The following is a 144,179-nucleotide window of genomic DNA, read 5'->3' on the forward strand; positions in this document are numbered from 1 at the left end:
ATATTTTAATTATAATTAAAATATTATTTTTTTATTTATATTAAAATATTATTTTTTTAATTATATTATTGATAACATAGTATTATTATCTTGTCGAGATTGAGAGTGATTCATAAAAAATTATATCTATAATTTTTAAAAGTTAATAAAGTATTTTAATTATAATTTATAAGATTATATCATTACTTTTATATTTAATAGCTAATTTAATCTTTATAATAAATAAATCTCTATACATTTACTCATATTAAATCGAGTCAACTTTTCATTACTTATTAGTACTTATCGAGTATCGAATAGATTTGCTTCTTTTTTCTTTATTCTTATAAATAGAATTATTACATCTGATTTAAATCACTATATAAATAGTTAATTATTAATAACTAATAAAACAGTTAACGGCTATGAGAACAATAAATCAACATTTTTATTATTAATTATTATTTTTTTTAAGTAAGAATAGAGCATTTTTTATTATAATTAAGTGAAATCAAAAACTAATTTTGCACAACATACATGTTAACATCATCTTTAAGATGTAATTAAAATTAGTAAATCAAATCATTTATACTGAAATTATATAAAAAAAAAAAAAACAAATTACAAGTAATTGAAATTGTTCTAGTGTTTGGTGTGGAGTTAACTTCCTCACTAAATTGAAACTAAGCTAGAACACGTAAAAATTAATGGGCATGAAATTGGTAGGTGGAAACTAATGTTAAGATCCTCCATTTTTAATTTCATTTTCATTATCTTGGTTTTGGGTGGGTGTAAGCTAAAGTTGGATTTGAGCTCTTTTGGCACGTGATGCGCTGCCATTTGAGTCTCCACCGACAACTCAATTTATGTCTACGTAACAAAAGTATATAATATAGTGTATACTTCACGATTTATCTTAAATATATTCATTAACATTTATTTAATATATTTTATTAATATAAATATTATAATTTTATTTATTATAAAATTATATTTTTTATATTAATAATATATTAAATAAATTTTAATAGGTAAAAAAACTGTATGGCTAATAATAGCTTTATATTAGTATTAATGGAGGATTAATTTTGATGGAAGACTATTTATAAATAACATCTAGTTGTTGCAATAAGGGAAGGGAGGTGGTGGCGGTGGTGGTGGTGGTGGGTGGGCTACCACCCCATGACCTTAGGTGGGACCATCCATCACATGGGTACAATTGGGTATTTTATTTTTTGCTGCTCCTTTTATATTTTGGACCATTCCTTCGAATTGTCTATTTTGTTCATGCCTTCTGCCCCCCTTCACTCTTCAACCACAATTTTCCTTTTCCTCAATAGGAAGTCATATCTACACTGAGTCGCATACGACATTCAATACGAGTAATTCAATATTATTATTTTTTAAATAAAATTAAATATTTAATTTTTATAAATAAAAAAATATTTATTAAGAACATTTTACTTTTAGCCAACTTATCAGATGTAAACGTTATTTAATTCAATTTATTTTTCCTATATTTTTATGGTACCTAATATTATTATCCGAGCATAATAAGTAAGATGGCACGTGGCCATAAACTTGTGGAACACGTGTAGCGACAGCAGTTGACGTGGGGCTCACATCAATAAACGCATACACGTGTATGGTATTTGATCAGAAGCCACGTGATTATGGTTTTCTTTGTAGCTTAGCCGGTAGGAGCGTCTCAGAGGCCAAGTAAATAAACAGAGTGACTTTATTAAAACGAAAATTAAATATTATTAAATTAATAATAATAACAAAATCGACTTTATTGTGCGCAGTCACGAGAGCAGCCTCCCTAATAAAAAAATATTATACAGTACAGTCGGTTCCATTATTAGTGGGCACCGCGGTAATCTTCAAATAATATTTCATTAAAACATAGGCCAAATAATGAGTGGCTCAAATTTATTCAATTTTTTAAAAAATTTATCATAAATTATAATGAACTTGATAAATTTATATCCAATCATTTTAAATTAACATAAAATAATAAATTTTTATATTTAAATATAAATTATTAAAAAATTAATTTTTAAATAAATATATTTACAAATAACTCAACGTTAAACCTTTTGCAAAGATGATGATGCTGTTGTTAATCATGCTGATCTCTGATAAAAAAAGAATCATGCTGATCAAGAATTATAAACAGAAAAATCCAACTGGGTTTGACATGCACTATACAAATTGGCAAGATGGTCACTTCGAAATATCTTGACGTCATCTCATTGTGACATTTGACTGGAAACTAGCATTGATTAATAGTGAAATTGTGGTATGTGTAATGAATATAGGGTTGGCCAAAGAAATTCAATCACCATTGGATCGATTGTTTATAGTATTCAAATTTTTTAATTTTAGATAATTAAATTAATTTTTTTTACAATTAAATAAAATTTATATAATTATCTATATCAATTTAAAAATAAAAATAGTGAAATAAATGAGATGTGAAAGATCACTTAAAGACTCATAACAATGTATGAACCACTCGTGGTCCATAAAGCAACATTTTTTTGTTGTCAATAAAGAGTCACGCTGTGAACATCTAATAATTGAACATCTTATATTTTAAGAATATATATTTTTTTCTTTTAAACATTTTCAAAATGCAAATTATTTTCCTTCATCTAAAAATTAAATTCCTTGTTTGGTATAAAAGAAATCCACACAAAATTCAATAAAAATAAATTATATTTTATAAATGTTTAAATGATGCCTTTTATTCCTCACATCCTCTAAAAGTCATAGGAAGCATAAATTTAATTAACTATTATTATTTGTGATGGAAAGCATGCTTATTTATAACATAAATTAATAGAGCCTTTCCACTAGACTTTTTATTTTAGTTATAAAAATATTGAAATAGAATAAGAAGAATCAAACGTTAAACATAATAAATATGTGCAAATGTAATAATAAATAAAAAGCCAAATTATCTTATATTGTGTATTTTTTCTACACCATAAACATGGGCGTCTACCAAATTAATTATTTTATTTTATATTAAGATTAAATATATAAATTTATTCATAATTTTAAAATATTATGTGACATATTTTAATATCTATAGATATTCCATAACACATTTCAATTACTTTAGATTTTAGTTAATAAATCACCATAACAAAATGATTAGAGTTCATAATTTTTAATTGGGAAATCTTAAAAATATTTTAATTTTATTTTATAAAAATTAACATTTATCATTAAATATTTTGAAAATTTAAGATGTAATAATTTTTTTTTTTATAAAATTTAGATGTAAAATAATGTATTCAGTGTAATATTCGTATATACAATAAATTTTGTGTACCCCACCTCAATTTTTTATCCTATAATATCTCACATATTAGTTTAGGTCCCACGTCCCTTGCAAGTGGACCCGATACATCCAGCAAAGAATCAAATCACCACCATCCAAAATTGTTAATCACAATTCAATATAATTATATATGTTTCAAAAAAAATGGAAATCATCGTTTCCTTTTAATTCTAAAATTCATTTAAAATATAAGGGATAATTTAATGCATAAGATTTTTGGGTCAACAAGAGATAATTGGATAAGGAATTTTTATTTATTTAATATATGTTTTCCTTTTTTATGATTATGTAGCTTTTGTAGTAAAATGAACCCGGATGCACTTTAACATTCCCCCTTACTGCATGTCTCTTTTCTCTCCCTCGCTTTCCCTTTCTATTCTGGTTTTGCGACCTTCAAAAGCAAACAACCAAACTGGCGGTTAAGCCAAAAAAACATAAGAAAAACACACCAGCTCTGCCTTTGTTCATCTTCTGCACCTTAAATGCTATATAAAAGCAATATGGTCATTCAGTCTCGGGCGACAAATCGACGATAAAACAACTCCCAAACGATCGACGTTAAATCTCACTTTTGAAGCTTACTATAGAAATGAAAATACTGCAGCTTGGGCAAGAAGAAATGACGGTCTCTGGTGGCCGCACGGTGATAGTGGGGGTCAAGCCTGACTCGCAGAGCAGAGAGTTATTGACCTGGGCCATGGTAAAAATGGCACAACCTGGGGATACTGTTATTGCTCTGCATGTTCTTGGTAATAATGGTAAGTGAAGTGAACACTAGAAGTGATTCTTTTTATTAATTTTTTGGTTATTTGAATTGCTTTGGTGATTTAGTGAAATGGGCATGTGTAGAAATCGTAGATCGAGAAGGGAAGTCTTCGCTTCTGTCGCTTGTCAAAGCTTTTGACTCTGTTCTTGCCGTCTATGAAGGTTTCTGCAACCTGAAACAGGTTTTTTTTTTTTCAACATAAATTGCTCATATCTCCTTTCAATTTTCCTTTTTCTTTAATTCTTGTCTGCTTTCTGCTCTTCAAAAGTTGTGATTTTATTGCTGTCTATTCGGTTGGTGTGAAAATGGAAAATTTTTCCTATTATTTTTTTTCTTTCAATCTCGTCAAGCACACTTGGCGAAGCTAAATAGAACAGTCGTGTGTGTGTGTATATATATATATATATATAGTTACTTTCACTAAAGAGTTCTGGGAATTGGTGGTTGGCAGGTGGATCTCAAGCTCAAGATATGCAGAGGTTCATCGATACGAAAAATTTTAGTTGGGGAAGCAAAATCCTACTCAGCATCAAAGATTATAGTTGGAGCAGCCGCCAGTCGCCATACAATCCGGTCACCGTCATCTGTTGCTAAGTATTGCGCCCAGAAGCTACCCAAGGATTGCTCAGTTCTTGCTGTCAATAACGGGAAAGTTGTGTTTCAGAGAGAAGGCTCTCTGGCTAAAACTGATGATTCTCATGGTTTGTTCTATTATCTTATTTTGAGCTTATAAATATCGATTTTTTGCTTTTGAAGTACAACTAATTATCATGTAATTGTTGTAGGAACTAAAGATGATCGCCGGAATGGTCTGCTCAATGCAATTCACAGGTCAATTTCATTAACTAAGAATTCCAAAGTATTAAATGAAAGTGGTACTGATAGGGCCTTAAAGGATGGAGAGGATGATGACCAGATTTTAAAGCAGGCCTTGGTTAAGGCCCGTCCGAATAGTTTGGGGAGTATCATGAAAGAGAGTTGCTCAATTTGTGGAGCAGTTGCTAAATCTCTAGATAATTCATGTAAACAGTCTGCTGAAGAGTCTTCTGGTGATAATAGTGGTGATGATAAATCTTTAGCTCTAGTGCCAGTAACAAAGGTAGAGGCACCTTCCTGTTCATTTTCTTCTTTAATCAGACAGGTGCCTGAATTGAAACCTGGGTGGCCACTACTTCGCCGTGCAGTCTTACCAGATCGTCAAGCATCAGATAGATCCTCAGTGAGGCAGATCTCAGTGGTTCAATGGGCAATGAGGTTGCCCAGTAGGCAACTTTCATCATATATCTCCAATTTGGATCACAAACAGAATGGTTGTGATCAGGGTGAAAATCAATCGAGCTTAGATGGAGAAAGTGGTGCAATTGTTCCAGTTGGTACAGAGAAATTGACAATTCCACTTTCTCCTGACCATTCAAAAGGTCTACCAAAAGAATTGGAGTGTCTTCACGAGAAACACTTGGCAACTTGCAGATTGTTTAATTACCAAGAAATTCTCTCAGCCACATCTAATTTCTTGGCTGGTTTGTCTTTGTTACTCAAATTAAAATTATAAGCAACTTTAGATTCATTCTTTGCTTGTGATTTACTTGATTTTCCTTTTTGTATCTCAGAAAATTTGGTTGGAAAAGGAGGCAGCAGTTGGGTTTATAGAGGTTGCCTTCCTGATGGCAAGGAACTTGCTGTGAAAATCTTAAAGCCGTCTGATGATTTATTAAAGCAATTTGTTTTAGAAATTGAGATTATTACTACCTTACATCACAAAAACATCATTTCTCTCTTGGGGTTCTGTTCTGAGGACAACAATCTTCTCCTCGTTTATGATTTCCTATCAAGAGGAAGCCTTGAAGAGAACCTCCATGGTATATTAATTAACAAATTTCCATGGTTCAGATTTTGGACTAGATGAGATTTGGGTCAGCTTCTAACATACTTGTATGTGGTTTTGTGTTTTCTGATCCAGGTAACAGAAAGGACTCCCTTGCATTTGGTTGGAGGGAGAGACACAAAGTTGCTGTAGGAGTAGCAGGGGCCTTGAATTATCTTCACAGTGGAACTTCACAACCTGTGATCCACAGAGATGTTAAATCATCAAATATACTTTTGTCTGATGATTTCGATCCTCAGGTGATGCATTTTTAACGTGTTAGCTTTCACTTCTATTAGTATTAGTTTTTATTCTTTTGAATTTATTAGTGCTGAAGCTTTTTCTGTTTTAATTCAGCTTTCTGATTTTGGACTTGCTAAATGGGCATCAACCTCCTCATCTCATATAATCTGCACTGATGTTGCTGGAACCTTTGGGTATGCAATTTTAATTGCCTCATCCTTGTTACTCATGTTTTTATGTGTTCTTGCTGCTGATCTTGAACAATGAAAATAAACCCACGGATGTTTATTTCCTTAAAATTCAGCCAAATCATCTTGAGAAATACAAGTTCTTGTAAATTGTAATCCTGTGGTTTTTAACAGTAAATTATTTGCTACAGTTACTTGGCTCCTGAATACTTCATGTATGGCAAAGTAAACGACAAGATCGATGTCTATGCGTATGGTGTTGTACTCCTTGAGCTTCTCTCAGGAAGGAAGCCTATAAGCCATGATCATCCCAAAGGCCAAGAAAGCCTAGTTATGTGGGTATGTCTTCTGTAAATGTGGAATTCACTGAGCACTTAATTTTTGCATTTTATTTTGCCCCTAAAAATAAATGGATTTACTCGTCCAGGCAAAGCCAATTTTAAATGATGGAAAGGTTTCTCAGTTGCTGGATCCAACCTTGGGCAATGACTATGATCATGATCAGATGGAGAGGATGGTTTTAGCTGCCACTCTTTGTGTAAAACATTCTCCACGAGCTAGGCCTCAAATGAGCCTTGTAAGCCATCTTTCTCTTCCTCCATTAACTCAGCTCACTTTTATACTTGGGCTGTCTAGTAACTTGGAAAATTTGGCAAATGAGAGGTTTTATGCTTGCCAAATATTAGATATTAGATATTAGATATCTCCTTGCTCTAATGTAGTTTCTTTCTGAAATGTGATCCAACTGGACATGCCCTGCTTATCTAGCTTCATGAAGCATCTCATTTATAGCAATATTAACTTCTCAAATATGCTCTGTTAAATCTGAAGCATTAATTGCTTCCTTTTGTACATTTTATCATATAAATTAGTAAAAAAAATCTTCAACTTTGTTTCTGTTCTTGTCCTTCAAAGGTTTTGAAGCTCCTTCAAGGGGATGCTGAAGTGATGAAGTGGGCAAGGCTGCAAGTTAATGCTGCAGAAGAACCTGATATGCTGGATGATGAAGCATGTCCGCGTTCAAATCTACAGTCTCATCTTAATCTTGCATTGCTCGATGTAGAGGATGATTCACTCTCTGTGAGCAGCATTGAACAAACCGTCTCATTGGAAGATTATTTGCAAGGCAGATGCAGCCGCTCATCAAGCTTTGACTAAATGCTAGTAAAAGATGAATCATTCTGTGTGATTCTTTTGTATATTCCTTTGATTTTTGGCCTTCATTTTCAATCAGTCTTCTGTCTTCTTTGGTTTTACTTACATAAGGATTACAGATAGGTGTTGGATGAGAGGTTGTTTATGGTGTGCCCTCCTCCTTCCTGTACTAGTCATAAACAAAATTCCAAACTTTCTAGGAACTTTTTCTTCCCTTTTTTTTTTTTAAATCCCCAAAGGTGTCGGTGGCTGAATCAATCAAGAGTCAGAATCTGTTGTAACAGTTGAACTAGTCTTATTTGTATTTGAAACATTCTCTGATTAAGTGCTGAGCCAAGTAATCATTGCTCCATTCGCCTGAAAGGGCTTAAACCATGCAAGTCTTTGTCATTCTCAAGTAGTGCTATTATAACCATTATTGACCCGGCCTTGGTTCCATTCTTGGTCGTGGCTCCTTACGCTCTAAATCAGACCACGTGGGGCTGAATCGAGATAATTTTGGTTTCAACAATTCAGATTTGATTTTGATTTGATGACGATTCTAATTTCAATTCAATTTTAATTGAGACAATTCAACAATTAAATCTTTTTAATTTTTTTAAAGAGAGTTAAAATAAATTGAATTGTCGATCTGATTCAATTGAAATGAGACTAAATCGGACTTTTGGAATCTCAATATTAGGTTGATTTGGAACCATGAATGAATTAACGATTTCAAACCTAAATTTGAATAATTTGGAATTAGTTTCAAACCGATCCATGACTGGTTCAAATTATTATTGCTGCTTTTCCTTCAAAGCTATACCGTTCTCATATTCCTTTCCTTGCCCTCTCTTTATCACCATCCAGCATATGGGGCCTTCGTTTTCCTATGACCGTCCTTTGCTTGCATGGAAACTTATTGGATCCTTACTTTCCTATGCTTCTGATCTAAAGAGGAGTCGCAATCGCCACCCACCCCTCCCCACCCTTGCAGCTATCCACCGACAACTATTTTCCATGAAATTAACGTTGCCTTGTCTAAAGGGCTCCAAAATATAATTTAGTCACATTGTAATTATAAATTATAATTAAGAAGGGTTAGGATTGTAATTATAATCAAGAAGGGTTAAGATTGTCCATTAAAATCAATAATCATATTTGATTTGTTTAATTAATGAAGAAGTTTGAATTAGGATTTTTACTACCTTAGGCTAAGTTATGTAAGAAAATAAAATTTTTTAGAAAGCGAAAAAAAAAAAAATAATTTGCAACTTTGTAAGTAATTCTTTTTCTAGTTAACTGTAATATAATTTATTAATTTATCTTTTAATTTATTATATTTAAATTATATTATTAATATTATGTTTTTAAATTTTTTTAGAAAATGAAAAAAAAAATTATTTAATTTGCGACTTTGTAAGTAATTCTTTTTCTAGTTAACTGTAATGTATTATTAATTTATCTTTTAATTTGTTACATTTAAATTATATTATTAATATTATGTTTTTTTATAATTTAAAAGCAACTTATTTATACCATACTTTTATATTTTGTTTGAATTAAATGCAACGTGATTTATTAATGTATGGTATCATATAGTTGTAACACCCCAAAATTTTAATTTTTTATTTTATTTTATGAGTATTATTGATATTTTAATTTTATTTAAATTTTAAGAAATTATTTGAGATTTTTAGGATTTTAAAAATCGGGTTCGATTTTTCGAAAATATAAACTTTGATGATTTTTAAAAATTTATTTAAAGACCACGTGACAAAACTAAAAATATATTTAGAGTCTACGAATTTTTCTGAGTTTTCTGGAATTTTTTCGAAATTTTTGGACCTCGTTTTTTGTTCCGAGGCAGAGTAACAATTCAAAATTTTATATCCTAAATCGAACCGGCCGAATCGAACCAGACCGGATCGGACCGGTCCAATTGGACCGGCCTTTTCTTTTTCTTCCTTCTTCCTCCCCGCACGTCCCGACCCCTCTCCCTTTCTCTCTCTTTTTCTCTCTCCTCCCTCCTCCCCTTGCCGCGCCACCTCCCTGCCACCCATTTCGCCGCCGCCTCACTCCTCCCCAACGTAGGCCTCACTTTGGACGCAGGAAAACGGCGCCCAAAGTGGAGCGACCCACGCGCGCGACCGTTGGTCTTCCCGGCCAAAATTCGGCCGATCCGGCCACCAATCGGACCGGGTCTTGTGTCTAAACTCATCTACTTGTCGAGAGCTTTCCATAGACACCAAGAACACCGAAATCCATCAAGCGGTTTGTCCAATTTTTGCTCGGGAAGTTTTAGCCCATTTCGACTTTCGGGCTAGATTTCTGGCAAACCGTGAATCCCACGAGAAAACCGAGAATACCAGAGCGCTCCACTCGTCGAGAGCTTCGCAGCGACATAAATTTCAAATTTTTCCGACACCGTTTTTCGGTGCGTCTCACGGAACTTCGCAGTGTCTTTCCGAGCATTAAATGAGCTTAGAAAATTCTGAAAAATTTATGTACTAACCCCCGTGTTGTGGGCTTCGTGTATGTATCCTCAATTCGCGGAAATTCGACAGTTGACCGGGTCTGTGAATTTTCGGCCTGACAGACCCGTTACCGGAAAAGTCTCCGAATTGAACTGAGTTTTTGGCTACCCCCCCATTGTCAGACGTCCCGAGCGCGTCCCCGGAGTCGGAATCGGCAAAGGTAAACCCGAACCTTGCTTTTTCGTAATTTTCTAGTGCTTAAATAGGATTAAAAATCCATAAAATATTCGTGGTAGCTCAGAAAATTATGATTCTTTTTGCAATAGCCTAGTAATATTGCTAAGGACCGCGGGGCAAAGTTTTAGAATTTTTAGAGCTTATTTGGGCAGTTTTTGCAAAAATGATCAATTATAAGGACTAAATTGAAATTTTACATACTGTGATGGATGACTGATTTGATGGGCCCAGGAGGGGCTGTGTGATGTGATTAAATTGTGGATATATGGATTGTGGATTTAGAAGTGTGTTTTGAGCCTTTTGCAGGTTGGGTAGGTCCTAGGTATAGGGGAGACTCTGCCGGATTTTCGGCACGACTTAGGACGCATTTGGTATTTTCTTCATTTGTATTGAGTCATTTGTATTAAATAATTGTAATGTAATTGTCAGGTGAGCCGGGACAGCCTTCTTCCTCTGCCTAGCTGCCACAGTGACCATTGTCAAGTCTGTGAGTAAAATATTAATTTTAATTGTAATTTCACTATTATTATATGTTCAAGCATGCCCATGCATCACTTATATGCATATATCTATGTAGATAAACTTTAGGCACGATTTATGTTGCATTCATAACTGTGAAAGTGCCATGTATGTTGTTGTGGTAATTTGGAGCAGTGTGCGTGCGTTGGCGTGCGTGTGATGTGGTGTGGACTATGGATAGGACGAGTAGACAGGGCTTGAGATCTTATTGGGACCGGTCCTTCGGGGTAGACACGGCTTGAGTTTTTCGTTGGGACCCCGATTTGGTTATTAAGTGGAAGTCCGAGCTGAGTTCTTCGCTGGCACAGTTGGAATTAAGAGAGCTGTATAGGGGATCAGCTCCCATATATATTATGATTGATATTACCGGGTGCGTGAGTGCTCCAAATTATCTTTTTGATGTTATGATGTGAAATTATTGCTGGTGTTGCATTTCACTCCACAGGGTGCATTAGTTTTAGATAGTTATAGAGATTATGGTTAAAATTGATATTTTACTCTCTGAGTCGAACGCTCACTCCTGTTCAATATTTTTTCAACTCTGAGGAGGATTTTATTGTGGTTAACCTGCTTTTCTCCTTCGCAGGTTGTTTATCAATATTTGTGTAATTTTATTTACTCCTAGAATTTTCGCATGTGTTAGAAGTATTTATTTGATTTTGGTCTGTAATATTATTACCATGTTGGACCTGTAAACGTATAATGATATGCATGTTTGATGGACTGGATGAGGGAGCTGAGCTCCCATATGTTTTTATGATGATATGAGTATGTGGAGAGTGAGCTGAGCTCCCCAATTGAGTATTTACTGTGTTTACAGGTCGGGTGAGTCAAAACTCCCCGTTGGTAGGTCCATTTTATGGCCGGACTCTGTCCGGTTGATTTCTTGAAATTGGGCCCAAATGGGCCTTAGAGTTGGGTTAGTGAATAGTTAGGCTTACTACGGGCCTCGGGGGCTTTAGGCTGGCCCAGGTCCTAGTGCCGGTCCGACCCATAGGTTGGGTCGTGACAAATGTGGTATCAGAGCTTAGGCTCCAGATTCTTAGGGAATGTTTGTCTAAAGTATTGGGAAGAGTCTACTAAGAGTCACATGAGGAAAAATAGGGTCCACATTCGTCTTGCATTGTCATCTTTGCTTCTAGTTTCTGCTTCATATAATTATGTATAAATATGAGTCTATAGAGCTGTGTAATGTGCAGTTTTGAATTTGTGGGCTAATGCTGCTAAATTTTAGGAAAATGCGTAGAAGCAGGAGAGCTGCCACTGCACCAGAACCAGATATGCCTGACGAGATGTCAGCACAGGATGAGGCGCCTGCCCTGAGGAGGCGGGGTAGGAGGCCTAGAGCTGCTCAAGTAGAAGAGCAAGCGCCACGATTGATCGATCTTTTATGGCACGGTCCCATGGACCCCATGGCGACTACTCTGGGTTGCAGAGAACCATCGATATGATGGCACGATATATGGTCCACCCTCCACAGCAGCGATCCACCGCACCAAGAGGAACCTTACAAGCAGATCATAAATTTCAAGAAGTTGGTGCACAGTACTTATGATGTGTCGACGATGCATATCGATTTTGGATTCCTGTGACAGGCGGGAACATAATGCTGATTGGTGATAGAAGACTTATAGAGTGTATGCAGCATGTCATGGGGCCTATGCCTAGACAATGGATGAATGACTACATATTACCTCGGATGGAGGGTTTGTCGTGGACTCAGTTTGTGGAACTGTTCATCAATCGGTTTGTGCCAGAAAGCTTCAGGGATCAAAAGCAGTGGGCCTTTGAGGCCTTAAGACAGAATGGCAGGTCTGTAGATGAGTATGCTACAGAATTTCTGGAGTTGAGCAGGTATGCCCCTACAGCAGTATCTACAGAAACTATGAAGGTGAAGAGATTCCTAAAGGGGCTGGACAGGAGGTATGCAAACCTGGCCATGATGTCTGATCAGTCTTTTGATGTAGTAGTTGATCGAGCCAGACAGATAGAGATTAGCTATGCTGTGGATGACAGCGGAAGAGCAAAGAAAAACAGAGCAGAGGGTTCTTCAGGTGTTCCCCACATGGGTACTACGGATAGTGGTGGCCAAACTAATTACAGAGGAAGAAGCAGGAATAAGAGAAGTGGTTTTAGACACAAATCCAGAGGGTTCGGACGAAGTGCGGATCAGCGGTGGTCACGATTCGGTATAGCGATTGGTGCAGTTCAGATCTTCCTTGGCACCTTGTGCACAGTGTGGTAGAGGACATTCAGGACCTTGTATGATGGTTTCAGGAGTATGCTTCAGGTGTGGCCAACCAGTCACTTTGCTAGGGAATGCCCCGTGTTCGGAGCCACGAGATGGGGTCACGAGGTTACATTGCAAATGTTCCTCGTCGATTGTATCCGGGTGCTTCGGCATGGCAGCGATCGATTCGATGGCTACAGTGAGGACAAGGGGGACGTGGATTTGGAGGCAGATCAAGAGGTAGAAGTCAATATCAGGGTTCTGCCACTCAGGGTAGGGGTCAAGCTCGGGTTTTCACCCTGACCCACTAGGATGCTCAGGCTTCCAATGCAATTGTGGCAGGTATTCTACTAATCTGTTCCTATGAGGCTCGTGTTTTGATAGATCCGGGTGCTACGCACTCATTTGTCTCCCCTGTGTTTGCCATGAGATTGGGTAGAAACCCTACAACTTTAGAATGCCCTTTGTTGGTAGCTACCCCACTTAGTGACAACATAGATGTAGATATGGTTTTTCCGGGTAGCTCAGTAGTAGTGGATGGAAAGATTCTCCCAGCAGACTTGGTTCCTCTACCAGTAATGGATTTCGATGTAATCTTGGGGATGGATTGGTTGGCAACTCATTATGCCACTTTAGACTGCAGGAACAAAAAGGTGTATTTCCACATACCCGGTGTGGAAGAGTTTAGCTTCGATGTTGACAGGAGCGTGGCTCCATATAACTTGGTGTCAGCAATTAGTGCTAGAAAAATGTTGAGGCGTGGATGTCAAGGGTATTTGGCATTGGTGAGAGATACCTCTGTAGAAGGTGTCAACATGGAAAATGTTCCTGTTGTCAGAGAATTCATGGATGTCTTCCCTGAAGAGCTTCGAGGTTGCCAGGAAAGGAAATAGAGTTCTGCATTGATATTGTGCCGGGTACAAACCCCATATCAATGCCGCCTTACAAGATGGCGCCAGCAGAATTGAAAGAGCTAAAGGAGCAACTACAGGAGCTTTTGGACAAAGGTTTTATACGTCTGAGCACTTCACCCTGGGGTGCTCCTGTTCTATTTGTGAGAAAGAAGTATGGGTCATTGAGGTTGTGCATTGACTATAGACAGCTGAACAAGGTGACTGTGAAGAACAAGTATCTACTTCCCCGGATCGACGATCTGTTTGATCAGCTCCAAGGGGCTAGATTCTTTTCCAAGATAGACCTGGGATCAGGCTACCATCAGTTGAGAATCAGGAATGAGGACGTGTCCAAAACAGCATTCAGGACAAGATATGGTCAATGTGAGTTCTTGGTGATGTCTTTTGGACTCACTAATGCACCAGCAGCCTTCATGGACTTGATGAACCAGGTGTTCAAGCCATTTTTGGACCGTTTTGTCATCGTATTCATAGATGACATTTTGGTATACTCTCGGACCGAGGAAGAACACGTGTGGCACTTGAGAATGGTGTTGCAGACTTTGAGGGAGTACCAGTTGTATGCCAAATTTTCAAAATGTGAATTTTGGCTAGCAAGCATCTCATTCTTGGGACACGTGGTTTCTAGTGAAGGTATTCAAGTGGATCCCAAGAAAATTGAAGCTGTAACTGATTGGCTTAGGCCTACAACAGTCACTGAGGTGCGAAGTTTCCTGGGTCTAGCTGGCTACTATAGGCGTTTTGTCCAAGATTTTTCCAGGATAGCGGCTCCCCTAACTAAGTTAACTCGGAAGAATGTTTCATTCATTTGGACAGATGACTGTGAGAAGAGCTTCCAGAAGCTTAAGGAGTGTCTAACCACCGCCCCTGTGTTGACACTACCTATGAGTGGTGAAGGATACACCGTGTCTTGTGGCGCCTCGAGTTGGCCTAGGGTGTGTTTTGATGTAGAATGGAAAAGTAGTGGCTTATGCTTCAAGACAGCTGAAGAGACATGAGCAGAACTACCCCACCCATGATTTAGAAATGGCGGCTGTAGTCTTTGCAATAAAAATCTGGAGACACTACCTGTATGATGAAGTGTGCAAGATATACACCGACCACAAGAGTTTGAAGTACATCTTCCAACAGAGGGATTTAAACTTAAGACAGAGGAGATGGATGGAACTTCTGAAAGATTATGATTGCACTATCCAGTACCACCCTGAGAAGGCCAATGTAGTAGCAGATGCTTTGAGCAGAAAATCTTCTGGCAGTTTGGCGCACATTTCAGCAGAGAAAACACCGTTGATTCGGGAAGTACATGAGTCAATGGATCAAGGTTTAATCCTAGATCTTTCTGATGAGGGGGTATTATTGGCTCATTTTTCAGTGAGGCCAGACTTGCGAGACAGAGTTAGAGTTTCCCAGCACAGAGACCAACAATTGATGAAAATCATAGAAAGAGTACAATAAGGTGAAGGTGGTGAGTTTGGATTTGCCAATGATGGCGCCCTAGTGCAAGGTTCTAGGATATGTGTGCCTGATGTGGACAATCTCAGAGATGAAATCATGCGAGACGCACACTATACACTGTACAGTGCTCACCCAGGCTCCACCAAGATGTACCATGATGTGAAGGATAGCTATTGGTGGAATGGCATGAAGAGAGACATAGCAGACTTTGTGTCCAAGTGCTTGACTTGTCAGAAGGTGAAGTTTGAACATCAGAGACCGTCAGGGAAGCTGCAAGAGCTCCCTATCCCAAAATGGAAGTGGGAAATGATTACTATGGATTTTGTGACTGGGTTGCCTCGTACCACGCTAGGATATGATTCGATATGGGTAATTGTAGATCGCCTAACCAAATCAGCTCCCTTCTTGCTTGTGAAGACTACATATTCTGTGGCACAGTATGCCTGACTCTACATTCGAGAAATAGTCAGATTGCATGGAGTTCCGGCTTCCATAATATCCGAGGGCTGATTCACTTCGGTTTTGGAGAAAGTTGCGGGAGGCACTTGGCACCTGATTGAACTTCAGATCGCTTTCCACCCTCGAGACAGACGGACAGTGAAGGACAATCCAAACACTGGAAGACATGCTTCGCATGAGTGTTTTGGATTTTGGAGGTCAATGGGATGATCAGCTAGCTTTGGTGGAGTTTGCCTACAACAACAGTTACCATTCCAGCATAGGGATGGCACCCTATGAGGCACTATATGGAAGAAAGTGTAGGTCTCCTCTGTGTTGGACGGAAATGGGAGAAGCAAAGGTACATGATGTAGACCTAGTGCAGTACACTTCAGAGGTAGTCCCTTTAATCAGGGAACGATTGAAAGCTTGACTTTAAGATGGCGGAAGAGTTATGCACGGACCCAGGCGAAGGGATGTGGAGTTTGCGATGGCGACTACGTATTCCTGAAGGTTTCTCCGATGAAAGGAGTCATGAGATTTGGAAAGAATGGCAAGTTGGCACCTCGGTATATTGGACCTTTTGAGGTTACTGATAGAGTTGGAGCAATTGCCTACCGGTTGGACCTACCACCCCACCTTTCTCATGTTCATCCTGTGTTTTACATCTCCATGCTCAGGAAATACATTCCAGATCCTTCCCATGTACTACAGTCGGATGTAATAGAGCTAAAAGAAAATTTGACATTTGAGGAGCAACCTGTAGCCATAGTGGACTACCAAGTGAGACAGCTAAGATCAAAACAGATCCCTATGGTTAAGGTTTTGTGGAGGAGCCGATCGGTGGAAGAGTGTACACAGAGTCGAGCGGGACATGCGTAGCAAGTACCCTTATCTGTTCAATGTGTAATCTTGTACTTTATTCTGCCTTGTGTAAAATTCGAGGACGAATTTTCTGTAAGGGGGGAAGAATGTAACACCCCATAATTTTATTTTTTTTTAATTTTATAAGTATTATTGATATTTTAATTTTATTTAAATTTTAAGAAATTATTTGATATTTTTCGGATTTTAAAAATCGGGTTCGATTTTCCGAAAATATAAACTTTGATGATTTTTAAAAATTTATTTAAAGACCGCGTGGCAAAACTAAAAATATATTTGGAGTCTACGAATTTTTCTGAGTTTTGTGAAATTTTTTCAGAATTTTTGGACCTCGTTTTTGGTCCCGAGGCAGAGTAAAAATTCAAAATTTTGTATCCTGAATCGAACCGGCCGAATCAAACCGGACCGGATCGGACCGGTCGAATCGGACCGGCCTTTTCTTTTTCTTCCTTCTTCCTCCCCGCGCGTCCCAACCCCTCTCCCTTTCTCTCTCCTCCCTCCTCCCCTTGCAGCGCCACCTCACGCCTGCCTCACTCCTCCTCCCCACGGCCGCCGAACGCTGGAAACGAGCAGCGCGCGAAGTGGAGCAACGCGCCACGCGCGACCGTCGTCTTCCGGTCAAAATCCGTCGATCGGCCACCACCAATCGGACCGGGTCTTGTGTCTAAACTCATCTACTTGTCGAGAGCTTTCCATAGACACCAAGAACACCGAAATCCATCGAGCGGTTTGTCCAATTTTTGCCCGGGAAGTTTTAGCCCATTTCGACTTTCAAGCTAGATTTCTCGCAAACCGTGAATCCCACGAGAAAACCGAGAGTACTAGAGCGCTCCACTCGTCGAGAGTTTCGCAGCGACATAAATTTCGAATTTTTCCCACACCGTTTTTCGGTGGGTCCCATGGAACTTCGCAGTGTCTTTCTGAGTATTAAATGAGCTTAGAAAATTCTGAAAAATTTATGTACTAACCCCCGTGTTGTGGGTTTCGTGTAGGTATCCTCAATTCGTGGAAATTCGACAGTTGACCGGGTCTGTGAATTTCCGGCCAGACAGACCCGTTACCGGAAAAGTCTCCGAATTGGACCGAGGTTTTGGCTATCCCCCCCCCCATTGTCAGACGTCTCGAGCGCGTCCCCGGAGTCGGAATCGGCAAAGGTAAACCCGAACCTTGCTTTTTCGTAATTTTCTTGTGCTTAAATAGGATTAAAAATCCATAAAATATTCGTGGTAGCTCAGAAAATTATGATTCTTTTTGCAATAGCCTAGTAATATTGCTAAGGACCGCGGGGCAAAGTTTTAGAATTTTTAGAGCTTATTTGGGCAGTTTTTACAAAAATGATCAATTATAAGGACTAAATTGAAATTTTACATACTGTGATGGATGACTGATTTAATGGGCCCAGGAGGGGCTGTGTGATGTGATTAAATTGTGGATATATGGATTGTGGATTTAGAAGTGTGTTTTGAGCCTTTTGCAGGTTGGGTAGGTCCTAGGTATAGGGGAGACTTTGCCGGATTTTCGGTACGACTTATGACGCATTTGGTCTTTTCTTGATTTGTATTGAGTCATTTGTATTAAATAATTGTAATGTAATTGTCAGGTGAGCCGGGACAGCCTTCTTTCTCCGCCCAGCCGCCACAGTGACCGTTGTCAAGTCTGTGAGTAAAATATTGATTTTAATTGTAATTTCACTATTATTATATGTTCAAGCATGCCCATGCATCACTTATATGCATATATCTATGTAGATAAACTTTAGGCACGATTTATGTTGCATTCATAATTGTGAAAGTGCTATGTATGTTGTTGTGGTAATTTGGAGCAGTGTGCGTGCGCTGGCGTGCGTGTGATGTGGTGTGGACTATGGATAGGACGGGTAGACACGGCTTGAGATCTTCGCTGGGACTTGGTCCTTCGGGGTAGACACGGCTTGAGTTCTTCGCTGGGACCCCAATTTGGTTATTAAGTGGAAGTCCGAGCTGAGTTCTTCGCTGGCACAGTTGGAATTAAGAGAGCTGTATAGGGGATCAGCTCCCATATATATTATGATTGATATTATCGGGTGCGTGAGTGCTCCAAATTACCTTTTTGATGTTATGATGTGAAATTATTGCTGGTGTTGCATTTTACTCCACATGGTGCATTAGTTTTAGATAGTTATAGAGATTATGGTTAAAATTGATATTTTACTCTCTGAGTCGAACGCTCACTCCTGTTCAATATTTTTTTCAGGCTACAGGAGGATTTTATTGTGGTTAACCTGCTTTTCTCCTTCGCAGGTTGTTTATCAATATTTGTGTAATTTTATTTACTCATAGAATTTCCGCATGTGTTAGAAGTATTTATTTGATTTTGGTCTGTAATATTATTACCATGTTGGACCTGTAAACGTATAATGATATGCATGTTTGATGGACTAGATGAGGGAGCTGAGCTCCCATATGTTTTTATGATGATATGAGTATGTGGAGGGTGAGCTGAGCTCCCCAATTGAGTATTTCCTGTGTTTACAGGTCGGGTGAGTCAAAACTCCCCGTTGGTAGGTCCATTTTATGGCCGGACTCTGTTCGGTTGATTTCTTGAAATTGAGCCCAAATGGGCCTTAGAGTTGGGTTAGTGAATAGTTAGGCTTACTACGGGCCTCGGGGGCTTTAGGCTGGCCCAGGTCCTAGTGCCGGTCCGGCCCATAGGTTGGATCGTGACAATAGTATTATATTGTATAGTATGATTTTTTATTATTAACATATTTAGAAAGATGGTAGGGTATAAAGGTAGGGTATAAAATAGTCTAATAACTTTCTCTTATTTGGTTAAATAATATAGTATAGTAAAATAAATATAAAAATTTCTAAAATATTTTTATTAGTGTTTCAAATATAAAAAAGGTTTTAAAATATTTATTTAAATAAAATATTAGTTTATAAATAATGTTATTATAATAATAATTAAATATATATTTTACATTTTTAATTAATCATTAAATATGTCTTATAAATATATAACATTAAAGCTATATAATTAGAATTTTATATATTATACATAAATAAAATAAAAAACAAAAATTCTAAACTATATCAAACCATCAAATTTAGTGGTTTAAAAAGCTATAGTAAAATGATGGTAAGGAAACTATCGTTTTACAACTCTAAATCATTATTTTTTAGAAATAATTTTTTCAAATATATATAATATGAAATCATCTCAAATCATTATCCAAACATAGTATTAAGAGAATAAGTTTTCTGCATAATAGAGTATTTTAATCTAAATAATACCTTAATTTACTATCCATTATTATAATATGGGTCGTGTTCGTATCATATCAACACACGACACGAATACGATTAAAATCGACACGAACACGATACGATTAATAAATCGCATTAAAAATTTTAAACACAAATATGACATTTCTATTATACGGGTTACACGATACGACATAATTAATATTAAATTATATTAAGTGTATTTAACACGACACGATCCATTTAATATGAAATAACCGATTTAAAATAGTTTGATACGACTTAACCTATTTAACACGCTACATAAGTGGATTCATGGGTCATAGTAGGTCAAATGAGTTAATGGATCTTGGAACAATACGTGACATGAATATTAAATCTTGTCATAAACGTATCAAGTCGAGTTAGCAGGTTAATCCGTGATACAATGCGATTATAATCGTATCATAAATGAGTCAATATGAATTCGACACGAACACGAATTAACTTAATCCAAATCTTATATATTCGCGTTGTGTTCGTATCATGTTCACAGGTGGTGTCAAAAATTGACACCCATTTATAATCTAGTTTGGTTAAAATGGCTTATTTTCTAGAATTCTCTCCTCACGAGGTAACTTGTTAATAAAAAAAATTAGGGTTTATTTCTCAAAATTATGACCAATCCAACAAGCGAAATTTTAAGGGAGCTGCCCAAACAAACAAGACGTATGAATTTGTTCCATTATTATTTGCTTTTCTCTCTCAATAAGCAAAGCAAAGCAGAGTTAAACGGTCAACGTGTGATATAGCTCTAACCGGAAGGAGAAGAAACAGAAATTACAAATAGAGTCGTCAGCTAGCCGGCGATGGATCCTCGTTCTCCTTACCTTCACCACACCAGGTACGTCCCTCGCCATCCTCAACCTCCACCACCTCCACCTCAATCGCATCCCCATCCTGATCATCCTTTCCCCAATAACCCCAATATTTATGCATCTCACCACTCTACCCTCATTGCTGCACCTCCACCTCCACCTCTCCGACCACAACCACGTCCTCCTCCAACTCCATCTTACCACTCTCTCCCTACCCCACCTCAATTCAATCCTCACGATTCCCAATTCTCCTACAATCCTAATACCTTTAATTCTAATCACCCCAGATCACACCCTGATGTTCATAATTTCACCCAATCTCCTCCCCTTATGCACCACAAACCCTTCGACGATGATCTTCCGCGTCGATTACCCGATTATATCCGTGATAGCAGACCCGATTTGAGGGACCCACCTAGGGTTTTGCCCGATAGATGGCCCTCTAGGCCCTACCCTCCTGCCAACGTGGATTCAGACTCATATCGCCGTCCCCTAGATAACCAGCCCATGTCTCCTATGAAGATTAGGCGTGAATTAGAAGGCAATTCCAGGTTTATAGAGGAACACAAACAAAGGGAAGAACTTCGACTGGGTCGTGGTGATGACAATTATCATCGCCGCAGTCAATTTGGATCCACTTCAGATAGATCTTCAAGGGATTTCCGAATGGTATCGAATCAAATGAATCAGAGTTCGCCCTGTGAGAATCTGCGTGGTTTGCCGTATGATAATCGAATGAATGAGAATCAGAGATGGGTACATGGCAGAGAGGTGAACGGAGATGCGCATTATTCCTTCATTGAAAGGGGGAGTAATGAGATTGGGGACCCTTCTGAAATTCGAGTTGCTACTGGGAAACGTGAGCATTATAGGTGTAGAGAAGTGAATGCACAGTTGGAAAGACATAGTAGCAAGGGAAGTAGAGAGGATAGTTATGAGTTTAGTCGAACTTCAAGGAAGCCACTACAGAAAAAGAGTGTTCTTCTTAGGATTCAAAAGCCTAATTATAGGAATAGAGAGGATGAAAGGGTGCATTATTTGGGTTATTTGGATGATAACAAATCTAGTTCATTTAGGGGTAAAGATCAGAATTTGTACCAGAATCATGAGATGGGAGAGCAAGTGAGAGAAGGAAGCCCTGTAGAGCTTGATGTGTCTTTCAAGTCCAATTCCCTGGTAGCCAAGGCTATTGCTACTCCAAGTTCTACAGGCGTTTCTGATTTGCATTTGACACCTAAGAATGAGAAAGTAAGGAAAGTAGTGGGCCTTAATAAGGATAGTTCAAGTTCATCAGCAATTAAACCCAATGAAGGTATAGTAAAATTGGAAAATGCTGTATTGGTAGCAAATAATGCTTCCAGTTCTGACATGGACCTACTACAGTCCAAAGTGGAAGTTACAGCTTCTGTTACTGGCAACGTGCAAGTTAGTGGTTCACTGCCTGGTTCCAGTGGGACTAAAACCTCGCCTGGAAATAGTAAAGTGGAGAGTTCCACTAAGGTTTCGGTGTCTAATAAAGGTGGAACTAATGTCATTTCTGGTAAAACATCTTCTCTCAAGGTTGCAAAGAAGAAAAAAATTGTGAAGAGAGTAGTGAAGAAAGTCATAAACCCTTTGAGTTCTTCAAGTTCACAGCCAACTACGAAGTGTGATGGATCTGTGACAGCATATGGCGTTGCCCATGGTCTGCCTGCATCCTCTGAACCTGAAAAGAGTTCTGCTTTAGTTTCAGTTGACATTGTGGATTCACAGCCTCACTTAAATGAAACAAATGTGGTGCCTGAGACTGAGAATGACAGAGTGGAGGGATTTGCCAAAGTCTTGGAATCTGACAATGACACAATTACTGATTCTAGTGGATTGCGTTTACCTAATATCAAGAGAAAGAGGAGCCATTCAACTTCTCCTCTGGGTTCTTCAAGCCATGAAGAAAGCAAAATCAATGGGAACTTGGCAAATGGTAATTCTGCCAACTACTTGCATGGTATGTCCAGTACTGACAAGGATTTTAGTAAACTGCTAAATGAAAATACTAGTTCTGACATGGATAGTGTTGAACCTGCCAGCAAGCAGCTTTGTCTGGATGGAGGCTCTTTCTTGCTTGAGAATAATACAGCAAGCCTATCTCCCAAGGTTTTAGGAATGGAAACTAATTCTGCTGAAGGCAATACTGATTTTGGTTTCTTAAGTTCTGATGAAATTAAAATTCATGAGGGTCCTGCAAGTTCATATAATATAACCTTGGGGTGTGATTCTGATAGCGGTTTAATATCGGATGGAATTACTGTTTCTAACATTGGGACAACAGATGTTAGTTGCAAGGAACCTTGTACAAATCAGGGTAAACCTTTAGCGGAGAATGGTGTTGTAGATCAGTGTCTAAATGCTAATTTTTCTGTAGGAAGTGGCAAAATTTTCTGTGAATCAAATTCAGGGGAAAGGACTATTCAGAATGTTGATACATGTGCGAGCTGTTCAAATGAAGTACGGACCATTTATAGTTCTAACAGTGGTCACATTATTTCAGGAGAAATTGATTTTTCCAGCAATGGGACTATTGATGATGTTTGCGGGAGGCCTTCTTCAGATAAGGTTAGTACACTTGAGAATGTTCCTACAGGAGGATCACTAAATTGTACAATTTCTACTGATGGCAGCAAAGAGGATACACCTAACATCAAGAAGAGCAATAAAAATGTTGAAATGCCTCAATTACATGTGTCAAAATCAGAGGTGAATAATTCATATTTAAAGCCTGTAAACATGGTTAACTCTGCAACTTGGGTCGATACAACCTTAAGACTGTCTTTCGAAGATCCTACTCCAACAGAGTTTACAGTTTCTGGTGATGTTTGTGGGAATGTTGGCTTGCGAGGTTGTACAGATGGAATCAGTGATTTTTGCCTGAGAAGTTCACCAGATGCGTTGGAGGCCAATGCTTCAGGTAACAGCACTGTTAATGTTGGTCCAAGTGGTACTTCAAAGCAGAATCAAAAGAAAAGAAAATTCTCTGGTTCTCAACTGGAATCGACTTGTCTGATAGCATCTGGTGAGTCTGAGGGGCCTCTAACTGCAGGCATCTCAGTATCAGCTGTAGAAGTGCCCTGCAATTCTGGCAGTGGTCTGATGCAACCAGAACCAGAAACGACAGTCTCTGCCATGAATCCTTTGTTCACTTCTGATTTCCCACCTTTGAAGAAGCAGATCACTGAACCACTTGATAATTGTTCTGTGGGAGGATATCATGGCACTGAGGATTCACTTATTGATGGCTTTGAAGATAGTGGTTTGAGGGGTGTCCATTCTTGTTCGACTGTTTGGGAGCTGGCTGTCCAAAAAGTGCAATCCCCTTGTCCATCAGGATCAGAAGGCAAGCAGATTGCAGAGGCAACTCTAGTTATGGCAGGAAGTAGTCATCAAAACAACTCTATTCTTATAGAAAGTGGTGAGGCAGAAAAAATGGATGTAGATGCTGGAGAAGAGCAAGATATTGCAGACAGTGGGACAGCTCAGTGCCAATTTCCCTCAGAACTTCAGGTCCCTGACTCAGATGAAAGATTGCCTGGTACAGATGTGGAGAATGATAGTTGTCAACATATAAAGAATGATTTACCTTCTATGTCGAGCTATTCGTCTTCATTAGGAGATGGTAAGGAAGTTTCTGCTACCAACTCCAGTGGTGCAGTTATGGGGCTTGTGTCTGATACATTGCCTGATATGCTGAGCACATCGCACATCCAACTTTCCATTGAAAAGGGTGGTGGGGATGATGAAATCCTACTTGGGAAGCGTGCAATTAAAGGTGGTTCTAACATATCCGTTGTTACTTCTGGTTCACCAAATACTGAAATTAATTTTAACTCAGACCATGGAGTAGAAAATGATCACTCATTTAGTGGCAAAACCGGACTTTTGCCATCACAGGATTCCATAAATAGTACTCAAATGGGGAATACCATGAGTGGAGAAGTATATGGGAGGAAGAACCAGCCTAATCAAGCTGTTTCTAGGATTTATCCTGGTCGCTCATCTGTGGTATTTGCTTCTTCAAAAAATACAGCCTCTTCAACCCATATCTCAAAGCCTCGAACATGGCACCGAGCTGATAATTCCTCTACTTTTGGTCAGCCAGGAAACAAGGCTTTTTCAAGCACTGTTCCTACACAACGGAAATTGCATAAACAGATAACAAAGTTCGAGAACACCTCTTACATTCGTAAGGGTAATAGTCTCGTCAGAAAACCTACCACAATGGCTGCTCAATCCCAGAGCTCTCATGGTTTGAGTTCCTCTGTTTATCGGCTGAACTCTTTAGGTACAGATGAAGTGAAGAAGAATGCTGGATCTGACATTAGAACTGGTGTTGTTGACCCATCAAATTTTGTACGAACAGGGGCGAATGCCGCTTTTGAGAGGCCCAGAACACCGCCATTAGCCAGTGCCACCAAATTGCCAAATCATGCTAGCAGTTTTTTGGGGAATTCTACATCTTCCCCACTAGCAGAGCCTCTTCATAATTGTGCTACTGAAACTGCATCAGATCATATGACTTCTACAGCAAGTAATGATGTGCTAAACTCCTCTGAGAATGCAATAATAATTTCAGAAAATCCCATGACTCAAACTGGCCAAATTAACAATTTGGATTGCCATAATGAACTAAACGATGGTAATGCATTGTCTTCAAATGCCAACAGTGTAACATATGTTAAGCGAAAATCAAATCAGTTGGTTGCAACTTCAAATCCTAGTTCATTGTCTGTTTATAATGCTCATAATGCCCCAGCCTTACCTTCTGATGGCTATTACAAGAGGAGAAAAAATCAATTGGTTAGGACTTCACTGGAAAGCCATGTTCAGCCAGCATTCATCATGCCCGAAGAAAGTGTAAATCCTGAGGGGCAAGCTCCTCATAACATTACCTCCAGCAGAAGCTCGAGTAAGAGACGATCTCGAAAAGGTGTGTTTGGTGAACTCATTTTCAGCAGATATTATTTTATTCTCATAAGGTTTAATCAATTAACTCACTATAATCTTTATTTTATTGCACAGAATTTGTACATATAAAAATGTGATGTATTTAATACTTCATTTCATTCCAAGTTATCAAATATCTCTTGTAGAGAAAAAAGGATCATGCTGAGATTCTTTTCGGCCTTTTTTTTTCTATTGAGGTGTTCATTTTGGAGGGGAGAAGGGTAGTTCCACATTGCCATGTTGCTGCATGTGCCCTAAGACACTAATGTGTCTTGTGTAGAAGTGGCACAGCAGCTCTGAATAATTATCCATTCATAGGCTATTGTTATTCTGTTGAGCACCAAAGTATGTATTTTCCCTGTATGTATTTTCCCTGTATATGCTTCTCCTTCAATTCATCGCAATTTTGGCCTTTGAAATTGACCTGTAAACAAAGTTGCATGCACTTGTTTTTACCCCACTAATTTTCTAAACCTAGATGAAGAGAATAGCATAGGATTCATTTTCTTGGTACAAGAGATGATGAGACTATATGTAGTTTTGGTATTCTGCTGTTGTATCATAGTTTTAAGAGTGAACTTCCTAAATGAATGGCATATCCTATTTTTCTAGATAGAGAGATTACAATTTCATTGTCTATTTGTCCTCATGCAGGTGTGTATAAATGTATACACGTCTACTGTTTTTTTGTGAACTTCTTTTGTTTGGATTTCAGGTGCCAGAGCTGACATATTTGGTTCTATTTTTTTAGTTTTTAAAATCTGTTTGAAGTTCTTTATTTATGCTTGCTTACTTGTATTGTGCACTGATGACACTTGATCATTCTTCTAACAAAACAGTATGTAAATCAAAATTCTAGCTAAATCTCAATTGTTAGATGGCCTGTGCCAGAGTTGATGGATTAGAGCATTTCATTAAATCATATATTTTCTTTAGGTTCAAGTGTCATTTCATAATGTTCATTTTAGCTGTTAATAATATGGTAGTGTCTTTCTGCAAGTTCAGTATATGTCTCTTATGGCCGACAGCAAACATAAACATGACTTCTTCCCAGTGAATGAATCTGGAAATGTTATTGGGATAAAATAAATTTGTTTCCTTTGGCATATGGTGGTTGGGGATAAAAAAAAAAAAAAAAAAATTGAAAAACACTTAGCTGGGTTATCTATTTGCAGCTGTGACCAAGACACATAAACCTTCAAAATTCGCTTTGGTCTGGACACAACGGAGTGCTCAGTTGTTGAATGATGATGATGATTCATTGCATCGTCACAAGTTCTTGCCTCACTTGTTTCCCTGGAAAAGAGCAACATACTGGAGAAGCTTCATTACAAATTCAGCTGCTAATCCCAGTAATAATTCCTCATCTGCAATTAGGTATATGTAGCATATGGTGGTTTTCTTTATCTTTCTTCAGCCTCTTTCAGTTTTATCATGTTTGTGTATGTTTCGCCTGACTGATAACAAATTACTATTTGTTTGTAGTAGGAAATTGCTGCTGTCCAGGAAGAGGGATACTGTTTACACAAGGTCAAAACATGGATTTTCACTTCGAAAATCCAAGGTATTAAGTGTTGGTGGATCTAGTTTAAAATGGTCAAAATCCATTGAAAGGCGATCAAAGAAAGCTAGTGAGGTAGGTTGGGCTAATGTAAAAAGAGGCAGGCTACCACAGCCCGCCGCCCCCTCTCCCCCCCCGGTGGTCCAAAAAAAAAAAAAAACTTGATAGCTTTTAAATTTGTTCTAAAGAGTTATGTCACTGTTAATGATTTCTATTGGATTTACATACAGGAAGCTACCCTGGCAGTTGCTGAAGCAGAGAGGAAGAAAAGAGAGCAGAGTGGTGCTTCATGTGTTGTTTCTGGGACAATGAACAGAAATAGTTCTTCTCGTAAGTCAGTTCCTAGTATAAATTTGCACTCAGGTAGGCAATGATCCTGGTGTGCAATGTATTAACTGTTTGTTCATATTATCATTCTTTTTATGCATTTTTTTTCCCTCAGTTCATATGCACTTTAAGGTATGCTTTTGAGGATGATGCTCTAATCGTTATTTGTAATATAGTGTAACATGATGCCCTATAATTTTTTTTTTCATTCTTTGGCAGGTGAAAGGATATTTCAGATTGGTTCATTTCGCTACAAAATGGATTCCTCAAGGCGGACCCTTCAGAGGATATCCGGTTGCTTAATCTGTTTCATTGTGCTTTGATATTTTCATTGTTTGGAATTTGGATTCTAAATTTTTCCAATTCTAATTAAGAAACCTAAACAAATTTAAACTAGGAAAATAATAATAATCCTAATAATAGAATCTAATAGAATAATAATAATAATAATAGAATTCCTAAGTAATTGAACTCTAAACTTCCTAGTTCTACAATGAATATAATTCCTAAACTCCCAATACTGCTTCTGATGGACTTGAATATTTCTGATCTTTGGGCTCTTTGATGCTACTTGTGATTGCATAGTTTGTTGGTTATGCTACTTCTCATATTTAGATTGCCTGATAAATTTGTTTCTTTTTTATATTTTGAATGAACACATATCTGATTGAACAACTCGATGGTATGATCTATATTCAATGCCATAAAACTTCTATTTGATGATTCCTGCCATTTCTGTTTCATCATTCCCAATAAAAATATGTACCATGTAATTTGCTTCCCAGATTAAACTGTAGATTGCAGGATCTTTTTTAATGATAAATCTGTAGTGAAAGGACGAAAGCTTAACTTTTTGGCTGGTCATCATAAGTTATTAGGCACTGCTACTATTGGGTTAGTATCCCAATGGTCAACTATTGTGTAGTGAATGAGGTCAAGGATTCAAACTACGACATCTGCCTCCCATTCCTCTTGAATAATATACTAATACAGATATAATGAGGACTAAATATAAAGTTAACATAACAATGTTGCAACTGACCTTTCCCTTCATGTTTTCTGTGAAATGGGGTCTGAGAAAGCCTCCTCTTAGTGACTTTGAAGTTTACAATTTGTTCTACCATTGACTTTCTTGCTGGATTACAATTTCATTTATGTAAGAAATTAAAAATTTCAAGCCAATGAGGGCTTCCATCTGGTTGTGAAATTGCTAAAACTTGGATTACAATCGTGTCAATTACATATTTCTGCCACTGCTAGATTGGTCTAATGAATGATGTTAATATTCTGTGCAGACGATGATTCATCATACTCAGCAGCTTTTCAAACAGAAAAGGATTTCAAGAGATCTTATGTTCCAAGGAGATTAGTGATTGGCAAAGATGAGTATGTCCTTTCTTCATAGTTATTGGCTGCCTTGGTTTGCTTGGTGATTGCAGTTAATGCAGGAGAATTTGTGAACTAGAGTTTTGCAGAGCTATATATATGTCATTTTAATTACTAAGAAACTTGAGTAATGAATTCTGCTATTGGCAGATATGTTCGAATTGGCAATGGCAACCAACTTGTTAGAGATCCCAAGAAACGAACACGCATTTTGGCAAGTGAAAAAGTTCGATGGAGTTTGCACACTGCCAGATCACGATTGGCTAGAAAGCGAAAGTATTGTCAATTTTTCACAAGATTTGGGAAATGCAACAAAGACGATGGAAAATGCCCTTACATTCATGATTCCTCCAAAATTGCTGTCTGCACAAAGTTTCTAAATGGTTTATGTTTTAATTCAGACTGCAAATTGACTCACAAGGTTATAAAAGACATGGCAAAAAGATCTTGCTGTTCTCTGTTCAAAGGGATGGCTGATTTAGTGGTGGTGTTGACATTACCCCTTGAATATGTTTATTTTGTAGGTGATTCCAGAAAGGATGCCAGATTGCTCTTACTATTTGCAAGGTGCTTTTTCTCTATTTTGCCCCTAGTTATTGTATTAATGTGAATGCAGAGTTGTGACAAATTTTTTGGCAGGTCTTTGCACCAATAAAAATTGCCCATACAGGCATGTGCATGTGAATCCAAATGCATTTACTTGTGAAGGATTTTTGAGGGGATATTGTGCTGATGGCAATGAGGTATGGGCTTCATATTATTTAAATATTAGTAACTAACCCTTTTGGCATAAATAAATAGTATTTCATATAAAAAGAGAATGCAAAAGTACTCAGCTCACAACTTAGGGGAATGGACTCTTATCCCCCTTTGTTACTAAAGCGGAGTGAACATCTGCATCCTTTCATGCTAAGCCTTCTGAATCGTGGCGTCCAGTATAATAGCATTTTTTAGTAGTCAATTGAAGAACATACCTTGCCTCTCCAACAATATATTTCTTTTATTCATATCTGGGAACCAAGCCAATTCTCTGGTTTATCTTTTGTTGCTTTGTGTGTATTGATTAGGGTGGTTTAGATTGTTGGATTTTATATGATTGTGCTTAAACCTGAAACATACTATTTCACTCTTTTAAGTCTGGATTTTGAATAGCTTCCTTAATACGTTCATATTCTTTTTTTTTTAATTTTGTTTTTATTTTAAATAATGTTATGCTGGAACTTTCCACCTGATTCAGTTTGCCTGGAGTATGATTTTCTCCATTTTCCCAAAATTTCACTATCCAGAGAAGTTCCTGGCCTTTGATTTAGCTATATTTCAATTAATTGTGCTTCAGATATCGCCCTTATGAATATTGCATGATTGTCTATACTCCTGCATGTCAGTTTGTTTATTTAGTATAAAAAATTTTATGTTCCCTATCTGTTTAGTGCTTGATGACTCTCTGTGTACTCACAATCTCACAAAAACTTTTGAGTGGTAAAAATTCAATAACTCTGCTATACAGTGTCGGAAGAAGCACAGCTATGTCTGCCCCACTTATGAAGCAACCGGATCCTGTCCTCAAGGATCCAAATGCAAGCTTCATCATCCCAAAAATAGAAGCAAGGGAAAGAAAAGCAAGCAATCACGAGAGAAGAAGATTGACCAAGGGCGGTACTTTGGTTCAACGCATATAAATGTTTCTGAACCTGGAACTGCAGTGTCTGAAACACACTCAGCACAAGATAATTCTAAGATTTGCTTTGAAGGAAGCATTGCTGATTATATGATTCTTGATGTTGCTGATGCAGTCAGAGAAAATATCAATTTAGCTGATGAGCAAACATCCTTTAGTGAGGGTGACCCTTTGGACTTAAAATTAGTTGATCCTGATGAGCTAATTAAACCAATTCGAATAATGACCACCTGACAAAGTAGCAATCTATGGCAAGTGCTTAAGTGAGAAGCAGATAAACCTGTGCCCATGGAGACACTGTGCATGGGGCAGATAATCAATTTGATCATATTTCTGTCTGTTGTCTGCAATTGCAGGTGAAAGCCTGTTGGAATCACCTGGGTTGAGAGGTATTGATTTTGATGAGGTTATACCTTGGGTTTGTGCATAGGATCTGTCTAAATTTTTTGCTATAGGAGTATTTCTTGTTTTCTTTTACTTTCATAGTCTTTTATAGGAATACTTATTTTTTTGGGGGTATATATCCATCTGCAGTGTATATGAACATTGTAAGAACTAAAACAATTAAAGGAAATGATGCTGCAAAAGCATTTGATTACGGGAATCAAAGGTTAAGTAAATGGCTAATCTTCTTTCAATGAAGCAAAACGAAAAGCATTTTTGCATTTGTGCTTGCCATCGGCAGATCCTTAACTGAATGATCTTCTTTCTTTGATAATGCTGACCCCAAACTCTCACCTTTTATTTTATTTTTCTTATTTTAGTATTATGAATTTTATAAAATGCAATTTCCAGAAAAGCTAACGCTAATAGACAGGAAAGTTGTTATTATGCTGAGGATCCATATCACTGCAAGCATTATTATCGTTATTATTATAAGCATCATCATTGGCAGATTCGTTCTCTATCAATTCATCCCCACTAGTACCCATTCTCTACAGATCCATTAACAGCATTAGTATTAACACTATGATTCACTAGACTATCAACATATATATCACTACCGCTGCCTGGCTTTGGTGCAGTGGCAAGGGCAGGGCATAATGAACTTGAGGCTGTGTCCTCAGATTAAAAAAAAAAAAACATATACATCGCTACCAACAAATGGTTCTAAATCTAAGCTATCCAAAATTCCAAGTACTTATTGTCAGCATCCACATATTCTACTTCTTTAGTGTCGTAAATTTCATCTCTCTTCTGAAGATCTGCATCATTATTTAGAGCATCAACAAAATTTAACCTGTTATCAACCAACCATTACCTCCATTGTCACTATCATCCTAGACCTATGGTTGCAAACATGATCTTAAGAACATCCCTGAAACTAACTACAATGAGATTGATTCATCATCATCATCATCAACCTCAATCTAAAATTAGTTTCAGGGATTTTCTTAAGATCCTCATTAGAATTACCTTCACTGGAGCTAATTTTACCACCATAATTGAGCTTGAAATCTTGATAGGCAATGCGCCTTTGTTTCCATTGCCTGGCCAACCTCGCATCATACCCTAAATCATCCACTTCATCGCCATCATCATCAACTCTGCCTGAACAGAAGAGAAACCTCTTGAATTCCGAGTGAAAGAATAAGAAGCAAAGATCAGAGCAATTCCAGACTTCCGACTCGTACGGACCGGAGGAGGTCACGTGATTAAATGAGGCCGTGTCAAAACGCTGCCGTGTTGTATCTGGCTGTCTGATTAGAGCTGGAGCAGTTTGGCCTCGTGGATTGGGCTTCTTAATAAATACAAAATTATATATGTTTTAATATTGATTGTGACAATACTTCATAAAATCTATTCTTAGTCAAAATTATTAATTTATTTTTCACCAATTTATTTACTTATATTAAAAATCTTTTTTAATTGTTTCCTTATATTAAAAATCTTTTTTCGAAGAAATATATATAATCGAAATTTAAGTTATTAATTATTAACAGTTTAAAAATTTTTTAATTAATAATAATTTAATTAGCTTTTTTTATAATTCTTAAATTCAATTTTTTTTATTTATTTTAAAATTTGAGATTTTGAAGTCTTCATTTTGAGAGTTAAAAAATTTTGTTAGAAAAAATTGCTATTTAATTTTTATATTATAATCACATTAATAATTTAGTCTTTATATTTAAAAAAATGCATTAATCAATTTCTATATTTTATCATCATCATACACTTTCATCCCTCTTACTGTTTTTCTCAAATTTTGTTGCTAATGGTAAATCTTTCATCTCTGATTTTTAATCATTATAAATATTTTTGTTTCTCAATTTTTATCATTATTAACACTTTTATCTCTTATTGATTACCTTTTAATATTTTTAACTAATAGTTAAATTGATTAAAAAAATAGATAAATCAAATAGTTAATAAAATTAAAAGTGGAGGACTAAATAATTTACTTTTAAAAATATGAAAAGTAAATTATTAATTTTTAAAATTTTAACATAATAACAGAATAAAATGAAATATATGAACAACATTCTTATTATAGTTTTTATAAAGACATGGCTTCAAGCCTCTCTTAGCCTGGAATAAGCCTTTTCTCTTCTATGAACATTATCCTTTCTTTGGAAAAGAAAAAAAAAAGTCATTATTTAAATATTATGAGGATGTTTAATTTGATTGTTTTAATGTATTTTTCTAATTTATAAATTAATTTAAAAATAAATAAATAATTATTTAATAAAATTATTTAAAATTAATTTTTACATCACTTAAATGTTTAGTTAAAAGATATTTAAAAGTAACTTAATTAATCAAAATAAATGAACAGGATATGTGATTGAATGTTGTAATTATTAAAATGAGAATAATGTGATATTTTTAAAAATTATTAAGATAATATAATTTTTATGAATAATTTTAAAATGAGTAAATAAATCATAAATAAGAGATATATTATTTATAATTCTTAATTTATTTAAATAATTTTTTTAATTTATAAATTAAATATTAATTTACTCATAATTTTCTATTTATATATAAATTTAACTGACTTATAAGTTAAACTAAATACTCTTTCATTTATATGCTGTGATCTATCAAGCTAATAAAATGAAAGACATGCTAACCACTAACCCATTAATGTTGTAAGTTAAATTCAGTTTTATTTTATTATTATACTTTATTTATTTTTTTTAAAATACCTCATAAATTAGCTAATACTCCCTATATTCCATTTTAAGCATAGTTTTATAATTTTTTTATCCCACTTTATTTATTATTTTAAAAAATTAAAGATGTGTTAATTATTTTTTTAATTTTATATTTATAAGTTATTATTTTTAATTTATTTATTTTTATCTACATTTTCACATTTTAAAAATATTTTAATTAATTATTAATTTTTTATATATAAAAATAAAATTATTTAATTATTTTTTAAATTCTTATAGACAATAATTTCTCAAAAAATATATCTCTCCCGATGTACTTTCTAAAATCAGGACATCAACTGTTTTTAGTATTCCTGTGTGTCTTAGAATCTTCCATAAAATTCTAAACAGAGGAGGAGACTAACCCAACCGAATAAGTGAAAGTGGGCCCAAAAAGAGAACTAACGGTTTGTATCAGGTAGCCGGTCAGCTTTCCATGATAGAGATCCACGTGTTAAGCTGGAGTAATGGCTTATTTCACGTAATTCAAAATCTCCTCATACATATCTTCTTCGTAGTTCTTAAAGCATCTCTCGCTTTCCGATCGGATTTTACCGTACACTACCACTGACCACTCTCCGGAGAAGCACACCAACAATGGAATCTGCCACGGAAGCTCTCTCCAACCTCAGTGTCAATGGCGATTCCGTTTCCTCCGTTCCCAATTTACAGAAAAACCTCTGCCTCCTCTTCCCTGAGCAGGTATTTGTCTTCTTTCTATGTGAATGCGTTTAATTGTTATGGTTTTTGCCCGAGTTGATGGTGCTGGTGTTGTTGGTGACTGGGGCAGATTGAGCTGGCGAAGATGTTAGTGGAGACGGGGCAGAGTCATCTGTTTCAGCATTGGCCTGAACCTGGTGTTGATAACGAGGAGAAGAAAGCTTTTTTTGATCAGGTTTCATTCTATATGCCTTTTTTATTAATTTAATTTTGAAATTCAATGGAGAAGTTTTGTGTTATTTATGGAGTTTTTATTTTGTTATTGTATTTTCAATGGGTGTGGTTGTGGATCTGTTGATAAGAAAAAAGGGATGAGTTGGGAATTGAGGCAGTGGTTTGCGGTGAGGACTTGAAACTGTGGCGTGTGAATCTATGGGTGGGTTGCTTTTTTAACCAATTGAGTTACATTTTAATTTTGAATTGTTAGGACGCAAATCAGCTATATAATGCCGACGTGAATGTAACTGGATTCAAAATAACTTCAGTATTGTGCAAACTAAAATTAGCATGAGTGAAAGATAAGAACTTTATTTCTTTTAATGAGAAAAAGAGAAGAAAAAAAGGTAGAGGAAAAGTAAAAGAAGTAAATTCAAGAGCATGTATGAAGGACGAAAGGTTGACTAGTCTCAGGTGCTACGTAGTCATACCTAACTGAAAAAGTGACAATTTAGGACATGTAAACTGCTGTCGAGAAAATCATCTTTTTAAATATACTAATTAGAGAGTGTTAAAAAATAATTAAAAATTAAATTTGATCAATTTTAGTTATAAGAATACTAAAATAATAAAACAGTTTTTTCCAAACTGCTTTTTTCAACAGCATCTAAAATTGTGCTTTTATTCAGAAAAATAATTTCAAGTTTTGAAACTCAATGCCAAATAGGGCTTTAGTCTTTTTTCCCTTTTGTAATTAGGTGTTACCTTACGGTGAAACAATCCCCCACCCCAGCCCCTTAAAAAGAAAAGAACTTGCCTTTTGTCTCCCCTACTTTTTTTACTTACGTAATGTGCATATATAGTCCACGCCGAGCTTCACAACTGAGTTGCTTCTCCTTTTACATGTGATTTTGTTATTAAGTAACCTTCATATAATGTGATCATTCCATCTAGGTGACTCGGCTCAATTCAAGCTATCCTGGAGGTTTGGCATCATATATTAAAACAGCAAGAGAACTCTTAGCTGATTCAAAAGCAGGAAAGAACCCTTTTGATGGATTTACACCTTCTGTAAGTGAATACTTCATTTCATGTTTGAAACTCATCACATGTTTGTTCTGATTATGCAGGGGGAAAATTAGTTTTGCTATATTGTTTGCAATAACTGCATTCGTCTATGCAAGCTTGTTCTGGACAATTCATTTTTTTATCTTTTGCATCTATTGGTCTTCCTGATGCACGTCATTTAAAAAAAAAATACATCAAATAGCTAGAACCTTGGCTGATACATTATTAATAATTTTTCAGGTTCCAACTGGAGAGAATCTGACTTTTGGTGATGAAAATTTTATCAAATTTGAGGAGACAGGAGTTAGAGAAGCCCAGAATGCTGCATTTGTTCTTGTTGCAGGTGGGCTTGGGGAACGTCTAGGATACAATGGAATAAAGGTGACTTGTCTACTGTCTAGGTTTAATTGTCAATATTCTCAATACATATATTCTTCGAGCTCTTGATTTGCGTGGATATGAAATTCTTTTACGTCATCCCCAAGGTCCACACTCTAGTGATTACCCTATTGCAGATGCTCTCGCTTTGACATGGAATAGCTAAAAATTAAAAAAAAAATGGAAAATGGAAAATAGAGAAGCAGAAGCCTTAAGAGACGTTAAAAGGAACCTCACAATCAAAAGCTTGCCTATCTCTTGAATAGATTATAGTCCAGTACTCAACTCAACTCAACTCAACTAAGCCTTTATCCCAAAAATTTGGGGTCGGCTATATGGATTCGCTTTCTCCACTCTGAACGATTTTAGGTTAAATCCTCAGAAATGTGTAATGCTTCTAGGTCATGTTGTACTACTCTCCTCCAAATCAATTTAGGTCTACCCCTTTTTTTTCTTTCTATCCTCTAACCTAATGTGCTCTACTTGTCTAACTGGAGCCTCCGTATGTCTACGCTTCACATGACCAAACTACCTCAATCTCTCTTCTCTCAACTTATATTCAATTGGCACCACTCCTACCTTTTCTCTAATACTCTCATTACGGACTTTATCTAGTTTAGTATGGCCACTCATCCACCGTAACATTTTCATCTCTGCAACTCTTATCTTAAATGCATACGACTCTTTCAGTGCCCAACACTCACTACCATATAACATAGCCGATCGTATGGCTGTACGGTAAAATTTTCCTTTCAATTTATTGGGAATCTTACGATCACATAAAACTCCCGTGACACGTCTCCACTTCAACCATCCGGCTTTAATCCTATGACTAACATCCTCCTCATATCCCCCATCTACTTGAAGGACTGAGTTTAGATATTTAAAGTGATTACTTTGAGACAGTACCACTCCATTCAAACTAACTCCTTCCCTATCACCAGTTTGGCCTTCACTGAACTTGCAATGCATGTATTCTGTCTTCGTTCTACTTAACTTAAAACCCTTTGACTCTAGAGTACTTCTCCAAAGTTCTAGCTTTCCATTGACTCCTTCTCGTGTCTCATCTATTAGAACAATATCATCCGCAAACATCATGCACCAAGGAATACTCTCTTGTATATGTTTCGTCAGTTCATCTAAAACTAATGTAAAAAGGTAAGGGTTTATGGCTGATCCTTGGTGTAATCCAATTGAGATCGGAAAATCTCTTGTGTCCCCTCCCACTGTGCGCACAATAGTAGTTGCTCCTTCATACATATCTTTCAATACTTGTATGTACCTAATAGATACCCTTTTTTGTTCTAACACATTCCATAAGACCTCTCTTGGAACACTATTATAAGCCTTCTCCAAATCAATAAAAACCATGTGTAGATCTTTCTTCACATCTCTATATTTCTCCATAAAGCTTCTAATGAGAAAGATCGCTTCCATAGTTGAACGACCAGGCATAAAACCAAATTGATTGAGAGAGATAGAAGTATCATGAAGTAGTCGATGCTCCACAACTGTCTCCCACAACTTCATAGTATGTCTCATGAGTTTAATTCCCCTATAGTTCGAGCAACTCTGTATGTCTCCCTTATTTTTAAAAATAGGTACTAAAATACTTTTTCTCCATTCATCAGGCATTTTCTTTGAGTTTAGAATCTTATTTAATAATTTAGTTAACCATGCCACTCCCATATCTCCCAAATACTTCCACACTTCAATTGGTATTTCATCGGGTCCACAGGCTTTACCCACTTTCATTCTCTTAAGTGCTTCCTTTACTTTTAAAGATCTAATCCTTCTAGTATAATTCACATTCTTTTCTATTGCTCTATAATCTATATTCACGCTATTACCATTTTGACTATTATTAAAGAGATCATTAAAATAATTTCTCCATCTTTCTTTAATGTCCTCATCTTTCTTTAATGTACTCATCTTTCACCAACACTTTTCCTTCTTTATCCTTAATGCACCTAACTTGATTGAGATCTTGACATTTCCTTTCTCTCCTCCTTGCTAATCTATAAATATCTTTCTCCCCTTCTTTAGTTTCAAGTTTCTCATATAACTTTTCAAAGGCCTGTGCTCTTGCTTGACTAACTGCCTTTTTTGCCTCTTTCTTTGCTATCTTGTACTGTTCATATGCCTCATTATTATCACATTTAGGTAATTTCTTATACCATTCCCTTTTTCTCTTCACTGCCTTTTGTATTTCCTCATTCCACCACCATCTCTCTTTTGAGGGTGGTCCATGTCCTTTAGACTCTCCAAGTACTTTTCTAGCTACTTCTCTAATCTTTGATGTCATCTGTATCCACATATCATTGGCCTCCATATCCAGCTTCCATACTTCGGACTCGAGAAACTCATTTTTAAACTTCACTTGCTTTACTCCTTTGAACTCCCACCACTTTATTCGAGCTACACTATTTCTTCTGACCTTACTTGAATTATTCCTAAACTTGACATCCAAGACCACCAACCGATGTTGACTTGTTAAAGCCTCTCCTGGAATGACCTTGCAATCCTTGCATAGAGCTCTATTTGTCTTCCTGATTAAGAGGAAGTCGATTTGGCTTCTATGTTGCCCACTTTTGAAAGTAACTAAATGTGACTCTCTTTTTATAAAGGAGGTATTTGTTAATATTAGGTCGTATGCCATAGCAAAATCCAGGATACTTTTTCCCTCCTCATTTCGACTGCCAAAACCAAAACCTCCATGAACATTCTCATAACCTTGTCTATTACTTCCTACATGTCCATTCAAATCTTCACCAATGAAAACATTCTCTTCATTCGGTATGCTTTGCATTAAATCATCCATATCTTCCCAAAACCTTTGTTTACTCTTACTGTCTAGTCCTATTTGTGGGGCATAAGCACTAACTATATTTATTGTTTCTCTTTCTAGTACTAGCTTTACTAGTATAATTCTATCTTCTACTTTTTTTACAGCTATTACTGCGTCTTTCAATGTCCTGTCTATGATTATGCCCACTCCATTCTTGTTTCTCTCTTTTCCGGTAAACCACAGTTTGTACCATGAATTACCCACTTCCTTACTTTTCTCTCCTACCCATTTAGTCTTCTGAATGCAAGCAATATTCACCCTTCTCCTTTCCAAGGTATCCACAAGCTCCATTAATTTTCCTGTAAGTGATCCAACATTCCAAGTACCAACCCTGATCATCCTCCTATCCTACTCCTTCCTAATTGGTCTCCTTCTATGATATCTTCTATTGTTTTCTATGTCTATCTTGTGTTCTGTTCCACTATTTATTCTACTATCTGTCCTATGGACTAACTTCTTTACCCACACCCGTCCATGATGTGGGAACCCTTGCTCACTTAACACCACACCCGGGCGCCGGCATGGAGCGTCGCTTTCGGTGAACGCCCTACACCCTTGCATATTTCTCACTACACCCGGGCTCCGATGTAGCGCGTCGTTAGTAGAGGACGCCCCAACGTTTATATCATTTGAATCCATATCATAGGGTGTGACGAAATTTTTACGCTGGTTGTCACCTACCGCAACCTCTTAAGTAACAATTTAATACATTTTTTTTTCTTTCACATGCAGCTGGCTCTTCCTGTGGAAACTACAACGGGAACTTGTTTCCTGCAGCATTACATTGAGAGCATTCTGGCTCTTCAGGAAGCTAGCTGTAGACTGACACAAGGTTTGCTACCCTCAGCTTATTACATTACATATACTAGTGTTTGTGATGGGTTATATGCCATAAGTATAAATTACAGGACATTCATAGCAAAGTTGGAAAAGGCTTAGCACAGAGGAATAAAAGAAAGGAAACCAAAATACAATTTCTAATAATTACATACTGAAAAAGGAAAAAAGAATAACATTTAATCAGCAATACAATTTTAGGTGTAAGAGGTAGAAAAAGGACTCCTGAATTTTGTTAATTGCGTTTAAAAGGATGAGTCTAAATCTACCAAAAGATTCCAAATTGGCACTTTTAGGCCTAGTTAATTTTGGAGAGATGATTTATTGCTTTTTCATGTGGAGCAAGGAAGAGCATAGGTGTCATTCGACAACACTTATGCCTTGGTAGTGGTAACTAACTTGATAATGAAGACTTGATATAGCTGCCACAACAATAACAACTAAGCCTTAATCCCAAACTAATTAGGGTCAGCTATATGGAGCCATGATATGACTGCCAATGTTGGAAAATTTAAAGTTTTTTAATTATAAAAGCTGTAAGTGGCAGCAGCAAGCTCATTCTTCTAATTGTAATTTCCTCTTCTGTGAATGTTACTTTAATCACATGATGAAGAAATGAAGCAACTTTTGAAGAAGCCAAGTAATGATGAGAATTGGCTAATACAGAAAAATTGTAGAGAGAGCTAGATTAAGAAGACTTTAAACTGAGCTGATAGGGTGAGAGAGAGAGAGAGAGAGAGAGAGAGAGAGAGAGGAGTACCAATGGAGACTCTAGTCTCCTCTCTTGTTTGATTCTGATTATGAAATATTAGACAACAATTTTTTTCTTGTCCATTTCAATCAAGCTTTTCAGAGAAACTAATCATCAAAAGCTTTGGCATCAGAGATACTTATTTCAGAATTTTGGTGTGTATCTTGAACTGTAGCAACTTCAAATTTTTACACATTGGACTAGCCCTAACATTAGCTTAAAGCTTATTGTAGTTATATGGCAGCCAAAATTGACAACTGTTCAGCTTCCCAACTGAGGATGTGAATATTCTGATTTTATAATATGAGTTGCCCATCCTGGATCACCTAAGTGAGGAAACATTTTGTATTTTCAAGTAATCTTGTGGCTTTTAAAAATATAGGTAAATGTCAAAGGGATATTCCTTTTGTTATCATGACATCAGATGACACCCATGCTCGTACATTGCAACTTTTAGAATCAAATTCTTACTTTGGAATGAAACCATCACAAGTAAAACTTCTCAAGCAGGTATGGGATTACTAATTGATGTATTATTGGATAGTTTGTTGAAGGTGTATACTAGCTGTATTGACGTGTCAGCTTTGCTGTACTCCAGGAAAAAGTTGCATGCTTAGAAGATAATGATGCCAGGCTTGCCCTGGATCCACAGAACAAGTACAGGATTCAGGTAGATACCATGTATTTAATTAACATTATAACTTCTGAGTATTTGGAAATACAGTCTTAACCTTTTTGTTTTGATAGACAAAACCTCATGGCCACGGTGACGTGCATTCACTTCTTTATTCCGGTGGCCTTCTTAATACATGGTATGTCTCAATGCTTTTCTAATTTGTGGAATTTGTTTATGCGAACACAAGTTCAAGTTTATTCTTTCTTTTAATTTTTATGAAATCTTCATTATGTGAACTTGCATGTATTTAGTCTTGCACTCAGCATTTGGAATATTGCCAGAATCACCTATAACATAATTAATTTAAAAGCATAATCTCTCTTTTAATTTCTCTCATCTAAAGAATGAACTGATTGAATCTAATCTAGATTAATGGCATGGAATGCACCCTTTTGGTGTTTTTGACACCCATGCCCCTTGCACAGTAAATATGATCATTGCATGACTTTGCTTTTACATGATCTTTGATTTAGCTATCTACAGTTTCTCGATCTTAGTTGTGCTTGCATTACTTTTTCAGGAAAGATGCTGGTCTAAGGTGGGTTCTATTTTTCCAAGATACAAATGGACTTCTATTCAAGGTTTGGTTGCTTGACGCTCATGGTTTTCATCCATGTGTTCACTAGTTTATTAATTGTTATCATTAGATATGTGTCTGGCTGTAGAGAATAATCTGTATTCTATTTGTACTTGTGTAGGCAATTCCAGCTTCGTTGGGTGTGAGTGCCACCAAACAATACCATGTTAACTCTCTTGCTGTTCCTCGGAAAGCTAAAGAAGCAATTGGAGGAATTACCAGGCTTACTCACACTGATGGTATCAGAAATCATTCTTTTTCCCAAATTGATTTGGAATACATGTAATATTCTTTAGTTGGCCTGTTACAACAGTAAACTTGTGTCATGATTGCGCTTTACATGTATAATTTTTCTCAATGAATTTTGGTCTCTGGAGTGAAAGTTTATTCTGCACCTTCTCCTTCTTTGGTTTAAGGGAAGGGTGCAAGAATGGCATTGATTGGTGCAATGGTAAAAGTTATGGCTTGCATTGATGTCTGATTAATTCTGCTGTGGTAACATGCTATTTTTTTTCTGCATGTTGCCTAATTATCAAAGATGATACTTCTTGTTGCTACTATGAAAAGTCTCATGGTATTTATGTTACCTTCTGGATGCGGTTTTTGAACTTTTCAGAGTTCACTGACATGCATATATACGCACACAATAACTATTATATCATCTACTCTTGTGTCGCTTATTCTCATTGCAAGTAAAATTTATTTTTCAGGGCGATCGATGGTGATTAATGTTGAATACAATCAGCTTGATCCTCTGCTTAGAGCGACTGGGCATCCTGATGGAGATGTTAACTCTGAGACAGGCTATTCTCCTTTCCCAGGAAATATAAACCAAGTAATTTTCTGACTCAAATGTATTTTTGTACTCATTTTGTCCTTAAAAGACATATAGTGAGACAAGCAATATATACTAATTATTTTTTTTATGAATTTCTGGTGTTGTTCTATGAGACAGTTTTGTTACCCATCTCAAATGTCTAATAATGTTTTATGATCCTGTCATTATTCAATGCATAGTGATGCTAGGCATAATAATTAGAAGAATCTTCACCAGCTGACATGGATTTCTGAAATTTCTATTCGTCCCATTTCATTAACTGGATAATTGAATGCTATGGGGTATGCTTCATAGGAGAGCTAAACTATCATACAGGATTCTTTATTTTTCTTCTTTCCCTGCCCACCTTGATTGGAAGTTTGTAACTACTTTAATTATCCATTAACCCCACCAAGTCGGGTATTGATATTGATGTTGATATACTGAAAATCAACTATCGAAGTAGGAAAATAATCACCCAGACAGTAAATGAGACTCTACAACTCAACTCAACTCAACTCAATTAAGCCTTTATTGGTGATGTAATAACAGAGTAGTTGGGATGCCATTTTTCTTTTAAAAATATATATACTGCAATTCATGTGATGTATATGAGGTATTATTCAAATTGATTGCTGTTGTTGTAATCTTAATATGGTGTTTATGATATATATTGCAATGTCATCAAATTTTCCTTCCTTAGAATTTTGGCTTAAAATCCTTCTGCTTTGCAGTTGATTTTGGAACTGGGTCCTTATATTGAGGAGCTCAAGAAAACAGGAGGTTGTATTAAGGAGTTTGTTAACCCAAAGTAATGCTTTCTTCTGCTACTTGATATTTTGGTAATAACTTAATTATATTTTACTATATAATAAATGTTGAAAGGTTTTTGCTTCCTAATCATAGTGGAATGATCATCCAATTGATTGATTCTAATTTATGGATACTAGTATGTGTGAACGTTTATTTCTCATTCCTACATAAGCATGGGACTTGGGAATTCTTAATCAGGTCAGCTGATTCGTTCATACTTGCTACAGATACAAAGATGCCAGCAAAACTTCATTTCAATCTTCAACTCGACTCGAATGTATGATGCAAGATTATCCAAAAACATTGCCCCCATCAGCAAGAGTTGGATTTACGGTAACTATCTTTCCACAGGAGCAAAATGATTTGTAACTTGTCCTTGGACTTGATTGTTCAGGTCTCTAAGGTGCTTTTATTACTGTTTTACTCCCTGTTAAAACAGCTTTTCATGTGTGTGCTAAGGTAATGGATACATGGCTTGCTTATGCACCTGTGAAGAACAATCCTGAGGATGCTGCTAAGGTAATGCCTTCTTGGTAGCCATAAATTGTTGTTGTAGTCAATTTTTTAAAATTGGAATGTGCTGCTGAAGATCCAAAATGGTTTGAAAGAAAATTTTGGGAAGCCTTAATATGGTTGGCCTTCAAAGTTTATTTGGAGAAGGAAAAAGCGCCAGAAATTTATATAATTTTTTTTTTCTAAAGTGGTCAAATTTGTTTGATCATGTCATTTACATTACTCTGCCTGATGCACATTTTAATTGAGGTACCTTTTCTAATGGGTTGGGGCATTGGGTGAGTGTCACTTTCTTTTCAAATTTGCTGGAATATGATGTTGAATGTTTAACTTGGAGCCTTGGGTATTTCTTTTTCTCTCTGATAATATTTGTACCTAACACCTACTCCAAAAGCATGCCATATATACCTGCTTAAGTTAAAGCCTAAAGGTAAGAGTTATGGGCAGTTCTGGTACAGTAAAGTTGATGGAGCTTTTGTGTTTTTTATCCAATATATAGTTGATATAAGTAACATGATGTCTTCAAGATGGTTTTAATTTATTCACTTGATTGAACACTTTTTCCAACTTTCTTTTAATTGGAACTAATTACACACAAACTACTAAAAATCAATTATTCTCTGGCTATCTTCACCTTACAAGTAGGAGACAGTTATAGGTTCTCATTTCTGACCTAGTTATTTGTGCCATTGTAAGTGGTTGAAAGATTATGAAGCAAGTGAGATCAATAATAGAAATTAGATGGTATGGCATCAATCTTACAGTCATATTGTCACTTTGATATTTTAAGTTACTAGGGGAATTTGATATTGATAATCTTTGTATGGAGAAGTATTCACTGGACTGGCAGATTTTTTGGGACCCTGTCTGTGTCCAGGAGAATGAAAGAGAGTAACAAAACACTATCTTAAGGACATTGTATCAGGTTGAGTGCTGATGGAATAACAATTATTCCTGTTATTAAATTCAAAATCTCAAGGTTCTTGTACATTTTATATCTTATTCTTTCACTGAATGGAAATGTTTCTGATTGGGGATTAAGATTCTGAGTTTAGGTTGTCAGCTTGATTTGTTATATTTTTTCTTTTCTTATCTAATTGAATTAATGAAGGTACCTAAGGGAAATCCATATCACAGTGCGACTTCTGGAGAAATGGCCATTTATCGTGCAAACAGCCTCATTCTCAGAAAGGTAACTGTGCTTCTTTGGGTATAATTGGAACATCTCACTCTCTCTCTCTCTCTCTCTATTTATTTTTATCTCTTCATACTGTCTTATTCTCTCAGTTTATTTTCTCTAGGTTGGTGTCCAGGTGGATGATCCAGTTCAACGGGTGTTCAATGGGCAAGAGGTGGAAGTGTGGCCTCGTATCACATGGAAGCCACAATGGGGATTGACCTTTTCAGATGTCAGTAGTAAAGTTAGTGGAAGTTGCTCAATGTCTCAAAGGTCTACAATGGTCATTAAGGGTCGTAATGTCTTTGTCGAAGACCTGTCCTTGGATGGAGCTCTTGTGATTGAATCTGTTGATGAAGCAGAGGTATGTTGATTTTAGTTTTGCAACTCTCCCGTACTTTAAGTTGACACAAGTGGACTTTCTTCTTACATTGTTGTTAACAGGAGGGTTTGTTGTTAAATTTTTTGAATACCACATTCTCTTGGAATGAAAACACACAAACCAGAAAAAATCATTTGTGTTCTTGACTCTGATTGCCCATTTGTGTTTCAATTCCAAAATTAACCATTTATTTGATAATATTGTTCCCTATGTGGAAGGCAATATTTTGGAAAATTGATTCTTGAAAAGTCCTTAACTTCTACATTTCCAATGACGAACCTTTAAACAGGTAAAAGTAGGAGGTTCTGTACAGAACACAGGTTGGATCCTTGAAAATGTTGACTACAAAGATACTTCAGTACCTGAGGAGATAAGGATCAGGGGCTTCAGAATCAACAAAATCGAGCAGCTTGAGGAGCATTATAGTGAGCCTGGCAAGTTTAACCTGAAGGTTTGAAGGCGAACTTATATAGAGATAACATCATCTCTTTTCAAGTTGATTTTTTCCATGGTGATAGAATTTCTGAACCTGGAATAGATCTCCTTTTTTCCTTTTCTAATTTACATTGGGTTAGAAATAGTTGTTAGAATTTCAGTGGTTCTTCCAGTTTATAAATTTATTATTATTATTATTATTTTGGGAGGGTGGGGGTGGATATTCAATTTCCTTCTTTGAAGGAATAACAAATAAGACAAGAATATTGTTCAACATAAAAAAGCTTTTCCTGCATTAAACGAGGGCAATTCTGCGTTTTGTAACTTCTACAAGCGCTTAACCTTGGGATGAGTTAAGATTGTGTTGTATTTGGTCAAAATATAGAGCTAGTGAATATTGTTTATATTTTAGATGTCTGTAGCATGTGAATGGAGGACTTATTCCAAGTTCCTTTTCTGAATTGGCATTTGCAGTTGAGATTATAGAGGAAGGCTTTGTCTGCGGGCATGTGTATAATGATTTTTTTTTTAATGATTGTTATTGCATACCTAATTAGTTGCAGGAGTGAGCATTATTCAGTCTAAACTGAAATATTGAACTGTAACTTTCTCATTTAGAAATTTAGTTCGGTTCACTTTTATTTCTATTCAATTTTCATTCTATTTGGTTTGGTTCGCTGCCCGATTCCTGAAGACTCGATTGCTTGGTCCATCCCACTCCATCTTAGTACATTGTTGGCAAAGCTTCTCTCTCTCTCTCTCTCTCTCTCTCTCTCTCTCTCTCTCTCTCTGTTTGGGTGAGAGTGAGGGAAGGGTAAATAAGCGCCAGGAGGGGTAAGTAACTATTATACTCCTGTTTAGGAAAAAGTGAGTTACTAAAAGGTAAGGGTAAATAAGGGTAAGGCTTCCCCTCCCTTACCCTTCAAATCTCAATTTTTTTTACACACCAAATTGTGATGTAAGCAAGGGGAGGTGAGAACTGAAAATTATTTTATTTTTTATTTTTCTATTGTATCTTTAATTTTTTATTAAAAATCTAATTATACTCATTAAAAATAAACCTAGTGTACTACTATAAATAAATATCTTCTCTCTTAAGTAGCCATATATGTTTTTTTCTCTCTCAATCGTTTGTTCTTTCAATAATTTGCTGCAATTATTATACTTCAATAATTTACTGTAATTTTTATATTTCAATTATCAATTTTTTTTAAATAATTTATTCTTTATTCAATCTCTGTTAGATTTGTGCATTATTATTTTGAATTATTAATTTTGTGATTTATTCATGTTGGACCATTACAATTTGCAAATTCAAGATTTATTATGATGAGTTTACTATTTAATAAATTATCTAATGGAAAAGAGTATTTTTGTACTTTATTTACCCTTCTTTCACCTCTTTCTAAACATAAAAAATATGTATTACCTTTCCTTAACTTTCCATTAATTCACCCATTTTCAAATAAGAGATTTTTTTATTGTAACTCTCCTCACTCTTTTCTCTCCTTACCTTCCCTTACCTTTCCATTAATTACCCTTCTCTCACCCCATTCAAACACAGTCTGAGTTTGGAGATGTTAATTATTGATTTCTCTTGGTCTTAAGAATTGGGTACGGTCATCGAATCCCTTTTTGGCTATGGAGTTTCTTATCAATTATTGGATTCCTTTATTTATTAAAAAAAAAGGACAATACTGGGTAAAAGAAAGAACAGCCGATATCCTCCTATCCATAACCATCTAAAGGTACGTGTCCTTAACAGCATCTGCTGAACGTCAATATCACCAAGCACCAATAATGAAATCGGCCATAATTGGAGACTGGATATCACACAAACCATCAACTGCAAACATCAACAAAGTACCAAACTAAGGAACTAACAGGAACTTCCTTCTCGTGAATGGATACGGAGCTTGCCAAGAATATATACCAGAGCTTTTAAAATGCTTTAACCCAACTGGCATCACGACAAGAATGCGCACTTGTCATTTGTGTTTGCCTTCAACTTCAAAGACTGCAAAACGCCAACCCTTACCATCTTCCTTTATCTTTCTTTAGCTTCCTCGGTGCATGACATGGACACAGGCTTTCTATTTTTGGAATTATGAGGATGTGCTTTGGAATTCTATTTTAATCTTTTTATGAATTTTCTATTTAAAATTCATATTTTAAAAATTTTATGTTAGTAAATTCAAAGTGTATTTATATATGGTCACGTTCATGGAACTGTTGATGAGAATTCAAAATTGTCTTATCTTGTCTAGTCTAATATTCCCCCGTGTGTCAAACACAGAAAAAAAAAAAAATTTAATTTTCACTAATCTTCAGAGAAGTTTCTTGGAAACTTCCTTGAGCTTATCTTTACTTGGCTATGGCGTTCTTCTTACGTTACCTCTCTACATATAGACCCTGCAGCTGCAATTACTCTTAGCTATAGTGAATCTCAATAATATACACTAATTACCAAATCATTCATTAGTGTTCTCAGGTGACTTCTGTAATATGTGTCCTCTCAACACAAAGTACTTGCACAGGATTTTCCAAAACCTTGACAAAAATGGCGATGGTCTTTTGAGTCTAGAGGAACTCAACTGGCTTCTGGAGAGAATTGGAATAAATTTCAGCCTGGAGGATCTGGAGTCTTCGGTGGGAAAGTCGAGCCTCAACTTGGATGAGTTCTTGTCATTTTGCGACTCCATAACTAAGCAAAACGACGACAAGAATGAAATACTAGGGGAGAAGGAAGAACAGGACCTTGCTAAAGCGTTCAACGTGTTCGACCTGAATGGAGATGGATTCATTTCTTGCGAGGAACTTCAAAGCGTATTGTCAAGGCTGGGATTGTGGGATGAAACGAGTGGAAAGGATTGTAGTTATATGATTCATGTGTACGATACAAACTTTGACGGAGTTCTTGATTTTCAAGAATTCAAGAACATGATGTTGCATGCTAACTAGCTACTTCTTGTTCTTGAGTTCATTCCTCAATCATCAATATTCAGTCCTAATCTGCATATAAGTTGTGGCAGAGTTTTCTTGTCAATTTCTTTTCCGGGTAACACATAGATATGCTATTCTTGATATAGAATTGAGTTCAATTTTGTGCATGGTAATCTAAACACAGCTCTAGTGCTGTAGCCGATACGGCCATGGACGAGTCATTTTTGGAATTTTCGCAGAAGGAAACCATAGAGCCATATACAGTGCATTGCCGTGCTGGTCAAAGTCCTTTTATTTGAAAAGCCTTGTGAGGGAGACATATACTTTATTTTTATTTGTCAAAGAATGTAATTTTCCACGAGCATCAACTTCTCTAACTACCTTTGTAACTGTCAACAAATATATATACCTACCAAGCCAACCTTTTTAGTGCAATAATTTTAAAATAAATGATATATTTTTAAAGATAAATAATTATTCTTTTAATATTTATAGAACTTAAAGTTATATTTCTAAAGTTGATATTATATGATCAACAGTAATATTCATGTAATATTAACCATGGCATTAATTAAGAGCTAGCCATGGAATGAATTGAAGTACTTGTAACAATAAATATGTTTAAAACGTTAGGCAACTATTCTGACTTCTGAAATCCCAACCCATGTATGTCATGGCTTCGCTGAATTTTCAAGGAAGACTTCTTATTTTTTAAGGTAATTGTTTTCTACATTAAATCATGCATACAATTTACATGTGGGCGTGACTTTGAAATTTCAAACAACACTATCACAATTATTTAAAAAATTTTAAGAAAAAGGAAAGGATTTTATAGAATTTTAAGTTTTATATAAAATTAGAAAAGAAAAAATATGATATTAATTTTTTAATTTATTTTTAATGATATATAATTAGTTGTTCTTCAAACATTGTCATAGATAACAAACTAGGAATTGCAATTAAAATTTATCATTTTTATCACTTCATAAGGCTGGAGAAGGAAATCATATTTCATATAAATGCTCTTTTCATTACTCGCATGAAAATTCAATGCTATTGTTTTTTTTTGCCCTCACAAATGGATAGTCTCTTCGCTTTGAGTATCAGAGAACAGAGCAGATTTTTTTTTTTCCACCTTTCATTGTTTTGTTCTCACATCTTTCTTCAGAAAGAATGCACGCATTTGCAAGGTTGCAAATTTTAACCGATATCTGAGCAGTTGCATGTAAATATGTAATACTTTCTATCAGAGAATCCAGCAGCCCGAATATTTTTAGTGACTCCAAGCTTAAAACCTTTGTTTTTCTTCCAGGGCTGTAGGAGAATAGTATCTTAACCTCCAAGCTTTAAAAATTTTCGTCTCTTGGCAAAGGATAGACGATCATATCCATATTTTAACATCCCACTCACTCCAGGTACTCGATTCTTTTTTTAGCTCAGGACTTGAAGTGCACTTGCTAAAAAGAGTGATGTTTGCAAATGTTTTAGAATTCCGATGGATTCTTGGAAATTCAGATGGGAATTGATAAAGCACAACTGTCATTTCGAATTAGATCATTAGGAAGAATGGAAAGATGAAAGGAAAAGAAAGAAGAAAATGCCATAGCTTTGAACTTAAATTCCATTGAGCCATTACACAATTTCAATAACTATAATTCTGTCCTGACTATGCATAGCTGCTCATGCCAGAACAGCCACCTTGACACTTTCCAACAAATGCACTGCAAAGTTTCAGCATTCAAAGAAATATACCAACAGAACCATACCTGCAGATGGCTTCATGGAAGAATCCTTTGTGCTGCCGTATTAACTTGTTTGGAGAGATAAGCCTCATAAATCTCCACTACAAGCCGAGGATCCCTCTCCACAAGCTCCATGTACTCCTCCCTTTTAGTAAGCTTGTCCATGTTGTCTGTGATCAATGACAATGCTGCTTCAAGCAAATGCTTAGCATTGTGCTGGTGCGCAAAGGCATAGCTTGGGACTGAATTGTCCCAGTTCAATTTGGACACCAAAAACTTCTCACAGCAACTCTTGAGATGCTTCACCTGGTATTTTTCAGCCAACACTAAAAGGTCGCAGGCCAGTTGCTCATCAAGGCATGCTTCAGCAGTGTATAAATAGTTGACAAATGAGCGAAGGGCATCATATGATACGTCACTAATCTTGATGGTGCCACTTCGGCTTTCTTCCATCTCATTCTCAAGCATCGCTCGAAACACCGGAGAACGACTAGCCTGTTCACATAAATGTACAAAAGCAACCTGACTAAATTTCCCAAAGTTATCCAATGTGTGTAGCATATCCAATGAAGGAAAATGCAAAATTTTTCCCCTATGGTTATGCTTACCATGTCTACATGCACCGTTGCTATAGGACAAAATGTAACCAGGATAGACTCAAAAGTAAAAATATACAGAGAGTTATTAAAAAGAAGGATATTATGTCCCAAAATTATGTCATTGAATCTATTTGCAATTCAGGTATCCTATTTCTCATTCCTGAAATCAAATATCCATATTTTCTACGTCTAGTTGTCAGCAAAGTGATGTACTGTCTAGTACAAGCTAACAATGCAATTCAACATAATCAATTAGGAAGCTAGTGAAAAAGTGAACTACATTCAGTAGATGAAATGTAAACAGGCTTTACTAATTGGAATTAAGCATTTCAAATCACAAGTCAACTGTGTAAACACAGCTAAGTAAATTAAAGAAAGTTTAACAAAACAATGATAAAAGTAGGATTGAAAAGTCAACAGATATCAAAAGGTTGAGAATTGCTCTTCACTAGCAGGAAGTGAGAAAAATTAAGAACCTTATGACACATGTTATTTAAGTGACAGCACACATATTTCCATACACATGCATGTATGGATGCATTGCTGCATCGCTTTGCTCTAACAATAGGCAATATCGAACTAACCAAATATGCAAACGCAAAATTAAAATGTCTCTACTTGGCATTGAATATACTCATACAACGTAGTGAACTAGCATGGATACATGATACATCTAAAAAAAATCTTAATAGTATGTTGAATAACAGGACCAGCCAATGTAGTGTAGTTAGTAATATTCATCACTACTATGGGATGTTCAGAGTCTGCACAATTCGGTAAAGCCTTCAGCAAGGAGGAATTGGCTTTTTATAGTACCAAATAATACAAAGAAGTTATCAGACTTTCAACTTTAACATTACAAGAGGACATGTAAACATAACCATAATCTGCATAGATGACTAAAATATTCTCATTTCTGCCCATTAGATCACTTCAGGTTGATCATGGCACGAAAAACAAATAAAAGGTCCAATTACTTGAAATTAACTTCCTTTCTCAAGTATTATTGTCTAAAAATTATAGAATCTTGACTGTGAGCTTGCTAGTTTTTGCAGTGGTCTGCACAAACATGTCAGAAGACTCGCTTAGATCTAGAACAAAAACACAAAACCATTCAATTAGACGACCTTACGCATTACAATCAAAGCACTTGTGAGAAGCAATCAATAAAAAAATCAAAATTCAACAACACGCACACACATTCACCATTCACCAACCATGTCATTCGATGAACTGCCGTTCTCATTTATCATCAAACAAGTATTAAGACAGCGAGAGAACGCTAGTTATCCAAATTGGGGATATGGGTACTGACCAAAACGGCCTTATGGGCGGGGACAGGCGCAGGGGACCCTGTTGACCCACTGTCGGAGGAGGCGACCAAAACAACGTCGGTGAAGCATGGTCCAAATGACCTATTGCTGTGGTGGTGATCGAGTGGAGACCAGAATCGCAAGAAGGCAACTTTGGCTTTGAGATCTTCGATCTCTCTCTTGAGCTCTTCTTCGGTCTCGCTAGCCTCCTCGTAGCACTCCTTGCACGTTCCGGCGTCAATCGTCCCGTACTCCTCTTTGCACGAAATGCACCGCATAGTTTCGGTTTCGGAATCCGTATCGGTGTCGGTTTCCACCCGGGATTGCTCACACCGGTGGCCTCTCATCGTCTGGGATTCTTCCAGAAGCGTCCGAGATTAAAAAGCTATTTTTCTACCCAAAAAAAAAAAAACACTATTCTATTTGGGAAAAACTTGCCTCGTTATCAACTCAATATATAAATGTTTAGAATTTTCATTTTTATCTTATTATATATTGTGTCCTAATTTTAAGGTGCATGGAAATCGAATTTAAATAAAAAGAATCTCTATTTGTTGAGAGAGGGAAAATTTTTCTCGATTGATCCCTTTGCTTGAAACTCTTGTTGGAATTTCTATGGTTGTTCTTTGCCCCTGTGAGTTGGGGATGGCTTTCATATTCCTTATTACGTTGTAGGTGTTCCTTCATTTGAGACTCTTGTCGGATTTCCACTAGCTCCCTATGGGTGGGGGATGGCTTTCATGTTCCTTGTTAGGTATAACCTTTTCCTCACTGGATAGTGATTATACATAAATTGTAAATCTTTTGTTCTTCCTAAGTCACACGGACTTAAGTCCTATTTGACATTGAGTTTCAGAGTTTGAAATTATTTTTTTGAATAAAAATACTATTTTAGATATTTTTGAGAAAAACAGTTTAAAAAAAATTGTTTTATTATTTTAGTATTCTTATAACTAAAACTGATTAAATTTAATTTTTAATTATTTTTTAACATTCTCTAACTAGTATATTTAAAAAAATAATTTTTTCAACAGCAATGCCAAACATGCCCTTAATGTGATAGGGTTTTTGTTTGGGCGACTTGCGTTTTTAGGCTGTATTTATGTTATGTCTTATTTTTCTGCCTATTATTTCTCTGCTTGTGTTGGTCTTGGTTTTTATAGGTAGAAAGTGAGAATCTCCTTGAGATTGGTATTCCCAAGGACTCTACAACATATTTTATGGGTTTTCCGATACCTTAAGGTGATAAAAAGTAAGTTGGAGCTCTACCACGCCTGTTTCCTCTACATTCGTCCCATGGCCCTTGATTTTGCATGCAGCATTTTCTATAGTTCTTTGTCTTAGTTTGTCGACGTCACTAGGAATGGTACCAAAAGTCTTAAGTGGCCTTTAAGCTTCCCTCAGTCTGCAGTGTAACACCCCTACGTGCATAGTCCTATGCAAATCACTGTTCCAGTAATCGGTGTCGGTCCGGACAATTACGAGGATTAGAATCATATTTAAGTCACCTAGAAAAGTCCTGAATAAAAATTAATAGTGATTACCCAAAGGTTAAATACAGATCAGAAAAATAGAACATAAAAAGTTAAATGAGTCAGGGGTCATAGCAATAGGTGACCGCACCAGGAAGGAACTGCAAGATCGGTCAAAACTCTAATTTCATACGAGGCATTGTGACACCGCAGGCCTAAGAAAAATTGTGAAGCTACGGAAAATGTAAAAATCACAAAAAAAGATTGAGAATCAGATCAAATAATTAGGTCAGGGTTCCGGAATAAATATAGTATTATTGATAAACCGGATCAGACTGGTGAGGGGCAAATTGGTCAATTCATCCCTAAATGTAACTCATTACCTAACTGTCCAATAAAAAATGAGAAATGAAAATTTTGAAATCTATATTTAAATTAAAGAACTATAAAAAAAGAAAGGAAAAAAAAGAAAAGAAAATAGGAATAATGACATCATACAAGTGACATCATGCATGACATCAAAATTAATTTTAATTTAATTAACTAAATTCACTAAGTCAAAATTTGCATAAATATACATAAAAAGAAAATAAAATCTTTGTCTTCCACCTCTCATTGCCATCCACTCCCTCATCTCTCTCTCTTTCATTTTCTTTCCTCTTCTTTCACCATGGAAGCTTATTCCAAGCTTTCATAACCCTAAAAATTTCCATCAATTTCACAACTTTCTTAAGAAAAACTTGCTCTTGAGGCTTGATTGGAAGATTGAAGGAGAAAGAAAGAAGAAAAAGTGAAGGAATTTGAAGATTAAAAAGCTCAAGTAAAGGTAATTTCTATTTCTAGCAAAATTTACTACAAATACATGAATTAGAGTTGTAAATAGGTGATTTACATGAATAAATTAGAGAAAAAAAAAAACATGGTTGTGTGGAGTGAAGAGATTTTCAGTTAGCATATGTAGGTTTAGGGTTGGTGAAGTTTGTTGGAATTAATGGTATATTCATATTTAATTGAGTATGGAAAGATGTCTATGACACTTTGATTTCATAAAATATACCAAATTGTGAAATTAGGGTTTATGGCACTTGAAAATTGGGGGGAAAATTAGAAATTTTTGAAATTGAACTAAATTGACCTAATTGGGACTCAAAATGGTCAATTGGGACCAATTAGGTGTGTTTAAATGGTGAGAAGTTAAGTCAAATTCGGATTGGTAATAGTCCAATTCTGGACAGCCTGACCTTGGTCCACTTAGGGGACCAAAACTGTAATTCTGCCACACCAATTGATATGAGGTCAATTGGAGATGAAAGTAGACACATAATGCCACAATTTTTGTGCAGAAACCCTGCCCTGAAAGTGACACTAAGTTAGAGAATAATCAGGACAAACCCGAAATTGGCAAACTGCCATTGTACAAAAATGATCAAATGATTTGTTCATTTGGCCATAACTTGGTGTAGAAAGGTCCAAATGATCTGAATTTTATACCAATGGAAAGCTGAGACATAGCAATACAACTTTTATGAAAAATACATACTCAAATTCTGACCATAACTAATCCGAAAAGTAAGCTACAATTGGCACACCAAAACTGCCAAAATCAGAATTGTGCCCAGAATTCTGAGTTTGGACCAATCTGGCCAGCCTTAGAAAAATAGGCATAACTTGGACTATAAAACTCTAAATGGAGTGATTCAAAAATAAGACATTAAGGAACAACTTTGATGAAAGACATTTAGCCAAAATTTCATTGTAGAAACACCAATAGAACAGCAGAAACTTGTGATCCAAAACTGAATTTTTGGGATTTTACTTAGGTAGTTTGGAAATTTAATTGGCAATCAATGCCACAAATTTGACACTCAAAATATGGTATGTGGGTGTCATTAGAATTAACATACCCCTTAAGTATAAAGAAGTCAACATTTTGACATGAATAGTGCCACTACACACAAAAATGTAAAGGATCGAATTTAAGAATCGTATTAGGTAGGATAAGACTGCAAAAGTAAAATTATTGAAATTAGTTATTAGAAATGGATTGAATGGATGCTGAAGCACTTTAAATTTATGTATTTCAATTGGAAATGGATCTTCAAAGGAGAAACGAAAATTTGCGTAAATTGAGTCAACAAAAGAGGTTTGTGCACAACTAGTTTTAATTTGTCTATGTTTTGCATATTTTATTTGATTAAATGATTTTAGTTTCTTTATGTATTATATTTACCAATTATTGAATTTATTTCAATGATTATTGAAATGTTATGGTATGAATGACTTTAGTTTTAGAAAATTAAATTAATTATGTTTTTATTTTGTTATGAATTGAATGAAACTGGCTTTGGAAAAATTTTAATTGAAATACGTTTACATGGTTTATATGGAAATTTTGATTTGAAAATTGGTTTATACTTAACATGGGAAATGAATCAAATATGTTTTGAATTGTGATGGTCATAAAAAAAAATTATTGGATATTAGAATTGACTTTGAATTGAATTGTATTGTGATTTATGCTCACAAAAAGGACAAAGAGATTCATGATGTGTTTTGTATCTCACTATAGATACTTGACTAAGTTATTACCCGTCCCTCATTTGTTGAGGAGACACTGGAGTTAGCTTTGTTTTGATTACCATGGTACGTGCACATGTTTGGATTATTCTCTTATTAGAGGTTAGATCTAAGTTTCTCATGACCCTTTCGGAAGTTACATTATTGTGGTGTCGTAATGTACACGACGATTCGATCTTTCCGACCATAGGGAGTTAGAATCACTTTGAATATGACCCTTACAAATTAGTCCTGCATAGTTAGTGAGATAAATAATGGTTTTTGAATAGTAAGAAATTGTGATTTAAAATAAGATTTGTGCATAATTGATTTTAGTAAAATTAATATTTATTTCCAGAAAATGATGGAATTATTTTAAATGTTCAATTATAATTTGACAAATGATTGGTATTATTGGCAGCAGATATTTTGATTTTTGAAATTTTGATGAATTTAAAGACTTCCAAATTCTTTGTTAAAATTTTATCAATGTATAGTGTATTATGTTTTAAATTATAGTTGTGCACCACTGAGTTCACCACTCAACGATAGCTTTGTATGCTGTCGCAGGTGAAAGTAAAGATAGAGCAGCTAAGTAAGATTTCCTGTAGCCGTGCCTTGAAGACACATTGGGACTAGTTACGAGTATATTATAAGTATACATTTGTATACTAGATTTTAATGTATGCATGTAATTATATGTATGTAATATATTTGAGCAGTTATACAAAAACTCTTGTAATATTATTTTGGTATGTAATGAAATGAAAATTATTGTAATATTAATTTGAGATTTTATTTACCTGTATATTTTTATAATATTAATTTTATTACCCTAATGAGTATTATATTCAAATTTCTTTATGAGTTTTGAAATCCATGTATGGTTTTCCTTATGAAAAGTACGGCTTGAACATTGAATTGAGTTGATTGTGTTGAATTAGGAGATGAAAATGATTTGTATTGGAGTTGTGGTTAAGTAAAAATATTGGGAGTGTTTTTCTTTTCAAGTTTTGAAGAACTGTTTTCTCAAAATATAGCCGGCACTCTGTCGAAATTTTGAAAAAAATTCGTAACACCAAATTTTAATCGAGGATTTGATCCATGACCAAAATTTCAAATAAAGACTTTTTAATAAATATTCAAAGTCCCACCACTATAAAAATGATCGAAAATTATTTTAAAATTCCTTGTAGTATATTTAATAGGTCATCGATAGGCGAAGTACGGTAATTCATTAGGTGTATTACGGGAGCATGTTATACCTTATGGAGGGGTAAGGTGTGACATGCAGTTCCTCGATGATGCAATTTGGTATGGTTGGCAACAATTTCTTATTCTCTATAGGAAGAGGGTTCCTACCTAGCTAAGGTTTGGAATTCTTAGGCCTAAGCTTTTCGATGGGTTAGTATACAGAGCCTTTTTTAAGTTCGTTGAGTTTGTTGTTTGGGCCAATTCTTCAATTGTATCTATCAGCTTGTCAAACTTGTTTTAAGTCTTTGTATTTTGGCTCTAAACTCATGTTTTTAATCTAACGAATCTATCTATCTTTAAGGGAAAAAAAATAATATAAATAAAGTTTTATCATACTATTTTAAATGATAATTGAATAACAAAAGGATATGTATTTGATAGCATTAATAATAATATATAGGCATATTATTAAATATATGCCATCTATTTTTTCACACACCAAATGTCATTTCAATAACACTTCGTAGTGAAAAATGTGCATAATTAAAAATTTTCTTTATGTCCTGATGGTAGTTGGCCACATGTAAATTTTGGAAAATAATATCTTACTCTTTTATAAGGTTTAAGATAACCATTCATATTTGGATTTTCAGCCTATATTAATTAATATTTTCTTATGACTATTTCATAATAACATATAGTTAAATTACCGCATTTAAAATATATTAACTTAAAAAAGTATTTTTATAAATTACCTTCAAGGGGTTTCGGAAATTTATAATTAAATTATTAATAGCAGTTAAAAAAAAAAATCCTTGCATCATGTGCTATTTTCTCCCATCTTACCCACACAAATGTAAATAGCATATCAAAGTTAAAAGTAGCAATAATATTTTGCATTGGAATTTATTTTCTTCAAATGTATGGAATTTAATTTGCTCTTTAAGAGCTATACTTACTCATGCATGTTTGCCATTGATTATACCAATACAATCCTAAAGAGAGTATATGAACCAATTGGCTATAATTAGTTATAAGGTTAAGATAGTTTAAGAAATGGTTGAGATAATGCACATTACCTTAAAATGGGGCATGTGCCTTCTATCATTTAATATCTATGTGGGAGTGTCATTGAACTCTAGATCTATGGGCTTTAGAAATCCACTGATATCAAACTTAAAACATGTAACACTTGCCTAAAACCTCAACTAATTTTTTCACCAAAATGTTGAAATCTTTCTCGCGCATGTCTATTTGAAGCATAAGAGTGATGGTATATAGAAATATAGCAAATTTCTCAATTATAAACATTCTTCTTGATGATTTCAACTCATATTTACTTTCCAAGTCGAAACTTAATTGTATCATTGTATCTTTGTCCATCCTAAACATATTTATGCAACAATCTCAATGACCTTGACCTTGTAATATTTCTAACAACCATTTTATACCCATTTGATACGAGACCATACAAGCTTTTATATATATATATATATATATATATATATATATATATATATAGCACCAACTGTTGTTATTACTAACTGTCGAGTTTCATCATCGTCATCATCACTATATAATGCTTGTCACACCTTACCCCTCTGTAAGGCATAACATGATCCCGTAGAATACCTAATGAATTATCGAACTTCACCTACCGATAATTCATTAAGTACCCCTACAAGAGATTTTAAAATAATTTTCTTAGTTTTGATAAGTGGCGAGCGTTTTCTAATAGGTATTTAAAACATAATTGAAATTAAAAACTACTTAAAACTTTTGGCCCATTTTATTTTTCCACAAATTTTATAAAAAATTTGACAGAGTTTCGTTTATACTTTAAGAAAACAGTTCTTCAAATACCTGTAAAAAGCACTTCTAAAAATGTTTTCTCAACAACTACTTCAATTTCACAATCAAACTCAATCCATTTCAATAACTCCATAATCATTTCAATCAATTTCTCAAGTTTAAAATTCAATAATCCTCAAAATACTAGCAATACATTTCATTCAAATTAAATAAAATAGTTCCACTCATTTTTCATTAGAGACAAAACAATTTATATACATCCTTACAAAATTTACATCAAAAGAAATACAAACTAAACTTTATTATAAACTTCATACAAATTTTGTACAAACTGCTCAAGACCCATTTACATGTCCATACTTTTATATGCAATACATACATCAAAAGAAATATTCACAATTAGGGTATAAATTATACCCGATAACTTCAAGCTGAATGATTTTTAATCCTTAGCAGCTCATTTTGCTGCTCCTTTAGTCTCTGTATCTGCGACAGCAATAGAAGCTATCGCTGAGTACTAGGACTCAGTGGTGCACAACATATTAAAATAATCTTTATGCAAAATATAAATCACATTTATTCAAAATTTTAACTAAACATGAGCATTAAACACAAAACATGAATTATGAGATTTTAATGCAAAGCAAGTTCATTTCAAAGTATCAAAACACATTTCATAAAACCCACAGTTAAATCATGCCATTCGAAACAAATAGAATCTCAATAGCCAGAGGCTAAAGAGAAATCACATCACAAGGCTAGCTAGCTCAAATATATGGATATCCATTCACATCCTTTTTTACTGGCACACCTCAACACTTCTCCAGAGAAGGAATCAAAATTGGAAACTAATTACCCCCACTAGTCGTGCTAATGAGGTGTTCAAATATATGGTCATTACACTGTGGTTTCAAAACTTATCTTAACAATTTGCTAAACATTGTCATTTCAAATATACACAACTAACCTTCCACAATTTAAATCAAAGTATCATAAAAATTGTCATAATTCACTGATTCAAATTATTCAAAACAATATGCTGAAATAATTTACAAAAGTTATACGTTGTGCACAAACCTCAAACGAGTCGCCTGTTGGCCTTGACTCGACTCCTCGGGTTCTGTCCAGGTATTCTTTTCCACTGAAACACACAATTTCACAGTGTTTCAATACCATAACTTAGCATAAATCCAAAAATAAATTTAACTTCACTTTACCTAGCTCTAACGTGTTAAACTCGACATTCTTGAAATTTTGTGTTTCGGGTTACTATTCACTATACTATTCAAGTCAAATTGTTGAATTTCTAAGGCTTAATAGGTATGGGAATTCCAACTTCACCCACATACCACATTTTGGTCACTAAATTTGTTGGTTTTGGTCATTTTCTCGAAACTTAGGTCTTTTAGGCAAAATTGCCAAATTTTCAGTTTTGGTGTCTAAGGTTGCATTGTTCCATTGGTCACTTTTTTGTTGGAATTTGGTAAAACTTTCTTCATAGAAAATGTTCTCTATTGTATTAAGTTTATTCTCCTTTTTGAATCACTCTAATTAGAGTTTTGTAGCTCAAGTTATACTCAAATTACAGTTACTATTCATGCTGCAGAATTTGGTTCTGTAGATTTATTGATCCAACTTCGTTCTGCAATTTGATCAAGTTAAGTCCATAATTTGGTCTAATTTTCTTCATATGAAATGTTCTACTATGTCTTAGGTTTCCATCGGTTCAAGAATCACCTAAATCGGAGTTTTCTAGAGAGAGTTATAGCCATTGAAACTTTACTGTTCATATGGCAAATCTGCAGTTCTGCAGATTCAGGAACTCAATTTTGCTCAATAATTTGATTGGGTTAATGATATAATTTGTGTTGGTGTTCTTCATGAAAGTTTTAGATCTATATCTCATCTAACCGCTGGTAAAATTTCAGGTCATTTTGACCTGCCTAGCTCGAGTTATGACCAAATGAACAAACACTAATCATTTGGTCAGTTTGTGCAGAGGCAGACTGTGATTTCTCAACTTTGGTCAATTTGTTCACTAGGTTTTAATCACTTTTTGGACATGCTTTCTAAATGAAAATTGTGTCATTTAGTGCCTATTTTCATTCCCAATTGATCTCATATCAATTGGACTTGTAAAATTCCATTTTTGGTCCCTCAAAGTTGACTTTTGGTCATGGTGCATACCCAATCCGAATTTAGCTTTGATTCAAACACTTCTAACACACTTAATTAGGTCACAAATGACTATTTCTCTCCTTAAACTATGTCAAAGACATCATTTAGCACTTCTTCATATTTTTGGTCCCTAAACCCTAATATCCAAACCCTAATTCACACTAAGTTTTGCATTTACTTGATTCCATGCCTTTAACCATAGTCATTCAACTAATTAAGGTTTATATACCCCTTTCAAACCATTCAATTCATGCAAATCATCCTCATAACCAAGCTGGCCGAAAATCAGTTTAGTCCCTCAACCAATTTTTCTTTTCATTTTAAGTTTGTTTCTATGTTCTTGATGATATACATACACTAATTAAACTAAAAACTTGAAGTTTACATTACTAACCTTGTTAGGTGTCTTTGAACTTTCACTTCCTCTCAATTTTCTTCAATTCTTTGATGACCAATCTTCCTCTCAAGTGATTAAATCAAGTTTTTGTGAAGCAAGTATGGGAGGATTTGGGGTTTAATGATGGTTTCAAAGCTTGAAGCAAGCTTTAAATGAGATTTGCAATGGTGAGGGAGAGAGAAGGATGGGAGGCGGCACTTTGAGGAAGATAAGGCTTTTAATTTTTTTTTCTTTTCTTTTCTTTTGTCTTTTATCTCTTTAGGAAGACCAAAAATCCAAATAAGTAAATAAATTAATTTTATTCTTTATGGCATCATGCATGAGGTCATGCATGATGTCATCACCTTTTGACTTTTCCATTTTCTCTTTCTTTTTTTTTTCTATTTATTTTTCTATTAGTTCTTTAATTTAATTCTCGATCCCGAAGTTTTCTTTTCTCCGATTTTATTTGACAGTTAGGTCAGGAGTCAGCTCTCGGGGTCAATTGACCAAATTGCCCCTCGCCGGTTCATCCCGATTTGCAATTAATTCTATATTTCTTCCGGCTCTCTGACCTAATTATTTGGCTGTCTTAACGGTTCTTTTTCGTGATTTTCTCCTTTCCACTGTGTTTATAAGGGTCCTAAGGACAGCGGCGTCACATTTTACGGTTCGAAATTTGAGTTTAAAATGACTTCACAGTCGTTCCCGAAAAGGTTACCCATCGCTATGACTCTCGGCTCGTTTAACTTCTTATGTTCTGTTTTTCTTATTTATACTTAACTAATTGAACATTAATAATTATTTGTGTTTATAGCTTCTCTAGTTGTCTTAGATGTGGTTCTAATTTCCTTAATTGTCCGGACCGACACCGGTCACTGGAACAGTGAAATATACCAGGCTATACAAATGGGGGTGTTACAATGCTTCTTCCTCATATTCATCATCATTACTAGCAGGTTGCACATCATTTTCCATATCTTAAAAAAACAATGTATATAATACAAATTATCAAAACAATGTACCTAAAGTAAGCCAAATATTATCAAAACAAAGTATCCATTATTAAAAGTCAACACATTCTACATAATATAAAGTACAAATTATAAAAAGGCACCATTATGCATCATACAAACCAATACTACATATAACAAAACTACAACAAACAATAAACACATTATTGCCAAATAAATGTTTACATGTTAGCCTTAGCTTGATGATATTTCAACCAAGTTAATATTGCTTTAGGTTTTTTAATGGAAGCAAAAAGCTCCCTCTTTGACTTGATTTCTAAAAGTTTAGTGGCAAACAACCAGAGCTCATTTCCTTCCTTAATTTTTGGTAAGGCATTTAATTGCTCATATACCTTAGAAATGGTAAATCTAGGTAAATTATTCTTTTTAGGAGTAATAGTGCCTTTGCTCTTAACATTGGCAACCAATCTATCAATTTGTTGTGGTAACTCAATTGGTCTACTTGATTGGCTTTTCATTTTTTTTTTTTTCGATTTGTTACCATTTTGACCTTGGTTCCTTGACATATAAACTCTTTTACCTTTTTTATTGCGAGTCTTTTATGTGCATTAGGAGTCATTGTGAATAACTTGATCCAAGTTCTCAAGAAAATTAGATTTGTTCTCAAAGTCACCACTTTCTTTCAATCAGATAGCATCCTCACTATGTGCTTTATCAACATTATCATCTAATAACATACCAATGGATGGGGCCCAAGCATACCCTCTCCATAGCTACCGTGTACATAAACACTATATCATATTTTTCAAGCAATCTTGTTGGTACCCTTGATTTCGAAATTTTTCATGCAATGGTTTAACAATATAAAATAATAAAAGTTAAATGCATTAATCAAAGATACCATAATTGAATGCATCAAAACATGGATCAGCAAATGTCTCCACTATGCACAATAGAAACTAACATTAATCTTTTCCCTCTACCAATCATCTAATGCAGAAATAGTATTTTTATTAACATCCCAACATAGGCCAATTTCTTCGCCAATTAATTCGCGAAAAAGTCTCTATTTTTTTTTTCATCCAATTCCACTTATTTTATAATCAAACCTTGTCATAATCTAATCCGGTCTTATTATGGAATGTAGTAAATACATATCTCCATCATTCCTTTGACAAATGAGACCCAGATCGAAAACCTTTTTAAACAGCTCACACACTATCTCAATAAAAGTTTCTACTATCTCTGGTTGCCATTTTGCATTAGCAAATTTGTTTGCATTTGGTTGACTTGAAGGATTTTGCTTCTCCTTTCCCATCTCTTTTACCAAGAAAAAAAGAAAAATTATGAAATTACTACTACACATACATAAGGTATTATTATACTAAACGACAACAAAATAAGTAACTGTATCATAATATATGAAAATAAAAAAGAAAGTATAGTAAAATTATGAAAAAAAAGAAAGTAAATTTTAACAATTTTTTTCAAGAAAAAATACCTTTCTCAAGTGGCGTTGAATGCATAGCCCTTGATGAAGACATAACTCCAAAAATTTCACTGTTACATTAATCTAAATGCAACAAGGAAAACATACTCACCATTTGAAGACAAGAAAAACAATAAAAGCTTAATTCCACATTCAAAGAAATAATAATAATAATAATAATAATAATAATAATAATAATAATAATAATAATAATGGCAAAGAAACCTATCATAGGATATCCCAACAAAATATAATTAAGAAACAATAGGAGAGTAATTTTTTTTTTAACATTAAAATATAATATTTTGATTACCAAGTTTTATGCACAATAATGTAAACATAGAACCCGAAATAATTTTCAAAATTCATCTAAAATACATGATTTATAGAGATTGATAATTTTAACCCTAAACCATGTTCAATAGACATAAAATGGGCTTTAAAATTTGAAAATACTTAAGATATTTAATTTTATTTTCATCTCATTAGTACAGAGGAGCAAAATGAAGAGCAGCGCCAAAAGGAAGGTTAGAGACGAGAAAAAGAGTTGAGAGCATATTGTAATGGTTTCTTGCGAAAATTAGAATGCTTGTATAGTGTTGTAATGATAAGTACAATTAAAACTTTGTAATGAAAAAAAAAGAAAAAAAGAAAAATTAAAAGCTAAAATTCTCCTATTTTGTGAGAAGAAAAATAAAAAAGGACAAAAATTGTCAAATAGAATTTTAAGCCATTTCATTTTCCATCCAAATTGAGCAAAAAAAGTGAAAAATAATATTAATTATTTTATTTTCCTTTTATGTTTTTTTTCTTTAATAATTATTTTTTATGATAATTTTATTTATTTAATATGAACATAATAAAAAAAAATATTATGATTTTATCTTCTCACTTTACTTCTCATCAAAACACATGAAAATAAATAAATCATTCTTATCATTTACTTTCTATATAAAAAGATTTATAAGGTAAATAATAATTTTATTTTTTATAAAAATTTTATTTTTTTTATAATTTTATTTATTTTTTCTTATTTTTTTATTATAAAACAAGCCCCAAGTACCGAGAAAGGAAAAATAAATTTCAAGTTGAGAGTGGATTGAGAATGAGTTTTCTCTTTTTAATTTTTATTATTTTATAAGTTATTAAAAAATTTATTTTAATAAATTATTATTTTTTCCATATTATTTATTAATAATATAAAAAATAATATTAATTAATAGCTTTTATAATTTTAAAATATATCAATAATTATATATTTTATTTGTTAAAATTATAATATATAATATATTTAATATTATATTATTATCGCGGAGGAGCGGGAACCTAAAATTATCTCGTCAAGTTTGGGCGTGCGCGAGGCGGGAATTCACAATCGGGTTGGATGGAAATTGCAATGACGGACCCAAGTTCACAACCCTGAACTCATAAAGGGACTGCCACGTGTCAGTCACATCAACGGATGCTCCGGGGTATCCACTTCAGGATCCGACCCACATTTCGCCCAATCAATTGAAAAAATGAAAATTAGAATAAAAAAAGCGGAAATAAAAGAGCAAAAACAAAGGGACTCTGTTCTAAATATTTTAAGAACGGACGGATAAGACCAGCAACTTGACTGCCAAGTCCTCTCTCCCTCAAACCAACCAGCTCTTCTTCTTCTTGTCAGATTTTAGGGTTTCAGTTCTCTAGAGCTCAGAAATCTCCATTCCTGTATGATTCCTTGTCTCTTTCTTCTTTCTTATTTGATTTTCTGTTGATTTTTTCTATGTTTTGTGCTCTGTTTGGTAACTGAGAAAATGTCAAGAAAGACAGAAAAATTACAAAAAAAATTTGCTATTGAGCCTACAAATTTTTGGACTATAACAGCTAAATGTAAGCTTACTGAAGTCTCGTTCAAGAATTTGGCTTAATTTTACTTGAGAAAATGAAAGCAGCAGTAGTGGTTAGATGCTAGGTTCGTTGTCTTATCCCCTTTTCTGTGTTTTCTCGGCTACCAAACTGATAACTTGGATTTATGTGAACTCTATTGGAGAAAATATTGCTAATTTATGTTTTTTTAATTGATGTTCTGCTCTGAGTATCTGTTTATCTGACAATTCACTTGAATTTTGACTCTTTTGAATGTGGGTGTTGCAGCGAAAGCCTAATTTGGTGCTGAAAGCTCGAAATTAGGGTGTTATTGTTATCTTGGCTTTTCTTTGTGATATTTAGAGATGGGTGGCGGGGAGGGAACAAGCAATGGTGACATCACAGCAGAGAGCGTTCAGTGCTTGAAAACTGAAGTTGTGATCAATGGTTTTGGGTCTAGGATTGGAAAGCATAGTGGTGATTGCGGCTCAAGGCCGGGTGAGGGTTTTCGAACTTACAAGAGGCGAAAACACACTAAGTCGAGCTCAGAGAGTAAAGGTCAAGAGGATGGGAGAGGTTCTGTGGAAGCTGCTAGTAAATTGGCAGACGAGGTATATCTCTACTGATGTGTCCATGTAAAACTTAAGTGATTGCGCTTTTCTTTTCTTTCTTTCTTTTTTTGAAATACATATTAATCAATTGACAAAATGGATTTTCTGTTCTCTTTCTCTGTGTTTATTCAGGGTTAAGATGATGATGCTAGATTTTTTTGGTTCAAGGTTAAAACTTTAGATTTTTGTGATAAGGACATTGAACATGGCAAACTGCTTGGACAAATATGGAAAAAATTATCTCAAGAACTCTATGTACATAGAAAATGTGAATTGTTTAAATTCTGGTATGAATCAGAATAACAACTAAAGCTTTAGACCTAAGGAGATTTTCCTTGAGGTTTGTAACTGTAAAAAATGCATTAGTGTATTTGTACATAGCTAGTTGCTTAGAGTGGCTTTGGCAGTTTGGTTGTAGCGGGAACATTAAAAATGTTTATCTTGCAGAGAGAAACGCAAAAGTTGTGATGTTCAAATAGCGTGACGCTATATTTGCTCCTAAATCCTAGTACATTCTTGTAGTTATATTGGTGGATTGCCTACTGTTCATTGCAAGGGGGTCAGTCATGTTGCTTTAAAGTTTCAAGTTTATGATTGTTCATTTATTTTGCAATCACAAAATCTTGGACTTCTTTTCACTTGAAGGGATATGTGCAATGAAAAAAAACCCTCTCCTTTATTCATAAAGACATTTGTTATTCAACTGAAATGGTGGAGTCACTAATCTTGATATGTGAGATGCACAGCTTAATTCATCTTGAAAGCTTTCCTTTCCCCTTTCTGGACAGAAGGAAATCTCCATAAATTTTAGTTTCAAATAGGAATAAGAGATGTTATTTTATTGTATCATATTGAAATATAATGTTTTTATTGTTAGAGTTAATAGCCTTCCATTTCTTTATTCTCTTTTTTGGTGGTGTCTGCTAGATGTTATGGTCCAAACAAAGCAAAGTGTTTTTAATGAGGCAAGGCTAGTATTAGTTTCTGTAGTGGCATTGGCAGATCCATTGTTGTTAAAAAGCATTGGGTACGCTTAAGCACCAAGGGTTCTTGGGGCCTAGGCAATCAGGCACAAGGTGATGGCGTGTGTCTTAGTGAGTGAAGTGAGACATACATCTTTGAAATAAAATGTACAGTAATTTATATGAAAATGATTTCTAATGCATAATAGTAATAGCTAAGGGTAAAAGAATATAGTAGTAACTGAGTTGCTTAAATGAGAGAATGCCACATCACATTATTGCTCAAAGGATGTATTTTTGAATCCTATATAGGCTATTTAAATTTCTTAAACCTTATATGGTCCTGTGTTATGGATTGCATTTGACGCAGCGCGAAGCTGTAGTAAAACACACACTCATACATAAAGAAAGTGTTGAGACAAAAATAAGCCTTGTGTAAATTACATTGACTGAAAACTAATCTTCGATTACATGAATTCTATGGGTTTATATAAAGTTTAGATTCCTAAACTAATTAGGAAAATATAAATCCCAACTACAGTAGGAAGTTTCGTTACATCAACAATACGAATCCTAATAAAATAGGAATAATCTAAGTACTAATTAAAATAAGAAGAAACAAATCCTACCTAGAATAGGAAAATACATTAAGATCCTAAATAGAATAAGAAAATACCTAAGTCCTGAATATAATAAAAAACTTAAGACCTAAATCAGAATAGGAAAATCAAAAACTAAATCTACAACTTTTTCTCCATCCCCCCCACAAAAAAAAAAAAAGCTCCGCATCATACTCTCTCACTTGAAAAAAAAAAAACTCATCATTGAATTAGAACAATTGGCAATGATCCAAAAATATTCAGCAAACAATTTGCATACCATTCTCCCCCACTTAAAACTCGCCCTCAGATTTTGAAGTGTTGAAGAATCAAAAGCTGTATTGAATCAACACACCACATTGTTTCTTGGTCATGTCAACAATGGTGAATTACGCAAAATTGAAGCAAGCATCTTCATATTTTCTTTTGTAACCCTCAAAACAGTTGGACAAATAAAATGAATAAGAAGTAAGGAGTTAGATAAATTTTCAATCTCTTATCATCTCCATGACTTGATTTTCTCTAATCTCAATACTATGACTTGATTTTCTCTAATCTCAATACCATCTCCATAGATTGTTTTTCCTCAACTTCCATCGAAATCTCTAGGAGATAATTTTCGTTCCTTAGTACATATTCGTCAAGATGTTCATCTTTAATTATAGCAAAAGGAAATACAACCAAAGCTTCTAGCTCAGATTCTTCAAACTTAGACTTCTCTACTTGAAGTTGCGTTGTTGAATATTGAAGCTCCTTGCGTCCATTACTTTCTTGTTTCACGTTAGTCTTCTCCATGTGGGAAGTGTTATTCACCTGTTGACAATATTGTTTCTCCTGTAATAAAATTTGTTCATAATAAGGCAAAAACTCCTATTGTAACAAGTACCGCATCATGTACTACGTATGAACTTGTTCTTTTCTTTCTCGCTTCCTTATAGATTGTAGCCGCTCCTACCATGTAGAAGCACCACCGTTTAACTGACATGCCACCAATTTGACTCGCCTTTTAGGTGTTATGTACATATAGTCAAGGAATCTATTTACATTTGCTACCCAATCTAAGAATTCTTCTATATGGGATCCTTATAGAAATAAAGAATATCAATTTTTAACTGATAATCCTTACTTTCTCTTTCATTATATTCATATGCGCCTCCTTACCTATAATCTCCATATCGTTGATGCCTATTGAACTTGATTGATTCGTAATTATCTTCCTCATCTAAATCTTAATAGTAGACATGTTGCCTACATGTAGGAAAAGATCTATTGATAGAGTTACCATGAGTTGCACCATCTCTTGGCCTTTTATCATCATTCCGATCCCTGTTGGTATTAATTTCCAGGGTACCAAGACGATATGCAATTTCTTCAAAGCGTCTCTCTATGCGCCCTAATACGAGATCCATCTGTTGCTCTAGATGTTGCTCCCATCATTGCAATGTTTTTTCTCTATGGTCAAGGGCTCTAGCTCCCCGATCACTGTTGCAAGAATTATTATAATCACTACCTCCATCAAATTAAGCCATCTCAGTTGGGGCGATTTCTTTGCTCTGTTACCATCTAATGCAATAGGAAATTCTAATAAAATACACACTCATACATAAATGAAGTGTTGAGAGAAAAATAAATCTTGTGTAAATTATATTGACCGAAAACTAAGCTTTAGTTACATGAATTCTAGGGGTGTTTGTATGGAGTTTAGATTCCTAAACTAACTAGGAAAATATAAATCCTAGCTAAAGTAGGAAGTTTAGTTACATCCAAAATAGGAATCACAGTTTTAGAAAACGTAACGGCTAGTATTTATGGGAAAATAAGCTAAATGTTACTTTTACAGTCGTTATATAACAGTTTTTTAAAATTACAGCTGTAAGGGCTGTTACGGCCATTATGTAAAGGGTAACAGTCGTAAAGGCCTTTTTTTTTTTATTAATACTAATGATGTCTATGAATGATGGATTTAATGTCTTTATTTGATATATTTATGCATATTATTTAGTTGTATTTTTTAATTTTTAATTATATCTTTAAGTATCTATTTATTCCATGAATTTTGCAAATTTTTTAAAAACATTTGTATAGCGATAGGCCATTATTGTTACGTTAAGGCCATTGCCAACCTATTTCCATTACCCGTGACCGCAATTTTGAAAGTAGCCGTGACTGCAATTAAACTATGATATGAATCCTAATAAAATAGGAAGAAACCTAAGTCCTAATTAAAATATGAATAAACAAATCCTACCTAGAATAGAAAAGTAACTAAGTCGTGAATAGAATAGAAAACTTAAACCTAAATTAGAGTAGAAAAATTAAAAACTAAATCTACAACTTTTTCCTTGTCCCAAAGCAATGCTCTGCATCAGCATCATTGGATGTTCGTAAACAAAGGGGAACTTCCACTTGTTTTTCTCCTAGCCTATGGTACCTGATTGTGAGCTCTAACCTTACAAGCTCAATGAGGTAGCTAGCAACCTTTGTTAAAAAGAAAAGAATTATGATCTGAAAATTTTCCATGCCCTTCTTATTTAGATTGCAGGTATAAACATATATGCTAGAAGGCAAAATTAGAAACTACAGTTGATCTGGAAATGGCTTAATCTACTCTTATAATTCTGGGATTGATAAGAATAAATTAATGGTAAATTCTTGTAGTTACGAAACCCATTATACTGCATAATATCCTTCTTGATCTCGCTTGTTTCCTGTTCTGAACTTCTGATGAGCTTACATGGTTTTCCTACTTTATTCAGTCGGACATGTGACCTCCTTTCACTTGGTCCTTCAACTTCTTTCCACTAGGACATGTGACCCCCTTCCACTCAGTTGACCTCTCTTTTTATCCTGTCTCTTGTACATCCTCTCCCCACTGCTTGTATGCCTCACAAATATCATGCACTATAGAATTCATTCCACAAATAACTACATAAATTTGAAGTTTTTTGCATGATATTTCTTTTGAATGAGTGTAAAGCATTTAAGTGCTGTTTGGTCACTGGAAATGAAAGACCAGGAATGAGAATCAAAGAATGAAGAAATGAGATGAAATAGGCCTTTTTATTACTTTATATTTAGATATTAGAAACTGGGAATGGCGCTGAGACTTTATTCCTATTGCCACTCTTTCATTCTTGGTAACCAAATGGTACATATAGAGGCTTATTAATTATTACTACACTATAGGATATGGGTGTTTAAAATGATGAAGTTTTGGTATCTATGCAGGCATTCAAATTATTATGTCAGAAAAAGGAGAAAAAGCCTCAAATGTTCATTTGGCCATTTATCTTTTGACTACTGGGTCATAAGGGCCTATTTGGAATTCATACTATATTTGTTTTTTAGTTACTGTTGTTTACAAGATATATTATTAAAATATGTTTGCATTTGACTTGATTTTTTTTTATTTTTTTAATTGTAATCTAGCTATATGTGGTTTCTTGTAGACTGCAAATGAGACACCAGACTGTCTTCCTGAAAAACATACTTCTTTGGATGGTTCAAATGATGTTTCACACAAGCAGAGCCGAAATTTTGTCCTTGAGAGCATTTATCAGTCATTAAAAAATGACAAAGGTGGTATTCAGGGTTGCATCCGAGATGCGCTTCTGATGACAGTTAAGGTTTGTGCTGCTACCATGTTGGATGTATCTCTATGATATTGGCTGTCTCAATTGCCGTCCTTTAGTTTCATTGTATTATTGTTTGAATTTTTGGTTGTTTTATAGGAATCTGATAGTTGTGACAAAGATAGGCACAAGCCCTCCTCACAAGCAAGGTGGATGCCTAATGGAACTCATGCAGCTAAAGAGCATGTGGATGTGGATGTCACATCTAATGACTCTTTTAATGCATCTCATCGTCCTGTCACTGAGATGTGCCAGAATGCTTTACTTAATATTATACTTTCTGAAAAGTTCACCTTATTGTGCAAGCTACTGGTTGATAATTTCCAAGAAACAAAGGCTGAAAACCTTTTAGGCTTGAGTCTCATAAACATAAGGATGAAAGATGGAGTTTATGAACATTCACCTTCACTTTTTCTTACGGATATTCAACTGGTGATTTGTGCAATGATCCTTCTTTACAAAGTTAAACTTTGTCTGTTGTTTATATACCTTGTATGCCTTTGCTTAATTTATTGCTTTGTAAAACTTATGGTTGAATATATGGATTTGCTTTATTATTATGTTGATGTATTGATGCACTGACATGTTTTTAAACCTTGCCTATATAGTATGGTGTTAATGTGTACAATGTTTTTTGAGTTGTATGAAATTTGAAAGAGAGGTCGACATTTCAGATGCTGATGTGCCTGCAATATATTATTTCTTTGTGGAGAACCGTACTTCTAAAAATCCCATTTCATCACTGAATGTCACTCTCATAGCTGAATCACTTCGCAGGCCTTCTAGTTGCATTCCTTGTGTAATTGCCACCTCATTGCCTCCACTTTATTTTATTTTATTTATACACACACACACACACACACACAAAAGCAATTGATTATCAAAACCTTTTAGCAATATATGGGAATAAAACTTGAAAAGCCAACTATAATGTCTATATCTTAATTTAACCTTAATTGGTTAATTTTGGCTGGCACCACTTTTTCATTCTCAATTGTGATATGATAAAGTCAATTATTTTGTGTGCCTGCAGTGGTCAGAATTTGTTCAGCTGAATTTAATTTCCTTGCATGCTTACTTGAAACTCAAATAGCAGGGCGCATTATAAAAACATCAAAACTACTACATGACGTGTGGTTTCATTTTTGTTGATGGTGAATTGTTTATACGGAGACAACTTTATTTCTGTTTCCTGTGGCAGTCATTTAAAAAGTCTCATTTTCAGGTGTGGAAAAAGCTTCAAGGAATTGGTAATGATTTGATTTCTCTTGCAAAGAGCCTCTCAGATGTATCTTTTACTTGCTGTAATGAACAGGTAAGATACTCAACTTGCAGATATTCTTCTATGATACTAGATGTTTTGGGGATGGGTGGGGGAAGACCATGCCATCTGTAAAACTTTGCATTAAAACATTGTACAAAATCTGCATCGTTTAAAATTACCACGTTCATGGATTTTGTCATGGTTTTCTTCTAATTACCAAATTAATTAGTTGTTTCTGATGATGAAAGAGTGACAATTGTTCCTAGGTTGAATTATCCCATTATTTAGTTTCATTATAATGAATTCAGTTTTTTTTTTTTTTTTTTTGAATTGCATGGAATCATTAATTTATGCTACTTAAATGTGGTAATTTGAATATGGGTGAATATTTATAGCAATAATGTTTAGATTTTGTTTTAGTAACTGATTTAGTTGGTTCTGAGAAATAGTTTACATTTCTTGGCTGCAAAACAGTTCAGTACCCGGGAATTTAAATTTCATTGTAAATCAGAGAAAATAGACAGTTGTGGTGTATATAGTGTCTGCACTTGCTGGCGTTGTGGGGACAAAGCAGACGGGAGGGATTGTCTGGTATGTGATTCATGTGAGGAAATGTACCATGTATCCTGTATTGAACCTGCTGTCAAAGAGATTCCCCCAAAAAGTTGGTACTGCGCGAGCTGCACAGCAGTAGGAATGGGATCTCCCCATGAGAATTGTGTAGTGTGCGAGAGGCTGAATGCCCCCAGGACCCTATGTGATGAAGCTGGTGATGAAAAGGTATCTTCAACAATTGAAAAAATATTCAGCGAGTTTGAAGAGACTTCAAATTGTACTGGGGATGATTTTTGTCAACCACCAGCAGGGAGTAAAAATGTCTGTGTTTGTAAATTCTGTGGAAATGAGGTGGAAAATGGAGAAAAGCTAAGGATATGTGAGCATGTTTTATGCCCTTACAAGTATTACCATGTGAGGTGCTTGACAACTAACTTGTTAAAATCGCATGGTCCACTTTGGTATTGCCCTTCTTGTCTATGTAGAGTTTGCCTCACTGATAAAGATGATACTAAGATTGTATTATGCGATGGTTGTGATAATGCTTATCACATGTATTGCATGAATCCGCCACGTACTACTGTACCAAAAGGGAAGTGGTTCTGCAGACAATGTGATGTGAAAATCAAGGAAATACGCAAGGCAAGGAGGGCATATGAGAAACGGGGATATAGAATGAAAAGGAAAATTGAAGCAGGTAAAAGAGCTTGTGAGAATCTCGAGGAGAAACTGGATGAGAAATGTGAACAGGAATCAGTCAAAGATAGGGAACCAATGGACATGCTTCTAAAAGCAGCTTTATATGAAGAAAAGTTGGCTGGTGTTTGAAATACATGACTTCTTAGGAGACAAGAGTAAAACAATTCATTGTTTTTGGCAGGAATGATTTGATGTTGTATAACTGGTGCCAAGAATTTTGTTTTTACCTCATTATGGATGACTAATCTTTTGTTAGGTTGTAAAATCTAGGTTTTGCGGACTGCAAGGCTTGTGTATTTGCTAGTTGCCAATTCCAAACGCAGAAATGTAGTTTTAAGGATCAAGGAATCATTAGGTCTGTTTGTTGGAAGTAATCTTCTTAATACAGAATATTTTGCAGAAAGGAAAGGGATGTTTCTTAGGGAATGTTGTAAAATGAAGAAACTGCGTATGTTTATAGTGAAAGAAAAATGATACTCGTAATTTTTGACATGTAATATTCTTTCTTATTTGGAATGAATTACTTAGTTGTTCTTTTTGCTATTTTTTCTTCTTCCTCTTTATCTACACGAGTCACTCGATTAGCTGGTGAAGGTGAACCTCAGTGAGTTACTGAACTTGGCTTGATTTGATAACAGCCATCGTTTGCACCATTGTATTTATCAAAAGACTACCAAAATGAACATTTTTAATATACTTTCTCAATACGAAAGGAAGATCAATTGTTTTTAATCTAACTGAAATTTATACCCTTCGGCTTGTTTTTCTTCCCTAGCATATTGGAAACTTTTTGAATAAAAGAAAATTAAGGATTGAACTAGGGGCAGAGCTAAAGAATTTTTATAAAACATATATATATATGTCATAGGCTGCTTGTTGGATTTAGTTTGGTTTCTGCATATGCGTCTGTTGAGTTTGCCTCCTTGTGCTTCAAATGAAAAATCAATTCTGGAAGTTAAGAAGGCGGAAAAATAGATCTGAAGGATTAAATTGCAGATTAATTAAAAGATAGTGAAATTCAAGCTTCCACCAATTATTACATACACGAGCAAATACATAGCCAGTGACCTTCCCATTATTCCATTGATACTAAACACAAACATGTTTCTGTGTGGTATGAGTTGCAGAGAGCAAAACATGTTTATTTAATCAAGATCAACATTCTAGCTCATTTGTAGAACTCAATAACCCAGCTGTTGTAAGCACAGCATATAACTTCACAACTTGAAAAGCCAGATTTCAAGGCTAAGTCCTCAAACTCCTTTTGGGTCCTCTCTTTGCCTCCAGGAGTTTGAGCTAACATGAATAAATCTTGCTTATACACAATGTGTGAAGAGACAATATTCTCCGGGGCCATCGGCAGAATAGACTCCACAACAATCACCTTACCATCACTAGGGAGCGCTTCCCAGCAGTTCTTGAGAAGTTTCAAGCAATGCTCATCGCTCCAATCATGGAGTATCCACTGCAAGGTTCATTAACAAATGAACAAAAGTTCTACAGCCATTAATTAAGTTGAATATATACAAAATAAATTAAATAATAGACAGTGATGATCACCTTCAGGAAAATTGCATCTCCCTTTGGAACACTCGTAAACATATCTCCTCCAACATGCTCCACTCCTGCCATATATATATGAGTGTTTATTTATTGTTTTGATATAATATATTGGGCGTACCCAACTACCTTTCACAAAAGATACCAAAGAACTCAAATTTGGTACCTGAATATGAAGGTGCATGGGCTAATACGTGGGGCAAATCATAATTAATGCCCTTAATATGAGGATATTTTGAAGTGATAATATTGAGAGTAACTCCTGTACCACCGCCCACATCAACTAACAACTTGAGGCCATCGAATCCCTTGTAAGCATCAAGGATCTTCTTCACCAATAAGGTAGTGTAGCTTGACATAGCTTGATTGAATAGCCTATTGAACCTCTGATCAGTTCCTAGGTATTCAAATGCCGTCATTCCATAGGCTCTGGTAAATGGAAATCCACCTTCAAGTATTGCATCATTTAAATGGGACCTATCATGATATTTGGGAATCAGATCATCACTAGAAGAACAGGTATACGGAAAAAAGAAACAAGAAGATTTGAAGAAGCAGCAAATATATGGCAGGAAATACACAACAAAGAGCTAGAGTGCGTACCAGCTCTTCATGAAGACCTCATCGTGGTACATCAACAAAAGAGGAGCAGCAGATCCACTCCCATCTTGATTCTTGGTAAGGAATTTGCATATGGGTCCGGGACCATACAATCTTTCAATGTGGCCATTCTCTTTGGCCCACGACGAGCACTTCACTATATCATAACTTGCCAAAACACGCAACATACGGTCCAGTAAGATAGGTGCATCTGGGTTCCTCGCAGCCGGAATCCGTTGTACAATCTCGGATACTGAGAGGGACGCACCAGTGTTCCCAGGTGTGGAAACGATGTCGATGATGTTGAGCTCCAGAGCTGATTTTAGTACCATTGGAAGAACAACGGCATTTGCTAGGCTGATGGCTAGATTCCATGTTTCTTCATCGTTGCTTCCAGACATAACTGAGGCTGAATTGCCTTGCTCAGAACCACCGCTCATTAATTTGCCAGATAGCTTTGCATGCAACTACCGAGAAATCATGGATCTAGTTATTATATATAATACAAGAAAGTGAGAGAAGTAAATTTATTTGTCGAATTTTTTGTTTAACTACGATTTCATGCTTTTAACATTGAGGGTGGCAACGCCTGGAGCCTGTGTACTGTTCTCTCACATAAGTAAGTGGAAATTCATTTTTTATAATTTTTGAAAGGATGTAAAAAACATTAATATTATTGCTTCACTTACACCTAATAATTTTATTTTAGAATTATTATCAAAATATAATATATATATATATATATATATATATATATATATATATATATAGTATAATTTATTTATTAAATTATAGTTTCACATGCTTATGTATTGAATTCATGCATAATTTAATATAAATAAAGAGTAAATAAATATAGTTATTACTAGATAAAAAATTTTAAAAATTTAAAAAGTTTCAAATTATAATTTTGAAAATATTGATAAATTAATTTATGGTCCTTAAAAAATATTAATTTCAAATTTATCCCTTTATTTTGATAAATTAATCCATTAATATTATAATTATTTATAAATAAGTCCTTGTATTTGATAAGTTAATATTTTAATATTACCATTATTTACAAATTGATCCTTGTCTCTTTTTATTCCTCTCCCTTCCCCCTTTTCTCTCTCTCAGGTATTCCGAATAGGGTAAAAATGAACCATAAATCCAAATCCAGCAAAATTGAATCTAGAAATTAAATTTTACATGAAATTTAGATATTAAGCCTCTATTTATTTCACGAAAAATAACTTATATATATAAAAAAAATTAATGAAAATTATTTTCTAAAAAAATTTTTCCATGATTGTTAATTAGTTGTAATATTAAACTAATAATATATATATATATATATATATATTTATTTATGTCATACATATATGGTGTTTTTATATTTTATTAAGATTATTAAAGTTAGAAAAATGAATTCTCTTTTGAAAAGAGGAAGCCACTTTACTTAAAAAATAGTTTAATTTTCTTTTTGATAAAAAAATATTTTTTATTGACTTTTTTTTAATGTCCAAACACTAAAATAATACAAATTTTTTTTAAAAAAATGGAGTCTAAGAATCCCATCATTTTCTTTGCTTATAAATAGAGAATTTTTATGAATCCTAAATAAAACGCAGAAAAATTGATTATTATTTTAAATGTTCATACAAAATAAGTGTAAAAGATTTTTTTTTTTTAAAGAAGCGGACAAATGAAATATTCAAAACTAGATTATTGTCTTATTCATCTTCTAATTCTCGTTCTATTTCTAGATTGTTGTCGTTTTGTTCCTTATTATGTCGTTGGTTTTGTTGTAATTGGAGAGCTTTGAGGCTCTTGCTCGCAGCCATGGCCAATTGTCTCTCAAAGAGTAAAGTTTCACAGCAGTAAGGAGGAGAAGTATCTTTATATGTGCAGGGAAAACAAGGACGCTAGTCCTGCCTTTTTCAAAGGCAATTTTACCATTAAAAGAATTGATTAGTAGAGTCTAAGATTGACTAATGAAAAATTAAGGCTAATTTTAATAATGATTTAGCTTGTTAATGGAAATAAAATGTGAAAACTAAATCATTACTTAAACTTAAACCAGGGATTAATCTGTAAATTTTGTTATACTTAATACACTTGGTTGTAAATTAATCTTTAATTTTTTAAATATAAAGATCACTCATTAATTATATCAAAATTTATACGAATTAGGAATATCCTATTTGATCTTCCTTTAAAGTAGGAACTTTAAAAAATATTGAATTCAAGTCTTCTCCATCTACTTCTTTCGTGATTGTCTTTGACCAACTTATTGTATCTTCATTAAATAAAAAATAATTATATTAAAATACATCGACTATTTTATAATTCACCTTTTATTTATTAAATAATTCATACCATTATTTTCTAAGCAAAATATTTGCGTATGATGATTTGTTTTGTCTCCTCCTCATTTGCGTATCTCCTCTCTTACGATGATTTATTTTGTTTTCATGTTATAGAATTGTTGGGTATGAGTTTTATACTTTGGATAAGAGATAATATAAAATATAAATTTTCTTTTTATTTAGGGATAAAATTTGATGATTATTAAGTTAGATTCAAAGAAACACTATAATTATGATATTAAATAATGCTATATTAGTATAGAGTGAAATATAATTTTCACTAATTAGTTAGCTTAAATACTTTATCAATTAAATCAAACTTTTTAAATCAAGATAATAATTATTAATTTTTATATGAATTATTTATTTTAAATTTTTTTATACAAAAATGTAGTAATTTATACTTCAAATTTACATTTTGCAGTTAATTTTCTTTTCTAAAAAACTTATTCCAAATATTTAATTAAGTAATTTTTAATTTTTTTTTTCAAACTAAATTTTTTAGAAAAAATTATATAATTTGCTTATAATTTATCATTTTATTTTTAAATATATTATTTTAATTCATTTAATAACTATAATTAAAAAAATATTACAATAAATAATAAGAAAACAAAAGATAACGTCATAAAAAGAAGATAAGAGAGAGCGTTGGAGAAAACTTCAATGCCGTGTTTGGGAACGGGAGACAGTAAGGGGGAGAAAGGTGAGTAGAAGAGTATTATTTTTTGAAATAAGGTTCAATTTGACTCTGTACTTATTAGGGAGATTCAATTTAGTTTATTTTTAATTTTTGATCTAATTTAACCTATAAGTTTTGATTTATGCTCAAATTAGCCCAATTAATAAAAATGTATAATTATTTAATTATTTAATTAATTTTTTAATTATTAAAATATTATTTTTATATTGTATAATTAATTAATAAAAATAAAAATATTATTTTTATTATTTAATATTATTAATCAAACTAAAAATATAAAAAAATTTTATATTTTCATATAATTAATTAAAATTAAAAATTATTACTATTCCAATTAATAATATTAAATAATAAAAATAATATTTTTATTTAATTGATTATACAATATAAAAATAATATTTCAATATTAAAAAATAATTAAATATTAAATAATTTATTTAAATAAATTATTTGATATATAAACAAATTAATTAATTAATTATACAATATAAAAATAATATTTTAATATTAAAAAAAGTCATTTTTTAATATTATTTAAACAAAATAATTAAATATTTTAAAAATGATATTAAAATATTATTTTTATATTATATAATTTATATAATTAAAATATTAAATAAATTATTTTTATATTATATTTTAATATTAAAAAATAATATTTTTTTATATCACTTAATTACAAAAAAGAGATAAGATGAGAAAGTAATAAAATATATTTTAAAAAATTATATAAATATAAATAATTATTACATTTAGTATGAAAAGATAATAATACTTTTTGATATTTTTAAAATAATAAATAATTATAAATAAAATAATTTTAAGAAGTAATAAATATAAAAATGTATCATACAATAGTTAAATGAGAGCACATGACCGGAATAAATGAGATAATTAAATCAGAAGACTCGTCATTGCTGAAATTAATTATTTGATGACATAGTCTGAAGATCAACTTGATCATCGATTTATTAGTAAGACAAGATAGATTGGATGCTCATTAAGTACCTGTTTGCCATCGTATTTAGAGGGTTAAAATTATTTTTTTTAAATAAAAATATTATTTTAAATATAATTAAAAAAATTATTTAAAAAAAATATTTTATTATTAAAAATTTAATAAATTTAATTTTAAATTATTTTTTAACACTTTGTAACTAAAATATTTAAAAAAATTATTAGCAATTTTAATAGTAATATCAAATTAACTCTAAATTAGTGATTGTCAAAACTTGGCCTGCCAAAAACAGAATATCCCATAAAATTTAATCAGACCTATTTATTTATGAAATCAAATTGTGGATATGTAATAATTTAGTGAAAAAAATTATTATTTAATCCTTTGCTTATACGAATTAGTTATTTAGTTTGTAACATCCCTAATTTTAAATTTATTATTTTATGAGTAAATATTAATACTTTATTTTATTTGAATTTTAGGAAATTATTTGAAATTTTTCGAATTTTAGAAATCGGGTTCAATTTTCTAAAAATATAAAACTTTGATAATTTTTAAAAATTAATTTAAAAATCACGTAGTAAAACTAAAAATATATTTGGACTCTACGAATTTTTTTGAGTTTTCTAGAATTTTTTCGAAAATTTTCGGCCTCGTTTTTGGTCCCAAGGCAAAGTAAAAATTTAAAATTTTGTATCTTGAATCGGACCGGCTGAATCGAAAAGGATCGGATCAGATCGGTCGAATCTGACCAGCCTTTTCTTTTTCTTCTTCTTTCTCCCTCGCGCGCGCCCGATGTCCCACCTTCCCCTCCTGTTTTCTTTCTTCTCCCTCCTCCCCAGGCCGCGCCACCGCCACCCAGCCTTCCCTACCTCGCCGGCGCACCGCCCCAGTGCCTCCCCACGGCCGACCGACGCTCCAGGCGGCCGGAAAAAGCACGCGAAGACCCACCTGCGCGCGCGCGTCGTTTCGGCTTCCTGGCCGAAATTCGGCCGATCCGGCTACCGATTGGGCCGAGTCTTATGTCAAACACCATCTACACCTCGAGAGCTTTCCATAGACACTAAGAACACCAAAATCTATCTAGCGGTTTGCCCAATTTTTGTCCGAAAAGTTTTAGCCTATTTCGATTTTTAGGCTAGATTTCTCGCAAACCGTGAACCCCAGGAGAAAACCAAGAGTACCAGAGTGCTCCACTCGTCGAGAGCTTCACGGAAATATAAATTTTAAAATTTTTCGACACCGTTTTTCAGTGGGTCCCATGAAACTTCGTAGTGTTTTTCCGAGCATTAAATGAGTTTAGAAAATTCCGTAAAAATTATATACTAACCTCTGTGTTGTGGGCTTTGTGTGGGTACCTTCAATTTGAGGAAATTCGACAGTTGCCCCGGTTTGTGAATTTCCGGCCAGACAGACAGGCTATCGAAAAATTCTCGGAATTGGGTCGAGATTTTTGCTACCCTACCGTTTTTAGAAGTTTCGAACGCGTTCCAGAGATCGGAATTGGCATAGGTTAACCCGAACCTTACTTTTTCTTAATTTTCTAGTACTTGAATGGGATTAAAAATCCATAAAATATTCATGGTTGCTCAGAAAATTATGATTCTTTTTGCATTAGCTTAGTAATATTGCTAAGGATCGCGGGGCAAAGTTTTAGAATTTTTAGAGCTTATTTGGGTAGTTTTTGCAAAAAATTTTAATTATAAGGACTAAACTGTAATTTTACATATTGTGATTGATGACTGTTTGGATGGGCCCAGGAGGGGCTGTGTGATATGATTGAGTTGTGGGTGTATGGTTTGTGGATATAGAAGTGCGTTTTAAGCCCTTTTGCAGGTTGGGTAGGTCATAGGTATAGAAGAGACTCTGTCGGATTTTCGGCACCACTTAGGACATCTTTGGTCTTTTTCTTAGTTTGTTTTGAGCCAAATTTATTAAATGATTGTAATAAAATTGTCAGGTGAGCCGGGACAGCCTTCCTCCTCCGCCCAGCCGCCACAGTGACTTCGGTTGAGTCAGTGAGTAAAATATTAATTTTAATTGTAATTTCGATATTATTATATGTTCAAGCATGCCCATGCATTACTTATAAATATGTATCTATGTAGTTAAACTCTAGGCACGTTTTATGTTGCATTCACAACTGTTAAAGTGCCATGGATGTTGTTGTGGTAATTTGGAGTAGTGTGAATGAGTTGGCGTGCGTGTAGTATGGTGTTGGCTATGGACAGGACGGGTAGACACGGCTTGAGATCTTCGCTGGGACCTGGTCCTTCGGGGTAGACACGGCTTGACTTCTTCGCTGGGACCCCAATCTGGTTTATTAAGTAAAAGTCCGGCTTGAGTTCTTCGCTGGCACAGGTTGGATTAAGAGGGCTGTATAGGGGATCAGCTCCCATATATGTATTGTTTGACCTTATCGGGTGTGTGAGTGCTCCATATTACCTTTTTGCTGTTATGATGTGAAAATATTAACGATGTTGCATTTCACTCTACAGGGTGCGTTAGCTTTAGATAGCTATAGAGATTATGGTTAAAATTGATATTTTACTTTTTGAGTCGAACGCTCACTCCTGTTCATTATTTTTCCAGGTTATAGGAGGATTATTGTTGTGGTTAACCTGCTTTTTTTCTTCGTAGGTCGTTTATTTATGTTTGTGTAATTCTGTTAACTCCTAGAATTTCTGCATGTGTTAAAAATATTTATTTGATTTGGGTTTGTAATATAATTTACCATATTGGACCTGTAAACTTATTATATGCATGTATGTTGAACTGGATGAGGGAGCTGAGCTCCCATTTGACTTTATGTTATTATGAGTATGTGAATGGTGAGCTGAGCTCCCAAATTGATTATATATTGTGTTTACAGGTCGAGCGAGTCAAAAACTCTCCGTTAAAAGGTCCATTTTATGGCCGGACTTTGTCCGGTTGAATTCTTGAAATTGGGCCCAAATGGGCCTTAGATTTTGGTTGAGGAATAGTTAGGCTTACTAGGGGCCTCGAGGGCTTTAGGCTGACCCAGATCCTAGTGCCGGTCCGGCCAATATGTTGAGTCGTGACATAGTTTGTGTTAAAAAGAATATATCACTTAATCCTATTTTTTATTCTTGTTGAGTTCTTTAGTCATTTTGTCAAATGGTCTCTTAGTCAATAAATTTTATTATTAATCAAATTATTATTTACTCATTCTATTTTGAAAGACATAATATTTTAAAATACAATATATTTTTTAGATAAAAATAAAAATTTATTATGTAAAAATTAAATCTGAATTTATAATTTTAAAAAATTATTTAAATATTTTCATTTAATTTCTTGAATACCATTTGCTAATCAGTTTCTAGGTATTCAAATATATTTTAAGCTATTAGGAAATAATTTTTCTTGATTATCGCTTAATTAATTACTTAGTGACTTTGGGAATTGATTAACATTTTCTATAGACAACCCGTCTCATTTTTTATCAAAAAATGAAAAGCGCGGAGAGAATAAGAAGGTCAGAACAATTTAATATAAAAAAAAATAATTTGATGGATTGGAGAGTTAATAAAATTAAATTATATAGATTAATTAATATATTTTTTTAAATATAAGAAATAATTAATTAATTTTATTAAAATATAAAAATTAAATAATAATATAACTGCTATTAAAATTTTTTTACGGATGAATGGATATCACGACACTGCTCATGGCTGATCCTCAGCCAACAGCCTCCCAAACAAGTCCTTCACCAACCACAGATTCTACCAGTGGTACTACAGGCCCTACAGGACCTCCCCAAGACTCCCATATTGAAATTCCAGATGATGAACCAATTCTAGACCATTGGGAGGAAGTGGGTTCTATGAGGCCTTGTTGGAGAAGCTGTCTGCACTCTTCTTGGGCTAAAGCCAAGTCTGTAGGATTCTCCCGGGTGTGATGCCTTTGTCGGATTGATATCTTCATTGAGTTTGAATGAAAGACTGACAAAGAATTTCGGGTTTTTTCATAGAGGATGGTGATGTTAAAAAAAAATTAAATAATTTAATCAATTAAATGTAAAAAAATTAAATAATAATTTAATTTACTAAAATAGGACAATTTAAAAAAAGAAATAATTGAAATTTATAAATGCAAGGGCCTACTCAAATCAAATGGGAAGACTCATTGAAATGTCTTATCTGATGACGTAGTGGCAATATCAACTTGATTATCAATTTATCCGCATGTATTGAAAAAAAATATATATATCAATTTATCAGCATGTAATGAATGATTGGATTTTCATTAAATTGGTGACTGTCAACTTGCAGCAAGTCCATGCCACTGCCACTGTCACTGTTCTTTAATTTGAGCAGCGTACTTACGGCTAGCTGTTGAATCAATTTTATTCAATTTTTTTTAATAAAAAAAAATCGAATCAACTCAAACCACATCAGAAAATTAAATGAAATCCAACGAACCAGATCTGTTATAAATTAAAATAATGATTGAGCTCAGTTTTATCAAGAAAATATGTAAACATATCAAAATAAATAAATAAATAAATAAAACCTGATAAATGAAAATGTATGGGAGAGAACCCAATTCTTTTAAATTATGAGTTAAAAACCTTTAATTTTTAAATATATATTATTCTTTTGGAATGAACATTCAATATATGTTCTTATTGATGATAGATTTTGAATTTTTTATTTTATTTTTTGTAATGATTTGTTTTGTCTCCTCATTTGCCCATCTCTTATGATGAATTATTTTGTTTTCATGTTATAGAATTGTTGGGTATCGTGTTTTATACTTTGCATAAGAGATAATATAAAATATAATTTTTTTTTTATTTAGAGATAAAATTTGATGATTATTAAGTTAGACTCAGAGAAATACTATAATTATGATATTAAATAATGTTATATTAGTGTAGAATGAAATATAATTTTCACTTATTAGCTAGCTTAAATATTTTATCAATTACATTAAACTTTTTAAATTAAGATAATAATTATTAATTTTTATATGAATTATTTATTTTAAATTTTTTTATACAAAAATTTAGTAATTTATACTTCAAATTTACATTTTGTAGTTAATTTTCTTTTCTAAAAAACTTATTCCAAATATTTAATTAAGTAATTTTTAATTTTTTTTTCAAACTAAATTTTTTAGAAAAAATTATATAATTTGCTTATAATTTATCATTTTATTTTTAAATATATTATTTTAATTCATTCAATAACTATAATTAAAAAAATATTATAATAAATAATAAAAAACAAAAGATAACGTCATAAAAAAAAGATAAGAGAGGGCGTTGGAGAAGACTTCAATGCCATGTTTGGGAACGGGAGACGGCAAGGGGGAGAAAGGTGAGTAGAAGAGTATTATTTTATGGAGTAAGGTTCAATTTACCACTTAGTATTTATTGGGGAGGTTTAATTTAGTTTATTTTTAATTTTTGGTCTAATTTAACCTATAAGTTTTGATTTATGCTCAAATTAGTCCAATTAATAAAAATGTATAATTATTTAATTATTTAATTAATTTTTTAATTATTAAAATATTATTTTTATATTGTATAATTAATTAATAAAAATAAAAATATTATTTTTATTATTCAATATTATTAATCAAACTAAAAATATAAAAAAATTTATATTTTCATATAATTAATTAAAATTAAAAATTATTACTATTCCAATTAATAATATTGAATAATAAAAATAATATTTTTATTTAATTAATTATATAATATAAAAAATAATATTTTAATATTAAAAAATAATTAAATATTAAATAATTTATTTAAATAAATTATTTGATATATAAACAAATTAATTAATTAATTATACAATATAAAAATAATATTTTAATATTAACAAAAGTCATTTTTAATATTATTTAAACAAAATAATTAAATATTTTAAAAATGATATTAAAATATTATTTTTATATTGTATAATTCGTATAATTAAAATATTAAATAAATTATTTTTATATAATATTTTAATATTAAAAAATAATATTTTCGTTAATTGGGCTAATTTGAGTATAAATCAAAACTTATAAATTAAATTAGATCAAAAATTAAAAATGGATTAAATTGAACCTCTCTAATAATTACATGGGGCAAATTAAACCTTATTCCATTATTTTTTCTTGTTTGGAAAAGTAGGGTGAGGAAGGGCAGAAGAAAAAGAGGTGAAAATATCCATCTACATCCACCAATTTTTTATTTTTGAGAAAACTTTATTTTAATATAATATTTATTTTAATAAATAAATTAAAAATTTTTAGTGTTTATCAAATTAGTAAAAATGTAAAATTAAAATGGATAAATAATAATTTTTCTTGTTCGTAAATTATATATTATATTAATTTTAAAATAAAAGATTATATCTAATTGAATAAAAATAAATCATAAAAAAATCTAATTGCAAATTATTCATGAGTACAAGATCCTCTTAATTCATTTTATGATATTTCATTGCCGTTTCTTACATGAACTAAATGCTCACGTTGGTTAATTAGTGATTTAAAAAATATCTATGTATTTAAAATAAAATTTTAACTATAATATATGATATTGTATGTCTTAAAATTCGATTGATAGAGCAGAAAGTTAAAAACCGAACATAAAGAGATTAGAAAAAACATTTCAATGATCTGGTTTGGATAGAGTTTGGATAAATGGGAGTGAGTTCAAAAGCAAAGAGATAGGACAAATTCATTAAAATAAGAGAGATTACTGTTGAGAATATTGTAAGTAAAATACATTTCTATAGTGTACGAGAAAACATACAATTTAACACTAATTAACAAAATTTTGAAAATCACGTATACGAAAACATACAATTTAGTATTAATTAGCAGAATTTTGAAAATCACGTTAATATATATATCGTTTATCACCTTATAAATAAGCTCCTCATGCCTACTCAGGTGAGTAACTTATTTTTCTAGAAGTTATTGCTTCGCTTCATTACTTTTATATGCATTCTCAAAATACTCTCTTACTTGAGCATTGGAGTAGTTGCTCTAAGACTGTCAACCTCACTTTTCTCTTTGATTTCAAGCCATCAAAGATCCATTACACTTATTAGGCAACCCGAGATCCATAGTAGCATCAATATATAATCATACAAATAAAATTTTCCTAATAAAAAAAAAAATAGAAGAAAGAAGCGCCGTTCGTCACTATTACAATAATTGTATTTTTTGGATAGATTTGGTTTATTATTTGAGTAATTGAGCCACCACAATTTTTTAATAATTTCTGATATGCACAATAATGATCTTAATTGAATGACCCACATATGGGTGGAAGTTTATTTATATAAAAATTATTTAATTTTTTTTACTGTTAAAACGAATTTGAAATTTTGAATTGAATAAGAATTTGGATAGAAAGATTTGAAATGGTATATTGAGCGTTTAGTCTAAATAAATTATGCCATTTTAATATTAGATTTGTAGTTAAAAATATTAAAAAATAAGGTTAATTCAAATATTATTTGAAATTACACTGGCCGTTCAGCAATGGCTTTTAAAAGAATATTTATTATTTTGATTAAAGTTAAAATATCATCTCTTTTATTTATATTGTTTGGTTGTATAAATATTCATGTAATAACCCAAATTTTAAAAATATAAATTTTATACTTCTATATGGTTATAATTTAGTTATTATTATTATAATTATTATTATTTTTACTATTTTTATTTATTATATATTATAATTTTTATTTTCAGAAATGAATCTAGACAACATGTATGTCCAGATTCATTCCCAAATTAAAAAAAAATACCACCCCCCTCTTCTTCTTTTTCTCTCTCATTACCCTCTTTCCCCCTACCCTTTTTCACCCATTTTTTCGGGCAATCACCCATTACCACCGCCGACAAGGAGTTCCCCCACCACCCCACGACGCTAGTGCGCCACTAGCTGGCCGGAGAAGCACCAGAAGTGGCGGCAAGCGATGGAGGAGAGAGAAAAATGGGCGTACAGGGCAGCCAACTTCCTGGCGCGATTCCGACTTCATCCAACGTCCGATCGAGGCGATTTAAGTGGCATTGGAAAGCTTGTTCTGAGAGCTTTCTTTTGCTACCCACTTTGCAATATTTGGTGGTTGGATGAGTGAGATATGGAGGAGAGAAGTTTTAGGTTTTTCAAGCTTTTTTGTCAGATCTAGGACGATCTGACCGTTGGATCTATGATCCGAGACTACCTATTGACTCAGGCAGAGGAGATGAACATTTTGGTATGATCAGATCCGACAGATGTCGCCGGCGATAGGCGGCGGTGGCTCCGGCGAGCTTTGAGAATGATTCAACTTCTAAAGGCTTCCTCATAAATTTTTAGAATTTTTAAGACACAAAAAAACTTTGGGTAAGATTATTTTCATTATTTCTCAGTCTGTGGTGTTTAAATGCAGTGTTTCTTAAACAGAAAAAATTGGAGAAAAATTCTAAGAAAAATATATGATGAAAGAAAAATTATTTGGAGATGTTCTATGGTATTTGTTGAATTTTTAAGTGATTGTGGAATATTTTTGAAAAATATATATGAGTTTTAGTTAGATTTTTAGCATCTGAGCATATAAGATACTCTGAATTTATGGTATTTAAATTTTATATGATTGGTTGAAGCTTAAAAATTGAGAGTTAAATATGTAAATATTGAATTGGGTTGAATTAGGAACATGTTAGTCGTTGGAAACTTATGGAATTGAGTAATATTCTTGAATAAAAAATTTATAAAATATTCATGGGCGAATAGAAAATTACAATTCCTTTTGAGATAGCTTTATAATTTTATTAAGGACCGCGGGGCAAAATTTTAGAATTTTTAGAGCTTGTTTGAGTAGATTTTTATAAAATGTCAATTATAGGGACTAGAACATAATTTTTCAAGTTTATGACTATTGTCTGATTTGGAGGGCCTAGGAGGGGCCATATGATATTGATGAGATGTGATTGTGGAAATTGAGATTTAAAAGTGTTATTTGAATCTTTTTGCAGGTTGGGTAAGTCCTAGGTATAGGGAAAACTCTGCCGAATTTTCGTTAAAAATTAGGATGTGTTTGCCTATTTAAATTTATTTTTATTTGAATTAGCACTAATAAATTTATAATAAAATTACGTAGGTGATCAGGGTCAACCATTTTTCTTCACCCAACCTCTATAGTAGTCTCTAGTGTACTTTGAGTAAAATATTGATTTTACTTATAATTTCAATATTATTATATATATTCAGACATGCTCATACATCACTTATAAATATATATTTATGTAGTTAAATACTAGACACGTTTTATATTACATCTTTATTTGATGAAATATTATGGATGTTGTTTTATGGTAATTTGGAGCAGTGTGCGTGTGTTGGCGTGCGTGTGGTGTGTGATAGTGGATATGGACAGGACGGGTAGACGTGGCTGAAGCTTGACTCACTAGGACTTGATCCGTTTATGGATAAATCGGGGTAGGCACGGCTCAAGATGATCTCACTGGCCCTCGCATTTGGTCTATTAAGAGAAAGTCCGGCTTGAGATGTACTCGCTGGCAGATGTTGGATTTAAGAGAGCTGTATAGGGGATCAACTCCTATATATATATATTGTTTGAACACTATATGGGTGTGTGAGTATTTCAAATTACTTTTTGTTGTTTATGATGTGATTTGTATGAAAACTATGAAGGTATTGCATTCCACTCTTTATAATGCATTAGCTTTAGATAGCTATAGAAATTGTACTTAAAATCAGTATTTTACTCTCTAAGTCGAACGCTCACTCCTATTCACCCTATTTTTTCAGGCTATAGGAGAAGAACTTTTTCGGAATAACCTACTTCTTTCCTCGCAGGTTATCAATAATTACTTAATTGTATTATTATTCTCTAAATTTGTAATTTGAAACTCCACATGTACTAGCAGTAGCATTAATCTTATCAGAGATTGTATGAATTTAAGTTTTTGTATTAATAAATGAAAATTTTTTATGATTTTTAAATAGTTTGCAAATGATGTAACAGGGTTGAGCTGGGCTCCCCTAATTTTAGTTTCTGATAATTATTGAGTTAAGTTGGCCCGAAATAAAATTATAATAGTTTAATTTAAATTATTTTACACCCATGTTGGGCCTAAATTGTGGGCTTGGTCATGAGTTTGGGAATAGTAAGGCTTAATATGGGCCTTATGGGCTTTATGCTGGCCCAGGTCTTAGTGCCGGTCCGGCCCATAGGTTGGATCATGACAAATGTGGTATTAGAGCTTAGGCTCTAGATTCATGGGAAGTACATACCTAAAGCTTTAAGAAGAGTCTAATTAGGTCACATGCGGAGTATAGGATTCTGTTTTGTCTTCTTCTGTAATTCCTTACTTCTAGATTCTACGTTATTCCTTGGGTAGTATAAGAGTGCTTCAGTTTAGCACCTCAGTTTTGTGAAGTACATGGTGACGTAAAATAGATTTAGCAGACGTGTTGAGGTTTGCCATGGAACTACATACTCCAAGAAATACTATGTTTTTGTCAGTATGGGTTTAAGTGGTGTGCCTATCTGGTGCAAGGCACGAGTATATAAAGGTGAGTTTTAAAAGTACAATTGCCCTAGATAAGGCAGTCGTCAGTGGATGACCAGTCAGAGTGAGTTTATGATATCAATAGATTCAAGAGAGATAAGAGATTGTGAGACCTAGTCTATCAGGATGTATCGTAGTAACTATACAATGCTCTCGATGTCAGCTCTGTAAGCTGCAGATTACAGTACTGACATGGGATTATTGTGTAGAGCTGTGTGCTTCCTCATGGTACTCCATGATAAGGAAGTTTGCAGATGACCTATGTTTGGTACAGATATGCCAAACTAGAGTTCTATATCTGTAAAGGAGTTGGGAACTCCTAGTTAGGGGTCTAAAGTCAGAATATCAAAAGGTCATAGTTGAGTGATAACTAGAGTCAGTGACTCAGTTATCCTAATTTGAGCGCAGAGTTATAACATAAGTGACATGAGATTAAAGGTTTTTAGTATGGTTGCATTGTAATGATGATACCTACTTAGTGGGATCATCTAGTCGCCAGTATGAAATCGTTGGTAGTGTTGGCATTATGGTGGACGTGTTGCCTAAAGTTTAATGAAGATAGCATCTCCTTTGTGTGACAATGGAGCATAAGTATGATTCTACTCCCTAAAGGAGACTGGAGGTTATGAATAATATATGTAGCCTGTGAAATGGCATTCTAGGAAAGTTATAATATAAAAGAGAACAGATAGCCTTATACAGTTATGATAATGCGGTAGATGTGGTACCTCTTTTGTAGTTAGTGATGCTGCAGAGCTTAGTGATGTCTTCTCAGGGGAGACAGAAGAGTACCACTAATATAATGATCTGTAGAATGATGTCCTAAATGGGACTGGGGAGTGTGGCAGAGAATAGTTGGCTAGGGTATATTGGACAGGGTATAAATTTCGTTATAGGAAACATAGGTGATTAGATTTTGATGGATGAAAATCATGTGAATTGAATGACAGGTTATGGTGTTTAGTATCTTAAGTTTTGACTAATTGAGTGGTCAAAGGACCAATTCCGAGCAGTATAGAGGTAGGTTAAGAAGAATGAAGCTGAGGAATAAAGTAATCAAGCGTTCATTTTAGGATAAGATAAAAAAGATAAATTAGAGACCAAACCAAGTAGCCAAGAATAGGACAAGACTAGAGAGATCAAAGAGAGTTATGAAGCACATAAAGTGCTATCCTGGGTAAGGTAAATAGGATGAACTAAGAGGCAATATTAGAAAACCCAGAATGAGATTACATGAGTAAGGATAGTTGTCAAGATTTAGAATCCAGAAGTGTAGGACTTAAAGCAGGTTATAGTTTGGGCAATATCAAGAGCCAAACATGGAGTTCAGAGTTGCAGGATAGGGATCAAACTCTATCTATTCCTATTCCCAGAATGGAGTAGGTAATAATGGGATAAAACCTATTTAAATTTCTAATAGTATGAAGAAAGTTAGATGAGAAATGCAACCAGAGCAAACAAAAGTTGTAGGATGTGCAATGGTGCTTTGAATTGTCTTATTAGGCAAAGGAGTAAATAAAATAAATAAATAAATAAAATAATAATAATAATAATAATAATAAAAATAAAAAAAATAATAATAATATACCTAATAGTTCAAATAGGCATGATGAGAAAAGGGATGGTGGAAAATGGCATATAGGCTTAGGTCATAAGTAGAGATGGTGAGATAACAATTATAAGGTCTGTGATTAAGGGTTAAATGAACATTTTTAGTATGACCAATATGGTTCTTTCATAAGAAAACATGAATGAAAATAAGTGACAAAATGACAATAAGAGATAGATCGGGAAGAGTATGTATGAGTGACAGTCACAAGTCACTGAGAAGTATAAGGATGAGAGTTATGGTAGTAAGCATGATTGGAATCCATTTTGAAAGAGTCTATTAGTGAGAGGCATCTTTTTGAATACAGTAAAACATAGGGATGCAAAAGAGTTAAGGTAGGCATAAAAGGTAAAAACAGAGTATAAATAAGGATAGTAAATCTTAAGATGATATGTTAGGCCAATCGATGGTACAACAGAAGGATTGTTACAGCTTATATCTTATAGAAAAAGATGATGAAATTTCAAGAAAAAGATCAAGAGACATGGTTTGAACATTATTCTACAGACAATAGTGTGCTGATCATTGTAGGAGGAGATTTTTCCTTCTCTTCAAGTTTAGCTCATACTTTTAGCTCTAGAAGACTACCTAAGCAAAGGAAATTGTGTTGGGGTGACCTAGCATTTAAGAATTTGATAGGCTCCAGCCCATATACATTCTCCTTAAAGGGAAGTGATGGTAAGTGTGTACCTAATATTAAGTATGAAAGGATGATCAAAGTAGTGACAAGAGTAAAATTGAGTTAGTTACCAGGGCTTACAATCCTTCTGAATCATAAGCTAGAGGAATTACTATTTGCTAATGAGTTGCAGTGAATGAAATTGTTGCTAATGGAAAATTTAAGGTTAAAGTTTGGAAAGCTATAAGTAATAGATTTGGCTATATCAAGGAGAATGAACTAAGTATCTATTTGGGAATTGTGGCAGAACACGCATTCACCACTATCTCATAAGTTTAGGTGGAACTTGCAGGCTCAAGGATTGTAGGGAATAATAATAATATTTTGCTAGTCATGTTAGGAAGGAAGCACAAAGAGAATCATCTATGGTGAATATCTTGGTGGAAACTAATTGCAGAGTTAAAATTCTGGAAGTAACGGGGTTAGCAATCAAGTTAAGATTAAAAAGGGTACCATTAATGCTAATGGGATGAATATAGTCAAGGGAAAGGCACAAGGCAAGGAAAGACAAAGAGGAATGGTATGAGAGGGACACTAAGGAATATCTAGGGCAAGTTATGGTAAAATGGTAGGTTAAGGAAGTAGTGAAACCTCGATCTAAGTACCAATGTGTTAGGACGCATGTCAGATAGTAAGAAGTTCAAACGGAAGTCAAGGATCTCTCTTTTCAAGGAAGGACGAGGATATGATAAGTCATGTCGACTGGATAGCTTAAGAATACATAGACTCTTGTCATGTCAGAGGAGAGACCGATTAAATTATTGATGTCGATAGATGGAGTAAGAAATGTTTAACACTTGGATGGAAGTTTACATGGCTGATGACTTATGAGATAGGAAGGAGTTAGTACAAGGACCTCATTAGTGATGTGAAGTAAATTGGAAGCTTGTAGTATCATGAAGTTAAGATGGTGCTAACATTTTGAATATTAAAGAGATCTAGCTAAAGCTTCAATAGCCTATAAAATCAGTAATGATCTCGAGTGAGGTACATGTAACAGTAGTTATTTCAGATGGGCACATCAAGAGACTTTATAAAGTAGGCAGAGTCACATATTTGACCCTAGAAATTGGTAATAGAAAGGAACCAAGACTAGTATTATTACATACTATATCTGAGTGCAGTGGGGGCATCGTGTGTACTAAAGATATCAAGAAAAGATCAATGAGTACTCAAATATAATGGCTTAGTTTCAAATGAAAGATGGTAGCGAGCGTGCTACAGTAGGAATAGTTGCAAGCAAAGTATTTTGATAATCTCTGTATAGCTGGAGGAGTAATGCTCGTATTTTACCTAATAATCTTCTTTTCCTTATTCCCAGTTTATTCGAAAATTCGAGGATGAATTTTTCTTAAGGGGGGAAGATTATAATAAATCGAATTTTAAAAATATAAATTTTATACTTCTATATGGTTATTAATTTAGTTGTTATTATTATTATTATTATTTTTTTACTATTTTTATTTATTGTATATTATAATTTTTATTTCCAGAAATGAATCTAGGCAACATGTATGTCCATATTCATTCCCAAATTAAAAAAAAAAACTAGCAGCGCCCCCCCCCCCCCCCTCCCTTTCTTCTTTCTCTCTCCCGTCACCCTCTTTCTCCCTACCCTTTTCCACCCATTTCCTCCAATTTTTTTGACAACCACCCACTACCACCACCGGCAAGGAGTTTTCCCACCAGCTGGCCAAAGAAGCACCAGAAGCGACGGCAAGCGATGGAGGAGAGAGAAAAATGTGCGAGCAGGGCATCCAACTTCCAGGCGAGATGTTGGCTTCATCCAACATCCGATCGAGGCGATTCAGGTGGTGTTGGAAAGCTTGTTTCGAGATATTTCTTTTTATACCTATTTTGCAACATTTGGTGATCGGATGAGTGAGATATGGAGGAGAGAAGTTTTAGGTTTTTCAAACTTTTTGGTCAGATCTAGGATGATCCGAACGCTGGATTGATGATCCGAGACCACCTATGGACTCAGGAAGAGGAGAAGAACACTTTGGTATGATTAGATCCGACAGATGTCTCCGGCGACTAGCAACCGGCCACTGTGCGCGGTGGTTCCGGCGATGGCTCCGACAAGCTTTGGGGATGATTCAACTTCCAGAGGCTTCTTCATAAATTTTTGAAATTTTTGCGACATAGATAAGCTTCGGATAAGATTACTTTCATTATTTCTCAGTCTCTGGTGTTTAAATGCAGCGTTTCTTAAACATAAAAAAAATTAGAGAAAAATTCTAATAAAAATATATGATGAAAGTAAAATTATTTGGAGATATTCTATGGTATTTGTTGAATTTTTAAGTGATTGTGGAATATTTTGAAAAATATATATGGGTTTTAGTTAGATTTTTATCATCTGAGCATATAAGATCCTCTGAATTTATGGTATTCAAATTTTATATGATTGGTTGAAGCTTGAGAATTGAGAGTTAAATATGTGAATGTTGAATTGGGTTGAATTAGGAACATGTTAGTTGTTGGAAACTTATGGAATTGAGTAATATTATTGAATAAAAATTTATAAAATATTCATGAGTGGTTAGAAAATTACAATTCCTTTTGAGATAGCTTTATAATCTTATTAAGGACCGCGGAGCAAAATTTTAGAATTTTTAGAGCTTGTTTGAGTGAATTTTTATGTCAATTACAGGGACTATAACGTAATTTTTCAAGTTTATGACTATTGTCTGATTTGGAGGGCCCAGGAGGGGCCATATGATGTTGATGAGATGTGATTGTGGAAATTGAGATTTAGAAGTGTTATTTGAATCTTTTTTACAGGTTGGGTAGGTCCTAGATATAGGGAAAACTCTGCCAAATTTTCATTATAAATTAGGATGTGTTTGCCTCTTTAAATTTATTTTTATTTGAATTAGCACTAATAAATTCACAATAAAATTATGTAGGTGATTGGGGTCAACTATCTTCCTTCACCCAACCTCTACAGTAGTCTCTGGTATACTGTGAGTAAAATATTGATTTTACTTATAATTTCAATACTATTATATATGTTCAGGCATGCTCATGCATCACTTATAAATATATATTTATGTAGTTAAATGCTAGACGCATTTTATATTGAATTTTTATTTGATGAAATGTTATGGATATTATTTTATGGTAATTTGGAGCAATGTGCGTGTGTTGACGTGCGTGTGGTGTGTGATAGTGGATATGGACAGGACGGGTAAACGTGATTAGAGCTTGACTCGCTGAGACCTGATCCTTTTATGGATAAGTCGGGGTAGGCACGGCTCGAGATAATCTCATTGGCCCCCGCATTTGGTCTATTAAGAGAAAGTTCGGCTTGAGATGTACTCGCTAGCAGAGGTTGAATTTGAGAGAGCTGTATGAGGGATCAGCTCCCATATATATATATATTTGAACACTATATGGGTGTGTGAATGCTCCAAATTACTTTTTATTATTTATGATGTGATTTGTATAAAAACTATGAAGGTGTTGCATTCCACTCTTTATGATCCATTAGTTTTAGATAACTATAAAAATTATACTTAAAATCAGTATTTTACTCTCTGAGTTGAACGTTCACTTCTGTTCACCCTATTTTTTCAGGCTACAGAAGGAGACTTTTTTTGGAATAACCTGCTTCTTTACTCGCAGGTTAGCAATAATTACTTAATTGTATTATTATTCTCTAAATTTATAATTTGTAACTCTGCATGTATTGGCAATAGCATTAATCTTGTCAGGAATTGTATGAATTTAAGTTTTTGTATTAATAAATGAAAAATTTTTATGATTTTTAAATAGTTTGTAAATGATGTTACAGGGTTGAGTTTAATTTAAATTATTTTATACGCATGTTGAGCCTAAATTATGGATCTGGTCATTAGTTTAGGAATAGTAAGGCTTCCTATGAGCCTCGAGGGCTTTATGCCGGCCCAGACTCTAGTGCCGGTCCGACTCATAGGTTGGGTCGTGACAATTTATATTAGCATTTAGAGATTGAGGGAGTGGATTATAAAATGTTATACTCTTAATTTGTAAGATAATGTTTAGTGTTTTCACGAAAGTAAAAAAAAATACTACTATTTTTACATTTAATTGTTAATATAATAATTATTTTTTATCTAATATTTATATTTCAAATTATTAGATAAACAACTAATTACTAACCGTTAATATCTAACAATTACCAATTAGTAGAATAATAAATAATTATTAAAAAAATTAATAATTAATATTACAATTATTGTTATCGAACAGACCCTTAATATGTATTTAGATTCCTCTTAAAAAATATACACCAGATTTATATATAATTTTTAAAAATATAGTTAATACGAATGTTAGATTTATAAATAAAATACACATTTATAAAAATAAAATAAAATAAAATATGCATTTATAAACATAGCCTATGTTCAATAAATCTATCTATTGCATTCTAAAAAATAAATCTACCCAACTTCAAGGAAATATTATTATATTGTTTAAATATTCAAAATTTAATCTCCTTTGTTAGCGATTGATTTTGATGTTTGATATGAAGCAAAGTGACTTGAAGTTAGTTGTGATTAAAGAGGCATGCAGACAGAGAGGATATGCGAATGCAATAATGCAAAGCCAGCCCCTATTCACTTGCCAGGTTTAGAGGTTTGCTTTGATAATTATTAATGTGAAGAATCATTTATCAATGGGTTTAATTTAATAATGAATATAGGCCTTCCCTCCCCTCCGAGGACCGGAGTATGCCCATGGCCCTCGCTGCATTAAGCCACATCTTTCACATTGAAGCTCTTTCTCTAGCCTCCATGTAGATGGAGAGATGAGAATTATTCCTTATTAGCATGGGTGCCGTGCTATCTATGAATAATTTATAATTTTATTTTTTAATTTAATTTTTAATTATATTTTAAATAAAAATAAAATTACTATTATTAAATTAATTTTTAATTAAATTTTTTATTTAATTTAATTTGAATAAATTTTTATTTGTCATAATAAATTTTAATTAATTTATGATGTAATCAATTAAAATATTTATTTAATTCTTTTTCACATATATTAATAGCAGTTTTTATAATTATTTCATTTAAAATATATTAAAATTAATTTATTTAAAAAATAATTTAAATTTCATAAAATTTTTATATTTTATCTCATATTTATGAAAATTAATATTTATTTGTTTTAGATTATAAAAAATATATTAAATTAATGAAAAAATAATATTATTTTAAAGTATATGAATATAATTTTTTTATTATTAATATAATAAAAAATATATTAAATTACTAATAATAAATTGAATTATTTTATTTTAATAATAATGAAAATATATAACAATATTATTAATTAAAAATAACATTTTATTACACTATTTTTTAAAAGTACTATATCTTTAAATTTTTATAAGATGTAATTTTTTTTATTAATTTAATATATTTTTTATAAAATAATTTTTTCACAAAAATAGTTATCGTTTTACATAAATTTATGATATAAAATAAACACATTTTATAAAAATTAAAATTTTAAAATATTATAATTTTCTATTAATATAATAAATATTAAAAATGTATAGTATTTTTTAAAAGACAGATGCCATAATTTTAATATTGTAACTTTAATTTTTTTAATCATGTTTTCTTGTGGCTAAATTTTTCGTGTAATCATATTTATAAAATTTTTAAAATTCTACTTCTATATAAAATTATAGTTGATAAATAATTTATGCATAAAAATATAGATATTTAATTAAAATTTAAAAATAATTCTGTTGAAAATTAATGATAATAAAATATAGATAATCAAAATATTAGTTATAATTACATTCAATGTACATTTATAATGAAATAAAATATTAAAAAGTTTAAGAAATATTAAATAAGAAATTTATAAAAATTAATATTTAAATAAATATTAATTAAATATATTTAAATAAATAAATTTTGATAATGATAACTAATAAATTTGAAAGAAATAATAAAAAAATAGAGTAAATAAAAAAAAATTAAGAGCACTTAGGCAAAATGAAAATATTTGATGAGAATAAAGTGCTTGATGTGTATCAAATATTTTATATAACATAATGTATAGGCAAACAAATGGAAACCATTTAAATAAAAATTTAATATTATAATTAAATATTATTTAAGTGAAAATTGGTGGCAAGGCATTCAAATTCAATTTTTTGAATATTAAAATATTTTTATTTACTTGACTGTTTCAATTCAATAGTCATAAGTTGAATATAATAATAATAATAATAATAATAATAATAAGTTAATCTTAGAAAAGTAAAATAAAAATAATATTAAATTATTAACATAAAAAATAATATATATTAATTATAAATAAGTCAAATCTCTATATTTTATTTTTATAACTTTCTATATAGACAATGATTTTTGTCTCTCAAATTTTTTAATAAAGATTTCATAATAAAAATAATAAAAAATATAACAATATAATAAAAATATTTATTAAATATATGAAATAATTTAAGATTGATTAAATTATATAATAGTTGATTATGAGATCACAAATTAATAGCCTATTTTCTTTAAATTAATAGCTATTAATGATCTTTTATTATCATTATGGAGGATGACATGTGATAAATAATATTTTTACATAAATGAATTTATAAAAAAATAATATAAATAATTTTTAAATATTACATTTAATTACAAAATGTCTTAATTTTTAAAAATTAAATTAAAAAATAATAATTTAAATAATAAATGTTAAGGTATAATAATAATAATAATAATAATAATAATAATAATAATAAATAAATAAATAAAATTAAATAATATTTAATATAAAAAAGAATTATTTATATGGGGTGATACATCACAAGTTTTTTTAAGAAAAATGCATGTAGCATTCTTCTGAAAATACTTTCCTACTTTTTACATAGTTATATATTTTTAATTATTTTAAATTAAAATCTGAAATAAATAAATAAATGAACTAAGCTTTTCATCTAACAAAGAACTAAACTTTTCATCTTCAAACCCAAACCAAAGTTTCCATCTTCAAATAAAGCAATGAATTATTTTTTTTCGATGAGGGATCATAATAAATTAAATATTTTTGCATATTCCATTGATTGAATTTATTAAGATAGATTTAGATATTATATAATCGAATTGAAATATTTAAGTTTAAAAAATAATAGCAGCACTAAATTTATATTTTATCAAATTGAATTTTATTTAAATATATTTAAATATTATATAATTAAATCAAAAAGTTTAAAAGATAATGCCCATACCAAGTTCATATTCCATTTGAATCCATTAAAAAAAAAATACATATTCCAAAAATGGTAAGGTTTAAAATTTAAATTTATCCTTTTCTATAGAAATAGAAAAAATTTTCATTTATTAGAAATATAATAATAAAAAAATACAAATCAACGTATTATATTAAAATTTATCTTAATTACACATTACTTATAAATAATTTCATGAATGAATTTAAAATTTATATCAAATTTTTTATTAATCCCTTAAAATTTTCAAAAATAAAAATTATTAACTCTCTCATTTCTATTATTTTCCCATCACATGAATTAAATATCAACCTTTTAATTTTTTACTCAACAAAAAACCCTGTTAAGAGCATGGGATGGATGATGAATTCATGAAATCCAGCAAGCTGCATGTCTATATAAAATCCAAAAACGGAAATCAACATTGCAACATAAGGATCAAAATCAGGAGAAGCAAAGGCAGTCAAGCGGGCAAAAATGGCATCGCCCAGGGAAAGTATCCTCGAGCCCCGTCGAGCTAGGGGTCTGGCCATGATTCTGGCTATTGGTACTGCAAATCCGCCCAACTGCCTCTACCAGGCCGCCTATCCAGACTTGTACTTCAAACTCACTAAAAGCGAGCACATGGCAGAATTAAAACAAAAGTTCAAGCGCATTTGTAAGTATATGTATCATGAACAAAAAAATTGCTTCTTCCATAATTATGAATAATATTCCTTTGTTTTTAGAAAATTATTTCTATCACTATCAGGTATAAACTCCTGATCTCCTGCATTACAAGATAGACATTCAACTTAGAGGAATCTTTATTCAATAATCAAAACATAATCAAATCAAATTGCATGCTAATGGAACCATTGAATGAAACTGTACATCCATGATTTTGCTAACAGGTGAAAAGACGACAATAAAGAAAAGATACATGTACCTCACTGAAGATATCATCAAGCAGAACCCTGACATAGCTACTTACAAGGCTGCATCACTGGACGCACGCCAAGAAATTCTAGTTACTGAGGTTCCCATGCTAGGTAAAGAAGCAGCTTTGAAGGCCATAAGAGAATGGGGCCAGCCAATATGTAAGATCACACACCTTATATTTTGCACATCTTCAGGGGTAAATATGCCTGGCGCAGACCATCAACTTATCAAGCTTCTTGGCCTTCAACCCTCTGTAAAAAGAATCATGTTGTATCACCTTGGTTGCTTTGCAGGCGCGGCATCCCTACGTCTGGCCAAAGATATTGCAGAAAACAATGGTAATTCACGGGTTCTTTGTAAGATTTTGTTCAGTAATTAATATTATCATATGGACCAAAATCAATTTCTTTAATGTGGCCAAATATTAATTGATATTTATTTTAATTAATACAAATCCTAATTGTACAAGGATTACTCTAATTAAAATAAATTATAATTCTAATTGTATAAGGATACTTGATGGATGTATCATATTAAGTCTTGAATATATATATATATAAGCTGGTCCTCTCTCTACCCATAAGGTTACACATATTCTCTTTCATAAAGTTAAAGATATTAGGGTCATCTCAAAAAAGTCTTTCATCGCTAAATTCTTATATGTAAATCATGAAGGGTCAAGAGGGAGAAATCAGTTTGTTGAATCAAAGGGTCTCTCTCAATTACTGCCATGACTCAAGTAAAACTCCACATCAGGTACACTTTCTAGATCTATGAGAATTTATTTGTTCAAGATCCATTATTAGGGTGATAGTTGAATCTTACGTTTATGATTCACATTATGTTTATGATTGTTATGATCTATTAAGATTTATTTTACATGTGGTATCAGATCCCTAGGTTTTGAACAATTAAATTTCTCTATTAAATTTATGGTGATGAACATAATATTAAAGATCTTACTTGTTATTAGATATAAGTAGGATTAAAGTGTAAATCGTGAAAGTTTTATGATTAATATTAATGATTAAAATAATTAAAATAATATTATTAAAATTTGACCCAATTAAATTTTGGGCATGAAGATTATTAACACGACGAAAAATCGTGTTATAAAAGGATTTAAGTTTAAGATCATATTTTCTCAAAAGAAATAAATTAAAAGAAACAAAAAAAAATTATGTTTTCTACCCAATCTAATTAAGATTTATAATTAAACCTAATGAATAAATAAATATTAGGTTTATTAAGATACATAATTTATATGCATGACTTATGATATTTGTTTTAATTTGTTAGTCACTAAAGTGGCCAAATTAAAATAAAATAATAGTTTGTTAGTCACCAAAGTGGCCGAACTATGAATGATGTTTACATGCATATAAAAATTATCAATTATCCATACTAATAGATGCCTATGATGAAAAATGGATTAATTGATACCCATTAGTCATCAGAACTTAAGGATTTTACCCAAAGATAAATCAATTATTCTATGATAGTGAGAATTATGAGGACAATAATATTTTATCAAATATATATTGGATGTCCAAAGACAACATGTATATTTGATGTAAGTTAATTATTGTCCAATCAAGTTTAAAGGCATTTAATTTAGTATAGTATATTATGGCATCTACCCAAAAAAGAACTATAATATATTCTAATTATTAAAGTTATCTGAATCTATTTTGAGCATATAAATATAATATTGCAGCTTTTCCCTTCATTCGCAAGCTTAATATGTTATTGTTTTAATGGGTTAAACTTCTTTGAATAGTGTGAGCAAGTCAAGTTCCATTTAGGTGTCTTGGACCTTGACTTCGCATTATTGGAAAGTTAACTCGCTACTATTATGGATACAAGTAGTGAGGAGGAGAAGTTATACCATAAGCAATAGGAATTGATAAACAAATTGAGCCTTATGTTTTTGCAAATGACTATTGCCAATGACACTAAGACTACAATTCCATAAACTGAAAATGCAAAATACCTTAAACTTATGAAAGATATGTTCTATTCTGAAGCCAAGTCACTCACTGGTATTCTAATGGCATAACTTATGACCATAAAGTATGATGTATCGAAGAGTATGCATGAGCACATTATAGAGATGAGTGATATTGCAGCAAGGCTAAAGACCTTAGGGATGGCGGTGGATGATTCCTTCTTAGTGTAGTTCATTCTGAACTCATTGCCTCCTGAATATGAGCCATTTCAAATCAATTACAATATTATTAAGGATAAGTGGAATGTTAATGAATTGGCTAGTAAGCTAGTTCAGGAGGAAACGAGACTAAAGAATCAAGGGACTCATTATGTCAATATTATGGGTCAAGGAGCTGGTAAAGGACTTAAACCAAAGGCTAACAAGTTTAAGAAGAAAAAGAAAAGATCTTTAAATGCTTCTCAAACTGAAAAAGGGGAACAAATGGTAGATAAGTGTTGCTTCTGTAAGAAAGTAGGACAATATCAGAAAGATTGCCTGAAACGTAAAGCTTGATTGGAAAAGAAAAGTAATCCTTATGCTTATATATGTTTTGAATCAAACTTAATTGAAGTTCCTAATAATACTGGTGGCTTAATTCTGGTACTACTACTCATGTATCCAACTTGATATAGGGATTTCTTACGATCCAAACCACAAATCCAACTAAAGACTTCCTATTTATGGGGAACCGAATGAAGGCCCTAGTTGAAGGCATAGGGACTTACCGTTTGATCTTGGATAATGGTTATCACTTAGATCTTTTACAAACTCTCTATGTACCTTCAGTTTCTAGGAATATTATTTCTATTTCAAAACTTGATGAATTTAGGTTTAATATTAATTTTGGACATTGATGTTTCAGTTTATTTAACAATAATGATAATTATATTATTGCTTTTGGAATTCTTACTGATGATCTATATATATTGAAACTTGGTGATAATTTTGCTGAATCCTTGCTTGTCACTTTTAGCAATATTGGAATTAAGCATAGTAAACTGAATTAGAATTTTGTTTTCTTGTGGCATAAGCGTTTAGGTCACATATCCAAAGAAAGATTAGAAAGGTCAATAAAGAATGAGATTTTATCGAGTTTAGATATTATTGATCTTGATACGTGTGGATTGCATTAAGAGAAAGCAAACCAAACACAATAAGAAAGAAGCCACAAGAAGCAGTAAACTTCCTAAAATTATACACATTGATATAGGTAGGCCTTTTAATACTCCATCTTTTGGTGGACAAAAGTACTTTATTGCCTTTATTGATGAATTTTCAGGTTATGAACATATTTATTTGCTCAATGAAAAATCTCAATCAATAAATGCACTTGAAGTGTACATAAATGAGGTTGAGAGGCAATTATATAGAAAAGTGAAAATAGTAAGGTCAGATAGAGGTAGTGAATACTATGGGAAACACACTGAAAATGAAACAATGCCATGGTCTATTTGTAAATTTCTTAGAAAGTTATGGCATATGTACACAATATACTATGCCAAGTACTCCTTAATAAAATGAGGTGGCGAAAAGGCAAAATCGGACTTTAATGAATATAGTTAGGAGTTTGATGAGTAAATCTTCTTTACCTATATCTTTGTGGATATATACACTTAAAAACGCTATATATTTGTTAAATAGGATTCCTAGTAAGGCAGTCTCAAAAAGACCTTATGAATTATGGATTGGAAGGAAACTTAGTTTAAGGCACCTGCATGTTTGGAGTTGTCGAGCGAAAGCAAGAATTTATAATCCACATAAAAAGAAATTAGATTATCGAATGATAAGTGGATAAGTTTTTGGTTATCCAGAGAAATCTAAAGGATATACGTTTTATATTCCAAACCATAGTACAAGAATTGTGGAAACTGGTAATGCAAGATTTCTTGAGAATGGTGAAGTTAGTGGGAGTGTTGAGAGACATAATGTAGATATACAAGAAAATAAAGTTGATTTCCATGTGCCTATTAAAGTTCCAATATCCACTCCTGCTCCACATATTGTTCCAGCAGTTGTTGAAGGACTTAACAATGCTACACAACATAATGATGAAACACATCCTGAAGAAGCTAACCCACAAAGAGCTATTCAAGATGAACCACAAGAAATGCCATTAAGAAGATCTCAAAGAAAAAGGAGATCGGCAATTGCTAATGATTACATGATTTACTTGCAAAAATTAGATTTTGACATATAAATTAATAAAGATCCAGTTTCCTTTTCACAAGCTATAAAAAGTAATGAGTCTGATAAGTAGTTAGATGCCATGAAAAATGAGTTAAAATTTATGAAACAAAACAAAGCATGGGATCTTGTCAAATTGCCTAAATGATCTAAACGAGTTGAGTGTAAATGGGTATTTAAGACCAAGCACGACTCGAATGGCAAAATCAAATGATATAAAGCAAGACTTGTTGCCAAGGGTTATACTCAGAAGGATGGTGTTGACTATAAAGAAACATTTTCACCAGTCTCAAAGAAAGACTCATTAAGAATTATCATAGCATTGGTGGCTCATTATGACTTAGAGTTGTACCAAATAGATATGAAAACAGCCTTTCTAAATGAAGAACTTGAAGAAGAAGTTTATATGGACCAACCTAAAGGTTTCTCAGTCGAAGGAAAATGCCATGTATTGTGTAAATTTAAGAAATCAATATACATACTTAAGTAAGCTTCCCACCAGTGGTATATTAAGTTCAATGATACCATAAAGTCTTTTGATTTAAAGAAAAAGTCATTAATCGATGTATATATATCTTAAGATCAGTGGGAGTATGTTTATTTTCTTAATTCTGTATGTTGATAATATTTTATTTGCTGCAAATGATTTGGGCATATTACGTGAGACTAAAGATTTTCTCTCAATGAATTTTGAAATGAAAGATATGGGAGAGGCATCATTTGTGATTAGAATAGAAATATTCCGTAATAGATCACAAGGACTGTTAAGATTGTCTCAGAAAGCCTATATTGATAGAATTCTAGAGAGATTTAATATGCATAAATGTTCAGCAGGAATTGTTCCCATACAAAAAGGGGACAAATTCAGTCTCAATCAATGTCCAAAGAATGATGTGGAACGTAAAGAAATGGAATTAATTCCTTATGCTTTAATTGTGGACAATTTGATGTATGCTTAAATCTGTACAATTCTTTATCCTGGAATTGATAACTAGAAAGCTGCAAAGAAAGTTTTATGGTACCTGCAATGAACTAAATATTTCATGCTCACTTACAGGACATCTAATCATTTAGAAGTGATTGGATATTCAGATTCAGATTTAGCTAGATGTGTTGACAATAAAAGTTTATTTCGGCTACTTGTTCTTATTAGCTGAAGGAATAGTATTATGGAAAAATGCCAAAAAATAGCCTGTCATTATTTCATCCATTATGAAAGCAAAATTTACGGCTCGTTTTTAAGTTATAATTCATGCATATGGTTGCGGAATTTATCTCAGGACTTGAGGTAGTCGACACCATTAGCAAACCGCTGAGAATTCATTCTGATAATTCCGTAATAGTATTTTCTCCATAAACGACAACTTTGCTAAAGGTACCAAGCATATGGAATTAAAGTATTATGTTGTTAATAAGAAAGTTCAAAAATAAAGAGTGTCTATTGAGCATAATAGTATTGATCTCATGATAGCAGATCCGTTAATTAAGGGTTCACAACCTAAGACATTTAAAGAATATTTTCTTATAATGGATCTTGATTGTATTAATGTATAATATATTGACTTTGACACTGTAAGCTCATTGATATATTTCTGATATACATTGAAGTGTTTCTTGTTTCTTATGATTGTGTACACATAATATTTTGAGTGAATGATAATAGGAAAAGTATTTGGAGATGTTATTGTGGATCATGATGTGATAAACATATATCTATTATGAACCTACTATGGTAAATTGCCAGTGTTGTGGCATATGGAAGGAAATATGTGATTAAACAATGAACAACCGTCATAACCCACACTTAGTAATTTATTATAGGAAGATAATTATGAAGTACAATATGGAAATGATTTGTTTATTCCATGCGCGCCTAATATTTATGTTATTAAAATTTATATCATTTAATTATTGTGCCAAGTGAGAGAATGTAAGATTTTGTCCAGTAATTAATATTACCATACAGACCAAAATCAATTCCTTTAATGTGGCCCAATATTAATTAATATTTATTTTAATTAATACAAATACTAATTGTACAAGGATTACTCTAATTAAAGTAAATCCTAATTCTAATAGTATAAGGATATTTGATGAATGTATAATATATAAGCTGGTCTTCTCTTTATCTATAAGGTCACACACATTCTCTTTCAAAAAGTCAGAGATATTAGGATCTTCTCAAGAAAGTTTTTCATTGCTAAATTCTTGTGTGTAAATCAAGAAGGGTCAAAAGAGAGAAATAAGTTTATTGAATTAAAGGATCTTTCTCAATTACTGCCATGACTCAAGTAAAACTCCACATCAAGTACACTTTCTAAATCTGGGTGATAATTAAATTTTACGTTTATGATTCATATTATGTTTATAATTGTTATAATTTATTAAGATTTATTTTATATTCTTATCGTTTGCTCCGAAAACATGACTTCGAGTTTCCATGCACCTTCAGATACCCACTTGGATATTCTAGTGGGCTCTGCGATTTTCGCTGACGGCGCTGCAGAAGTAATCGTAGGTGCAGACCCTGATACAAGTACTGAGCGTCCGTTGTTTCATCTTGTGCCAGCTTCTCAGACAATTATCCCAGAGTCAAATGGAATAGTAGGACAGACTCGCGAAATGGGCCTAACTTATTACTTGTCTAAAAGTGTGCTCCAAGTTATTGCAGACAATATCGTGGAATGGATGACTGAAACACTAGGAATTATTAAGCATTGGAACACATTGTTTTACATCGTTCACCCTGGTGGTCCTACCATTCTTCAGGGGCTGGAAGAGAAACTTGGCCTGGAAAAACAGAAGCTCAGAGCAAGCCGTCATGTGCTGAGTGAATATGGAAACATGTGGAGTCCAAGTGTGCTATTCATTCTTGATGAGATGAGGAAAACATCTATGGAGGAAGGAAAGGCCACCACTGGAGAAGGATTGGATCTGGGTATTCTGTTTGGGTTTGGCCCTGGTTTAAGTGTGGACACTGTTATCCGGCGTAGTGTTGTTATTCCTAGAGGGTAATCATTAATTAATTAATCCATGGGGTCGTCTCATAAATATTGACTATTATTTATGGAATTGCCAATAAATTTGTAGACTAATTAAAATTTATTATATTTTGTCCTATTTTGCTTAACATTTACTAAATTGTCAACATAAACAACAAACAGTTATGTTGTTTTTTTTCCCCCAAATATTATTATGACTCCTTTACACCTGCCATTTTCGTTGATACAAAGAAACAAGACATCTTTATAATGCAGGAGCAGAAGAACGTAGCTTAGGCATAAGATCCTTTGTGAAACTCCACAATCCACATGTTGTAAGCACAGCATACGACTTGAAAGCCAGAAAAACCAGATTTCAGAGCTAATGCCTCAAATTCTTTTTGGCTCCTCTCTTTACCTCCAGGATTATGAGCTAACATGAGTAAATCTTCCTCATAGACAATATGTGAAGAAGTGATATTCTCTGGTTTTACAGGAAGAATTGCTTCCGCAATGATCACCTTACCATTGCTAGGAAGAGCATCCCAACAGTTGTTGAGAAGTTTCAAGCAATGCTCATCACTCCAATCATGGAGAATCCACTGCGCAATTGGCAAACAAAACAACAGAAGACATCAATTGAAGCTGCATAGCATCTTTGATTGATAGTTTTTGGTCGTGACTTCAATTGAAAAGGCTTACCTTCATGAAAATAGCATCTCCCTTAGGTACACTCACAAACATATCCCCCCCAACATGATCCACATCTACAACATATCATAATATATCTTCAGAAGTTAATCACTCTGTTTAATTTGTTTACCTATATATTTACCAAGTAGTAAAATTAACAGTCTATTAATAAAAATATGAATCACATAAAAGTTAAGAGATCATGTAAAAATCTACACAAGCTATATATAAAATTTGTTATGATTGTTAACTACTTAGTCACAAAATAATTAATACCTGGGTATGAAGGAGCATCGGCTAATACATGGGGCAAATCATAATTGATGCCCTTAATGTGAGGATACTTAGAAGTGATGATGTTAAGAGGAACTCCAATACCACCTCCCACATCCACTAAAACATGGAGGTCCTCAAATCCTTTGTAAACATCAAGAATCTTATTCATGAATAAAGTGGTATGGTTTGACATAGCTTGGTTGAATACCCTGTTGAACCTTTGATCAATCCCTTGGTATTCAAATGCTGTCATTCCGTAGGCTTTGTTGAATGGGATCCCACCTTCAAGTATTGTATCGTTCAAGTGGAACCTGATAACAGGTAATCATGAGAAAGAGTATCAACCATTTGAAAGAAACTAAGGATATGCACAAAGTTAATATAGAAAAAGAAAGTACCAACTCTTCATGAAGATCTCATCGTGGTGCAGCAAAAACAGAGGAGCGATAGACCCTTCTCTATCTTGATTCCTAGTAAGGAACTCGCATATGGGTCCTGCACCATACAATCTTTCAACATGTCCATGCTCTTTGGTGTGGAGAAAGCACTTGATTATGTCGTAGCTTGCAAGGAGGCGCAACATCCGATCCACAACGATTGCTGCATCCGGGTTCTTTGAGGGGATCAGAGCTGCAATCTGAGACGGTGAGAGGTACTCCCCACCGATTGTGGCAGTGGAGATGATGGCAATGATGTTGAGCTCGATAGCTGACTTTAGTACCATAGGAAGAACCACAGCATTTGCTAGCCGAATGGCCAGCTTTCCTGCTTTATCTTCTTCTTTATCATGCTGAGCCATAACTGAGACTAATGCAAGTAAAAGTTGCATTTACGGGGATTTAAGAGAACTAGGGATCATTATTTTAACTTCTCCTGACAACCTCACAGCTCATGTTGGTATCATTGTAGTGGGAAAACCCAACGTGTGAACAAGGATTTACTTAACCCTAAAGATTATTCTGAGGCTAGGTTGTGATGGAGAGGTCATTGACACGATGACGACCCTTTCAAATTTTCTGTCCATCTCTAAACTATTGGATTTTAGCAATTCTCATCAAATATCAAACACCATGGGACTTGAATATTCTTGTTAAATTCTTGTCTTTTATGTTTGAAGAGATAAATATAAGTACATCAACAACTGTAGATGTTCACCTAATATTTGCTAGGCACAAGGGCTTTTCTTTTCTTCTAAAATCTATACATATATTTTTGTGAAGAGAATGCTTAAAACACACTTGTGTCTTCATATTTCAAATCCATTGTTGCATTAATTTCCAGAAAGAATACAATCTAACCACATAATTGTTAATTTCCTGCAAGGCATGCCTCATGGAAATAGACCCCCTTAAGAAGCCTCCTGGACCCTGTTGCTCATTTTCTTTTGTAGAAGACCTTGCGCCAGGCTAACCTTTCTGCCCCAAAACGTTTATAATTCGTCCAGACCTCCATATTGTGAATGTGTAAAAACTTTCAAGCAGCATTTCTATATAACCAAAATAACAATACATTACTCCATTTCTGCCATCCAGTATGAATAATCTAAAATACCTTTTTCAACCAGTTTCCTTCTCTCTCATATTTTACAGGTGCCAAAATCTTTACATTGTGCTTGAGCATTGAACTACTGCTTTGAGTACTTTGACTTAATTTTCAGAACTCTCAGCCTTGTCACCAACCACAAAACGACTTTTATCAGTGTTCAAGCCTGATGAATGAAGCTGCTTCCGCCTCTTTACAAGAAGAAGTGCAGTCTGCCTGTCGTCTTTAGCCTCCTCAGAATAAGGCTGCAGATGGAGCACTAACTTAAGCACAAAATAAAATTATGCAATGCTAACACACAAAGGGTTAAACTCTAGGAGCTAATCACATCACTAGGAGATAAATCGCATGAAGATGCCAGACTGGGGCCCCATAAAGAATACCTCCTAATGGCCTGAGAGGAAAAACATAGACACAAGATAATAAAATATTTGAATTTTAGAAGATCCTTGATCATTCTGCTTCTCCAAACAACTGAGAAAATAAAAATGCCATGTAACTGAGATACTAGATTGTTCAGGCTCTATTTTCCCCCTTCTCTGTTTCAAGAAGTTAAGTTAAGATCCTTTGTTTCAACACTAGAAATTTTTTTTTTTTTCTGCACAGCCAATGTGCCAGCAAGAATAATGAGCAAAGTCCACGCAACCTAATTATCTTAATTCTTGGGCCAGGCTATTTTCTTGGTGTTATCAACAAAGGTCGGGCATTACACCATTAATCTTGTGAAAGTATGAAAAGCACATGTTCCAAGTCCAAAGGCCAGACACAAAAGGGTCACATAACAAAAGGGAAACCATAAAAGCTTCCAAGAAATTATAAATATACCTTTATGGCTAATGCTTTGTCAAAGCTTTCAATGGCACTATCAGGTTCCCCAAAGTTTAACTGTGCTCTACCAAGGGTGATCCATGCCTGAAATAATCACAATGCAAGAAACAACTATGGCATAAGCCAAAACAACTACATTCTTCAATTTCACTAGAATTACCCTAAGATTGAGATGAATTAATTTATGAGAATAATGATACAAAATTTCCCAGTGTCTAGCTAAATCATTAGCTGGGACTGCATTTAACACATCAGTCTGCCAACCAGTTCAGATTTCAAGCAACTCCACAAGCTCCCCCACAAACAAGTTAAGATACAGCGAAGAAGTAGTTTAGCCATGAAAAATAAAGGTTACATGCAAGTTAGAAAGAAAGGGAAAGATAAAAGAGTAATTTTCTAAAAGAAAAGAAGTGAAATAGCAGAGAGAAGAGGATGTGTCCAAAAAGCAGATAAACATCAAGCGTAGCTTATAAAACAGCTTAGTTTAAGAGTGTGGCTTAGTCAAATTGAGTTACTTCTGCTTGTAGATGGGCTTAATGAGCAAGTTTGTGTAATGACGAATATTGCAAGAAATCTTTAGGAGTTGAAAATTATACATGTTGCATTTCATTTTGCAACTAAATGTTGTGTACTGACAAAAACTGAAGTTCTATAGAATCTAAAATTAATAAACCATTCAATTAATGAACTAATTGAGGGACTATTATTTTAAAGTGGGACTATCATTTGAAAACAAATAAGACACCATGCTGCATTTGATATACATATATGATATAACACATGTAGATCTATAAAAAAAAATATGAGCATAGAATAGTTGTACCTCAGCCCAGGAAGGTTCCAACTCAGTAGCTCCTATCAATTAAAATCAAAGTAAGTCTATTAAAGTTATAAAGATTAGATTTTTCATTAAAATGGGAAAAAAAAATCAACAATCAGCATCTATTTGTAAAACAACCAAGCCGCAACAAAGCTTTCTTAAATGCGTAAATAAAATAGAAAATGATGGAATCAACAATAACACATACGAGTCGCAGCCTTCAATGCATTCCATGCGTCTCCAATTTCAAGTAAAACTTGTGCCTTTTGTTCGTGTAAGACAGCACTTTCAGGCATCAAATTAAGAGCAGCCTCCCACTTCCCAAGTGCTTCACGGTATTTTCCATCCTTTAAAACAGATGTCCATCAGAAAACAAATTGTATCAAATTAGTAAAATGCTATTTTTAGCAAGGATGTGTGTTTGAGAGATGGCAATCCATTCAGAAAATCTACTCTTTGCCTTGGAAATTAATGGGCACAGTACAAGAAGAAATGCATATGCACATAATATGTGTACTTCTAAGCCATTAACAGATACAGACATGAGCAAACACAATATGTAACCATCAAGCTTAACAGCAAGGGAAATCTGACAACCAAATTTTCAGAGCTGATTGACCAAGAAAATAAAAGAAAAACAATTGCTTGAGGCGATGGAGGAAGATCTTTTAAAAAACCAATTCAAAGGGAAAAATATTAGCAATTGAATACATAATTCCACAAAAAATACGGCTATGTACCACAACAACAGGGAAGCTTAGTCAGGATATATTACAAATGATACAAGGAATCCTAACCAAAATGAGATTTATCCTGCTGTCATATGCTTTCCATATACTTGGAACAATTTATACAGACTTATGCCAATTTGATGTTAAGGGAACCAGAACCACAATTAAAATTTTCATAACTTCATAACCTTGGATAAATATGGCAAAACTTTTGTTGCAGAATAACAATTGAACACATTATTGCAATAGCTTAAAGCTAGTTTTTAGAAACTCCCAACAAGAAAACCTGCATCATATATATTGGCTTCTTTCATTTCATTTTGAGGATTTCAAGATGGATTTATGAGGAAGAAGACAGGCCAAAATCTACAGGAGAACCCACTTTACAATTATTATTTGAATTTCCTTTTGAATAAATGGGTAAGGTGAAGATGTTTGTAGACAAATATATAACAGAGAAGATCTAGAGCAAGCAAATTGTTAGGGATTCTCAGCCCTTTCCTCTCTCAATCTTGTTGTGTACTTCGGAGGTAGAGAGGACATTGCTTCTCCTTGCGCAATTTCCCAGACAATTTTCACATTGAATCATTAAATTACGCAAGCAATAAAAGTACCTAATTGACACATCAGGTATGAAGCTCAAGAAGAATTTAAAAGACAATTTGAACCTTGATTTCAATACTTAGGTCAGAAATTTTGGGAGGACAGCTTCTTGTGTAAATGTTCATTCTATGTGTTCTCTGATACATTCCTAAACAATAGTAATGTTAATTAATTTTTCAATAAAGTTTCCCAAGCAACTAATTCCAATCAAAAAATTCACCAATTGCAGAGGTTTCATGCTATATATGAATGCCCCTTTCAAGACTCGACCAAATTTACATTTTTCAGCATACAACTACGTTAGCAGTGGAGGGTTTGGGAGAGAGAGGAATCTGGAAAATACCTCAGCTAGCTTATTCCCTTGGGCTTGAAAGGACTCAGCAAGATGCCTATCGGATTCTGAATTCAAGGGCTCGTGAGAGGCAACCACCAGCTCGCTATTACTATGCTCCTCATCCTTACTACCAATCTCTATAGAATCTCCAGGGTCTTGCTGATCAAAAGGGAGATTTGGGTACTTCGATATGGCTGCCAGAGAGCGTTTCTTGCTCTTATTGTCCTTCTTCCATGTTAGCTTCATCTCTCGCTTTCTCTGCGCGAACCCTCAGCTCTTCTCTGTCGAAGTCGAAGGACTTAGCCAGGATTCTTGCCGGTCAGATTCGGATGGGCCCATTATAAGCCCAAGGCATTCTTATTGTTTGGGCCCAATCTTAAAACAACTGAAAAGGTCCGGCCCAACTCTGAAAAATAAATAGGCTTCGATGACAGATCAAGGCAAATTATTTAATAAAATCCATTTAAGATAGCATTTTCCAAACACAATATTGCATGTGGGTCTATGACAATGACTATGAGGCAAACAAACAAGGAGAAATCCAATGAGCAGTGCCTATGGTCTATAGAACATTAGAGTTTATCTGGTGATGTTCACAAGGAAAAAGTCTAGCTATGTGCATAGAATTCTCCCACATGGTATTCAAATGTCAAATCTGGTCCTTGCGGGCTCACAACCACCATATCCCACATCACATCTGCAATTTATCCTCTTTTCATGGGCCGATTATTATACGCATAGAAAGAATTAAAAAATAATATTTTCTCTCTACAAAGAAAATAGATATTTTTTATAATATATAAAATAAATTTTATATAAAAAATAAATATTTTTTATAATATAAAAAATAAATTTTACATAATTATAAAAAATAATATATATATATTAAATATATTTATTTTTTTTTTTTCATGTGTATAATATTTCTAATCTTTTCATCCTCAATCACACCAAATTAACACAAACTCAAAATATAAATTTAAGTAACTTTGATTTTTTTTCCCTAATTTTAGCATATAATAATAATTATATTTTTTCTAACACTCTAAATACTAAAAAATACGAGAAACGGAATCTAAAATATAAACGTTTTAATTATGGGATTTATTTGTAATTATTTTATTGAGTGGGTATAAGACAATGAGGGCATAACTATCATGTAAATGCTTGATGATGAAAGGGCAGCAATTTTCATTTCCTTTTTTTAAATTTTTATTAATTGTCATAAAAGGGCTTTGGGACCCATGATTAATGCATGCATTCTTTGACTTAATCATAGATTAAGTACTCATTTAATTGCTCTTAAGTCTTAATCTTGTAGTTTTTGAATATTAGCATAAAAGAGAGACATAATTACATTTATCTTTGACCTTGTTGACATCAATGAAAAAGAAATTTTGATTATTTATATATTTTAATATCCAAATTCATATAATTAAGATTTTGGCAAAGATTGCGAGGACACTTGACATACATCACCTAAATAAGATGCAATTGGATGATTTCATTCCATCATCATTTGAAGAAAATGGGTTAGTTCAATCGAGACAAGAAAATCATCCAACCCATCACTGCAAATCGGAAAGCTCCTGCTTACTCTTCTTCATATTTGTTGACTTCTTTTTAACATGTACCTTTTTTTTTTTTCAAATGTGAAATTGAGTACTTACAAATATATTAACAAAAATTATTATATCAATAAGTTTTAATTCAGTGATATTAGAATCGTATTTAAAATTATGAACTCCTTAAATTTAAATTTTAATTAAAATTAATTATACTAAAAAAAAATAGAGAGATTGAGGCATTTTATTAAATTTGGTCCATCATATCATAGCGTGAAAACATTATGATCCCCTACTTTGATTCACTAATTTAATAAATGGAATTGCAAATGAAGATAAGATCAAATTATAAATATATTTGTGGTCCATATTTCAAGTGTTGTTATATTTTTAACCTTGGCTTCCATTAATTACTTTAATAATAGTAAGTTTATGCAAAAATATTGGGTAAGAAAAAGAGAAGAACCACTAGTATTTTTCATTAATTTATGTTTAATGTGAAGGTATTGCCTTTAATCCATATGCCATATATAATCTTCAACAGATATACATTAATTAGATGAAATAAATGAGAAATAATATTCATAATGAGAAGAAACATTATGAAGCCAAATTAATCTTTGCACCCTGCATACAATTAAAATCATATTACACCAACAATTTGATATGAATATATTGAATTTAAAGAGTAATTAATATACTGTCCTTAATCACAAGTGAAATTGAGCGAACTTTTGGCTTTCATAATCAGAGAGGATTCATTAAAAGTGAATACTTTATTCTTCTACTAGTTGTGGATTTTTTAACTAATGAAGTGATGTTGTTATGAAGTTTTCGTGAATTGAAAATAGGTGTAAATCCGAATATTCTAAATAATTTAATTTTTTAAATTATTGTTGAAATTATGGGCAGGTAAAAGACAATCTAATGAATTAAAACATTTTAGTAACAAGAGGAAAAGAAAGCAAAAATGATTCTCGTACTAGTAGCAAGCGAAATAAGAGCAACCTAAACCATGAAAACGGGATTGCAGGTGAACAATGCAAGTGTTGTGCTGCTAGGCAAAGTAATAGAGTGCTACACTTGCAACACAAAAGAACATTGAGTGAATTAACTTGAGTAATCTCTCCCATGCTTAAATTAGTAAAGAGAACTAAGATGGAATTAATAGAACAAGATGGAGAAACATACCTGACAACCTTTATATAGATATTGATTGAACTCCTATTAGAGTATAAGGGTAAGCAAAGGATACCCAGGGTCCTTGGGTAACCGTCTCAGGAAACTTGTTTGAACCATGTGAGGGCTCGGGCCACATGGGTCAATCGATCGGGCAACCGAACCTACCCCTCGAGAGGTTTAGGAGCATGCTATAGCATGAGGTTTCTGTAAGTAGGGATGGCAGGCAGGCGGGTTTTCAAGGGTACCCGACCCGCCTAAATCCTAATGGGACTGGTTCGGGATTATTTTATTCGGATTTAGGTGGGTTTGGGTTTAGAAAAAATTATCTATTACGAGTTTGGGTAGGGTTCGAATTCTGAACCCTAAATATCAGCTACCCGAACCCGCTTAGCTAAATGGGTAACGGGTTAAGGTTACCCATGAGTACCCACATACTAAACCCGTTTAGCCATGCGGATTTAGGATACCCACGGATACCTGATTTTATTACCCGTAAAAGTGGAAAAATATTATTATGAGTGCCTTTAGTAGGACTTGAACCTTAGACCTCTAAAGGTGTAAGGACCATAGCTTACTACTAAGTTACATCTCACATTTGTTATTTATGTATGTGTATTTATATATATAACCTTCATATTTTTTATATAAGAATTATATTGTATATATATTTTTAAACATCAAAATTTATATTATCATTGTTAAATTAAAAAAAAGTTATATATTTTTGCATACTAATAATAGTTTATATTATATAATTTGAACATTGATGAATTAAATTAAATGAATACAATTTTTAAAAGTTCTCTAAATATTTTAAACTAATATTTGTAGAAACTTATTTTGTGATGAGTATATGCATTGAGGCTGTGAAAAATCCGATGATAAAAAATTACATGACTGTAAGATGTAATTAGAGGCATGGAGATGAATTATCAATTCCGTGGCATGATCTTGAAAAAAAAATAATAATATTTTTTTTTGAGAAATTAATTTAATTAAATTTAAATAAAATTTTTTTTTGTTAAATTTAATCTGGGTAGTTCTTAAATAGATCTAATTAAGTTTAATTGGGCCGAATGGGTCTAAGAAAGTTTAGTTAGGAATTTTAAATATAACTCATTGAATTTATTTTCTGAAAATTAATATAAGAAAATATCTCTCTCCCCCTTGGCCCCACTCTCTTCTTCACTCCCTATTGGTACCACCTCCTTTCTCTCTCTTTCTATTGGTTGGAACACCTTACCCATGTCCTAGTCTCACCCAAATTCCTCAATCCATTTGTTTAAGTTATCTGAACCTTATCACACTACAACTCCAAATCCTACCACACCTTTTCCTCGCTCCCTATTGGTGTCGCCCCCTTTTCCCTCTCTTCCTATTGGTTTAAACACCACACCCATATCTCAGTCTCACCCAAATTTTGCAACCACAGTTTTTTAAGTTATCTGAACCTTATCATCTTAGAATTCCAAACCCTATTACACCTCTCTCCCAAAATCCTATAAATATCCTACTGGAGGAAAAAAAAGAGAGGGGAGAAAGATTTAGGAATATTTAGGGCTATTTAGAGATACCTTAGAGCTATAGAAAATTTAGAGATATTTAGAAACTCTTTTAGTTCTTTCTTATTTCTTTTCTTTTCTTTTATTCAAGAAGATTTTCATGCAAGATTTCTTGAAGGTTGATTTTTGTTATTTTCTTTTCAAGATTTATGCCACGTTATATTTAATTTAATACTCTTTGTCTTTTAATTTATCTTGCATGTTCATATGGATCATGTAATCATGTTTAATTTAAGGGGATAAACAACTATGTACATATTCTATTTTTTTTCTCTCATGTTTTTATTATTTTTTGTTATTTTCTAAATCTATAAAAATTTTAGTAAAATTATATTCATATTCTTCACAAAATTCTATTAATTTTAGGCTTAAGAATTACTAAAAAAACTTTTATATTTTATAAGTTATGGCTATTTGAAGTTAGGGTTTCTGCAAAATCCGATTTGCAGCATACCCGACTTTTGAAGCCCATATCTCCCTTGTTTGTTAATATTTTTGTGTGAATCTAACATCTAAAATTAATTTCAGAATCTTATGAATCTTTTTCAATTTGTTTCGCATTCATATCTATTGTGGTTGATGAGTTATGAATTTTATAAAAAAGTAGTGCTATTCTGTCACTGGAAAAAATTACGGTTTGTGTAGATCATTCGGCTAGGGTTTTGTTTGGTTTATAAATTTTATATTCTTGTATGATGTGTTGGCTGTCATCTATAATTTTTTCATGATTTTTAGGCATGTCTAACTATTTTTAAAAAATCAGATTTCTTGCTACTATCAATCTACCAGAATTTGAAAATAGTATGTTTATGTATGTTCTTGTATTTTCTTGGGTTTTAATTGATATTTGATCTATTTTTCTGTGTTCTTTTAATTCAAGAGGTGTTATGAAGTATTTGGATCATGTTAGAAGACTTAGACTATTAGGTAGTTGTAATTGATTAGGAATTTTAATCTCTTTAGGAGACTAGAATTAGGATCTAATGTAAATTGTTATTAGTATTTTCTTATTTTCTTTATTTCCTTTATTTTCTTTAGTTTCTTATTACAAACAAAATTGGTAAGTAGTCCTAAGGTAAGTACCAAAGAGAGCATTTGAATGGAGCTTACATGGAGCTAAACGGGAGTAAGCCAGAAATATCATTGTCATACTAGAAGAGAAGGCTATTTTTTAAGGGTAGCTTGCCCCAATGGCAACTGTAATTATCAATAAGTAAGTAGCCCTAAACTCCTAAAATAATTGTTGGCATGAAAATATAGTAATAATAGGATTTTTATTTGGTAAATTAAAATTAACTTTATTTTTAATTTAACTGACTTTTGCATGTAATTAATTTAAATAAGTATTCAGTAAATTAAAATTAATTTTGTTTATAAATTAAACTAACATTGGCATGTAAAATAAATTTAATTTAATACTTGATAATTATAAAATAAATTTGCATGTTAGAAATCTTTATTAGGTTGTGATTGTTTGGGCCTTATGTGATATTAGAATAAATTACACATGTACATAATTAATTTAGTTTAATTATCCTTAGGGCAACTTAGTGAAAATTTAATTAATTAGGTTTAATAGAAACTTATGGTTATTTGAAATTGAATTTGTTTATAAATTAAATTCTCAATAATAAGTTAATTTTAGTCATCTGATAAATATCATTTAAATAATTAGCAACCCCATAGATAGGAATTACTAGTGCATGAAAATTGTTTATAAACAATAACCCTTTTGTGAATTACTTGCGTGTGTAAGATTAGAATTGTATTTTTAGGATAAAGTTTAATAAAGAAATAATAAACATGACTTCTAGAAACATTAGTAGAGGACTGACACTCAAATTAACAAGGTTAGACTAGGCGTACAGAGTACCTAATACCTTCCCCTTACATACCCACTATTCTGAACCTAGACATTGGGCTATAGTAATAATGATTGTGGAAACTCTGCAAGGAGTAAGTTGTCATCCATGACCCCCGGAAGAAACACTGAATATGTCTCGGTTATTACCCTGGTGTCGACTTTTGTCTATCTATGCCTTCGTGGCATAAATCCTTAGTACCGTGATAGTGTTATGGGAAGACGGTACTTACCAGTGGTTTAATTATATTAGGATTGTATATAATGCATGTCTAGGAAATGTTGTCTAAGGAGGTGGTACTTAAGTGAGACCATTATGACTCCACCATCTTTCCTGGGCATTACCTAGTGTATTTTATATAATTCTAGTGGATGATATTTCGCCTTATGCCCCTGCTCTTACAATATTTTATGAAATCTTTCACTTATCTCTTTCTCTTATTATTATCTATATATTTATAATTAATTATATACTTAATACTTTGTCCCTCTTTATAAATTTATTGTTATTCTCTCTCTCTCTCTCACTCACTCATATTACTAATACCATTAATCTCTTTATCTTAATATATCATTTCTTTCTATTTGTATCCTCTGTCTCCCCTCCTAGTTATATATTTATTTCTTTGTATGTATTATTACTCTCTCTCTCTCTCTCTCTACCTCTTTTATATTACTAATACTATCAATCTCTTTATCTCTATATTTATCATTACTTCATATATGCATCATCTCTCTCCTCTTCTATCGTTATATATATATATATTGTTATTTTTATGTGGCTTGAAATTTTAATATGTCTTTATGACCCGAATTGTGATCTGATCCGAAAGTTTAACGTTGCGAGCTGATAAGGATAAAAAGTGAGATCAGTGGTGGTAGCGGATGGTACAGGTCGATAAGCCCGAGCCCGAAGCCCACCACTGATCTGTTTGGGGGTGCAGGGGCAATGCTCCTGTGATATGGACCAGTATAAATATTATTATATTCTACCTTTTGTAACATACACACATATATATATTTTTTATTGCATGTATTATTAATTTATTACTCTCTCTCTCAAACTATCATTACTTTCTCATAACTATCTAAACCCTTTCAACGATATGTTAAATTATAATTGATGAATGATATATTAAATTATAATATAATTTTTATTAATAATTTTTATTTAATTAAAAATAATTTAAAATTCAATTTTTAAATAATTATGATAAATTACATCATATTAATGTAAAAATAATTTAAAAACTTTTTATTTTTAAACTTTTAGAGTTAAGCAAGATTAATTGATTATCTTTATTAAGTTTTAATATCATAATTAATTAATAGAAAAATTTTTATTGATTACTATAAAACGACGTCGTTTTGAAAATAACTTCACAAAGCCTAACCTAAATGACATTATCTCTTCTTCCTTCACTTTCATTCTGCCGCCGCTTAACAAAAAGAGTAAGTGTGTAACCTCTAGAACCCACGATTCTCCCACCTCTCACCTTTCGATAATGCCTCTGTCGCAGAGCAAAATGGTCGCCTCTGTCGCTCGACGCCTCAACCTCTTGCTCAATCTCTCTGTTTATGTCAGTCGGCTCCTCAACCTCTCACTCGATCTCTCTATTACTACTGCCTCTGTCTCGCTTAACCTCTCACAGTCTCGCTTAATCTCTCACTGCTACACACAATGCCCTCAAGCTCTACTGCTCTACACTCAATCCTCATAGGTGAGTTTACGGCCTATATTTTTAATTCATAAGCTGGAGTTACTGTGACTTCAACATTTGATCTGTTCATGCTTGATTTTGATCCATGCAAGCAGTTGTTAAGCTTAACTTGCTTTTCTTCTTTTAGCTCAAGAATAGCTTTCTATTGATGCTCACGGTTCTTTTATTGTGCTATTAGTAGCTGTGTTTTATAGGATTTTAGATTGTTGAGAGTGGATTTTGAATTTTGAAGGTTGTTTTCCATGATATAGGCATAAGCTTCTTAAAGTAAAGTTAGTTATGATGAAAGCTAAGTAGAATTGACTAAACAACCACTGGATAAGCCAAGCAACTACATAGAAAAGGTAATCACGTGACATTTACACAAATTATTGAGTAGCTAGTATAGTTACCTCTGTATGGTAATAAGAGCTGGACAAAAACTGGTCTGTGAAAGTCAATCCATGATCCTTGACAAACTGGAGTAAAAGCATAATAGAATTTAAGATAGTTGTAAAGCGTGTTCATGCATATTAGAATATTTCTTCCAAAATACATAAAAATTATTGTTGAATAAACAAATCACTTTTAGCATCTGTTTGTTTCATCCAAAATGTTTTCCTAAAAATCATTTTCTAGCATCTAAGGTGTTTCGGAGAATTGGTCAAAGAGAAAACTAAGCCTTTTATAGGGAAAATAACTTCCTCAATAAAATAGAAACTACGAAGCTACCATCAGTCCAAACATTTTCATTGCCTTATATCTTAAAAGAAAATTAACATTATCCAATGTACTCCAAACACCAAAAATACATTTGAAAATATTTTCAGTATTACCACCAAATAATAGAAAATAAGTCAATCTCTAATAAAATGTTTTCCTACAATGTATTTTCCACATACAAGTTATTTTCTGTGAAACAAATAAAGCCTTAATGTAGCTTGAATTGCACACATGTGAATTCAAGAATAGAAGTCAAACAGGCTCTTCTCAAACCTTTTCCGAGATATTCTGTCCAGTTCCATCTACGAATAGCTTGTCTGCCATGTCTTTTAATTTTTTTTGTACATCAACAGGTTCAAGAGGCGATAAGTGCTGCTGATCAGTATATGTCTGCTTCACATATACTATATCCCTTCCCCCCATTTTGACACCAACGACCACATGAGTACCATATTTTTCTATAAAACTGGATGTGAACAATAAAATAAAGTCACAATAAAGTTTTTGAAGAAAATACTTCATTTAGACAAAACAACAGATGCAAATCATCATTATTGTAATACTGATCATGCATTAACATAGGCTTCAGCAAATGCATATGCAAATCAAAGCAAAAGATGTATTCACTAACACAGAAACCATATAAAACAAAAGAAGATAGTTCTTTCACATATTTAAGGGTTAATAGATAAGAACTAGTACTTCTGAAAGATTTATCTTCAACTTTAGAAGAAAGTGCACTATGCTTTATTGAATATACGAGCAAGATGCATCAGAATGAAAGCAACATTTGTGTGTGCTTGTGGTTATGAAAGTTTAGGTTTTCAATTTCCTTTTCTAATTGAGATAGTTTAATTAGAAGTTAATGTATGAGTAGACTTAACAAAGTGTAACTGGATGCAAATGCAATTTAGTGGTTGAAGCCAACATTTTTGAATTGAGCTTATATGATTGTTATCACGTGTTAAATGAGCGTATCTGGTCATTTTATAGAAATTAAGTTGGAAGAGAGAATGGGGATGAAGTTTCTTTTTTATTGTAATTTTTTTTTTAATTTGTGTTTGTCATTTTGATGAAAATCATTGATATGTCTTTTTAATCCAATTTTAAGGCAGTGAGTGCTTTCACATTAGTACAAGTATATGTTTCTTATGGATTTGTACAAAGAGAAATGCTTTGTTATTTATATAGGACATCAATCATAGTTTACAAATGCATTAGTAATTAGTACTAAGATATACTGCAATTGGGTTTTGGGTTATTAGATTTTATAATTTTCATGATATTGTAGCAATATTATAATTATGATTTATTAACATTGTTTTTTTGCTTTTATTATTTGTGTTTAGGGTATTTTGAGATGAGTTATTATGCTAGTAGTGACGCTGCATCTACTACTCAACCATCTAATAGTTGTAAAGGTACTCCCTCTGTTTCTCAGCCAACTAAGGGTGTACCTATCCCATCATCTAATAATACTAGTCCTGATAATCCAGTAATACCAAACAATCCCACCCAAATCCAATTGACTGTTGGAAATAAAAATCCCACCCATAGCCTTCCTCCAACTAGCTAATCAGGAAAGAAAAGGAAGTTGACATTTTCTGTTTGGGATCATTTTGATATGGTTAATCGCAATTGGGATGATTTTGTAATTTTTCATCATTGCAAGTCAAGCCTTCAGGCTAATAGCAAAAATGGCACCAAGTCTTTACATAATCATATAGAAAAGTGTGGGAAGAAGAACAATCAAGACATATCTGCATGTTTACAGAAGCAAAAACAAATTTCTTTAGATAGAAAAAATGATGGGAAGATACAATTTGGGAATTTTACATTTAATCAAGAGCTTTCAAGAAAAGAGTTGGCATCTACTATCATATTACATGAGTACTCTCTCTCAATTGTTGAACATTTGGGATTTAGAAAATTTGTTGCCAGTCTTCAACCACTTTTCAAAATAGTTTCTCGAAATACTATTAAGAAAGATATTTTGAATATCTATGATATTAATTATGAGAAACTATACAAGCAGTTGGAGAAACTAAAGAGTCGAATAGCAATCACCACAGACATGTGGACATCAAATCAAAAGAAAGGTTATATGTCCATCTCTGCACATTATATTGATGATACTTGGGTGCTACAAAATCGCATTTTACTGTAATTTGCTTATCTTTCTTAAAAGCTTAATGATTATATATTTTTACATATTGATTTTTCTTATATTTGTTTCATTGTGAATATGTAGATTTGTTTATGCACCAACGCCTCATACCAAGGAAGAGCTTGCAAGACATTTGATGGACACTTTTACCAAATGGAATATAGAGACAAAGATTTCTACAATCACAGTGGATAACTGCTCTACAAATGATGGTATGATCTCTATAGTTCTTGAAAAATTATATGGTGATCTTTTATGTGATGGGGCTATATTACATATGAGGTGTTGTGCGCATATTTTAAATCTTATTGTGAAGGATGTGTTGTCCACTATTGAGCATTCACTTGCAAGAATTAGGGATCGTGTAGCATTTTGGTCAGCCACTCCTTAGAGAGTTGAAAATTTTGAAGAAGTGGCCAAGCAATTAAAGCATTCATATGGGAAAAAGTTAAGTTTAGATTATAAAACTCGTTGGAACTCAACATATTTGATGCTTCAAACAACAATTCAATATAAGAATGTCTTTCCTAGATTGAGGATTAGGGAAAAACATTATATTAATGTACCTACTGAGCTTGATTGGGAACTTGCAAACAAGGTTGCAGAAAAATTACAACATTTTTATGCCATCACTCAATTGTTTTCTAAGAGAAAATATCCAACAACTAATTGTTACTTCATTCAAATTTGTAAATTGAGAATTAACATAGTAGAATGGATGAATTCTGATGATGAGATTATAAAGGCTATGTCTAGTACAATGTTTGAGAAGTTTGAGAAATATTGGAGTGTGGTTCATATTGTTTTAGCTGTTGCTGTGATATTGGATTCTCGGCATAAGATGAAAGTGGTGGAGTTTTATTTTCCCATGATTTATGGTGAGAATGCATGAAGTGAGATTGAGCAAGTTAAGACAACTTGTTATAATTTGTTCACTGATTATCAATCTCAAATTAAGTCAAAATCTAATGGAACTTCAATTTTGCCTACTCAAGTGACAGAAACTCAGGCTTCTATGACTCCAAATATGAGTAATCTAGTTGCCCTTCTTAGCTCTTCCTCTACCAATGTTCATGTGAAATCTGAATTAAATCATTATCTTGATGAGCCTATTTTGCTTTGGATGCAAGAATTTGATATTCTTAATTGGTGGAGGACAAATGGGATAAAATATCCCACATTACAGCTGATTGCTAGAGATTTCTTAGTTGTGCCTGTGTTTACAGTTGCATCTGAGTCTACTTTTAGTACTGGTGGCAAAGTTGTTAATATTTATCAAAGTAGGCTCCGTGAGGACACCTTAGAAGCATTAATGTGCTCACAAAATTGGTTATAGGTAGAAATTGAAGGTATTTATCACATCTATAAACTCTTTTAATATTTATGTTTTTCACTTTAAATGTAAAACTAACTGATGCTTCAAAAATTTTATTTTCTTTCTTTTAATGTTTTAGTTGCATGTTCAATTGAGAAAACAAGTTGTTTATGTGATGTTGAGGAAGATGTGGATTGAAGCATGTATTTCACAATTTCAATATGAGTATGTGTTTTTTCTTAAATTGTTGTACACAATATATATTGCTTTAGAAAGTGTAATATTCTAATTTTTTTTATGATTTATTTTTGAAGGTATTGAAAGAATTTCATCATGCGTTGGGATTTTCGGAGTTTTAAGATTGCGTTTTTATGAGTTTTATGAGTTGTTTTAGAAGTATTATTTTTTCAAACTTATTTTTATAATCTGTGTTTTAATTTGTTTTTGTTTTGAGAGGGATTTAATTTAATGTAATTTGGCATGCACTATGACAATTTTGTCATGTTTTATATATTAAGTTTATTTGAATTATGTATTAAGTTTGACAGCTTAATATTTAATATTATGTTTATTGTTTATTAAATAGTGAATTTAAAATGTTCGGGTTCGGGTGGGTTAAAGTTCGGGTTATCCAATCTTAGAAAAATGCATAATAAAGTTAATGGGTTTGGTCGGGTTCGGGTAGCATGCGAGTATTATTAATCGGGTTCGGGACGGATTCGGGTATTAAAATATATATTTTATTCGGATTTGAAATGAATACGGGTAGCTCAAATAATATACGGATTCGGATTCGGGTACTTTAAATTTTGCGGGTACCCTACTCGCTGCCAATCCTATCTATAAGGGAGATATTATTGGATTCTTTATGTTGTGTACATTTTTTACCATCCATGATGAGTTACCCTTTGGTTGGAAATTGTGATCGTGTTCGTTTTCTTCCCCCAAAAGTTCTCCAATTCTCTCCACTGCATGTGATGATGATTGATGACATAGATTTTCTTTCTTTTCTTATTGGGTCAAATGCTCATGAATCCTTATATCATTATGCTTTCGGTGAGCACTAAAGGATTTTGACCGAGTTCTCTACATTTACTATCAACTTCTCTACAATTCTCTCCTTCAATTGGGCAGAATATAAAACTATTTAGAAGTGAAGATCAGAATTTAAATTTCATCTATAATTATTTTCTTTTTGGCATACTGCATATCAGTAATGGGCATGATTTGAGGTTTGAACAAAAACAATATAATGGGTCAAGGATGTCTATACATGGTACTCTGATTTCCTTTTCTTAAACTTACCTTAATATGAAAATATAGTGTCATTAGGCAAAATCAAACCCCACATATCACTTCACTTCTTGATTCCCCTTTGAATTGAGTGTCTATTTGCCAAAGCTCCCCTCACTTAACGGGGGACCACGTACGGTACGGACGAGCCCTTTTGCATATATTAGGAGATTCAATGGACACTGGCGGACAGAGATGGAGGGAAAGCAGAGTTCAGTTGAACAGGTGTTCCTCACCAGAGACGAAATGGTCGGATCCGAGATAGAGCCACGGTTCAAACCCAAGAATGGAAGCGTGTTTCCAAGAAAAAAGAAGCTGGTGAAGACCATGATGCTTGATTCTATTGCTTCAATTATCACCTCTGCTTCTGCTTCAGATGATCAGAACAACCGCAAAATTAATGGTACCTCTCACAGAAACAAGGTTCAGCCATCAAAAACATCGAATTCCGATTGATTCTATTATCCTCTCTTTTCCTGTTGTATTTGCAGCTGATCAAGTTTCTCTCTTTGTATCTGTTGTTATTGTAGTTTGAGTTAAAATGGAATGTAAATTAGTTCTTCATGCCCTTGATTTACACTTCAGGGTATATGTGATTTAAATTGGATTTTCTGTACCTTATTAATTTCTTCTCTTCTGTTTTTGTTTTTGTTTTTGTTTTTTTCCATGATGCATATGCTGTGTCCTCATCTGGCTTGTAATTCACAAGAATGCGGACGCAGGTGACCAATTTATGAACTTGGAAAAGAAATTCACCTTGGGAAAACAGAATTTAGAGCTTGAAGCGATCCTCATCACACGTAAATTAAAATTGAACTTTCCTGGAAAGTTAACAAGGAAACCTGATTGAAGGAAGTGATGTTCAAAAGAATTTCTTGCAAATTCAATTCCCTTTTCCAAGAAAGAGACATGTTAATTGAATGGGTTGAAAAAACATCACTCTAGTTAGTCCTCTACATTACAGTTTCACATAGCATAATATTGACCATTGAATTCAACTACACCAGGCCTTCCTACTAATTTTCTTTGCTTTTCACAAAGGCTTCCTTTGAAAATTGGAATAATAATAATAATAATAATAATAATAATAATAATAATAATAATAATAAAATTCCTACACAACCATATGAAATTTTACAAATAAATTAATTAAATTAAATTTTTACAAATTTTTAATTTTCAAACAAGTTGAAAGCCTTTTCCTAACTTTTATAATTATAACAGCATTGCATCAATCACTAAAAGCATGTAAAGTCCACATTAACTAATACTTCAAATTGCACAATTACGTCCATGCTTAACATTTTTTTATTATTAAATACAGCCTAACTAAGTTTTGCCTCGTCATCAAATTGCTTATCTAATTTGAGTCAAAATTAAATTGATCTAAATTTTTTTTAAAAAAATTGGCTATTTAATTATAAAATAGAAAATTACTCTCTCCTTCTATTTTTATATATCGCACTTAAATTTTTTTTTTATTTAAAATTATCTATCGTATTTAAAAAATTAAAGGGTATTAACTTTTTTTTTATATTTTACTCTTTATTTTTATTAAAAATAATAAATATTTATATAAAGAGTAATTAGATGAGATACATGATAATTTAATTAATTATTGATATATTTTTATAAAAATAAAATTATTTAATTATTTCTTTAACCATTATTTAAAACTTAAATGCGAAGATTAAAAATAGATGAGCTATTATTTTTTAAGTGGATGTACATTCACTAGTAAACAATAAATTTAAGTCATATTTAGCATAATTAATATTAATATAATTAATTGTTGATCAATCATTTGAAGAATAAATATCATTAAACCATAAGAGTGCTGCTAAATAGCTCAATTTGAGCTGGCTCAAATGGTATTAATGTACGTAGTTTTACTATTATACCCTTAAAAGAAAGAGAGGAAACAATTTAAAAATGGCTTCAAAGCTTGGAGCTGGTGAGATAGCTCATTTCATGGCTCATGCAAAGGAAAGCGTGCATGCAACAAGCTATTATTGCTTGCAGCTATGCACACCATTCAAGAACTGATGATTCGATGAGTGTGTCTACTGCATTAATGCATGCACATATGAGCTAACACATGCAGCAGTGATGAGCATTCCTTGTTTTTGCCTTCCTTAAAATATTTTCATTCTTTGTTTTTGCCTTCCTTAAAATATTTTCATTCTTTGTTTTTTCCTTTAAAGTTGATTCATTCTCTCAGTTTTTTCAATTTTTTTATGGCGGGGTTAAGTCAGGGAAGGTCATATCGTAGGCAATTGTTTGATGAGATATTTGATTTTAGTGAAGATGATAGTTTGTTCACTGAAGATGTGGAGGAAGATGAATCAGCTGGTGATCAAGATATGAACGAAGGAGGCATTAGAGCAGTAGCAAACACTAATGCTATTGAAGAAGGTCCTCTAACAGGGATGTTATTTCCTTGTATCAGCACTATGTTCAACTTCTATAAAGAACATGCTAGATTGAAAGGTTTTAGTGTTTTCAAAAGATCAGCAGTTAATGTACGGGGTGGATCTCGCAAATATCAAACAATTAGTTGCGATAAAGGAAGGAAAGCAATTGGTGCGAAATCATCAAAAATGATAAATTGTCCTGCAAAGATTAATGCAATCCTAAGAGAAAATGGAATGTGGCAGATTTCAAAAGTTATTTCAAGTCACAATCACGAATTGGAACCTTCTATGTCTAGATTGATGGTTGCTCACAGGTCACTGAATATGGATATGAAGAGGAGATTGAGGCAAACGATATAGTGGCATAAGACCCAAAAAGCATTAGGTTGCTTGAAGTTCAAGCGGTGGACCAGAAAATTTAAGTCGCTTGTCAAAGGATTGTGAAACTTCATTGAGCGAAAGAGGAGGCTACGACTTGGTGATGGTGATGCTGAGGCTATACGTAAGTTGTTTGTGAGAATGCAACGAAACGATCCTGAGTTTTTCTATTCATTTGATCTTGATGATGATTCCAGGCTTTCAAATGTTCTATGGGTTCATCCTCGTAGTAGAGCCGCACGAGGAATTCAATGATGTTGTTAGTTTTGACACTACTTACCTTGTTAATCGATACAAGTTGCCATTTGCCACCATTGTTGGAGTAAATCATCATGGGCAATCTATTTTATTAGGATGCGCCTTGATCTCACATGAAGATGTAAACACTTTTAAGTGGTTGTTCATGACGTGGCTTGAAGCAATGGAAGATGTTCATCCTAATTCTATTCTTACAGATCAATGCGAGCATGAGGAAAGCCATTAGGGAGGTAATGCCTAATACTAGACACAGATTTTGCTTGTGGCATATATTATGCAAGGTACCTGAGAAGTTTAAGGGTGTTACTGATTATGATAGTGCATGCCTTGAGTTTAAAGCTGTAATATATGATAGCTTAACCATCGAGATGTTTGAGAGAAATTGGAATGAGTTTGTGGTGAAGCATGGGTTGGAAAGAAATGAATGGCTTTCCAAACTATATGTTGATAGGGAGTATTGGGTTCCAATTTATCTCAATCACACATTTTGGGCTGGAATGGTTTCGACTCATAGGAGTGAGAGCATGCATGCCTATTTTGATGGGTATGTTAACTCAATGAGCACACTAAAGCAATTTGTGGAGCAAGATGAGATTGCTATGTGTGACAAGAATGAAAAGGAGTTCTATGTCGATTTCAAATCAAAAACACAGCTTGTAAATTGCATATCTGCTTTTAAATGGGAACAATATTTCAAAAGGCATTTACTAATTCAATATTCAAGCTCGCTCAAGAGGAGATTAAACGAATGTGGTATTGCCATGTCATTCAGCCAATCAAGAGGGAAGGCGTGAAGCGGATAATGAGCCAGTGAATTGAGAGACATAAAATTATGGAGAAATCCATAATCAACAACCGTTTCAGAGGGAGTTTGTTTATGATGTAGAGTACAGTGGAAAATGGCCAATATTTCACTGCAATTGTAAGAAATTCAATCAAAAGGAATATTGTGCTGCCATATCATGAGGTTGATGTCACTCAAAGACATAAAGTTCATCAACGAACGATATTTGCTTAGGCGATGGAGAAAAGATGTTAATCGTGTCCATAGTAAAAGTTTTTTCACGGAGGGTACCCACATATGACAGAGGAGTTTGAGAAATACAGGGAGATGGAGAGGTTATTTCAAGAAGCATCCGATTTGGCTTACGATGACAATAAGATCAAATTTGTGAAACAATGGTTGGCTGAATTGAAGCGGGATTTATTGAGCTGGAATGATGGAATGATTGCTCCTACCAGTAATGCACAGGTTACTATTGACACTAACAATGTTGATGAAAATGAAGAAAATGAAAGAGTTATACTTAATACACATTTGACTCGTAGTCTTGTACGGCCACTAATAAACAGGCACAGATCACTAAGGGAGATCAATAAATGATCAAATTCTGGTAGGAATAGAAACAGAGGAAGGGCAGCGAGAGGTCACCAAGAAACAATATTAACTCGAATATTGCTGAGCAGGTATATATATATATTTTTAAATCAGTACTAATGTTATTTATTTCATTTTTTTTTAGATATTTCATGTAACTTGTGTCCTTTTACATGTAAAGGTTGGGCGTGATAATAGCCAAACACCGTACCAAACACAAGGAAATGTTGCGATGTCGTAATTAATCCGATTGTCGGTGGAACTATACCAAGCCATCATAGTATTAGGCATTAAGGAACCCATTATACTACTAAGCATTACAATGGAATCAAGTTAAGAAATTAGAATAGTATCATCAATGTAATAGCAATTTTTTAAATTTTATTACAACTTATCTTATGAAATAGTCAGAGTTGCGTTTATAACTTATCAAAATTAGTTAGCTAATTTTAGTCTGCTTCTGCTTCTTATGTAAGCAAGACGTAGCATATTATATAATTTATTATAACTCGTGTAAGATCATTTTTCTTGTTAAGTTGAGATTACATTTCTGGATTATAATCATAGCCATGGTCTGACAAAGGCTAAATGGCACAAATGTTGTGGCACAAATAGCACAAATGCTTATAAAATGACATAACTATCCTTATTAAAATTTTGAATGGAAGAGATGTCAAGAGACAGAGTATAATTTGAATTTTCATTATCTCTCTTCTATCTAACAACTACTTGAGTAAATAGGATGAGAGTTCCCATGCTTTCCTTGAGCTACCCACCATAATTAATATTATGTGAGTTCCAATTAATATTTTAATAATTAAGTGTTTATTATTTATGATAACACATAATAATAATTAAATATTATTTCTCATTAATTTAAAATAAAATATTTATATTATATATAAGATTTTGAAAAAATTTTATCATCTTAAGTTAACTTTTAAGATATAATTAGATTTAATTTATTTTCTTAAATATGATATCAGATTGAATTACTTATAAATGTGTTTGTCTATAAATTTTATCTTCAGATATTCATATTCTAAATATGTTCTCCTTGAGACTTTTAGAGTGAATTAAACTCAATTTATTTTTTTAATTTTAAATTTTTAAGAACCTCTTGTAACAAAATTTCGTGAATTAAAAAAATGATATAGGGAGATTTATTTCAATAGAGAAGACTAGTAAAGACATGCACCCCATCAACATATAAAAATGTAAAAATAATCATTCAAGTCATGTTCACTTTTTCTTTGTTTGAAATAATTTTCTTGGTTTCTTTCCTCGGCACATGCGATGACTTTGGCTCTAATAGCTGTGTCTCTTGCTTCGGAAACCATGCTGTATGGACAAATTACCGCACATGCACGCCCCCTAATTAATTTATTTTCTTTCCATTTCTTTATTTTTTAATCTAAGAAAGGAAAATAAATCCAAAAAGACAAATTGACTAAGAGGACACACTATAAAGCCATTAAAAAAAAGGACAGTGCTAAATGGCACAAATGTTGTGGCACAAATAGCACAAATGCTTATAAAATGACATAACTATCCTTATTAAAATTTTGAATGGAAGAGATGTCAAGAGATAGAGTATAATTTGAATTTTCATTATCTCTCTTCTATCTAACAACTACTTGAGTAAATAGGATGAGAGTTCCCATGCTTTCCTTGAGCTACCCACCATAATTAATATTATGTGAGTTCCAATTACCTTTTTGAAAAAGTTTAAAGAAGTATACTATTGTTTTATTGAACAAACCCTTATTTGTATCTATCTTCATCTTCTTTCTAAGAAACTCTTTATTGTAAAGCATTGTATCTATCTTTATCACCTTAGTAGATGGGACTAGAAACAATAAATAAGCATCAAGCTACAAAATGTCGAGAGGGGGGTGCTAGAGATCAAGCTGGAGTGCTTTCCTCTTACTCAATAGTTAATGCATATACACCAATTCTGTCAATTAGAAGATGCATAATTGGAACAAATGTTTAGCCTGCTGTTATTTATATATAACATCCTATGTATTCTTATAAGGACTTAATTTTCACAAATGAGGAAAAGCATTCCATCAGAATTTTAATATATTGCAGATATGCAATAACTTGAGTTTGAAAAGCAAAGGCTTGGTAACATGCGCAATTCATATACAATAGCAGTCCCCAAGCCAATGAAAATAGTACTGCAAAAAAAAAAATCCAGCTTCCAAACTTGGTAAGGATAAAAATTATGGCAAAACATTCGACACACATAGAGGATAGCATAGCATATTGTCTCATGAAACATAAACTTAGCATACTATATACATAAGACAACACCAAAAAGGACCCTATCCAAACTGTAGCTACTGGCAATGCCCTTGTAATTTCAGTTTGAAACTCAATCCTATAGTCATCAGCCACTGTCAAAGTGAATTCCACCTCATCATCCTTTCCCAATTGGTTTTCCTGCACAAATGCACGCCATCCTTTTTCAAACCTTGCTTTCTTGAAGACTCCCTCTTGACTAAACCGAGTCACATACTGAACTTGAAATTGTTTACGCACACCAGGTACTTGTATGTGAACCAACCTCCCATTCAAGCCAAGAAACGTCTTCGCAAATTCAATTGGAATATTCTAGTAAATAACACAAGATACATTTTATACATGTCAATAACTATTTGAAAAATAATTTACATAATCAATAAAGTTTTCAACATAATTCGTAAATGGCTAGTTTACCACTTTGTATTTCCAATCAGCGGTGTTCATCATGCATACAAAGTTTGACCGAGTAGGAAGGGGTTCGCATCGATTATCGTTGTGCTCTATAAAAACATGGAATTTAATAATAATAAAGAGAAAAACAAAGCAAGTTCTTATTATTTTATTGGTTGCATGAAAGAAATAAAAAAACTCATAATGCGAAATACATAACATTCAACTATTACATAATCATCATCAAGATATTTGAATTACTTCCTAAATGGTGGAAATCCATAATCAATCTCAACTCCTTTTTATCGAACATTAACATCTCAACTCATTGTAATCGATGACAGAAAATATGATACGTAACTTCGTTTCAACTTGTAGTATTTGATAAGTTCATCAACACCATCTCAGAAATATAAATTCCCATCTTTCTCATCCACTACAACCGCAACTCGCCATGAGTGACCTTCCAAACCTTTGACAAAAGTGTTATGGTATCAAAATTTAAATCGCCCAGCAGATGAGTAACATGATTTGGAATCCTCTGTATATGTCAAAAAAAATGGATGAGAAACAAATATCATATCAGTATAAGTAAATTATCACTTATTTCTATTTTATATTGAATAAAGAAAAAAAAATTAGCTAAAAGGATATAAAGAGCTTACGATCCCGCTAGTGTTATGCTCAACAATGAAATAGAACCTATCCTTTTCTCCCATGGTGCTCTTAAGAGAGAATTCTTTCTCTTTCAGTTAAAAAGGAACGAGGACGTCGACCGTTTATTAATGTTTGAAAGGAAAGATCTCACCATTTTCGATTCTCTCTCTCAATCTCTACGTTAGGTAGATCTTTGACCGTTTATTAATGTTTGAAGGGAACTTAATGGCAGTCAACAAACCCCCTCAACACTCATTTGGATATTAATTGCCCATATCATAAACGGAAAAGTAGTGGGACTAGTGATATTAAAAGGAAAAAATATGACACAGGAGGGTTCGAACCCTTGACCATGCCGGGAAGCATGCACTGCCAGTCGGGCTATTAGCCCTCATCCAATAATTTCTTCAATGGAAATGACTTTATCTTGTTAAGGTGTGTTTTAAAGGGGAAAAAAAAAGAATCTGACACTGGGATTAACCATGCTGGGAAGCATGCGCCAATGCCAGTCGGGCTATTAGCCCTCATCCGATAATCTTTTGTATGAAAAATATATATACACACACAAGAGTTATTAAAAAATGAACACATATATTGATTTATATATTTCTATATCTCTCTCTACACATGTTTATCTCTCTCTCCCTTTATTTATCTTTATATGTGTGATAATCTTAATATCTATGCCTATAACTCTTTTTATTTCTATCATTCTCTAAATATCTTTGACTATCTCCCTCTATATTTATCTTGTTAAGGCGTGTTTTAAAAGGAAAAAAAAAAAGAATCTGACACTGGGAGGGTTCGAACCCTTAACCATGTTGGGAAGCATGCGCTATGCAGTCGGGCTATTAGCCCTCATCCGATAATTTTTGTATGAAAAATATATATACACACACAAGAGTTATTAAAAAATAAACACATATATTGATTTATATATTTCTATATCTCTCTCTCCACATGTTTATCTCTCTCTCCCTTTATTTATCTTTATATATGTGATAATCTTAATATCTCTGCCTATAACTCTTTTTATTTATATCATTCTCTAAATATCTTTGACTATCTCACTCTATATTTATCTTGTTAAGGTGTGTTTTAAAAGGAAAAAAAAAAGAAAGAATCTGACATCGGGAGGGTTCGAACCCTTAACCATGCTGGGAAGCATGCGCTAGTGCTCGGGCTATTAGCCCTCATCCGTTAATTTTTTGTATTATAAATATATATACACACACAAGAGTTATTAAAATATAAACACATATATTGATGTATATATTTCTATATCTCTCTCTCCACATGTTTATCTCTCTCTCCCTTTATTTATTTTTATATATGTGATAATCTTAATATCTCTGCCTATAACTCTTTTTATTTCTATCATTCTCTAAATATCTTTGACTATCTTCCTCTATATTTAAATTAAAAACAATGATTTAATGATGATAATGGTGACAATATTGTACACATGGTGATTATAGCAGTGGTGTTGATTTAATTATTGATGGTCGATTGGTGATTATTCTAATAGTAGTGAAGTGGTGTTAATAATATAATTCAATCATTTTTATGACTTATTAGCATTTGATTTTCTTCCCTATCACAAATGATACAATAATATTTCTCGCACTTCAAACATGATTTTTTACAACACTAATACCTTGCAATATCGTAGCGCTTGGTAAAACAATGGCGCCAAGATTTGTTTACCATTTTCCTCCCAATATTCCTCCATTCATGTGGAGGGTGAGTTAGACAAATTACATCCATTTGTGCCATTTGTGACATTTTTTTTTGCGCCAAAAAACATTTCCTTTTAATTAATAGAGAGCTACCATATCAACAAAATTAAAAAGGATATTTCATTGTTTTTAACAAAATAACACGCTTAAACTGCTCAATAATAATCCGAAAGAAAAAAACCATTGGCACTGGATATCAATGCAAGTTTAAAACAATATCCATCAAATGAACCATTAAAATTTGAAATAGTAACAATTTAAATATAATGACCCATGCGGATGACCGAAATGAAGAAGCTTGATTTTTCCATAATCGATTGGATGAAGGTGCACTCATCGCTTTCTCTAGTCCATAGAATCTAACAAACCGAACCCATCCCTTTGCAATTCTTGCTTTCGCTTTGGCTTCTTTCCACGCTTGGATGTCTCCTCTGTACAAACATACCCAAGTTTAAATGGCATGGGATGATCTAATCTTCGTCCAGGTTTAGGCAGCTTCCACACAATGATTGTGGTTCTGTCTCGTCCAATAAATTGCACAGCTTCAAGTGCAGGGATATCCTTTCCAAATAAAGTTGACACCATTAGAAGTAATAAAAAAAAAATCCAATTGAAATTGTGTATACAGAAAATTAATGTACTACAAATGATAGTAAAGCATACCACTTTATATTTCCAATCGTAATTCTTGCAAACAAATTTAAATGACCATTGAGAAGGATTGACATGGTTCTGTGATACCAAATGATCTACACGGTAGTATAAATCATTTAAGCAATTGCGTATCAATTCATTCTCATGAACATCTACATGGCAGTACAAATAATTAAACAATTGCGTAACAATTCATTCTTATGAATAGCATATAATTTGGTAAGAAAAAATTGAAATTTCTCACCAGATTTAGATTTGCATGCATTGTATTTTGATAAACATTGGTTAGCCCTATGTTATGCTCTTGCGCCCTCTTAGGGTAGTAAATCTCTCTACCACTGTAATTGATTATGACCACTTTAAATTCATTTGGTGGATTGAAAGTGAAGATCAATTTGTAGTTCAGTTCTACTTTGTGGTAATCCATGAATTCTGATAATCCCTTGTCAATTATAGATACTCCTAGTCCCGCTTGACTAGCACTTCCTGTGTTTCATTTGATGGTGTGCGCAAATGAAATGTCGCTTGAAATTGTTCCATTCTCTCTCTTAAAAACCTTGACGGGATTAACTTGGAAGAACACAAACACAAAATAGATGATAGATGATAGATGAAAGAGGTACGTGAATCACACATAACAGATGATAGATGAAGGTTTCACTTACCATGGATTCGAATTTGATTACATCTCGCTATACGAACCTCAAATGTGTCGACATTATTGCTTGATTGATAGGATAAAGATTTGAGAGAGGAGGGTATGATACTCGCTTGTCACCTAACAATTACGGATAGATATGTGAATTAGATGTGTTTTTGGGTGGTAGATATGTTTTAGGGTGATACTTGAATAATGAGCATGGGAAAGGGATGAGCATGCCATTGAAAATTGGAGATGGCAATTACTTTTGACGGCTCAAAGATCTTTATTGGTCAAACAGATATGTCCAACATTGTCATTGGAAATATGCAATGGAATTAATAACCCCTTCTTGTTGAATATGAATGGCTCACACTAAGTAAATGTTGGCGTTAAGGGCAATTTTTTTGAATCAATATGGGTCGGTTTGGTTTCAAGAAAAAAACTTGTGTTCAATTCAGATCGAACCAATACACATAAATTAATGTCGCCCAATTATGCATTTAATTATGTCATTTTTTAATTAAATGTTAATATTATGTTTGTAACAAAATTACTTTTATATAAATTTGAAATTTAAAATTTAAGTAATTACCATATTAAATTTTATATTAATTTTTATAATAATAACTCTATATATTAAAGTATAGTAGTGGTGGTGGTGATGGTGTGATGGTGGTAGTGGTGGTGGTGGTGTTAGAGTTATATGCTATAAGTTATATAATATGCTATGTTATACTATTTTAAGTAAAGTTATATTATATAAAATTAAAATATAAATTTAAGTAAAATAAATAGAATATTAAAATTGATAGCAGTGGTGTAAGGGTGGTGGGGGTTGGGGTGGGGGTGGTGCTGGGGTAGTGGTGATGTTGGAGTGGTGTTGGTGGTGGTGGTGGTGGTGGTGGTGTAATAGCGGTGGCGTGGTGGTGGGGGGGGGTGGGTGTGGGTGTTGGAGTAGTAGGGGTGGTGATAGGGTGTTGGTGGTGGTGGTATTGGTGGAGGTGGTAGTGATAGGGTGATGGTGGTGGTGGAGTGGTGGGGGTAGTGGTGGTGGTGGAGTGGTGGGGGTTGTGGTGGTGGTGCTGGTGGTAGTGGAGTGATAGTGGAAGTGGTGGTGGTGTTGGAGTTATATGCTATAAGTTATATAATATGCTATGTTATACTATTTTAAGTAAAGTTATATTATATAAAATTAAAATATAAATTTAACTAAAATAAATAGAATATTAAAATTGATATTAAAATTGATTGCAGTGGTGTAATGGTGCTGGTGGTGCTGGTGGAGTGGTGATGTTGGAGTCGTGGTGGTGGTGGTGTAATAGTGGTGGCAGTGGTGGGGGTGGTGGTGGCGATGGTGTAATAGGGGTGGTGATAGGGTATTGGTGGTGGTGGTTGTGATAGGGTGCTGGTGGTGGTGGAGTGGTGGGGGTAGTGGTGGCGATGGAGGAGTAGTGGTGGTGATAGGGTATTGGTGGTGGTGGTATTGGTGGAGGTGGTAGTGATCGGGTAATGGTGGTGGTGGAGTGGTGGGGGTAGTGGTGGCGATGGAGTAGTAGGAGTGGTGATAGGGTATTGGTGGTGGTGGTATTTGTGGAGGTGGTAGTGATAGGACAGGTGGTGGTGGCACCACCACCAACCCCACCACCACTACCCCACCACTCCACCACCACCATTGGAGTGGTGGGGTAGTGGTGGTGTGGTGGTGGTGCCACCACCACCACCACCACCACCACCACCCCTAACACTCCACTACCGCCACCACCCCCACCACCACCACCACCACTCTACCACTACTACCACCACTATCACCGCTACTACCACCACCACTACTACTATCACTCTACCACCACTCCATCACCACCACCACCACCACCACCTCTGTTCCCACCACTATCACAGTACCACCACCACCACCACCCACCACCACCACTATCACTCCACCACTGCCACCACCACCACTATCACTCTACCACCACCACCACCACCACCACCACCACCACCACCACTCTAACACTACTACCACCACTATCACTCTACTACTACCACCACCATCACTCTACTACTACCACCACCACTACTACTATCACTCTACCACCACTCCATCACCACCACCACCACCACCACCGCCGTTCCCACCACTATCACACTACCACCACCACCACCACCCACCACCACCACTGCCACCACCACCACTGCCACCACCACCACTATCACTCTACCACCACCACCACCACCACCACCACCACCACCACTCTACCACTACTACCACCACTATCACTCTACTACTACCACCACCATCACTCTACTACTACCACCACCACTACTACTATCACTCTACCACCACTCCATCACCAGCACCACCACCACAACCTCGCTGCCACCACTATCACACTAACACTACCACCACCACCACCACCACTCCATCACCACCACCATTATCATTATACCACCACTATCACTCCACCACCACTACCACTCTACCACCACCACTATCACTCCACCATCGCCACCGCCACTATCGCTCTACCACCACCATCACCACCACTACCACCATCACTTCACCACTACCAACAAAACCACCACCACCACCACAAAAACACCACAACAATAACTGCACCAATAAAACCACACTATCACCACCACCACCACCACTAACCAATCACCACCACCACCACCTCCGCTGTCGCCACTCATCACACTACCACCACTACTTCAACAACACCACTCCACCACCGCCGCTATCACTCCTCCACCACTATTAAATAATTTAATATATATTCTTAAATTGATATATATAATTTATATATTGAAATTTATATCATATTTCAATATTTTATATATTGAAAAAATATAAATATAACTAGTTTAACCGTCACCCTACCCACACTAATCTAGCACCTCCATCATTATCACTCCACCGCCACTATTAAATTTCAAACCAATTTTAATATGATAATTACTTTAATATCAATATTTATTGTTATAATATTTAATTTCATTTTTGAAATGCTATTTACTTCACTCAAATTAATATATATCAAATTTATATCATATTTCAAGTTAAAAAAATAAATATAACTTATAGTATAACTTAACATTAAAAATCAATATCTCTTATCTTATAACAAACATATTATATGTCATAACTTATAGTGTATAATATCTCTATATTTGCATATTTCCCATAGCATTAAATCAAAGATATTAATCGGATTGAATAACGCAATTCCCTTGCTTTTGGAGATAGAACCACCATAACTCATCTCTTATCTCTACTCTCTCCCTATTATCATTCTACGCTCCCTATTATCATTCTACGGTTTCTCAATTCCAACAGAGCAGATAGTATTAATTATTATATCTTTATTTATTAAAATAATATTTTTAATTTATTTAAAATATAAAATAAAATAATTAAAATTTAAAGAAAATTTGGACGCTACTATAAGTAGCGTCCAACTTTTCTTAAATATTTTTAATTATTTATTTTTTTTAATTTTAATTTTTTATTTTATTAAATTTTAATTTAATTTTAAATTAAAAAATAATATTTATAATAAAAATATTATAATATATAATATTATATATTATAATTTTATTTATTAAAATAATATTTATATTTTATTTAAAATATAAAATAAAATTAAAAATTAAAAAAAAGGTTGGACGCTACTATAGGTAGCGCCAACCTTTAAATTTTTTTAATTTATTTTATTATTTAAAGGAAAGCTAGCGCCAGCTTTCCTTTAAAAATTTTGATGCGACGCTATTATAAATAGCGTCCAACCTTAAAAACGCTTATTATAATTAGCGCCCCGCACTCATCTCGCCCAAATTTCAACAGAACTCACCCCTTTTGGTAATTATCTTCAAACGCACCTTTTTTGGTATTATTTTGTTTTCGATTACACATTTTTGTCAAAAGCCCCTTATTTCGCCTTGTGTGTTTTCTTTGTTTGGCTAAGGGACAATAGGGTTATTTTAGTTGGATGTGATGGGTTTTAAACTATCTTTCATAAGACAATATGCTCTGCTTTTCCTTTGTTTTTAATGTCAATGTCAAACATTATAAATAACCATTGTTGTCACTTCTAATGTTCTTCCTTTTCTTTTATAACCAGATAATCCTTGCTTATGTTAGTAAAGCATAATAATTGAAAAACTATAATTTTTCTACTTGTTTGCTATAAAGCACTAAGAGCACCATCTGCTTATCGGGCATTTTATCAAGATTTCTTTATCTAATTTGAAAGTGGTGTTAAATATCTCTTGAAGCAAAGATTGTAGAAGAATATTGAACTAAAGCCTAGCATAAAAGGCACATAAAACAACAACCATAACCAGGTAAACCACCATAATTTTAAAACAACCCAATAAAGCACACCAAATGCAACCAATAATAATGAGACTCACCAAATTTGAAGAAGCAAGTACACACCAACAAGTCGACAGGATGAGAAAAGCAAACAAGTGGATGACAAACAACCTAAGGACACTGGACAAAAATAGATAAAACAATCTCATAACCATAGAATGAATAAGCCAACACAATCAACAAAATAATTTTTCGTGATCTGCTTTCTCATAAGCATAATCATTAAAATAGAATCAAGATATCCACCACAATGAATGTCCATTGCATGTCTATCATGCATGCACGTTAAACTAAGCTAAGAACCCTATGTGAGAGCTACTTTACTCCAGCCACCAACATGTCTTATTAAGTCTCACGTTAAACAATGAAACATTCATTCCCATGTAAAAGTCTCCACGCTCAACATATATATATGGAGATTAATCGAGTTTAGTGGTATCAATCTAATTACATTCATTAGCTCAATTCTTTCCCATGGATACAACACCACGTAGAAGGATTAGGAGGTCCATTAACTTGCTCGCATCTCCTGCAACGCTGGAAACAATGTACAATAGCACTAAGCAACAGTTGGAAGAGCTAAACCGAAGTGAATCAC

The 144,179-nt window shown here is 33.3% G+C and overlaps 11 protein-coding genes and 1 long non-coding RNA gene across 20 annotated transcripts; 7 read left to right on the forward strand and 5 right to left on the reverse strand.

Annotated features, from left to right (window-relative positions):
- Positions 1 to 3,612: 3,612 nt before the first annotated feature.
- LOC110632632 (protein kinase STUNTED) lies at positions 3,613 to 7,919 on the forward strand. 3 transcript variants are annotated; one of them, XM_021780911.2, is made up of 10 exons: positions 3,613 to 4,089; positions 4,163 to 4,278; positions 4,549 to 4,798; positions 4,892 to 5,617; positions 5,708 to 5,956; positions 6,058 to 6,221; positions 6,319 to 6,398; positions 6,584 to 6,731; positions 6,820 to 6,969; positions 7,308 to 7,919. In XM_021780911.2, exons 1-10 carry the CDS (start codon positions 3,921 to 3,923, stop codon positions 7,548 to 7,550), a joined length of 2,295 nt encoding a protein of 764 aa, XP_021636603.2. In that variant the 5' UTR covers positions 3,613 to 3,920; the 3' UTR covers positions 7,551 to 7,919. The 3 variants fall into 3 exon arrangements, with proteins under 3 accessions (XP_021636603.2, XP_021636601.2, XP_021636604.2); XM_021780909.2 differs by having other exon boundaries at positions 3,619 to 4,089; positions 4,883 to 5,617; XM_021780912.2 differs by having other exon boundaries at positions 3,620 to 4,089; positions 4,181 to 4,278; positions 4,883 to 5,617.
- A 12,691-nt stretch (positions 7,920 to 20,610) lies between these two features.
- LOC110632647 (uncharacterized protein At1g21580) lies at positions 20,611 to 31,310 on the forward strand. 3 transcript variants are annotated; one of them, XM_021780945.2, is made up of 10 exons: positions 20,611 to 25,743; positions 26,936 to 27,137; positions 27,249 to 27,396; positions 27,552 to 27,684; positions 27,868 to 27,942; positions 28,944 to 29,034; positions 29,185 to 29,455; positions 29,559 to 29,601; positions 29,674 to 29,777; positions 30,542 to 31,310. In XM_021780945.2, the coding sequence occupies exons 1-10, from the start codon at positions 20,775 to 20,777 to the stop codon at positions 30,944 to 30,946; spliced, it is 6,441 nt and encodes a 2,146-aa protein (XP_021636637.2). In that variant the 5' UTR covers positions 20,611 to 20,774; the 3' UTR covers positions 30,947 to 31,310. The 3 variants fall into 3 exon arrangements, with proteins under 3 accessions (XP_021636637.2, XP_021636636.2, XP_021636638.2); XM_021780944.2 differs by having other exon boundaries at positions 20,612 to 25,743; positions 27,246 to 27,396; XM_021780946.2 differs by having other exon boundaries at positions 20,612 to 25,743; positions 27,246 to 27,396; positions 27,552 to 27,651.
- A 443-nt stretch (positions 31,311 to 31,753) lies between these two features.
- LOC131171327 (uncharacterized) lies at positions 31,754 to 32,333 on the reverse strand. Its single transcript, XR_009141983.1, has 2 exons — positions 32,129 to 32,333; positions 31,754 to 31,917 (listed from the first exon to the last, which is right to left on the reverse strand). It is a non-coding gene; the product is annotated as an uncharacterized LOC131171327 (long non-coding RNA).
- A 2,020-nt stretch (positions 32,334 to 34,353) lies between these two features.
- Positions 34,354 to 46,535, forward strand: LOC110632622 (UDP-sugar pyrophosphorylase). The gene is made up of 17 exons (XM_021780898.2): positions 34,354 to 34,572; positions 34,661 to 34,765; positions 35,701 to 35,817; positions 36,055 to 36,195; positions 39,773 to 39,872; positions 41,011 to 41,138; positions 41,227 to 41,298; positions 41,376 to 41,440; positions 41,825 to 41,885; positions 42,003 to 42,120; positions 42,592 to 42,716; positions 43,433 to 43,509; positions 43,739 to 43,844; positions 43,971 to 44,030; positions 45,136 to 45,216; positions 45,326 to 45,565; positions 45,873 to 46,535. Exons 1-17 carry the CDS (start codon positions 34,468 to 34,470, stop codon positions 46,038 to 46,040), a joined length of 1,869 nt encoding a protein of 622 aa, XP_021636590.1. The 5' UTR covers positions 34,354 to 34,467; the 3' UTR covers positions 46,041 to 46,535.
- Positions 46,536 to 48,438: 1,903 nt separating this feature from the next.
- LOC110632624 (probable calcium-binding protein CML44) lies at positions 48,439 to 49,325 on the forward strand. The gene has a single exon (XM_021780900.2). It carries the CDS (start codon positions 48,524 to 48,526, stop codon positions 48,977 to 48,979), a length of 456 nt encoding a protein of 151 aa, XP_021636592.2. The 5' UTR covers positions 48,439 to 48,523; the 3' UTR covers positions 48,980 to 49,325.
- A 1,211-nt stretch (positions 49,326 to 50,536) lies between these two features.
- On the reverse strand, positions 50,537 to 53,283 carry LOC110632623 (BTB/POZ domain-containing protein At4g08455). The gene is given in 3 exon segments (XM_021780899.2): positions 50,537 to 50,757; positions 50,760 to 51,198; positions 52,618 to 53,283. Coding segments are annotated over 3 exon segments (849 nt in total). The 5' UTR covers positions 52,963 to 53,283; the 3' UTR covers positions 50,537 to 50,692.
- Positions 53,284 to 66,221: 12,938 nt separating this feature from the next.
- Positions 66,222 to 75,382, forward strand: LOC110637248 (PHD finger protein EHD3). Of its 4 annotated transcripts, XM_058131111.1 has the most exons (7): positions 66,243 to 66,379; positions 66,536 to 66,623; positions 66,806 to 67,128; positions 72,139 to 72,315; positions 72,421 to 72,753; positions 73,547 to 73,636; positions 74,060 to 75,382. In XM_058131111.1, exons 3-7 carry the CDS (start codon positions 66,883 to 66,885, stop codon positions 74,966 to 74,968), a joined length of 1,755 nt encoding a protein of 584 aa, XP_057987094.1. In that variant the 5' UTR covers positions 66,243 to 66,379; positions 66,536 to 66,623; positions 66,806 to 66,882; the 3' UTR covers positions 74,969 to 75,382. The 4 variants fall into 4 exon arrangements, with proteins under 4 accessions (XP_057987091.1, XP_021642962.1, XP_057987092.1 ...); XM_058131108.1 differs by lacking the exon at positions 66,536 to 66,623 and having other exon boundaries at positions 66,222 to 66,379; XM_058131109.1 differs by lacking the exon at positions 66,536 to 66,623 and having other exon boundaries at positions 66,226 to 66,379; positions 66,881 to 67,128.
- Positions 75,383 to 75,811: 429 nt separating this feature from the next.
- On the reverse strand, positions 75,812 to 77,569 carry LOC110637255 (caffeic acid 3-O-methyltransferase). The gene is made up of 4 exons (XM_021787288.2): positions 77,003 to 77,569; positions 76,566 to 76,876; positions 76,400 to 76,464; positions 75,812 to 76,304 (listed from the first exon to the last, which is right to left on the reverse strand). The coding sequence occupies exons 1-4, from the start codon at positions 77,437 to 77,439 to the stop codon at positions 76,008 to 76,010; spliced, it is 1,110 nt and encodes a 369-aa protein (XP_021642980.2). The 5' UTR covers positions 77,440 to 77,569; the 3' UTR covers positions 75,812 to 76,007.
- Positions 77,570 to 93,855: 16,286 nt separating this feature from the next.
- On the forward strand, positions 93,856 to 109,272 carry LOC110633200 (chalcone synthase-like). 2 transcript variants are annotated; one of them, XM_058131113.1, is made up of 4 exons: positions 93,856 to 93,866; positions 101,606 to 101,772; positions 102,008 to 102,373; positions 108,599 to 109,272. In XM_058131113.1, the coding sequence occupies exons 1-4, from the start codon at positions 93,856 to 93,858 to the stop codon at positions 109,222 to 109,224; spliced, it is 1,170 nt and encodes a 389-aa protein (XP_057987096.1). In that variant the 3' UTR covers positions 109,225 to 109,272. The 2 variants fall into 2 exon arrangements, with proteins under 2 accessions (XP_057987096.1, XP_057987095.1); XM_058131112.1 differs by lacking the exon at positions 93,856 to 93,866 and having other exon boundaries at positions 101,592 to 101,772.
- Positions 109,273 to 109,292: 20 nt separating this feature from the next.
- Positions 109,293 to 111,088, reverse strand: LOC110633210 (caffeic acid 3-O-methyltransferase). Its single transcript, XM_021781718.2, has 4 exons — positions 110,558 to 111,088; positions 110,160 to 110,470; positions 109,893 to 109,957; positions 109,293 to 109,792 (listed from the first exon to the last, which is right to left on the reverse strand). The coding sequence occupies exons 1-4, from the start codon at positions 110,986 to 110,988 to the stop codon at positions 109,484 to 109,486; spliced, it is 1,116 nt and encodes a 371-aa protein (XP_021637410.2). The 5' UTR covers positions 110,989 to 111,088; the 3' UTR covers positions 109,293 to 109,483.
- A 155-nt stretch (positions 111,089 to 111,243) lies between these two features.
- Positions 111,244 to 115,336, reverse strand: LOC110633211 (uncharacterized). Its single transcript, XM_021781719.2, has 5 exons — positions 115,027 to 115,336; positions 113,558 to 113,696; positions 113,353 to 113,384; positions 112,527 to 112,613; positions 111,244 to 111,946 (listed from the first exon to the last, which is right to left on the reverse strand). Exons 1-5 carry the CDS (start codon positions 115,261 to 115,263, stop codon positions 111,806 to 111,808), a joined length of 636 nt encoding a protein of 211 aa, XP_021637411.2. The 5' UTR covers positions 115,264 to 115,336; the 3' UTR covers positions 111,244 to 111,805.
- Positions 115,337 to 130,622: 15,286 nt separating this feature from the next.
- Positions 130,623 to 132,229, forward strand: LOC131171102 (protein FAR1-RELATED SEQUENCE 5-like). The gene is made up of 4 exons (XM_058130554.1): positions 130,623 to 131,113; positions 131,196 to 131,308; positions 131,375 to 131,499; positions 131,633 to 132,229. The coding sequence occupies exons 1-4, from the start codon at positions 130,623 to 130,625 to the stop codon at positions 132,227 to 132,229; spliced, it is 1,326 nt and encodes a 441-aa protein (XP_057986537.1).
- Positions 132,230 to 144,179: the final 11,950 nt, after the last annotated feature.

This window comes from Hevea brasiliensis, chromosome 12, assembly GCF_030052815.1.
Source record: "Hevea brasiliensis isolate MT/VB/25A 57/8 chromosome 12, ASM3005281v1, whole genome shotgun sequence".
NCBI lineage: Eukaryota > Viridiplantae > Streptophyta > Magnoliopsida > Malpighiales > Euphorbiaceae > Hevea > Hevea brasiliensis.

Bases quoted from the DNA above. Each gene is read 5' to 3' on its own strand.
- LOC110632632 (XM_021780909.2), top strand. From the start codon at position 3,921: ATGAAAATACTGCAGCTTGGGCAAGAAGAAATGACGGTCTCTGGTGGC. The intron at 5,618-5,707 runs GTTTGTCTTTGT...TTTGTATCTCAG, and splicing joins CACATCTAATTTCTTGGCTG to AAAATTTGGTTGGAAAAGGA. The intron at 6,399-6,583 runs GTATGCAATTTT...TATTTGCTACAG, and splicing joins GATGTTGCTGGAACCTTTGG to TTACTTGGCTCCTGAATACT.
- LOC110632647 (XM_021780944.2), top strand. From the start codon at position 20,775: ATGGATCCTCGTTCTCCTTACCTTCACCACACCAGGTACGTCCCTCGC. The intron at 25,744-26,935 runs GTGTGTTTGGTG...ATCTATTTGCAG, and splicing joins TAAGAGACGATCTCGAAAAG to CTGTGACCAAGACACATAAA. The intron at 27,397-27,551 runs GTAGGTTGGGCT...ATTTACATACAG, and splicing joins GATCAAAGAAAGCTAGTGAG to GAAGCTACCCTGGCAGTTGC.
- LOC110632622 (XM_021780898.2), top strand. From the start codon at position 34,468: ATGGAATCTGCCACGGAAGCTCTCTCCAACCTCAGTGTCAATGGCGAT. The intron at 35,818-36,054 runs GTAAGTGAATAC...ATAATTTTTCAG, and splicing joins TTGATGGATTTACACCTTCT to GTTCCAACTGGAGAGAATCT. The intron at 42,717-43,432 runs GTAATTTTCTGA...TCTGCTTTGCAG, and splicing joins TCCCAGGAAATATAAACCAA to TTGATTTTGGAACTGGGTCC.
- LOC110632624 (XM_021780900.2), top strand. From the start codon at position 48,524: ATGTGTCCTCTCAACACAAAGTACTTGCACAGGATTTTCCAAAACCTT.
- LOC110637248 (XM_058131108.1), top strand. From the start codon at position 66,883: ATGGGTGGCGGGGAGGGAACAAGCAATGGTGACATCACAGCAGAGAGC. The intron at 72,754-73,546 runs GTGATTTGTGCA...TCTCATTTTCAG, and splicing joins TTCTTACGGATATTCAACTG to GTGTGGAAAAAGCTTCAAGG. The intron at 73,637-74,059 runs GTAAGATACTCA...GCTGCAAAACAG, and splicing joins TTACTTGCTGTAATGAACAG to TTCAGTACCCGGGAATTTAA.
- LOC110637255 (XM_021787288.2), bottom strand. From the start codon at position 77,439: ATGAGCGGTGGTTCTGAGCAAGGCAATTCAGCCTCAGTTATGTCTGGA. The intron at 76,877-77,002 runs GTACGCACTCTA...ATATCATGATAG, and splicing joins GAGGTCTTCATGAAGAGCTG to GTCCCATTTAAATGATGCAA. The intron at 76,305-76,399 runs GTGATCATCACT...TGAACCTTGCAG, and splicing joins GAGATGCAATTTTCCTGAAG to TGGATACTCCATGATTGGAG.
- LOC110633200 (XM_058131112.1), top strand. From the start codon at position 101,592: ATGGCATCGCCCAGGGAAAGTATCCTCGAGCCCCGTCGAGCTAGGGGT. The intron at 101,773-102,007 runs GTAAGTATATGT...TTTTGCTAACAG, and splicing joins ACAAAAGTTCAAGCGCATTT to GTGAAAAGACGACAATAAAG. The intron at 102,374-108,598 runs GTAATTCACGGG...TAATTTATTAAG, and splicing joins AGATATTGCAGAAAACAATG to ATTTATTTTATATTCTTATC.
- LOC110633210 (XM_021781718.2), bottom strand. From the start codon at position 110,988: ATGCAACTTTTACTTGCATTAGTCTCAGTTATGGCTCAGCATGATAAA. The intron at 110,471-110,557 runs GTACTTTCTTTT...ACCTGTTATCAG, and splicing joins GAGATCTTCATGAAGAGTTG to GTTCCACTTGAACGATACAA. The intron at 109,793-109,892 runs GTAAGCCTTTTC...CCAATTGCGCAG, and splicing joins GAGATGCTATTTTCATGAAG to TGGATTCTCCATGATTGGAG.
- LOC110633211 (XM_021781719.2), bottom strand. From the start codon at position 115,263: ATGAAGCTAACATGGAAGAAGGACAATAAGAGCAAGAAACGCTCTCTG. The intron at 113,697-115,026 runs GTATTTTCCAGA...TCTGTTTTAAAG, and splicing joins AAGGGAATAAGCTAGCTGAG to GATGGAAAATACCGTGAAGC. The intron at 113,385-113,557 runs GTATGTGTTATT...TTTAATTGATAG, and splicing joins TGCATTGAAGGCTGCGACTC to GAGCTACTGAGTTGGAACCT.
- LOC131171102 (XM_058130554.1), top strand. From the start codon at position 130,623: ATGGCGGGGTTAAGTCAGGGAAGGTCATATCGTAGGCAATTGTTTGAT. The intron at 131,114-131,195 runs GTCACTGAATAT...GGTTGCTTGAAG, and splicing joins AGATTGATGGTTGCTCACAG to TTCAAGCGGTGGACCAGAAA. The intron at 131,309-131,374 runs GTTTGTGAGAAT...TGATGATTCCAG, and splicing joins GCTGAGGCTATACGTAAGTT to GCTTTCAAATGTTCTATGGG.